The following is a 143,210-nucleotide window of genomic DNA, read 5'->3' as shown; positions in this document are numbered from 1 at the left end:
AATTCACATGCATCCTTCAAGGAAGATCCATCATTTCTGTCTCTGTCTTAAAGGGACCTAAAAGTTGAGCACTGTTATAAGATGCTAGTGAAACAGCTGTGTTCCATTCATGTCTTCCTGTGGTAACTGTTACCTGGGCTTCTAGATGAGGGTTTGATTGAATCTTGGAGGAGTTTCTAAAATGTGCCTGACTGAATTTGAGTCTAGATCTTAAACTTTGAATAACTATGTGGTGGTTAAAGGAGAAGGAGGAGGAGAGAGTTAAAAGTTCTAACAGGGCAAGCACTGTCAAGGGCTTCTCTTTGGGTTGCTGCCCCAGAAAAACAAAGTACGTTTGGGTTGGGGATGTGACTCTCAGTTGATACAGTCTGTATCAAGTGTATGGACTTGCCAGGGAGCCTTGGCTTTGCTCTCCAACAATACAGAACCTAGATGTGCTGGTGTGTGCATGCTGGTGTGTGCATATAGTCCCAGCACTTGAGAGGGGGGCAAAGAGGATCAGAAGTTCTTAAAGAGAGGGAGAGGGACAGTGTGTGCACTCCTGCAACCAGTGTTTTCTGAGGGATGAAATGAAAAAGGCCACCAAGCAAGCACCTTAGATTCAAACTTCTGTGCTACTGAACTGACCCAGCACTCACAAACCTCACAGGTATAAGGTGTAATTATTCTTCTGATTTTTACTTTTCTTTCAGGGGTGAGCAAGTCAGTCATCAAGACAATGTCTGTCATGGATTTTGAAAAGGTCAACCTTGAATTAATAGAGGCCTTATTAGAGTGGATTGTAGATGGCAAACACTCCTACCCTCCAGGTAACTAACTCTCTTTTCTCAGGCCCCAGTGATGCACATATGAAACACTAAGTCTGGTCTTGAGTGGGTTTCCTCTGTGTGTCTTCATCACAGGCCATCCTCTCTGTGACCTTCTCCTCACTCTTATTCTGCATAACAGGACTAGTATGTGACACTGCCTGAAACTGTTCTGCTTACTGACCCATCTCCCTTCAGTAGTGTATAAACTTAAGAGCAGGGATTTTGCTGGGTGGTGGCAGCCCACACTTTAAGCCCAGCACTCTGGAGGCAAAGGGAGGTAGATCTCTGAGTTCAAGGCCAGCCTGGTCTACAGAGCAAGTTCCAAGACAGGCAGGGCTATGCAGAAAAACTGTGTCTTGAAAAAAAATTAAAAGAGCAGGGCTTCTTGTTCTCCTGTATCTCTCAGCTCCTAGGAAAGGGCTTGGAACATTTAAGTATAGAAGTTTTTAAAATTAAGACAGGGTCTCACTTTGAGGTCCTAGATCGCCTAGAACTCATTATATAGACCAGAGTGGCCTTGAACTCACAGAAAACCACCTGCTTCTGCCTTCTAAATGCTGGAATTAAAGGTGTACACTACTATGCCTAACTATAAGCAATTTTTGTTGAAGGGTTGGGTGCTGATTGAATGGAATAATAGATTAATAACAGACTTTACATGTTCATGACATAGTACTTAGGAGCAGTGATAATGGCTGCTCTCTCAGTTCAGACTTTATCATTATGATGTTTTCTAAGGAGACGGGACAGCCATGCAAACAGGTGTTGTTAATGCATTACCAATAGACTAGTGGCCTGGTTTCATTCCAAAGAAAATGATTTTTTTAAAACAAACATGCCAGCCCAAAAGGAATCTTAGAAAATTACCAAAATTCACCAGGAATGGTGGCACGTGCTTTTAATCTCAGCCCTTGGGAGGAAGAGGCAGACCAGTCTCTGTGAGTCCAAGCCCACCCTGGTGTGCATTGCAACAGAGCCGTTCCAGTTTAGCCAGGAATACATAGTGAGATCTATCTCGAAACAAACAAACGAACAACAACAACAAAACAAAACAAAAAAAGAATCAGTGATATATTTGTGAATATGAGAGCTGTCCCCCACAGGTGGCCAAGCCATGGGGGAGGAAGACAAAAATATAGACAATTTCCTATCTATTTATCGGTAGATCGACAGATCAATAGATTACCTTACCACTCTAAGTTGTGTGTCATTTAGTGCAAAAGAACACAGGATGGATCTGAGGCCAGAAACTGAAAGTCTGTATTGAGGCAGACATCTTACCAGGTAAGGCCCAACCAAGGGCTGAGTAGTGTGTCACCTACTGATGCCCTTCTTATGTAGGGTGGCTGTGAAGGCCAAATGAGGTAATGTGTGTGGAAAAAAAAATCCCTGTGCTGTTTGGCCCTCCTCTATTTTCGAGATGATTTAGACTCCTTCCTAGTTTTATGGGAAGAGTAAGCTATGACTGTAGGCAATGAGTTGAGGAGATCTGCTTTACATCCATGCTAGACAGCTGGCATGGACATCCTGCTCACTGCGTAAGACTGAGGGAGACACTAGTGAAGAGGTTATCTGCTTCCTTCGTGAATGAAGCACAAGAGAAAGCTGGGTGTGGAGGCTCATGCCTACAACCTCAGTACTTAGGCCACTGAGGCAGGAGACTCAACACAGGCTAAAGGCCAGCCTGAACTACAAGTCTCAAGACTGGGTCTCAAGACCACCTGAACTACCAAGTGACTGGTCTCAGCAATCTGCAGAAGTAACTAACTACTGGGGAGGGACTGCTGTTAGGACAGAAACACGCCATCATCTCTTATGGTTGCTTCTTTCAAATGTGTCTAATCTTAGATAGTCAGATCAGAGTACCAGTTATAGTTTTTTGTTTCTTTTTTTTTTTTTATCATGTCCAGTAAAATGTCTAGATCTCATTAACAAAAGAATCTTCTGGTCTAAAGGTCACTCATCTACAGCAGAAACAGATAATGGCAGGGTACGAAGTATGTGGAAGAGCTTAGCTGGTCTGACATGTGCAAGGTGTTTGCTTTGGTTCTCAGATGCTCTGTACACACACGCACATTGGGGGGGGTAGAGAGAGGAGGGAGGGAGCTTGGCTAGTGCTTCTGAATAACTTAAAGCATGCTTTTCTGAAAAGTTATCAAATTCTTATTAGTTTTCCTTGTTCATTTATTTATTTATTTTTATTCCCAGGTGCTATACTTGTGTTTTTACCAGGGCTAGCAGAAATCAAGATGCTTTATGAACAGCTACAGTCTAACTCTCTTTTCAACAACAGACGCAGTCACCGGTAAGCCACCTGTTCTCTATCCAGTCTTCCACTGCAGCCATCTCTAAAGATGAAGAGCGGAAGGGTTCCTATGGTCACCCTTACCCTCCTTAGACTGTGGTGTCACCGCTCAAACACGTGTTTGTTTATTCCAGCTAGAAATGGGAGACCTCTGCTCCAGGAAATGTTACTCCATTCCATCAAGGACAGACATTTCTCTTCACTTATCATAGTGACTCAGCAAATCTGCCTGCAGTTTCAGTTGCCAGATTCCTGAAAGGGGGGGGGGGGGGCGGGCACTGGGGAAAGCTAGCATTAATAATAACAAAGAAATGCTGCCATTCTGAGAGAAAACAATTTTTCCCAGTCACTGGCTGTGCCGTCACATACGAGGGCAAAGCTAGCTAGCAAGCACTTCCTAGAAATTCAGCAATGGACATCCTAACTTGTATCATTAGCAATGGATATCCTAACTTGTATCATTAGCAATGGATATCCTAACTTGTATCACACTTTGCCCCCTCTCTCTGGACTTAAGAAAAAGATTATTCTTTGCTGGTTAGTTTGTTTTAGGTTTGTTACTTATAAAATATCAATCATTTATTCCTCTTGGTGGCTTACTACTGAATAACCCCAGAACTTTTCCCAGGTTGGCACAAGGTTTTTGTTTCTGGAAGGCTGTATTTCATGAGACCAGAAGGAGCCCTCAGGCCTGGAAGACCTGGGCCTTAAGGGCTTGCTCAAAGCTGTCAGATGCTGTCTTAGTATTTCCATTGATGACAAGAGACACCATGACCAAGGCAACTCGTATGAGGGACAACATTTAATTAGGGCTCGCTTACAAGTTCAGAGGTTCAGTCCATTATCATCATAGTAGGAAGCATGGCAGCCTCAGGCAGACAGGGTGCTGGAGAAAGTTTAGAGTATAACATCTTCATCCAAAGGCAGCAGAAGGAAATGGATCTGGCTCACACTGGCCAGACATAAGTATGCAAATGAGACCTCAAAGCCCTGCCTCCACAGTGACAGACTTCCTCTAACAAGGCTACACCTCCTCCAATTAGGCCACGCCTCCTAATAGTGCCACTTCCCATGAGCCAAGCCTATTCAAACTACTACAACTCTTGAAGTCATTTAATTAATTTCAGTAGAAATTTACCCACTGCGGGTCAGTTTCGATGGTTCATGCCAGAATCCTTACTGTGGTTCCCTTCCTTTTAGATGTGTTATTCACCCACTTCACTCGTCGTTATCCAGTGAAGAGCAGCAGGCGGTGTTTGTGAAACCTCCAATAGGTGTAACTAAGATTATCATTTCCACCAACATTGCTGAGACATCCATAACCATTGATGATGTTGTTTATGTCATCGATTCTGGGAAAATGAAAGAAAAGAGGTAGGTGAAGTAACTAATCTCCTTTAGGATAACACAGCTGTTAATGGTTACTGCCATTGAACACTCATGAAAAGAATATTGTATGTGGCTCCATGGCCAGTGTCATGAATATGGAAGTCAAACAAGGATGCAAAATCACAAATGCAAATGGATTCATTTTCCCATGTGATTTTTTTCCTGTACTTGGATGAGAAAAAAATGGCTAAAGAAAATGTGTGTGGTGTCTGCTGGACCTACATCATCATGGCACTAGTTATACCACTGCCCTACAATAAGCCAGACTGTATATCTTGAGGAATAAGGTGGTTGTGTTACATGAGTAAAACTCTTGTCTGTGCCCAGTAGTCCTGACAACATTCTTAAAAGTAACTCAGTTAAGTACTTGCAGGAACTATGTTCAATCCCCAGAACCCACATTTAAGAAAGGAAGGAAGACCCAGTCAGTGGTAGCATACGCCTTTGAACCAGTACTTGGGAGGCAGAGGCAGGTGGATCTCTATACGTTCGAAGCCAGCTTGGTCTACAAAGAATGTTCCAGGACAGCCAAGGCTACACACAGAACTATGTTTCAAAAAAAAAAAAAAAAAAAAAAAAAAAGGATGGAATGAGGAGAGAGAGAGAAAGTGAGAGAAAAGGGGAGAAAAGGAGGGAGAGAAGGAAGGAAAGGAAAAAGCTAGATATAATGGCATGCACGTCTAATATCTGGGGAAGGAGAGACAGGAAAAATCACTCATGTTCACTGGTCAGCCAGCCTACCCTACTGGATGAGTCCCAGGCCAGTGAGAGACCTTGTCTCAGAGAGAGAGACAGAGAGAGAGAGAGAGAGAGAGAGAGACCGAGAGAGAGAGACCGAGACCAACGGAGGGGGTGGCAGAGACAGTATGGGAAGAACTACAGCCAGAGTTATTCTCTGGCTTACATGCACATGCACACAGAATAACTCAATCTTCTATTTCCTTTTCCTTTCTAGATATGATGCCGGCAAAGGAATGGAAAGTCTAGAGGACACATTTGTGTCTCAGGCCAATGCTCTGCAGCGGAAAGGCCGAGCTGGCCGAGTTGCATCTGGAGTCTGCTTCCATTTGTTCACGAGCCACCACTACAACCACCAGCTTCTGAAGCAGCAGCTCCCAGAAATCCAAAGAGTGCCACTGGAGCAGCTGTGCCTCAGGTTACGTCCCAGTTTGCCTCCTCTGCATGCACAGCCCACGCTTCTCCTTCCATCTAAGTTTCAAGGTCTTTTTCCTAGTAGGAGGCATGGTGCGAAGAATAGAGTGGATGCCATCCTTCATTTGCATAAAGCCCATCAGTGTGGTCCTTTCCTGCCTTTTAACTCTCTACACATAGAGAGTCTCACATTTCAGAGCGTGGCCTTATAATAATTCTCAAAAAGACATTTCTAAATTAGGAAAGTAACTTGACTTGCCAGGGAATTTCAGCCAGAGGACACAAATAATCTTAGTATGCTAGAGAAAAGTCTACAGTCGCATTATCAGTTAGAGAAAAGTAAACAAAACTTACAACACCATTATTAGCTAATGAACAATGTCATAAGATGGGATTTAGTAAGTAGTTGAACAGATTCAATATTACATGAACTAAAGAAGTTTTAATTCAATGTTTATGAAAAATTGCTTGATGATATAAAAAATGCAAATTATCCATACTCTTTTATCCAGTTGTTAACTTAAAAAGGAAAATAAAATAATTGAGGTGGTAAGGCTTAGCTGTATAAAGCTCTTCTTTTTTAAGGGCTGTGCACGGTAGTCAAGCCCTCTGCCCCGTGCTACAATCCCCACTATGGTCCTGCCAGCATAGTTCATCCTTTTTTCCTCCTTGCAGTTTCACTACATTTGTCACGTCAGCTCACCGCTGCAGGGAAATGCCCCAGTGAGAAAGCTAAGCTACAAATATATGAACATTAATGAGTAGCAGCTGTATTATCTGCGCTGATAACACAAAAGAGATTCACCAGGTGATGGTGGTGGTGCACGCCTTTAATCCCAGCACTTGGGAGGCAGAAGCAGGTGGACCTCTGAGTTTGAGGCCAGCCTGGTCTACAGAGTGAGTTCCAAGACAGCCAGGGCTACAGAGAGACCCTCTCTCAAAACAACAGGAATAAGCACAAGCAGTGTGACTGCTGGGTCCTGTATAGTTCTGTTCTCAGCTTGAGGAGCCTCCCTGCCTTCCATGGCAGCTGTCCAGTGTCCCTTCCCACCCCAGTACTCAACATTTCCACATCCTTACCAATGCTTTGTTCACCATCTGAATTCTCTTTCATAATCTGAACCCACTGTTAAGAGAAAAAGGCAATTTTGAAAGTTTGTTAAAAGAATTTAATATGGGTAGGTAGACTTTTCAGTGTCTCTGTAGTTTATTGCTAAGAAAACTAGAGGACAAGATTTGTAAAGGCTTTATGTAAAGCAGCACTGCAGCTGGGTGTGGGGATCCCTGCCTGTAATCCTGGAACTGGGGAGGCTGCTTCTGCTCACAAACCATCAAACGCTGTGTGGCTTAGAAAACCACATGGGAGGAGTTGGAGAGAGGGCTTAAAGATTAAGAGCACTGTGGCTCTTCCAGAAGACCCGAGTTCAGTTCCCAGAGCCCACTGACAGACAGCTCATAACCATTTGGAATACAATTCCAAGGGAGCCCCTGACAGCACCTGCACTGGGTGCTTCAGCACCTGCACTGGGTGCTTCAGCACCTGCACTGGGTGCTCATACCTACATGCAGACACATCTATACATAATAAGCAAGGATTAAATCAATCCTTTTTTAAAGGCATTTCTTACTCAAGAAACAAAAGTTATCCCTCTGCTTCATTCTGCCAGATACCAGATTTACAAATCCTGATTTTCTTTTCTTTCTCAGAATTAAGATTTTAGAAATGTTTAGTACACATAATCTCCAGTCGGTGTTCTCTCGGTTCATTGAACCTCCACATATTGATTCTCTTCGTGCCTCAAAAGTACGGCTGCGAGACCTGGGAGCCTTGACTCCAGAGGAAAAGCTGACCCCTCTGGGTTACCACTTGGCCTCTCTGCCCGTGGACGTGAGGATTGGCAAGCTGATGTTGTTAGGCTCTATCTTCCGCTGTCTGGACCCGGCTCTCACCATTGCTGCCAGCTTGGCTTTTAAGTCCCCTTTTGTAAGTGAACATTTGTCTAAATTGGAATTTATGTCACAGGTCTTGAAGGAGGCTTTAGACTTCAGAGGTATATGAGCCCCTAAAAACGTGCATGTATGTGGGATGTGAAAGATTTCAAAGCACAATGGTATTTGATCCTTAGAAAAACCTATATCTCCCAACCCCACCCACCCCCCAAAAAACTTGGGAATTAGAGGTATAGCTTATTAAAATAATATGGTTTTTGTTTGCTATTGCTTATTTTAGAAGAATCAAAATAGTAAACCAACAAGATAGCACTTTATAATTTGAAAAGGTAATGAGCACATTATCAACTTTAAAAAGTAACTGTATTGAAGATAATTTCCACGTACAGTCCACTCGTGTAAAGGGTTTAAGTCAGTAGACTTTAGGAGTTACAGTGTAGTACTTTGTAGCCTGTGTGAGGCCTCAGACTTAATCTCCAGCACCACAGCAGGGAGGAACAATTGGGGTTTTGTATGAGCATCCCACTGTGACCAGTTTTCAGGGCCAGCCTGAGCTGCATGTGAGTTCCATGCCAGTCTGGGCTATAGAATAGAATCTCTGTCTCAGACATCAAAAAGAAAAAATAAGTTGGGTGTGGTGATCTATATTCTAGAAACAGAGACAGGATGATCACAACAAATTTGAAGCCAGCTTAGTGTACATAGCAAATTCTAGGCTAGACAGAGTCTCACAGTGAGAATGTCTTTAAAAACAACAACAACAACAACAAAAAACAGGGGCTAGAGAGATGTCTCAGCAGTTAAGAACACTGGCTGCTCTTCCAGAGGACCAGGGTTCAATTCCCAGCACCCACATGGCAGCTCACAGCTGTTTGTATCTCCAGTTTCAGGGAATCTGTCACCCTCACTGATACATGCAGGCAAAAGATCAGTGCACACAAAAGTAAATCATTAAAAAAGGAAAGAAAGAACCAAACAGCAGATCCAGCAAATAAAATGTGTTGTCCTTCCTTGATGGCTCTTTTGCCATTTGGTCTTAAAACACCTAAAGAGCTTCTCCTGGACTCATGTGAACTCACAGAACAAAAGACCCTTCACTGGCTCCACTGCTTGCCTTGAATAAACCTGTACATGGAGTAGCAGACTCCGATCCCTGCAGGATGCTTTCCCCAGGTAGTGGCTTCAGCAGCAGTAGGAAACGCCCTTTGAAACCTCAGATAAACCATCCTTCAAATCCATTCCTCATTTAGGTGTCTCCCTGGGATAAAAAAGAAGAGGCTAATCAGAAAAAACTGGAATTTGCATTTGCAAACAGTGATTATCTGGCCCTTCTATGCGCATATAAGGTAAGGGAACTCAGAACTTCCCTGTGGAGCCACAGCTGGCACCAGTGTCAAAGTAAGTTCAGTTTCATTCTCTCCACAATTTAGGGTTGGCAGCTGAGTACAAAAGAAAGTGCACGAGCAAGTTATAATTACTGCAGACAAAATTTCCTGTCTGGGAGAACCCTGCAGGTGAGTCCTGTGCCGCTCCCCCATCATTTCCCCGTCGTAGCTGGCAGTTGCCCAGAGGGATTGTCAGGACAGTGGGAACGCTATCTTCTCAGCTGTGCAAAATGGACTCCTGAACATGAAGATGTGTGTCTCTATCTTCCCCTGTGACATCGCTGTAGGCTCCCTTCCACCGTGTCTGGGAAGCCAAAGTCTCCATGGAGACGGTCTCTACAAAGCTTTTGTTTTACTAACAGTCTGGAGGCTGGAGAAAGGGAGGACCAAGACGGAGGCCCAAGGAACATAAACCAGTGTTCTTAGTACTCCTGCTTCAGACATCTAGTTTTTTTCTCTTCTGGTACATAAGCTGTACCAGGGACCCGACCTGACCTGTTTTGTTCAGACCAGTGAAATGGATCAGAGTCAGGTTTCCAGCATGCTAAGCAAGCCATCCCCCATCCATATGCCTCCCACTTTTGAAGTAATGGGCTCTTTTGTGTTGCCAGGTTTGTCCTCAACACCTCAGTCCTCTTGCCTCTCTCTGCCTTCCAAGTAAGGAGACCACAAATATGAGCCACTGCATTTGATTCTTGCAGCCTATATTTGAACAAAAGCCACAAGACAAAGACATTGGCACATTTTAGTGCCTGGATGTAAAACACTTAATAATGTCTCCATATTCCCAACATCAGCTGTGATGCAGTAAGACCATAAAGTAGGACACGAGGGAAAGTTCTGCAGATGAGTTTCGCTGGGAAACGTTAGCTACTCCAGGCTCAGGTAAGGAAGGGACTGACAGGACCTGGATAGAAATGCTAACAGAAGGTTAGAAAATAAAGTAACAAGCCTGATGGCAGAGGCAGCCGCCCACCTTTGATCCCAGACCTTGGGAGGCCAGAGCAGGCAGATCTCTGTGAGTTAGAGGTCAGCCTGGACTACAGAGAGTTTCAGGATAGCCAGCACAAAACAGACAAACCCTATCTTGAAAAACAAAACAAACAAAACAAAAGGCAACAAGCAGTACCACAAGCAAAAATAAATTACATTTGTTTTGCTCATCCCAAGAATTTGCAAGAAAATCAGAGCACTCAGTTAAAATGTATAAAATATAAAATCGTGGGGGGGGGGGGGGGAGTTGGAGGCTTTGGCTTTCCATGTAACTGTCTCCCTCTGTTTGCCACTTTGTAATAAATGAAAGCCACCTTTTACAAAGTGCACTCATGACTACTCAGTGTTGTTACACATTTGGGAGCCATTCACCTTGGATGTGCTGCTAGCTCTTTCTTTAAAAGGTCCATCCCTTCTTTCAGGAAATGGCCAGCCTCAAGCGGCAATTCACTGAACTGCTGTCTGACATAGGGTTTGTAAAAGAGGGACTCAGAGCAAAAGAAATCGAAAAAAGAGCCCAAGGAGGAGATGGTGTCCTGGATGCCACAGGAGAGGAGGTAAGGAATGTCACTTCTGTCTTGATTGACTTTTAATTCTAATAGCGTGGCACTGAAATGTGGACAGAGGCATCATGGCCATTCTTCACGTCAGCCAGTGAACAGTGACACACTGAATTCTCCGGTCCATAATGTGTCAGCTAACCTTCACGAGATCAGAAGTTTTTCTGGTTCATTGTCAACACTGCTTTCTTTTAAATTTCACACTTGTTCTTGATAATTCTATAATTCACAGTAGGCTCTAGTAATGTTTCTCAAAACAGGCCAGCCTTTACCAACCAATGTCTTAGGTGTAATTTTAGAAAGGGATTTCTTCCCGATATACTTATGTTCCTTTGTTTTAAAACAATTAGTATTTGCTGGAGAGTCTATCTCACAAACCAGATTTTTTTTTTCTCTCCATTGATGCTTATCAACACCACCTCTGTTTATTTGTTTAAACCTGTGCAAAAAGAGTTCACTTTGATCATGCTGGGCATCAGGACTTGGCACCAGTGTCACCTTGGCTCTAGTGAGGCCCCTTAACCACATCACAGTCAAGAGCACTAGCTTCATAACTGCTATGCATGCATCTAGAAAAAAATCATTGTAAGCTCTTTTAAGACTGGATGCTGCGATGCTCCCACCTTGATGATAATGGACTGAACCTCTAAACCTGTAAGCCAGCCTCAGTTAAATGTTGTCCTTAAAGAGTTGCCTTAGTCATGGTGTCTGTTCACAGCAGTAAAACCCAAACTGAGACAGTAGTGTACTACTTTTAATTCCAGCATTTGGGAGACAGAAGCAGCTGGATCTCTGTGAGTTCGAGGCCAGCCTGGTCTAGATAGTGAGTTTCAGGCCAGGCAAGGCTAAAGTGAAACTGTCTCAAAAAGAAAAAAGAAAGACATATGATGGCAAACGTGTGACATGCTAAAACACTTCATATGGTAATGCTATGTTTCTCTCACAGGCTAACACAAATGCTGAGAACCCCAAGCTGATATCAGCAGTGCTGTGTGCTGCTCTGTATCCAAATGTAGTGCAGGTAACAGGACACTTTTCCTAAATCCTCCTGCTTCTTGCTTTATTGGTAACAAAAGGATAAACTAAGTATGCCCCTTAGTCTTCTTCAGTAGATACACACAGCACAAGGAGTCCCAATTCATTCATTCCCCAGCCCAGATATTGTATGAGACAAGGCTGTAAATGAGCTGACAGTGCACACACCGACTGCCAGAGAAATGCAGATTTACACAAGGAAATAGACTTGTTTGCTCTTAAAACTGGTAGAACATCTAGTAATGAATACTGATGCTGTGTAGTCCTTAAGTAACCACTCTGGGTGAGAGTAAAATTTATACAAGTGTCCTAACTATGCTCCATTTCCAGAGTTGTTAGAGAAAATTTGCAAAAATATGCACAAAGTTATAGCCAGGGGGATAGTCACTCAGCAGATCTAATTTTAACCCAGCAAATCTAAATTTGCAGTAGTGTGTACCAGCTGTGGTGGTGCACACCTGTAATCACTGCACAGGAGAAATGGAGGGAAAGGGATCCAAGTTCAAAGCCTGCCTCGGCTACACAAGTCCAACACCACACCACATTTGCACTTAAGACACGCTCTAAACAAACAAACAAACAAACAAACAAATATTTAATGATAAAGTTATAAACACTTACAATGAGGTACCATATAATAATGCTTTAGGAAAATCTTGAGCTGGGCAGTGGTGGCGCACGCCTTTAATCCCAGCACTTGGGAGGCAGAGGCAGGCGAATTTCTGAGTTCGAGGCCAGCCTGGTCTACAGAGTGAGTTCCAGGACAGCCAGGGCTACACAGAGAAACCCTGTCTCAAAAACAAAACAAAACCTCAAATAAAATAAACAAATCTTAAATTTTAGACAAAAAAAAAGAAAAGAAAATCTTGAACAAATATAAAAATGTGTTCAATATACAAAGTTTAAGAAGCAAGTGATACAACAGCCCTGGGACAGGGAGATGGCTCAGTGGATAAAAGTGCTTGCCTGGAAGCCTGCTACCTGAGTTTGATCCCTGGAGCCTACATGGTGGGAAAAGAGAACCAGTTCATGCAAGATGCGAGCTGTTCTCTGACCTCCACACGGTGCGTATGCACACACACACACACACACACACACACACACACACACACAATCTTATACACATTCACATACTATAAATATATATATCCCAGCACTGGGAAGATGAAACAGGAGAATCACAGGTTGGAGGCAACTAAAGCTACAGAATGAGCTCCAGGATGACCCGGGCTGTACAATGTCCAGGATGACCTGGCTGTACAATGTCCAGGATGACCCGGGCTGTACAATGTCCAGGATGACCCGGCTGTACAATATCCAGGATGACCCGGCTGTACAATGTCCAGGATGACCCGGGCTGTACAATGTCCAGGATGACCCGGCTGTACAATGTCCAGGATGACCCGGGCTGTACAATGTCCAGGATGACCCGGGCTGTACAATGTCCAGGATGACCCGGGCTGTACAATGTCCAGGATGACCCGGGCTGTACAATGTCCAGGATGACCCGGGCTGTACAATGTCCAGGATGACCCGGGCTGTACAATGTACAGGATGACCCGGGCTGTACAATGAGACCCTGCCTTGAAAAAAATGAAACATAAAAAGAAACAAAACTATTCAAGCAATTCTTGTTTGTGCCAAAGAACAAGTCCTACAATGAAAATATGTTTATCTATTTTCATAAATACTTGTTATCTAGGTCAAGACCCCAGAAGGAAAGTTCCAGAAGACCAGTTCTGGAGTTGTCAGACTGCAGCCAAAGTCAGCTGAGCTGAAGTTCGTTACCAAGAATGACGGATATGTCCATATTCACCCTTCCTCAGTGAACTATCAGGTCAGCATGGCAGCGTTTAGTCTGTTGCCTACGGCACATCCTCAACTGAGAAACACAGTCCCTAAAGCAGACAAGCCTTAGTCCATGACTTGCAGTGTCTCCAGGAGTACCATGAAATTAGAGAAGGTTGAGTCTGTAGAAACAGACTGACAGGCTGTTTCTGGAAAGGCTTTCCAAGTTGAGAAAATTCTACTATATACAAAAAGTGCTCATTCCTGCTCTCAGTGAACTGGCTTAGGAAGTCATGAGGTGATTCAGCATCTTTTTGCCAATCCTTTATTCTGTCCTTCCTTCAGCCTGCTGCTATGAGACTGTTGCCTCTTCCCCATAGGTAAACTCATCCATGGTCACAGTAACCTCCTAATTGTCAAATCTAAAGGACAGACATCACCTCGTCCTCATGTGGCTTTTGACACTGTTAACTTCTCTTGTCTCAAATCAATGACTCTTTGCTCCTAAAGTAGCCCCTCCCATCCCTGGTACCGTCTGCTTTACTAGGTCCCCTTCCTTTGTTCTGAGGCAGTGGTCAGCCTTCCTTCTACTTTTCTCACTGTAGTGTATATACACCTGTCAACCCTCACTGTGGTGTGTGTACACCCCTCGACCCTCACTGTGGTGTGTGCACACCCCTCGACCCTCACTGTGGTGTGTGTGCACCCCTCAACCCTCACCGTGGTGTGTGTGCACCCCTCAATCCTCACCATGATGTGTGCACACCCCTCGACCCTCACCATGGTGTGTGTGCACCTCTCGACCCTCACCGTGGTGTGTGCGCACCCCTCGACCCTCACCGTGGTGTGTGTGCACTCCTCAATCCTCACCATGATGTGTGCACACCCCTCGACCCTCACCATGGTGTGTGTGCACCTCTCGACCCTCACCGTGGTGTGTGCGCACCCCTCGACCCTCACCATGATGTGTGCGCACCCCTCGACCCTTTGAGAGCACACCATCATGCTGAGAACATGCCCAGTACATGCTGACACCAAGTCTATCCAGAGCTCAGCGTTTTCTGGGCTTTCCTGCTAGAGAACAGCAGCTAGAGTCCTCCAGCCGCCTCAGACCAAGCTCATCATCTTCCTGGGCACATTTTCTTCCTGTGTACTGTCCTGGTAAATGGTACCATCTGACTCAGAGCCTGGTGTCAATAAGACTTCGGCTGTTCTCCACACCGATTCAATTGGTCACCAAGTTCAGGCAGTGCCTCTTCTCATGGCTACTGCCACTTCCTCACTTCAAACCCCAAACATAGTTCCATGCCCAAAATACTGTAATAATCTGGACTCCTCTCTAGCCTTCTGCTTTACTGCTCTGTTATCTTGATCCTTTTCTTAGATCTTCATATGTGGAGTCTATTGTAGACTCTTACTTGATCCTTCACATCTGGCCCATGGTCCCTCAAAACCCACTTCCTCTGTCACTCTGTATGCTGCAGCAATGTACACACTGCAGCAGTGTTTCCCACACCATGACACCAGACATGCTGCTTCTATTCCCAGAATGACTGTCTCATTCCCCAGGAAACCCATGCCTGCCCTGGCATTTCCACTGAGAATCGTCTCCTGGGTCAGGGTGCAGCTTAGTAGTAGAGTGCTCGCCTGGTATACAGCAAGGTCCTGTGTTCAAGCCTTAGCACTTCCAACTCAGAACAGAATTCCCTTAGTGCCACTCCCCATGGTGCTATTGAGGAAAGTGGTGGTAACCATGGGAAAGGTCTCCTCAAGTTCAGAGGACCAGGAGGCCAACCACTCATCTTGACTGCATCTGACTTTAGAGGACACAGGCCTAAGTTAGCTCCACTCTTCAGTCAGCCATTTGGAAGACAGCACTCATGCACCATGCAGTTCTGCTAGTCTGTCTCTGTGTTGTAGGCCATGAAGGACAGTGAATGAACAGGGCCCTTCCACTCAAGCAGTTCTAGCTGTGTGGACAGGCGGGAAGTAAGTCCGTGGTAAATGCCCTAGAGAGAAAGCTAAGCAGGCAGCAGCTCCTCTATAGAGAGGAGCCCTTTCTATAGAGCAGTTTGGGAAGAACTCTGGTTAAAAACAAGCGAGTCTGGAATGAATAGCAAGCCATACAGATGTCTAAGGAGAGAACATTCCAGCACAGGAAGTAAGTGCTGAGACTAGGAGTAAGGGTTTATTTGGGATGTTCCAGGATATGCAAGAAGGCAACGGATGATGAAGTTCAGTGGGGTGACTGATCCGGGCAAGCGTGCTGGGAGCTGTGCATGGGCCAGGATCGGGCGTGTAGGGAATTTAGATTGTTAACCTTTGGGGAACCACTGGAGCATTTAGGCCGTAACTGAAAGATCACTGTGGCTGCTGTGAGAAGATGCTGTTAGATGTGGAAGCTGCAACAGTGTGAGCACACAGGAAGGAAGCCCTGCAGTGGTCCCAAGAAGGGTAAAGGTTTGTAGTAACAAAGTAGCTAAAAGTCATGAGACTGGACTATGTCAGAGCCTTTCTTAGCTGTCAGGACTTCATGATGCTCTACATGGAGCTGGGCAGAATAGAGCAACTAAGCTTTCATGCATGGGGGCTTGAACAAGTGGGCTTCCATTTTCTGAAATGAGGAACTGTAAGAAAAGAATTCTTTTAGGCATTAGCTTGCAGAGGACCCAGATTCAATTCAACACCTACGTGATGGTTCACACGGTCCAAAGCTCCAAATCCAAGGGCTCCAATGCCCTCTGTAAACAAAGATATGCAGGCAAAACACACATAAAGTGGATAAATCTAGAAAAATTATTTTAAAGCATTATATCATGTAAATATGTATCATAACATCACAAGAGACCGGTAAATATGTACAATTTTACTTTAGTGTTCATTTAAAAATGTGGGTGCTACTGAGATGGCTCAGCAGATAAGCAGTTTGATATCCAATCATGAAGCCTAAGGTCTATCCCTGGGTCACAGAGAAGAGAACTGGATCTTGTCAGTGGTCCTCTGACCTTTCTTTCCATGCATGCAGTGGCACACAAATACGAATGAGCAGTGTCCACACAAAGTAAATAAAAACAGTTTAAAAACGTACCTCTGAGAACTTTTTTCGAACACCGCCAAAAGGGGTTTGTTTTTGTTGTTGATTTGTTTTCTGGGGTATTAGGGATGGAACCCAGGGCCTTTGTGTATGTTATGCAAATGTTCTGTCACTGAGCTATGTCCCCAGCCCTAACAAGGAGAGGTTTGCAAATCGTTAGATGCTTATAGATGTCTAATGGGTATTAGGAAGTCACACATAACAATAGCAAGCTCAGAGGAAAGGTAACTGCAAGTCTTTAATGGATGGGCAGCTCTGAAGTACATGGGATTGGTGGGAAAACCCCTTATGTGGCCATCAGCTTCATTGTCATCCGAGGTTTTGTGTTACAGGTCAGACACTTCGACAGCCCCTACCTGTTGTACCATGAGAAAATCAAAACTAGCCGGGTGTTTATCCGAGACTGCAGCATGGTGTCTGTGTACCCCCTAGTCCTGTTTGGAGGAGGCCAAGTGAATGTGCAGCTTCAAAGAGGGGCATTCGTTGTCTCCTTGGATGATGGCTGGATCCGGTTTGTGGCCGCTTCCCATCAGGTAAAGGAACAGCTGATCTATTTAGAGGCTTGGGTTATGAAGAGCTCTGGAATATGAAATGAACAACATTCTTTCAGGACCAAGAATAACAGAACTCATGGGCAGGAAGCATGAAACCAACATGAGGCAGAGAAGGGCCTAATAATAGTAGCAGGGTGGGGACACTTGGGATGGGTTAGGATGATACACAGGTTTGAGCCAGATTGGAGGCTGAGGCGATATTACTGTGAGTTTGAGGACAACCAGAGTTACATAGCAAAATCTTGCTTCAACAACAAAAACAGTAGAATCTACAAAGAGAGGGTGTTGGAGCCTCCTTAGTGATACACAGCTATGCAAAAATAAATCAATAAAAATCACCCTGACCTTACCATTATCATAAAAGAAAAAGAGTGATCAGACTATACCTCATTGGTAGGCCATGGGTTTAATCTCCGGAACCACAAAAAAGCAATAAATAAATAAATAAGAAATGAACTATATATACCAGTAGTCCCAGCCACACAGGAAACTAAGGCAAGAGGATCACTCAAGCCAGGTACTGAAGACTACAGATTCCTAAGACTAGTAGCTTGGGCAATTTAGTAAGACCTTATCTTTAAAAAAAAAAAAATTGAAAATATACCTTAGAGGTAGTGCATGCAACGTACGGCTTTAGATACAATCCCTGGTACTTAAACAAACAAATATATTTTATTTAACCTAATATACCCAGCATGTTTTGGTTTCAATATGTAATCAATATAAAACGCTACTGAGTTATTTTACTTCTCTTTGCACATTAAGTCTTTAAAGGCCAGGCAGTGGTGGCGCACGCCTTTAATCCCAGCACTTGGGAGGCAGAGGCAGGCAGATTTCTGATGGAGGCCAGCCTGGTCTACAGAGTGAGTTCCAGGACAGCCAGGGCTACACAGAGAAACCCTGTCTCGGAAAAAAAAAAAAGTCTTTCAAGTCCAGTGCGCATTTACACTCTTCAGCACATCTCAGTTTGAACCAGGTACATTTCATGTGCTCATTAAATACCCACATATGGCCAGTGGCTGCCATAAGCCAAGGGGCCAGGCAAGGCTGGTTTGGTGCAGCAGCTGGATGATAAAGGCTGGCTCTCCTTGTGTGAGCAAGATGGCTGCCAGAGATCTGGCTTCACAACTATACAACATGACATCCTGAAAGGAGAAAAATCCTCACGCCTAGAGGCTTCATCAAAGCTCCCTCCTAATGTGTGGTAATGGCATATGCTTATAATCTAACACCTGCATGTTGAGGTGGATGGTTCATTTTGAATTTGCGGCTATCCTAGGATACATAGTGAGACCCAACTTAAAAAAAAAAAAAAAAAAAAAAAAAAAAAAAAACCTTTATATCATATAATCCCAGGATAAGATGAATCAGAAGTTCTTGCCCAACTTCAGCTACATAGCAAGTATGAGGGCAGCCTGAGCTCTGTAAGATCTTGTCTTGAAAGCTAAAAACAAAAATCTGATGACCGGTGAGATGGCTCAGCAGGGAGGGATGCTTGCTGCTAACCCTGGCAGGCAGAGTTCAAGCTCAGAACCTACTTGGTAGGAGAAAACTAACTTCCTCAGGTTGTCCTGACCGGCATGTGCATGTTGTGGCCCAAATGCATACACAAATATACCAAATAAAACAAAACATGCAAACATAACGGTTTTTAAAAAGCTCTCACTGGGGCTGGAGCAATAGCTCAGTGGTTAAGAGCACTGGCTTCTCTTCCAGAGGACCAGAGTTCAGTTCCCAGCACCGATATGGTGGCTCACAGCTGTCTATAACTCCAGTTCCAGGGAGCCAACACCTTCACACAGACATATATGCAGACAAAACACCAATTCATTCAAAAGTAAAATAAGGAAATTAACAAACATTAAAAATAAAATAAAAGCTTCCACTTACACCTGGAATCCCAGCACTCAGGCGGAGGGGCTGGGAAGCTTTCTGTGAGTTCAAGACCAATCTGGGCTACAGTGTGAGACTGTCTCAAAAGCCCAACAAGGCTGGAGAGGTGAAACATCAGTAAAGCCCTTCTCTCTAAAAAGAGAGCCCCTTTTCTCTAAAGCCCCATGCTCCTCTGTGGAAGCATGAGGGCTTGAATTCAGATTCCCATGCACACACCCATGTATGGGCACATGCAAACACACACAGTCAGCAAGCTATATTGTGGAAAATACTTAAAAGCCACCTCCTTAAAGTAATGAGACCTGGCAACACATGCTGTGATTCCAGCACTCACAGGCTGGGGTAAGAAGATAAAAGTTTCAAACCAGCCTGACTGTATAGCAAGAGCTTATCTCTAAATAAATAATAAATAGACGTGATAGAGATAAACACTAAATGGCTATATTTATAATGGGCCTCAGGAGTATGTTACAGAATGAAACTGTGTTGTAAAATCCTGTCAGAGGTCTTAAGCCATGATAGTCATAGTTGGATGCCTTGCTATGGAAACCTCCCACCGCTAATGCTGAGTTCCCGTCGCAGGTGGCCGAACTGGTGAAGGAACTGCGCTGTGAGCTTGACCAGCTCCTCCAGGATAAAATTAAAAACCCAAGCATGGACCTGTGTACCTGTCCTAGAGGGTCTCGGATTATCAGCATGATTGTGAAGCTAATCACCACACAGTGAAGATGGCCTGAGCTGCCTGTTCTTCACCTCAGTTCCCCTGCAAGGCACAGGAGCACTCCTACCTCCCACGGAAGACTGACCTGGGGCGCAGAGCCAGGCCCCACAACCCAAGAGACAGTCTCCACACTGGTGTTTCTGAAGATGTGGGGACACTCCCAGCACAATTTGGAGTGTCAGTGGTAGGACAGTCTAAAACCCAACTTGTCTTTTTGTGACTGTACCAAACTGAATGCAATTCACCTCATAACTCAAAACTGAATGTTTAATACAATTCTGTCTTAATGTATGTATTCTTTTCTTCCTATTTTTTATTATGCATTGTCTATACTTAATTGATGATTCTTTTCTCTTGTTTTTTACTGGGCATGAGGAGAAATGTTTGGTTTGGCTTTCCCCATCATAATAAAGGCTTATCTGAGAGAACTCAAATGAGAAGAAGAAAGAAATCATGTGAGTAAAAAAAAATAAAACTTTCATTTTAGACCTGGTGTGGAGTAACGTGATTTGTTGGGGATTTTGATTTTTAGTCATAAAAAATCAGGGTTTTAAAAAGAAGTAAAATCCTGTCTTCAAAGGAGAGAGATTAGTAAGTTAATTAGTTCTGAGGGTACTACAACACAAGCTGGTCTCCTCCACAACATCCCTGTTAAAGGAGAACAACCCTCAGGGTTTCATTCTCTGCTTGTACATTTAAGAATCTGTGCTCTGGGCGGGGGTGACTCACGGCTGGAGCACTTGCTGCTCTTCCAGATGACCTGAGTTCAGTTACCTCATGGTAACTGTGTCTCATGGCTCACAACCTCCTGTAACTCCAGCCTCCCCACACACCGGACACCTCAGTGAAGGATGTATTATTTTAGGTAAGGTTTTAGGAACTCTAGGCTGCCCAAACTACTAAGTATGTTTTAGTTTCAATACATTTGAAGAGCTTACACTAAGTATTTTTTTAGTCTCTAATTCTCTTTGCATAAAAAAAAAAAAAAAAAATATGCAAAGCACCCACAGTATTCAAGTGCTGATTGGCTACTGAAACAAAGCTCTCATTACAGAATGGATAAACCTAAACCCCTTAAAAGAAACAAAACCAACTGTATTGTTGCTCCAAATAACTTTTTAAAAAAGATTTATTTATTTATTTATTTATTTAATGTGAGTACACTGTAGCTGTCTTCAGACACACTGGAAGAGGGCATCGGATCCCATTACAGATGGTTGTGAGCCAACATGTGGTTGCTGGGAATTGAACTCAGGACCTCTGGAAGAGTAGTCAGTGCTGCTGAGCCATCTCTCCAGCCCCCAAATAATTTTTTTTTTTAAACTTTGTTTGTTTTTTTTGTTTTTGTTTTTTTGAGACACAGTTTCTCTGTATAGCCTTGGCTATCCTGGAACTCACTCTGTAGACCAGGCTGGCCTCCAACTCAGAAATCTGCCTGCCTCTGCCTCCCAAGTGCTGGGATTAAAGGCATGCGCCACCACTGCCCGGCTCCAAATAAATTTTTAAAAGATTTAGTTTTACTATTTTCAGTTATGTTTTTTTTTTGGGGGGGAGATACATAAAAATGCAAATGTCCTCAGAGGCCAAAAACGTTGGATCCCTGGAACTGGAGTTACCAGTGATTATGAGCCATCCAGTGTGGGCACTGGAAACTGAACTTGGGTCTTTGGCAAAAGTGGTTGGTACTCTGTGTGTTTTGTCTTTGTGTTTCAAGACATGACTTCTCTGTGTTCCTGGCTTTCCTAGAACTCGATCTGTAGACAAGGCTAGATCTTCTCAGACTCACTGAGTGCTGGGATTAAAGGTGTGAAGCACCACTGCCTGTCCGGAAGTATGCCCTTTTAATTTCTGGGTGGGGGGATGGGGAGAGGTTGACAATTCTACACTCGGTGAGAACTATCTGTCAAAGTAGGCCTGCCACTTTAACACAGGTTTGGTCCAGCTAGGAGGTAGTCACAAGAAATCCTTCTACCAAGAGCACTAGAACTTCTGCTCTCGAAGCCAGACCTTGGACTGATCACTTCTGGCACATATATCCATCCATAAATTCTATCATTCTGTAGCTGGGTCTGAATGTGCAAATAGTTGGAAAACCTTCACTTAAAGCATTAAATAAGAAAACACCCTGGGCCTGAGCCATGGCTCAGTGGTTAAAAACAATGGCAGCCCTTGCAGTAGGATTCTACTTCTAGCTGGTTCTACACATAGCAGTTTCAAGGGAATCTGATGCCTCTTCTGGCCTCTGAGGCACAGCATGCGCGGCACATGCACACAGAACACTTATACACACAAAATAAACAAATACAACTTTTTCAAAAAGAAAAGAAAAACCCCACCCCAGGCTGACAAGATCGGTCAGTAGGTAAAGACCCTTGTGGCCAAGCCTGACAATATGAGTTCAATTCCCAAGGCCACATGGTGGAAAGCCAGAATTGACCCTACAGATTGTCTTCTGACCTCCACAGGCAGCACATGTGTACATACACATAAGTAAATAAAAATTTCAAAAACCACCTATAGAGCTAGTTCTTTAAAACTCATCAAATTATGAAGTAAAAAGTAAAAGCCAGGTAAAGGCGCATGCCTTTTATCCCAGCACTCAGGAGGCAGAGGCAGGCGGATCTCTGAGTTCAAAGGCAGTGTGGTCTACAGAGTGAGTTCCAGACAGCCAAAGCTACAGAAAAATCCCTGTCTCAAAAAAAAATCAGAAGTAATAAAAATTCACAATAGAATTATGAAATGATTGCTTGTTTGCAGTTAAAATATCAGAAATGTAGTATTGTATTTTGAAGTAAAATTGGATTTCTAAGCTAGATGACCAGCACTTAATGTACGTTTACAGAGAGATTGATAAATGGCTCCTTTAAATATGTTTTCCTGCTATCAAGCTAGAGAAACAGAGTGCTTACTCCATAATTGGTTTGCAGGGACACTTTGTATTTGGTCTGAGATAGCCTAAGTAAACAAGAACAGCTTACATCCTGACAGACGGAGTCATCACATGACAACACTTCTTGAGTTCATCCATGCTGTATAGAATGCATATTAATTAGAACTTTTTAAAAGATTCATTTATTTATTTTATGTAGATGAGTGTTCTATCTGCATGTACACCTCATGTCAGAAGGCATCAGATCACATTGTAGATAGTTATGAGCCACGATGTGGTTGCTGGGAATTGAACTCAGGACCTCTGGAAGAGCAGCTGGTGCTCTCAACCACTGAGTCATCTCTCCAGCCCTATTTAGGTGTTTTCTTTTTATTGAGAAGTATCAGAATGGAGATAACAAGTCTCGAACTAAAGAGACTGCCTTTGCTTTCCTCCCTGCGTTCCTTATCTATTTCAGCTTGCTCCCCAACAAGTAACAGATTTTAATCTCCAGCCTTTCTTTCTATAACTGAGTGGTTTAATTTGAATAATATGTCTAAGTACAGCATGTAGATCTGAGTCATGTGGTAAATGTCAGCTCCTTTTAAACATGTTCCTAAAATGTCATAAAATAAGATTTTGGAAAGTACTTTGTAAAATTAAAACACAAGAACATACATTGTTGAGAGGCTGGGGAGGAAGCTGTCAGTAAAGTGCTTGCTCACGAGAACCTGAGCTCAGATCCCAGCACCATGGAAAAAGCAGGTACAGTGGCAGGCTAGTGTGTCTCTTTCAGGGCTGGGTGCTGGAGAGGCAGACCCCTGCAACTTGCTGGCAAGCCAGCTTAGCCAAACTGGTGAGCTCCAGGTTCAGTGAAAGACTGTCTCAAAAAACAAGGGGGAGGCTGGCAAGACGGCTCAGTGGGTAAAGGCGCTTGTTACCATGCCTGATGTTTGATCTCTAGGCTCCAAGTGGAAGAACCTGTCCTCCAACTTCCACACAAAAGCTGTGGTGCACATATGCTAAATAATAAATAAATAAATGTAATATAAAATTTGTTAAGGTGAAGAGCAACCAAAGACACTGAAGGTCTATTTCTAGCAGGCACACACAAATACAAACACACACACACAGAGGGACAGAGAGGTGGGGAGAAGAGTGGCACTGGGATCAAGGGTATGATTTTCAAGTGTCCTCAGGCTGGGTCTGTGGGGACTCTTCTGTGATATATTCTCTTAATTTCTAGATATAAAGGGAGTTATCTTGTATCACCCATAAATAACAGCTCTATCACACTGTTGTTACTTGAACCCCTCAGGCAGATGCTGCTTTTTCTCTTAAATCATTTGAAATTAATCATAAATCTTGGAGCATATTTCTCTCCACATTCAAGGCAGAAACTGCTTACAAAATTTAGCCAATTAATAAAATACAAAAATAGCTATTGTTTTCAGAAGTTAGATCTCCCATCTCCTGGAGCCCGCGCCTAGGATAAGCCTTAGCCTTGAGTGCTAGCATCTTGATTGTGAGCCTGTGTCAATGAGAATTTGAGTGCTCTGAGGGCGGAGTGCCCAGATGAAAACAGACAAGAGAATGTTCTAGTCACAATAATAGTTTCAGACTGTTCCAGGGTGGTAGACTTCCTCCATATCTTTTGGACTCCTCCCACCTCTGGGTTGGGGAAGTTGGGTTTTGTTTGTTTTGCAGGGCTGGGATCTGAATCCAGGTCCCTGCCCATGATAGGCAGGGACTCTACCACTGTGATGTATCCCTGGCCCTGGCTTTGTTTCATTTTTTAGACATGGTCTCACTATGTGGTCCAGGCAGGTATGGACCTTGGTGGGGGCCAGGCATGGGGATCAGAGGTCAACATCAGGATTCTCTATTGCTCTCTACCCTATTTCTGAAGACAGGTTCTCACACTGAACCTGGAACTTGAGTTGTCTATACCAGCTTGCCATCAAGCTCAGATCTACCAACCCATCTCCTCCCCATGCAGCACTGAGGTGACATATGCACAAGCTTGGCTTTTTACATGGGTGCTGGGGATTCAAACTCAGGTCCCCATGCTTCTGTGGCAAGTACGTTACTTCCTGCCCCATCTCTCCAAGCCCTCTTAGTATTGTAAATGTAACACTACGGTGTGGATAACAGCCATGATGAGTCACTAGATGGTGGAACTTCTTGCTATTTCTAAACTATCACCCCAGTAAGATAGATATTGTACTTGTAGTGGTTTGATTAGAATGACTCATCTCAGTTACTGTTCTATTGCTGAGAAGAGACAGCATAACCATGGAAACTCTTTGCCCTTATAAAAGAAAGCATTTAATTAGGGCTTGGTTTCAAAGGTTTAGCTCATTATCATCATGGTGGGTGGGATGGCAGCATGCAGGCAGACATGGTACTGAGGAAGCAGCTGAGAATTCTACACCTGGATCTGAAAGCAGCAGGAAGAGAGACGTACTGGGCCTGGCTTGGGCTTTTGAAAGTTCAAAGCACACCCCTAGTGACACCTCTTCCAACAAGCTCACACCTCCCAAGCCTTTCCAAGTAGTTTCACTCCCTGATGACCAAACATTCAAACTTAGGAGCTTATGGAGGCCATTCTCATTCAAAGCCCTATAGCCCTCACAGGCTCATGTATTTGGGTACTTTGTCACCAGAGAGTGGAACTCTTTGAAAGGAGAAGGGGTGGGGTGGGGGTGGAGAGCTGGAGAGATGGTTCGGTAGTTAAGAGCACTGACTGCTCTTCCAGAGTTCAGTCCCCAGCAACCCCATGGTGGCTCATAGCCATCTGTAATGGAATCTAATGCCCTCTTCTGGTATGTCTGAAGACAGTGGCAGTGTACATAAAATAAATACATAAAATAAACAATAAATCTTTTTTAAAAAGAAAGAAAGGAAAGAAAAGAAAAGAAAGAAAGAAGAAAAGGGGTTTGGAGGGGCGAGGGGAGGCCACCTGCTCAATCTTATAACTACAACGAGGGATGAAGAACAGGGCTTAAAGTGATGTTTAAATACTACAAAAATATTGATGAATATGGCATAATAATATAAAACAAACGTTTCATTAAGCATCACTGCAAACCATGTGGTTTTGTTTGCATCTGTTTTGTTCTTTAAGTCAGGCATGTTAGTACAGTCCTGTAAGCCTGCCTAGCCTTGGGAGATAAAAGCAGGAAGATCGGGGTGCAAGATCATCCTTAGCTCTCTCATAAGAGCGAATAGTTTTACAACAACAAAAAGGCAAGGAAAATTACAGGAAATGCACTTACTGCTACCTCTTTCCTTGGCTTTACTGAAATGATGGAAGTGGTTCATTTTTCTTCCATGTTGAGTAAAGGTGCATCATAGAGATTACCCATGCATGTCTTTCTTCTGCTTTGCAACAGTCCAAATGACTCACTTGCACCTGAAATGCCACTTTGAATAAGCTTTTCTTCATTCTGTCCTTGGATTTCAGATGTATTAGACACCAGACATGGTGGCACATGCCTGAATACACCTTCTAGACAACATCTAGGAGTTACATTGTTTCAACTCATTTACTTTGTGTGCTTTGTGCCCCCCCCCACACACACACACACACAGGTGCTGGAGTGAGTGGGAGGGATCATGATTGGCACATTTTACTGAGATATTCCATGCCTTGTAGGACACTGAGCCATGAGTGTCCTTGTACTCTATGAGATGCCAGTAGCTCTTTCTTTCAGCTATGACAACCAACTAGGGGACAAAATTACCACCAGTTGAGATCAAGTTTTAAGCATACCAAGTACTACATTTTGAAGGTTGATAAACCAAACCTGCAGACCTGAGTTTAATTCTCAGCACCTACATGGTAAAGAAAGAACTGATTTGGCCGGGCGGTGGTGGCGCACGCCTTTAATCCCAGCACTTGGGAGGCAGAGGCAGGTGGATTTCTGAGTTCGAGGCCAGCCTGGTCTACAGAGTGAGTTCCAGGACAGCCAGGGCTACACAGAGAAACCCTTTCTAAAAAAAAAAAAAAAAAAAAAAAAAAGAAAAAAAAAAAGAAAAGAAATTACTACAAACTTTGCCTCTAAACCAATTTTTAAAGATCTCAAAGGCTGGTCTTTGATCCCAGCACTTGGGAGACAGGGGCAAGCTGAGCCCTGTGACCTGGAGGCCAGCCTGATCTACAGAGTGAGTTCCACAATAGCTAGAGCTACATAGTGAGACCCTGTCTCACCAATAAATAAATAAATATATGAATGATGTGTGCCTGTTAGACCAGGTGCCTACACAGGCCAGTGTCAAATATCCCAGGAACTAGTTACACTTGGCTGTGTGCCACATGATGTGGGTGCTGGGAATCAAACTCAGGTCCTCAGGAAGAGCAGTGTGTGCTCTTGCCACTGAGTCAGCCCGTCAGCTCTCCAGCCCAAGTCTTGTTTTTTTCAAAAGTATTCCTGATCCATATTCAAAGACAGTCCTGGCTGCCATCCAGAAGCAGCAGTAAACAAAGCCAGCGTTGGGAAAGGCTGCCTCTGAAGAACTCCAACCATTGGCCCTGAGGGAGGATCAGAAACAGGTAAACTAACCTTTCTGGGAGCATCTTAGCTGAGGCAGTGACAGAAACTCCCTTAGCAGCCAGTTTCCATGGCAGAGAAGATCACTTCCCCTCTCCAACATTCAGGTTTTATTTGTGGGCAAATTGTTTAAACAGTCAAAGGGTTCAGTTGCCAAGAAACCGCATGTCTCCAACAGACTACCTTGACAACAAATCTATCTACCAACACTAATGCCCCAGGATCTGTCCCTGAGCCAAGGCCAAGCCCTGAGTGAGGTTGTGTCTAATTTCCTATATGGCTTATTCCTTTTCAAGGGTGTCACCTAGTCAGAACCATTTCCACAAGCATGTCAGCTATTTTGTATTCTGTTTCCTCTATTAAATTTCTAAAGAGTCTTGGTCATTGAACTTTACTTTTAAAATCATGGTGCTTACAGCTGTGAAGGAAAGCTAAATATAGTGACCCACACTTGTAATCCCAGCACTCAGAGGGCTGAGGCAAGGAGATTGTGAGGTCAAGGGAGGGTCAAAATCAGCCAGGGTTATAGAGTAAAAACCTATCTCAAACACATACACACACACACACAGAAAAAAAAAAAATCACACAACTGTATGGCAGCGGCTAATGCCTTTAATCCCAGTGCTCAGAAGACAGATGGATCTCTGAGTTTGAGGCTAGCCTCGTCTACAGAGCAAGTTCCAGGACAGCCAGGGCTACACAGAGAAACCCTAGGTACACACCTAGGGATCCGTTAGAAATGGATTCTTAACTGGGTAATGGTACATGTTTGAGGCTAGGCAACAGGATCACTGAGTTCTAGACCAGCTTTGGTTGCAAAACAAGATACAGGGCTAGAGAGACTGTTCAGTGGTTAAGAGTACTGCTCTTGCAGAGGACCCCAATTCAGGAACCAGCATCAACAGTGGGCAGCTCACAACAACCTGCAACCCCAGCGCAAGTGGATCTGACATTCATTCTTGGCATGTGTATACATGGTATAAATTCACAGACAATACACACATATATAGAACATAAATCTTTTCTCCTCCTCAAGCAAAGGAGGGCGTGGTGGTGCATGCCTTTAAATCCCAGCACTCAGGAGGCAGAGGTAGGTGAATCTTGGTGAGTTTGAGACCAACCTGAGTTCCAGGACAGCCTAAGCTACATAGTGAGATCCTGTCTCAAAAATAAATAAATAAATAAATTAAAATCTTCAACTTTAATATACTCTATTATTAGTCAACTTTGAGTCTAAATTAACTAAATGAACTAACTACCTGAAACAGGCCATTTATGAAGAGGAACTTTGAACTCAATGCTGGATGTATAGCACAGTAAGTACCATGATGTCAGGTCCATTTGGTCAGGGCTGGAGCATGTTCACAAGAGTTTTTTCTTTCCTAAATATACATCATGGTAGTATAAGAGCTTATATCATCAAACAGGAAGTCTGAGACCAGGTCCCACAATCTCTCCTGTGGTGGTTTGAATAGAAATGGTTCCCATAGACTCATGTGTGTGAAAGTCTAGGCATAAGGAGTGGCATTAGTAGGTGTGGCCTTGCTGGAGTGGGTGTGACCTTGTTGAAGGATATATGTCAATGAAGGATCAGGCTACCATGTTCTATGTTCAAGTTATGCTCAGTGTGGGAAACAGTCTCCCTTTGCTGCCTGTAGATCAAGATGTAGAATCCTCAGCTCCTTCTCCAGCATCATATCTGTTACACAGTCATGTTTCCCAACATGACGATAATGGACTAAACCACTGAAACTGTAAGCCAGCCTCAATTAAACATCTTCCTTTATAAGAGTTGCCATGGTTATGATGTCTGTTCACAGCAACAGAACCCCCACAACACTTCCTTAGGGCATATCTTCAATGACCTAAAGATTCCCCATTATGTCTCATCTCTGTCAGCCTCTCTCTTTTTAATGATTTATTTTTATTTTGTGTGCATTGGTGTTTTTCCTGCATGCATGTCTGTAGGAGCATATCAGATGGCCTGGAACTGAAGTTACAGACAGTTGTGAGCTATCATGTGGGTGCTGGGAATTGAACCTAGGTCCTTTGGAAGAACAGCCAGTGCTCCTAACTGCTGAGTCATCTTTCCAGTCCTACGTCTCATCTCTTAAATTTAGAAGTTCCCATCACAAGAACTGAGGGGTGCATAAGCCATAGCCAAACTACAGTTTATGCAAATTGAAAAACTGTTGTTGAATTGACCTCAAAGACCAACTTCTTTTATTGTTTTTTTTTTTTTTTCAAGACAGAGTTTCTCTGTGTTGCTTTGGCTGTTCTGGAACTTGCTCTGTAGACAATGTTGGCTTTAAACTCAGAGATTTGCCTGCCTCTACTTCCCAAGTGCTGGGATTAAAGACATGCACCACCACCCAGAAAAGACCAACATTTTAAGAACAGAAATATGATTAGTCCAAGAAACCTGAGACTGACTTTTACTCTAATATCTTTCATTGAAATTTATAAATTTATTTCACATTGTTACACCCATTCAAAACACATTCTTGTCTCACAAAAAGGGTAATTATCTTAAATCACACACAAGAAAAGCTCCTTCCAAATCTGACTTCTCTGTGCTGTTTTCAGTGCTCTTGTATCTTCACTTCCCAAAGAACCCAGCATTTGTGATCTACTCATCTGATCTGACCTGAACAAAGCCTTAAAATATGCATATAACCCTAATGTGAAGTCTTGTAATATAATCAACTTACATTTGAAGAATTTAATACGAAACCAGTGAAGTCATCATGTTCACAGTGATTGGCCTCTCACTGGGAAGCTGAAAGATGTCCTTGAATAAGATCCTGAATTCGGGACAGAATGATCTCATTAGAGCTGCTGCAGTTTTCTGGAGCATATGGTGGATCTATAGTCAGAACCCCAGCCACACAGAGAGTCCTTTGTGCTTCTCCCTGTTCAGTGACAGGGATGTGGTTCTTCTCAAGCCATTTCTTTAGGCTAGTCTTCTTCTTTTCCAGATCCTCCGGGCTGTATCCTTTACAATCTCCAGATGTGAACAAATCCATCAGCTTCTCTCTTACTCGGTGGTCCCCTGCACTTACAGTTTCCACAGTCTGCACAGAATGTCCCATAATTCCAGTCACAGACAATCTGCCATCTTCAAGGAAGTTCACGAGGACAATGCTTTAAAGACAATGTAAGTTCAGAGCAGATTTGTAAAAGAAAAATCTTAAGAACTAGGAGGAAGCAATGGAATAAGATCATCATCAACAACTCTGGTCCCTTCAACAAGAAGGAACAACTATCCCCGGGGAAGATGAGTCATCTCATCCCCAGATGCTTTTATTTGTTCCACAAGCACTCACTGAGATCCTAAACACCTACCATTTTGCCTAGCTAATCATTATAGGACACAGCTAACGTAGACCTCAAGAGCAGAGCCTTAGGGTTGAAATGCAGTGCAATGACAGAGTGCATGCTTAGCATGGAACTGGGTTTGCTCTCCAGTTCTAAACAAAGATTAAAAACAAAAACGTCATAAATGCCTTAAATACCTATAAGACAAAGTAAATATTTAATTGTAGGATTAAAAAACAAAAGCAGAGCCGGGCGGTGGTGGCGCAAGCCTTTAATCCCAGCACTTGGGAGGCAGAGGCAGGTGGATTTCTAAGTTCGAGGCCTGCCTGGTCTACAGAGTGAGTTCCGGGACAGCCAGAACTACACAGAGAAACCCTGTCTCAAAAAAAAAAAAAAAAAAAAAAAAAACACCAGGGCTTCAAAAGAGTTCAGCAGACAAAGCGCTGTACTGAGGAGTGAAACTTGATCCCTACCACATATGGAGTAGCAGGTCACCTGGAATCCCAGCATGTGGAAAGCACAGACAGAAGACTCTTAGAGCAAGGCATACTAGCAAGCTCTGGGTTCAAGTGAGAATCCCTGCCTCAGTATACAAGGTGGAGAGTGACTAAGGAAGCCGCTTGACATCAATCTCAGGCTTCATGCATATATGTGCATGCTTAACATTCATGTGAACATACCTCACATGAATATGCACACATACATGCAATATACCACACATACATAAATCAGTTAAAAAAAGAAACAAGTGCATATACCACATACACATAAACCAATTTAAAAAATAAACTTTAAAGCTAAATACACCAAAGTAGACCAAAGAAAACAACAAAACACAAAATTAAAGAAAATAAAAATTAAAAATTAAAAAAAGTAAAATTCAGAAGATCATCAAACCCAAAGTTGAAACTGGGTCATCATGTGCATGTGTGCACACACACACACACACACACACACGCACGCACGCACGCACGCACGCACGCACGCACACACACTCCCTCCCTCCCAAAGTTGTTGTTTTTTCAAGACAGAGTTTCTCTGTATAGCCCTGGCTGTCTCACTCTGTAAACCAGACTGGCCTCAAACTCACAGAGATCCACTTGCCTCTGCCTCCCAAGTAGTGGGACTAAAAGTATCTGTTACAACACTCAACCCAAAGTTGTTCTTTGAGAAAAAAAGAAACAAAACTCACAAACCTCAGGCAAGATAGAAGGGACACAATACTAGGAATATAGCAGCACCATTTAAAAATACTGTGAACAATTTTATGGCAATTTTTCTGAAATTTGGAAGACTTCCATGAAAGGCTTAGCAGCAAAGGCTGTAATCCCAGCGATTCTTAAGGCTGAAGCGGTAGGATCACAACTCAAGGCCTGTCTGGGCAACTTGGGGAAGACTCCTACCATTTTGGTTTTCTTTCTTTCCTTCTTTTGAGACACTGTGTAGCCCTGCCTGGCTTGAAACTCCATATGTAGACCAGGATAGTCTCAAAGAACATAGATAGTCCTGCCTCTGCCTCCTGTGTGCTGGGATTAAAAGCTTGGCCCCCACTCCTTCCATATCACTTATTTAAGAATTAGGCCATTTGTCTTAAATGTGGATAATTTCTAATAGGAAAGTTATAGTCTTACAGAGCACCCGCCCATCACTAAGCTTCCCCTCAAGGTAACACCGCACATACTGCATATTTTTGTCAAACTAAGAGTCCACATTAACTCAGCCACAGATGTTCTTTATTTATTTATTAGCTTTATGATTTTTCCACTGATGGCCTTTTTTCTGTTCTAGGATCCAACCAAGATCCTTCTTCCTACAATCTTGAGAGTTTTGAAAAGTAGTAGTAAGGTGTTTTGTAGAATTTCTCAACTTTTGGTTCGTGTGAAGCTTTCTCATAAACAGACCAAGAATTATTAGGCTTCTGAGAAGAGTAGCACAGAAATGAAATTCTTTTTTGGATTTTGAAAACAAGGTCTATTTGTAGGAAACTATGTATTTTGTTGAAGATTTGAGTGTTTGTAATCATAAATAAAATTAGCTTAATAGCTTTCTTTTTAAAATCCAGTCTTCATCTTTTGGTATCAAAATTATATAAGCTTCAGCATGGTGTGATGGTTCATGCCTGTCATCACAATGCCTATGATAAGGTAGGAGGCGTGAGTGAGTCTGAGGCCATTTCATGCTAAATGCAGAGACTGGGAGAGAGGCTATTATATAATCTTCCATAGTACTATAAAAATGTAGTAAGATTACAAATGCTTAGTACTTTAATAAAGTACAGAATTTGCCAATAAACGGCGTAGGCATTGTTTCCCCTTAACATCTATGTATCTTCAGCCCTTTTCTTACTTTTTGAGACAAGTTCTCACAACTGGATATGGTAGAGATAGAAGGGTCAGGAGGAGGTGTTTATCCTTAGCTACATAATGAACTTGAGGCCAGTCTGAGTTCTATGCGATTATAAAAAAAAAAAAAAAAAAAAAAAAAAAAAAAGTTGAGTGTGGTGTCCTAGCATTCAGGAAGAAGCAGATAAACCAGAAGTTTAATGTCGACTTCAACTATATAGCCAGATAGGCCAGCCTGGGCTACATGAGACCCTCTGAAAGGAGAATTGAAGAGAGGAGAGTTTCTATTTTCTATTCCTATAATTGTGTCTGGTTTGCTATAGTATTCCACAGTAAAAACAGCAGTCAGGCTCAAGAGCAATTCTTATGTGTGAATAACCAGCCTTTCATCGGTCTGCCTTCTAACCTTGGCTCTCCAGGCCAGTACACAGGGCTGTCATTTCAGGAAGGTATACTCACTTGGCGGAGACTGGGTCTGTAGTTAGAAGCCATCCTTTATACTCCTTCTCACTGGCTATCACTCTCACTTCTTTATAAACGTAATCTTCCCATTCTAAGGGGCTTTTCTTCATCCATTCGCTCATGGTTACCAGCTGGCTAGATCTAGAACCGTTACCAGTTTGGGTTAATCACTATGTATATTCCACACAAGCAAATCTCTTAACCCCTAATCGCCATTCTGGAGGCAGCGAAAGATCTATAATTTGCCTGAAATTAACAAGTTTCTTAATGCAAGTAAGCACTGATATATAAAGCCAGTCTTAACTCACACCTGTAGTCCTACTAGTACCACTGAGACCAGCCTGGTAAGTGTGCCCGTCTCATGCCTCAAAAGGAACAAGAAGCAAAATGCCCATTTGGAGTATAAGAAACTGATACTATGTTTGGAGAATTCTTGAGAATGTTTTGTTTACTATATCCGGGAGGGGGTTAAAATTCAGATTCAGGCCGGGCGGCAGTGGCACACGCCTTTAATCCCAGCACTTGGGAGGCAGAGGCAGGCGGATTTTTGAGTTCGAGGCCAGCCTGGTCTACAAAGTGAGTTCCAGGACAGCCGGGGCTACACAGAGAAACCTTGTCTCGAAAAAACAAAACAAAACAAAACAAAACCAATTCAGATTCAGCTATGGTAATAGCGAATGGCCGCAGGTGCAATCCTGAAACTGCTGTGGAGTGTCTATTCCCACCCTCTGCTCCCAATTCCGGATACCGCTTTCAACCTGGCTTTGAACTCTGGCCCATAGATGATACTCAAACTCTTCGACTCCGCTTTCCTTAAATAAAAGGATTTCGCTCTAAACCCCTTATAGACATAACTGATGCGGAGTTCTCGGAGTCCCACCTACTCTTTCTAGATGATTCTCCGCGGGGTTTGCGCCAATTTTCTCGGAAAGCGCTGAGAAGGCGCCAGCGAAGTTTTAGAACTCGAAGACCGCGTCCTGCCCTGAGGCCGCCACACCCAGAGTTGTGAGCAATCCAGGGAAACGCCGCAGAGACGCCCTGCTACTTTCCTACTTTGCTCGCACGCTACCGAGCGGTCTTGAGTCGGCCCGCCTGAGACCAGCATGCTTTGCTCCTGACATCATTTCCTTCCCCCAGAATCCTCCGCTCTGTAGTCCTTTGCCTCCGTTCTTGCTGGGGGTCGGAGTCACCAGCACTGCAGGTTGTGTACAAAGAAACCCGAGTTCTCCCGGCCACCGTAAATATCTCAAGAAATCGTTGTAAGAGGAAAGTGTTCGTACCATGTCCTCAAAGCTTTTTAAGTGGAGTATGAAAATGCGCTTCTGCCCTGGATTCAACACAAAACTCTCTGGGTAAATCTTAAGGCTGTAGGAGTCGAGGTGAATGGCCTGAATTCTTGTTTAGCTCGTTTTGGGGACGGTTAAAATGCGTACGCCTTTGGGGACGTACTCTCAGTAAATCTCGAGGGCATTACGGAAGCTGGGAAGATCAGCACTGGATTATGTTGAGCACTATCACTCATTATAAACTCCTTTAGTGGAAAGGGATAGAGAGCCCTTGCTTCTGCTTCAGATTTCAGGGCACGTAACTGACTAGGCTCTGACATACTGCAGAATCTTCGAGACTGTGATACTGAAACGTGGTGCAAGGCAGTAAATGCTAAGATTCTGCCGATACTGAAACAAACAAACAAGGGCGATGAACAAAAACTGAGCTATAAGACTGTCAAGCCAAGCAGCAGAAACATTAAATGTGAATCGGCTTTTCTTATTACTACTTGGAATTCCATAGCAAATAATCCTTCCCAAAACCTTCATTCATTGAATGACTGACTGCTTATATTAATGAGCTTTCATGGATTAAGTTAGACTTTATCAGTTAAAACCCTCTATAAATCTACAAAGAGCTAATATAAATTCCAAGTTATTTAAGAGTGTGGGAGAAAATGTTTGACCTTTAAAACCACAGAATAAAAAAGCTACAACTGATCTGTGACAACTGTTCACTTGCATTTTAAGTTTCATACTTTACTGCAGACATGTTTGGCCTTATGTTTTCTTTCTCTTTTGAAACAAGGTCATGCCCCCTACCCTGTCCAAATTATCAAAAATTTGAGTTGCATTTGGGCCACAAGTGGTACACAGGCCTTTAATCCAAACATGGAGGAAGCAGAAGTAGGTGGGGATTTTGAGATCAATTAGTCTACATAGTGAATTCTAAGACATCCCTGTCACACACACACACAAATTAGTTGCATTGTGTTGCAGCTAAGTATAAGATATTTAAAATATTCTAGCTTTTCTGGTCATTCAATTAGTGCCAGCCAATTGAAATGTCTCTTCTTTATGTATATGCTTGGTCATCAAGATTATATTGATGAGAGCTAGGAATAGCTCTATTAAAAAAAAAAAAAAAAAAAAAAAGCCAGTATGGTTCATCTGTAATCTCATGGCTGGGAAGTGAAAACAAGGACTTCTGGGGCTCACTAGTCTAATTGTCAAATTCTGGGCTAATGAGACCTTGTCACCTTGTCTCAAGGTGGATTTTCTGAAAACGACACCTGAGGTTGCCCTACACAGATACAGAAGAGAACAAAAAAAACAAATCTAGGTAAATAATACATTAAGGGGCTGGAGAGATGGTTCGGTGGCTAGGAGCACTGGCTGTTCTTCAGAGGACCAGGATTCAATCCCCAGTACCCTCATGGCTGCTTACAATGATAACTCTAACTCCCAGGAGCTGACACACATTTGGCCAGCAGGGGCACCAGGCACTATAGTGGTGTTAGGAGAATACACTGTCCTGGGGTGATGGCTGTTAGTAAAGCACTTGCTTACACTGGAAGCATGAGAACCCGAGTTCATATACCCATCACCAACATCAGAAGCCAGAAGAGCCCCTGTTGTCCAGTGAGATTACTCAGTGGTTAAAGGAACTTGCTGATAACCTAAGTTTGATCTCTGAGACATCTGTAGAAGGAGAGAACCAACTCCAACTTCTGTGATTTCCACAAGCACGCACACACACGCGCGCGCACATACACACACACACACACACACACGAATGCGTTTTAGCTTGGATGTGGTGGTACATATCTTTAATCTCAGCAGTACAGAGGCAGAGGCTAGCCCCGTCTGTATGGTGAGTTCCAGGCCAGCCAAGGCTACAGAGTAAGACCCTGTCTCAGAAACCAAAACAAAACCAAAATAGAGGACTTGTGAGAAGGTTCAGAGTGTAAAGTCCTTGGTATGTATGCATGAGGTCCTGAGTTTACCCACATAAAACCCTGGCATGGCAGCATGAATCTGTAACCTCAGGGTTTGGGGCTGTGACTGCCAGATCCCAGGCCTGTTAGCCTGCCATTTTCACCAAAGCATCAAGTCCCAAGTTCTGAATGAAGGTCAAAAAGTAAAGTGGATGCTGGGCACGGGGACGCAGGGCTGTAATCTCAAACTTAGAAGACAGAGAGGCAAGTGAGTTCAAAGCCAGCTTGGTCTACAGTATTGAGTTCCAGGACAGCCAGAGCTACATGGTGGGGCCTTGTCTATAATAAAATTAATAACAATAATAATATCTTCCAACTTAGTTTAACAGGAATAGTGGCAAGTTCCTTTAACCACTGAACAATCTTACCAGACTATAGTGGCTTGTCTGGCTTCTGATGGTGGCTGCATGAACTCAGGTGCTTACACTCTCAGTGCAACCTCCTCCTTTAACGTCAACCTCTGTAGGCTTAAAGTGTCTACCAAGCCAGCACATGTGCATGCATGCATATGAGAGAGAGAGAGAGAGAGAGAGAGAGAGAGAGAGAGAGAGAGAGAGAGAGAGAGGGAGAGAGATAGCTTTTAGTCTTTATTTTTTTCTTTTTTTAGCTACTTTGTGTGGGTTCTTCTCCTGTCTCCAAACAATATCTTCTCTGGCTCAGCTCAGCTTCTCCTGCCTCAACTGTCAACAACTGTCTTCTCTTTTACTCTCTGATCCTACTCTTCCATCTCCTGGACCCTACTCCTTGCTACTCCCCAATCCTACTGCCTGCTCTCAGCCTCCTGTCCCAGAATTCCAAGAGGCAACCGACAGTGAAAGGTGTAGGGTCCTTTAAAGGTCCAAGCACACAAAATAGGTCATACTACAGAAATGATTGAGGAAGCCACCTGGCATTGACTCCCTGGCCTCTGCCCCATGTGTTCACCCACACAAACCTACACACCCCCACACACGTCCCCACACAGTAAACACACACAGAAAATATTGCTATCATTTTGTTGTTATGATTTCTGCTAAAAACTAGAATTATTTTCTTTAGCTGTGGGAGGAGGGTCTCATTTAGCCCAGGCTAGCCTTGAGCTTGCTGTGAAGCTGAGGGTGATCTTGAACTCTTCCTGACATTTCCTAAATACTAAGATTATGAGAATTGACTACCATGCATGGCTAAAAACAGATTTTTTTTTTCATTTGTGTGTGTGTTATGTTTGTGTTGTGTGTGTGGTGTATGTGTGTGTGTTGTGTTTGTGGTGTGTGTGTGTTGTGTTTATTTGCTTGCATGTGGGTACACAAGTGTGGATGCATACAGTTTCACCGACTGGATTTTACTCATCTCATCTAAAAATTAAAATATATGATTAGATAACCCAAGCCCCAGTCTGGAGAGATGGCTCAGCAGCTACGAACACTGACTGCACTTCCTAGAAGTTCTGAGTTTGATTTCCAGCAACTACATGTTGACACATACCCATGGGATCTGGTGTGTCAGCAACAATGTACTCATATACATAAAATAAATAAATGTTAAAAATAAAAAAGATAGCTGGGCAGTGGTGGTGCAGGCCTTTAATCCCAGCACTTGGGAGGCAGAGGCAGGTGGATTTCTGAGTTCGAGGCCAGCCTGGTCTACAGAGTGAGTTCCAGGACAGCCAGGGCTACACAGAGAAACCCTGTCTCTGAGGAAAAAAAAAAAAAAAAAAACCCATTTCAGCTCTAAAATTTTATAACTAAGACATCATTAACCCTCAAATCCCTGTAAAAGTGAGCAGGGGCTATCTTTTGTTTTATTGGCAACCATGTACTTAACAACCAGCTCTCTACCTAGCATATAGTCGGTGCTCAGGTTATATTGATTTTTTTTCCCTCCTAGACAGGGTTTCTCTGTGTAACCCTGGCCATCCTAGAATTCAATCTGTAGACAAGGCTGACCTCAAACTCATATATCCACCATCCTCTGTCTCCCAAGTGTCAGGATTAAAGTGTATGCCCCATGTCTAGCTGACTAAATTACAATCTTTTAAAAATTGTTACTGTCTTTTGAGATAGGTGCTCACTATGTAGCCCAGGCTAGCCTAGAAGTCAAGATCCTCCTGCATTAGTCTTCACAATACTAATTTTATTTTATTTATACAATACTCCAGAATTGTATAAGCTTGGAGTAGTGGTATATACTTTCAATCACATCACCAAGAGAAACTGGGATGGGGTCTGCAGGACACATGACACAACCCAGAGACAAACTATGCCAGGCACTGTCAGAACTTAAAAAAATTAACTGTATACTTGAGCGGCCCAGAGTTTCAAGCATATTAGGTAAGTACTTTATCATTGAATTACATCCCAACCCTAAAAATTAACATTAGCAATGGTTTATTGTTTTCTTTACTGTTGTTTTGACAGGGGTCTCACTTTGCTGTCTAGGCTACTTTAGCAACCCTCTAGCCTTAGCCCTTTGATACGTGGATACTGTATGTTCATGTCTTTTAATGCATGAATAAATAGACTTGCAGATAATTGTTTATTTTTTACTATGAAATGACAGGATTAAGTCAATGCAAACAACCCAGCCGTTATGACACTTGCCTTTGTTCTTAGCACTCAGGAGGCAGAGGCATGCAAATCTCTGGGTTTGAGGCCAGCCTGATCAACAGAGTGTGTTCCAAGTTAACCAGGGCTACACCACAGAGAAACTGGGTCTCAAAGAACAAACAAAACATAGATAGATAGATAGATAGATAGATAGATAGATAGATAGATAGATAGATATAGATGATAGATAGATGCAAAGAAAGGGTGCAAGGGGGTTAGGAATGTGTCTCAATAGTACAACACTGGATTAGCATGTTACAGGCCAGGGATTCAATTTCCCAGGTCAAGAAATAAAAAGAGAGAGAGGGAATGCAGAAAAATTGGACCTGGGGAATATAGGGAACTAAAACATATACACTACAAATATTGATGTAATATATTCTGTGTACCCAAGCAAAGTAAAGAATGGTATTTGGAAAAACATTTCCAGAACACTATATCTTTAATAAAAAAAAAAAAAAATCTAACTTTAAAAAACTGTCGAGTCTTTGAACTGATTGGGATTATGTTGCTTGCCCAGGGGAAGAGTCACAACCCCAGGGAAGCAGAATTGATTTCTCTGGCATAAAGTGAAGATTGGTTTATTTTTCTAAGATGAACATGTTTTTCTGTTTTGGGATTTTTTTTTTTTTTGTTTTGTACTCTAAAGCAATAAATATAAACCATGAAAGTGACATTTGCTATTTCTTGTTTTTGAGACAGAGTTTCATGTAGCCCAGGTTAGCTTCTAACTCACTTTGTAACCCAGGATGACCCTAAAACCTTCATCCTTTGTCATCATCTCCCAACTGATGGGATTATAGACATGAGAACAGCCTACTCCATAAGACCCTGACTCGAGAAAAAAAAAAATGAAAAGCTAAAGGGTTGGAGAGATGGCTCAGCAGTTAAGAGTGTGTAATAGAGTGCCTCCCAGATGGACTCACGGTCAGTCCCACACGTTAGGCAGCTCACAAACTGCTGTAACTCCTCTCTCACTTTCATCCTCTCTCTAACAAACCAAGCATTGCTAAATCTAAAATAACTTGCTGCCCCATTGTGCTCCATTTAATCCTTTGGCCACAACACCCATTAAGCATTAAGAGAATGTGTTTTCACAATCCAAACTTCAGAAACTAAGAGAACACATTATTGTCTGTGGGGTGCAGGGGATCAGACTCAGGCCTTGCTATGTTAGGCAATCACTTTTATGACAAAGCAACATTCCCAGTATCAACCTCGTGTTCTGCTTCCTTTCATCTGCCCAGGGTCTGTGTGTGTAGCCCAGGCACGCAGCCTCCCCCTGTGAGTGTTGGGGTTGGAAGTCTGCAGGCTCTTTCCTAACAAGGAGTGAGGATGTATTCAGCCAGCTGACTGGTCTGGAAACTGGGCACTAGTTTTTAATCACTAAGGCAGGTAAAACAATACCGACGCCCAAATCTATAACTACCGTTTGCTCTTGAGTGGTTTAACGGTGTTGAAAAGTTAGGTGGTCTTAAATAGAAATTACACCTCAGGGAAGACAACAAAAGCAAGGGTTCCTCACTTAATTGTACCTCCAACAGCCTCATCTTATTTCCCCTAAAAATGTTCATTCATTTTTAACTTTTCCGTTGTGTAAAGTATGTCTGTGTTTGCTTCTTCTCATGAGTGTAGGCACACATGTGTAGGAGTGTATGTGTGTGTGTCTGTGCATGTGGAGGTCTCAGGTTGATATTAGAAGTTTTTGATTGCTCCTCACTTTATTAAGGCAGTCTCTCAGCTGAACCTAGACCTCTCAGACATGGTTCCTCTAACTAGCCAGCTTGTTCCTGGGACCTCCATCTCCTCCCACCTCTTACAAGTGGGGCTGCCACAGCCATCCAGAAGAATTTACCTGAGTTCTGGGGAGCCAAACTCTGGTCTCCATGCTTTTGTGGCAAATGCTTTACTTGCTAAGCCATTTCCCTAGTCATCTTGATTTCCCCCAATTATCATCATAGGGTTTATGTGTGGATGGAGACTTCTTTCTTCTCCTTCTCTGGCAAATTAGAAATTCACACTAGAGCTTCTTAGTACTCCTCATGTAAAAGTGTAAAAGATATTCCTTATCACATAGGGGAATATCGCCTTTGCTATAAAAGCCAATGAAAGTGATTGTAAGGGAAATCCCTTTCAGAGTTTATAGTACTCAGTGTTGCCATTATTTTTGAAACAGTAATGGCCCAGGTCATTTCTTTACCAGTTAAGCATTCACTGTGTTAGGTGAAACACATACTCAGAATTTAGTGGAGGGCTAAACCTATGGAAGTTTAAAAACTATTGATGTAATCCCCTCATGAATGTTTGTGCAGTGTACAGCATCTGCCTTTCCTTTTGCAAGAATGTGCGTCACTCCGTTTCTCAGTGTGAGCATTGCATTTTATGGGGAAGGAGGAGGAGAGAGGGCAAAGCAATGGCGTGTCCCTTTCTTAGTTAGCTGGTTCTTAGCAGCTGCCGCTTGGATTTTTGCTTTTCACAGAGGAATTACTTTTCTACCCACTAATTACTTGACTGTAGATATTCCACTCATACTACACAGAAGCACACTGGGTTAAGAATCACTTTTCTAATTTAGCTATTTGTTCAAGGGCAATATGAGCCCTAAACTGTAGCCGGGCTTCCATGGAATAGTCTTTGTAGTTCTTTATGTTGTCGAGGTTTTTCGTTGCATTAGCATAGTCTCCTTTCAGGTAGTGTAGCATTCCCAGTTCATAGTAACTGTACGGCACCAAGTAGTGGTCGTACTTTAACATTTTCTCCTTCCTGATAACGCGGATAAAGTAGTGCTCAGCCTTCAGGTGTTTGCCCAAATGCTTCAGGCACAGGCCTTTCAGCAGGTTTAACAAGCTCATGTCATCTACGCCATACTCCTCATTTGGGTTTTCACTCAAAAGCTCTTTTCCTTTGTCAATTATCATTAGCCAACTTGAAATAAGATCTATTTTCTTGCTCATGACTCGGAAGCCACTCCAGGCGTACATGAATTCCAGAAGGGGCTGTGCTGTAAACCAGCCCGTCGTAGTACCATAGCGCTGACTTTTCTCAGCAATAAACTTTTCTATGGGCACAGAAGAGCCTAAAAATTTGATTCTCAGGCTATCTACACGTAGGAAGTAAGAGCTCAAGGTCTCATTTTCTGAGTCCACAGAGTCAGGAGGAAGCAGTGCCAATATTATAGCTTTGCTGTACGTGTAGATCGCCTTAGACCACCTGCTATGCTGAAACAGTAGGTTGGCATAGTTGTATGCCTGCTTCCAATTCTGCAAAAAAATATGGCACCACATGAGTTCCCAGTAGCAGAGGTGGTGGACCTGCTTCCATTCATTCTGAGTAATAATGCACTCTTGTAACTTTAACTTTGCGCCTTCAAAGTTCCCATTTAACATGTTGAAACGTGCACGAAAAAACTTAAGTACAACACAGTTAGGGAATTTTTCAAGGTAGATCAGGAAGAGACTCTCTGTAGCAGCAGTAGAAGTCTTTTCAACACCAACAACTACACGCACATAATTGTAATAAAAGAGAAGAGTGAACACACTTAAGATGTTATTTATATGGGGTTCAGATGCACTGTCGTGAAGCAAAGCCAGGCCCACGTCTCTATCTCCAGAATAGCCAACCATATTGAGAAGTTTAAGTGACTTTGGTGGTACAAGTGAAAACATCAGATTGAATACTCCAACTCCAAACTTTATCCCTCCATTCAGGTGTCTGTGGGTTTTACTTTGGTTCTCAGGCATAAATTCTAAGACCTGTTGGCAATCTTTGTATATTTGATAGCTTGACCCAACATTGACACCGCTTTTAAGGAAATTCAGCAAGCTGTCGTCCTGTATAAATGTTATAGCAGACTTCAAGACTAGACACTCGGCATAACAGACTTCTGCATGTAATTCCTCCTCCTTGATACACTTTATGCCCTGCCTACTCACTAGGCGAGATAAAGTCATTATCCTGGGTTTTTTTCGGAAATTGTTGCAAGTTTTCAAAGCTTCCTTTGCAGCATTCATTCCGATCTGGATATCCTGTGGCTCAAAAGTAAGGATAGCCTTGACAACCATGAACATACTGTATATTAGGGCGTGGTATGAACTGTTTTTTGACCACGGGTGAATGAGATTGATGGCGTCTGAGAATCTGTTATTTAGAAACAAATACAATCCAGTTGTGCATTCTTCCAGGGATGATAAAAGGTTCATTGTCGTTGCCACAGGGATAATTTCATGGGCATCCTCGAACTTGTCCTCTGCTTCACTGTCTCTTAGATTGAGTGTTTTAGTTACTCTCGCCATTCTATCAGTCTCGCCTTCACTCAGACTAAGGGTATTTAACAGGTCATTGTCCTCATGTCTTTGGAACCGTGACATGTTTGCTTCCTCGATTAGAGGTAGGAATATCTGAAGTGGAGTTGCAATGTGAGTAGCTGCTGCACTCCTGACCAGGGTCTCTTCTTCCACACAAAGCTCAGTCTGAAGTGTTGCTGTTAAAATGGAGGCAAATGCAAGACTAGCTGTGAGATGCAGCATTAGGTATTCTCTATGATCTATGTCAGACAAGGAGAGGATCACTTTATGTACCCAGAAGATGAATTTCTGAAAAGTTCATCTAGAATGTGCTAAAGAAAACTAAGCACTAAAAAGTAAACCTTTTGCAATCAGTAGAGTTCTTCTGTACCCAGTTGGTCATTGAACAAATTGCACAAACACACAATTGTGTGTGTTTTGTAGTAGCTGCACAAACTCTCACTAGGAGGCAAGAATCTGGTTAGAAAGGAGACCTATAAAGTTCTCTAATTCAATCAAACTAAGGAAGGTGTGTACTGTTCAGTCCAGAGAACAAAGATTATGGGGATGAAAAAGCCCTCCAAACTATTCTGAGTGCTACGCATACACTGTCACTGAAACTAGTTTTTCATTTATTTGTTTGTTTCTTTGTTTGTTGGGGAGAGTGTTGAGACAAGGTCTTCCCACTTAGCCCTGTCTATCCTGAAACTCACTCATCAAGTCAGGCTGGCCTTAACTCACAGAGATGCACCTATCTCTGCCTCTTAAAGGAATGGACTCCCATGCCCAGCAAACAAATGCAACGTTTAATACACAGGGCAAAAGAAAAAAAAGCAATGCTACATTTTTTAAAAAGGTTGATGAGGATCATCTAGAGGTGGTTATTTAGGGAAATATTTGGCTTTACAATTTATATTTCAAGGAATTAGCAGCTATAATTAATAACCTCCAGGAAACCATGTTAATCACACATGTCCCTGGAAGACTCTGTTGTGCATGGGAAAGCTAGGTGATGCACTGAGAGAGAAGTCAGTCTTGAGGTGAAATAGCAGTGAATAGTACTGAAAATGTATCACAGGGGTAGAGTTCTCGCCTAATATGCACAAGGCCCTGGGTTATATCCCCCAAATTGCAAAAGCAGCAGGAAAAAAAAAAAAAAGCAAAAAAAAAAAAAAAAAAAAATGGAAGTAAGGATAAAACTATAAAACTAAGGATAGTGATTCTTTCAAGGTTATCCAGAGGCACATAGGTGACAGCCAGATTCTGCCTAAAGACAAAGATTGTTTTCCTCTGTCCTTTATGAAGCTATTTTCAAATTGAATACCATAGACTCTCATTCTCCACAATTGCTTTCTACTTTAATTACTGAGGCAGAGTCTCTTGCTGGAAGCAGAGTTCCCTGATACTGGGTAATATGGCTAGTCAGCTTGCTCCAGGGATCCCATCTCTCTCTACACCCAAGCCCTGGGATTACAGGGAGGCTGCTTTAGGGGTAGTTCTGGAATCACAACTCCAGCCCGTCGTTCTGTGCAGCAGCACTTTAACCCATTGAACCATCTCCCCAGCTCTTGGTTTGTTTTTGGGACAGGGTCTTACAACATAGCCCTAGGTAACCTGAAATGTGCTATGTAAATCAGGCTGGCTACAACTTCCCATGATCTTCCTTCCTCTGCCTCCTGGCTGCTGGGTTTATAGGCATGCACTACCATGCCTATAGAATTGGATTGTCCTTATTTATTTATTTATTTATTTATTTATGATGTTAGGGATAACACCTATGGCCTTATACATGAAGAAAAAGCTGTCTTGTGCTACATCACTAAACACTATAGATGCTCAAATCTCTTATATAAAGTAGCATTCAACTATGCACATTCTTCTGAGGACTTTAAATCATTTCCAGGTTACTTGTGGTTTTTTTGGGCTTTTTTTTTTTTTAGAAATTTTATTTTATCTATTTATCTATCTGTCTATCTATCTATCTATCTATCTATCTATCTATCTATCAAGAAAGACAGGGAGTCTCTGCATGGCTATCCTGGAACTTGCTCTGTAGACCAGGCTCCCAAGTGCTGGGATTAAAAGTGTGCACCACCACCAGCCTTCTAGATTACTTATAATACAAAGACTGTGTAAATAGTTATATTGTATCGGATAGGACAAGTCTGTACATATTCAGTATAGACACAAATTTTCCAGTGTGTGTGTGTGTGTGTGTGTGTGTGTGTGTGTGTGTGTGTATTATTTGTTTGATTGAGACATGGTTTCTCTGCCTGAACTCACTCTGTAGACCAGGCTGGCCTCAAAATCACAGAGATCTGCCAGCCTCTGCCCCTCAAGTGCTGGGATTAAAGGCTTGCACCATCACTACCTGGCCCAAATATTTTTTTTAATCTCTGTCTCTTATTTTTCCATTTTGTTTTAAGACAGAGTTTCATGTAGCCCCATCATGGGCTATCTCAAACTCTGTAGTGATGTATGACCTTGAATTCTTGACCCTTCTGCTTCTATCTCCCAAATTCTGGGATTATAGGACGCCAGGCCTGCTCTTACTCTTACTCTTTTTTTTTTTTTTTTTTTTTTTTTTTAACTTTTGAGACAGGGTCTTACTATCACTGTGTAATTCTGGCTGGCCTGGAATTCTCAGTGTAGACAAGGCTGGCCTTGAACTCAGAACTCTGCTTGCCTCTGACTCCTGAGTACTGGGATTTTCCTTAGAAAATTACGTTTATCATAGCTGGGTGGTGGTGGCACACGCCTTTAGTCCCAGCAGTTGGGAGGCAGAGGCAGGCAGATTTCTGAGTTGGAGGCCAGCCTGGTCTACAGAGTGAGTTCCAGGACAGCCAGGACTACATAGAGAAACCCTGTCTCAAAAAACCAAAAAAAAAAAAAATTTACGTTTATCAATTATTATTATTTTAGTAAAATACATTTAAAATTTAAAAATACCTTCATTTACTCGGTACACACTTGTGCGCGTGCCCTCACACACGCACGCACGCATGCACAAACACACACACACACACACACACACACACACACACACACACACACACACAAACACTACTCATGTGGAAGTCAGAAGAAAACTTGTATAAGTAGGTTTCCTCTTACCAAGTGGGTCTTTGGGATCAAACTCAGATCTTCAGGGATGGCAGCATCCCTTTATCTGCTGAGCTATCTTGCCAACCTTTTAAACATCTTTTAAAGACAGAATCTCCTTACATAGCTCTGACTGCTCTATAATTTCCTGCCTATAATAGGCTAGTCTCAAATTAGCAGTAATCCTTCTACATTTAACTCCCATGTGCTGGGATTATAAGCACATGCTGCCACACTTAGCTATTTATTAATTTATGGCAGAATCAAATCATTTCTAGGTTCTAGATCAAGGAAAGTCAATGGTCTTAAACCAGTGTTTCTCTAAGTACAGTCAATAGCCACTTACAGACAAAGTTTCCACAGGTAAGTCCTATGTCTAAGGAGCAGTATCTCTCAATCGTGGAGAAACCTTGAAACTTACATTGTTCACATTATCTTAAACAATTTTATAAGTATTAAGTTATTATGTAAAATAATTTGAAAGAGTTTCACTTGAAAAGGCTCCAGGAATTGTCCTGTTTTAAACTACACACACTTCACCCTTGGACTCTCCCTAGCTTCATGGTTCTCTCCTTCTGAAATGGTGCAGAATAAACTGTTGAATCCCAAGCCTAAAATAATCTTTCTCTGTAGTTAGACCCTCGGTCAGATCCAGTCCAGCTCATCAGTATTCTTTGGAGAAGGAAGAACATGAATGATTTGTTAAGGGCATCGAGATTACTTACTTGTATATTTTTTAATATAACAAGATGTTCCTCAGAAAACCTGGCGTTCCCTGGGTTGTTTTAAACTCCTAAGCATCCTCTGCACTTGTTTTCTTCTTCTTCTGGTTTTACTATCACATTCTTACTCCCTACCCTACCCCTAGTCTTCCATGCGCCTGGGGCTGTCCCCAAACCCAGGATTCTCCTGATTCAGCTGGCTGCATGCTGGAATTACAACCATGAGTTACCATGCCCTGTGTGTTGGAAGGTGGCCAAAGCACTCAGAGCTCTTTCGTATTCTCTCTCTACCTTCATAGTTTAGTATTGTTTGCAGTGTATGTAGCATGCAGCTAATAAGTTCATTTTTTATAATATGACAGAACTATACATTCCATAAACCTTTCCTTTCTAGCATTTCTAAAAGCATTCTGGGAGAACAGCTGATCGTGGTTTATAGAAAAATAATGAAAGGATGTAGTTGAACATGGATATTTAGAGCAACCTGCAGTGAATATGCACATGTGTAAGTACATCATACATACATCCACATTAAAAGACCACTGTTAGACCTTTTTTCCTGAGGGGTTGTTAGAACTCACTACCTAGACCAGGCTGGCCTCCAACTCATAGAGATCTGCTTGTCTCTGCCTCCCAAATGCTGGGATTAAAAGCATGTGTCACCACCACCCAGTTAGATTATTTCTTTGTGTTTAAGAGAGAGACAGGGTGGCTGGGCGGTGGTGGCGCACGGCTTTAATCCCAGCACTTGGGAGGCAGAGACAGGTGGATTTCTGAGTTCAAGGCCAGCCTGGTCTACAGAGTGAGTTCCAGGACAGCCAGGACTACACAGAGAAACCCTGTCTCGAAAGAGAGAGAGAGAGAGAGAGAGAGAGAGAGAGAGAGAGAGAGAGAGAGAGAGAGAGTTGGAGAGATGGCTCAGCAGTTAAGAGCACTGACTGCTCTTCCAGAGGTCCTGAGTTCAATTCCCAGAAACCACATGGTGGCTCACAACCATCTGTAATGGGATCTGATGCACTCTTCTGGTGTGTCTGAAGACAGCTACAGTGTACTCATATAAATAAAAAAAAATTTTTTGAGAGAGAGAGAGAGAGAGAGAGAGAGAGAGAAAGAGAGAGCTGTATAAAACATTTAAATTGCTTGTCTTATTTTAGGGTTTTCCTCATCTGACATAACAGTGACAATGATTTAAAAATAAAACTATTTTTATTTTTATAAAAATAAAAGCAAGATTTAAAAGTGAGCTTTCCCCTGCCTCCTGCATTCATGCCTTAGGCACTAGGTAAAATCACCAATATATATATATGGCGTCAACTTTTTCCTCAGAACACTGGAAGATGGTTGTAGAAAGAGCTTACAGCAAGATCCTGTTTCAATAAATGAACAACACCAACAAAAACAACTGTTCAACTCTTTCTGGAAATGTTACATTTAATAAATGAAGATAAATTTTAAAAATTGATGTAAAAAGATTATGAATACTCTACCTTCCTTTTTTTTCTAAATTCAAAGATAGGGTCTTCCTATACAGATCAGACTGGCCTATAATATTATGTAACCCAGGTTGGCCTCTAATGATTTTCCTGTCTTAGCCACAACCTCCAACTTTAATGTGTTAACAACCAAGATTTAACAGGTACAGCATATTAATAATTACTCAATAGCTTATATTAGCAAATGTTATAATATTTGGTAACCTAAATAGATTAATTTAAACTGAATCTGGAGGTTGGGTATGGTGGCATACAGATTTAAGTCCAGCACTCAGGAGGCAGAGGCAGGTGGATCTCTCTGAGTTCCAGGCTAGCCTGGTCTACAGAGGGAATTCCATGATAGCTAGGGCTACTCAGAGAGACCCCCATCTTGAAAAACAAACAGCCAGGCGGTGGTGGCGCACGCCTTTGATCCCAGCACTTGGGAGGCAGAGGCAGGTGGATTTCTGAGTTCGAGGCCAGCCTGGTCTACAGAGTGAGTTCCAGGACAGCGAGGACTACGCAGAGAAACCCTGTCTCAAAAACCAAAAAAAAAAAAAAAAAAAAAAAATAAAAAACAAAACCCCAAACAAACAAAAATGTGAAATTAGACTTTATAGAATTGCTATTCCTTCAGAGAGAGTAAACATTTTTATAATTATTGCTCAATGCTTTTTAGAAGAGAAGCAGATAAAAACAAAAATCAGGGATTGGGGATGTAACTCAGATTAGAAGAATATTTCCCTAGCATGATTAAAAGCTATGGGTTCTATACATAGTGAATCTGAGGGAGGCCAGCCTGGACTTCAGGAGACACTGTAGCAAGCAAACACAACTGTAAGACTGAGGCAGAACTGTGTAGAGTTTCTATTTTCTTGAGAGATTTTGTTGAGACACTCTATTATTTTAAATATTTGAAAATCAACATGCATATAAATTGGTAGCACTTAAGAGTCTCATGCTTTATTGACCAAATAGGACTCCTTTCTCTCCACTCCACATCTGAATCTAACACACCAAATGAAAATGAAAAAGATAAAATACACATACCTAAGAATTTCCTCTTTTATGTGTAAAATTTCCAACCCTTGATTATTCCAAATAGTTATGATGTAATGTCTGTTTTTTTGGTTTGTTTTTCAGTGGTTGATAAAAAAGAACTCAACTCTATTTTTAGAGCTAAATTCTGGCAAATGCATTGGGTAAAGTCAAAGGCAGATTTTAAGCAACTCTAACATAGAGATAAGAGTTTCACTTGATATGCATTGAGTGGCTGAGCTGTGTTTTTTTTTTGTTTGTTTTTTGTTTTTTGTTTTTTATTTTTTTGTTTTTGTTTTTCGAGACAGGGTTTCTCTGTGTAGCCCTAGCTGGCCTGGAACTCACTCTGTAGACCAGGCTGGCCTCGAACTCAGAAATCCACCTGCCTCTGCCTCCCAAGTGCTGGGATTAAAGGCGTGCGCCACCACTGCCCGGCGAGCTGTAAGGTTTTAAGTAAAAATTTAAACACAACTTTAAAAATCCAAAGCACTAGAAGGGAAAAATAAATTTGTGCTCCAAATGCAAGAATTGTCTCGGCTCAGTATGCTTGCAAACGTTTACAGTTTTGCTACAATTTTAACATTGCCAGAACCCCTTCTCCCCAACTCTATCCCTTTGTTTCAGCAAACTCCCAAGGATTCAGATCAAACTTGGTGACAAATTAGTGACTGACAGTACAAATAGGAGAAGTATTATCCAGAATCCCTGGGAGAAGTCATCCCTTTTGAGGCCCGTGATGACCATTAGACATAAGGGGTATTTTCATTCTGTTCATAGTCTTATTACCTCTGTTGAGCCTTTAAGATCACTGAATAGCAGACTAGGCCAGGTACCCCAAAGGTGGCGACAGCGACATCAGCGGTTAAATTTTACACTTTCACAGAACGGTCTAATGTACCTGTACTTAGGTTACTGTCGCTGTCAGTTTCTAGATTAAAATGAAGAGGTAAAAGGGTTGGGTGAGGTTAGGAGACTCCTTAAGGTTCAGGAAAGGGGAAGGGGAGGGGAGGGAGCAGGAGACCAGCCGGAAGGCCACAGGTTTAAGGGCAAGATCCTGGCGTTCCCATGGAAACGTATCCCTCCGCCCGTAACCAAAGTCCGTCTCTTAGTTCCCTCCGCTCCGCCTCTAGGCTGTTTCCGCCCAGCTCCTTTGTGCCGCGCAGAACGTTGACAGAACGCATGCGCAAAAATAAAATCCCCGCCCGCCGCGTATATAATCGCGAATCCGGCCTCTTCCTTGTAGTGCCGCCGGGATCGCTGGCTGGAGAGGTTTGCAGCCGCTTCCGTGCTACTCGTGCTGTGAGCATTGCAAGCTAGAGCCGAGTACGCGGGCCGGCCATCATGTCACGTTACGGGCGGTATGGAGGAGGTAAGCGGCCAGGGCCCAGGGGAGGACGGTGCTGTTCGCCGACTGAGCAGAGCGAGGCCGCAGGGTCGGCACGGCGGTTAGAGACGGTTATTCCGCGTGCGTAATGGCGGCTTAGGCGCACGCTGTAGGAAGCCCGAGGCCGCGGGGGCGGGGAGTAGGAAGGAGAGCGGGACTGGAGGGCATGTGTGCCGCTTAGGGCCCGGGCGCTGTGGCATTTTGGTCTCCTGGACAGGCCGAAGCCTGACGGGGTCGCCTCGGTGGCGTTGCCATTCTCCTCGCTGCCGCCCGCCTCCAACACCCCCCCCCCCCGCCCTCGGCGGCCGCGGCTGCCATTTTGAGCACATTGACGACCGTGGTGGCGCATTTCCTCAGCGCTTTCCCGCCACTGGAGCGAGGAGATCTGGGCGTTCAGATTCGGGTTGGGTTGGAGCCGAAACGAAACTGGCAGCTGGGAGCTGCGCGTTGTCCAACAATTGGTCGACATGAGTAGCGTGAGGGGACCGTTGCAAGCAGCGACGGCTTTTCTTTCTTTTTTTTTTTTTTTTTCTCTTTTCCCTTTTCAAGCGTGGCTTCTAGCTCTGGGGCGGGGACTTGGGTGAGCCTGCGCTTGCTGTGGAAGACAGGAACTGGTTCGGCCCTGCTCTCTCCACTGTAGATCCCTCAGCAGGCCCGGCTCATAGCCCGCGTGCCCGAGGCTACCCGGACTGGGGGGCGGGGCCGGGGCCCACCTCCACCCCACACCCCCTTAATCTTACCAGGCTCCATTGCCGAGTATTCCAGGATCTCCGTCCTGTAAGAACCCCAGGACTTGGTTACGAGTCTGGCTTTCAGTATTTCACGCTGTAAAATTTAGTACTTGGTGAAGACCTCCAAATAAAAGGAGCCAGACACGGTGGCGCACACCTTTAGTCCTAGCTGCCTCAGGGAGGCTGAGGCAGGAGAGTCATTTGAGCGATGTGTAGATACAAAGTGCGTTGTACAGCTCTTGAGGGAGTGGTTTGTTTTAAAGGAATGAATCAAACTTACGACACACATTGAATAACATTTGTTCTGTTTGCATTTTTAAACAGAAACCAAGGTATATGTTGGTAACCTGGGAACTGGTGCTGGTAAAGGAGAGTTAGAAAGGGCATTCAGTTACTATGGGCCCTTAAGAACTGTATGGATTGCCAGAAATCCTCCAGGATTTGCCTTTGTGGAATTTGAAGACCCTAGAGATGCAGAGGATGCGGTTCGAGGATTGGATGGGAAGTAAGTGGATTGTTTTTCAAATTTCTTTAAAATATTCCCTGGGGCAAGATAGTAATCTTGGTGCTAATCATAGACTCTCAGGCTGAGGACCTTATTTTTTGATAGTGTCTCCAGCCTATGCTGGCCTGGAACTCATGATATAGCTCAGGTGGTAGTTGAGGCCATCCTGTCAGCCTCTCAAATGCCTGCCCTTGATACCTTTAAGGTTTAGGACTAAAGGTGGAATTGGCAGAGTTTTGTAAAAAAGACAAAGCATGTAGAGAGAATGAGTAGTTGATAGTTTAAATTTAGAAGTCACATGTGCTTTCTAATATTAACATTTTCTTATGTTTTGTAGAGTGATTTGTGGTTCTCGAGTGAGGGTTGAACTATCAACAGGCATGCCTCGGAGATCTCGTTTTGATAGACCACCTGCCCGTCGTCCCTTTGATCCTAATGATAGATGCTATGAGTGTGGTGAAAAGGGACATTATGCTTATGACTGTCATCGCTATAGCCGACGAAGAAGAAGCAGGTATTTAATTAATGAAGGAATGGTTGGTATTCTAGTTAATCAAAGTAATTCTTTTATTAGCAAGGCAGAAACTAGTGTTTTTCTATAAACTTGAATGTTAATTGTACAGGTGTATTTTACAATTTTTGTTTAATTAAAAATGTTACTATATTAATAATCAACCTGGTCAAAACCTTTCAGGTTTCTTCGTTTGAGTCAGTCGCCTTGATTCAGAATGTCACGAGCCTTATGATATCATGCTGAGGCGCCTTGCAAATCCGACAATTAAGATCCTCCTAGACCTTGAGGTGATCAGCATAAGAGGCCAGATCCCCTCGAGTCATCTACACCTAGCTTCACCTTATTCTTTAAAGGGCAGAAAATTTGAGTCGGTGATCGCCGTAACAGTAAAATTGGCTTACAATTGGGGCCCCCCTCCGCTTTAGAAAGAGGAACACCAGATTGACCACATTCCCAACTAGAAAAATCTTCTTGCGTCAATCAAGCCTCACCTGGCTCTTTTGGCTGTCAGTTTGATCGTCGTTAGATTGAAGAAAACATCTAGATGCAGCGATCGACTATAGATACTTCTAGATCATCTAGATCTACTAGACCTACTACTAGACCATGGGCCAAAGAGGGTCGACCTGCAAACTTGCAAGGTTTATTTTAAATACACATTATGGTGTTTTTATATTTTGTAATTCTAAGTTGTAATTCAGCTTTTAACAAATCTTTTTTTAGGTTAGTAAAAAAAAATAAAATTTAATAGGCCCAGAGTTTTTCCAAATGAAATACTAAATTTTAAATAGTTTGGAGATTTGATTTCAGCAGAGGTACACAAACACTAAAACTGAGTTATCGTCTAATATTTTGTATTTTTCTAACTTGAAAAATAGGTCGCGATCTAGATCCCATTCCCGCTCCAGGGGAAGGAGATACTCTCGATCACGCAGCAGGAGCCGTGGAAGGAGGTGAGAGATTCAATTCAATCCCCCCCACCCCCCCCAAGGACAGGGTTTCTCTGTATATCCCTGGCTGTCCTGGAACTCGATCTGTACGTCAGGCTGGCCTCCAACTCAGAAATCCACCCGCCTCTGCCTCCCAAGTGCTGGGATTAAAGGCGTGTGCCACCGCTGCCCAGCTTGTAAAATTCAAATTTTAACAAGTAGGGAAAAAAGACAGATGGGCTTAAGAACTTCTCATTTATTTTTAGGTCAAGATCAGCATCTCCTCGACGATCAAGGTCTGTGTCTCTTCGTAGATCAAGATCAGCCTCACTCAGAAGATCTAGGTCTGGTTCTATAATAGGATCGAGGTATTTCCAGTATGTAGCACATTTTTCCTGCTTACTAGTAGATGGATTGTCATGTCTTTAGTTATGGAGACGGGGTCTCTCTGAGTAGCCCTGGTTGTAGACCAAGCTGGCCTCAAACTCAGATTCACTTTCGTCTGCAAGTCTTAATGACACAGTGAAGTATCTTAATTCAAATAAGGTGCTTCTGGATATTTATGCACACCTGTACTCCTAGCACTTAGACTAAGACTGAAACTAGGAGGACAACTTGGACCTAGTGCATTAGAGAACAAAAAGGGAGCATAGTGAGGTACATGTCCCACCTCAGAATAGTTTTTTTAAAACTAAATTACTTTAGTGAATAATCTGGGCATACATGATGCTATCTCAGTGAAGAAAATGGTAACTGGGCTTGTCACCAAGCCTGATAACTTGGTTGAACTTGGAACCATTGTAAAGGGAGGAGAGATCCAATTCCCATAAGTTGCTGACTTCTGGGGATTTGTATGTACCCCAGCTGTCCTTGCTCTGTAAACCAGGCTGGCTTTAATTCACCTGCCTCCACCCCCCAAATCCTGGGATTAAAGGTTTGTGTACCATCATGGCCTGGCCTGAATAGGAGTTAACGTTACATTTCGACTCAATGTATTTAAGTCAACTTTACATCCATTGTAAAAAGTCCTTAAAAGGTTACGAAACATTCCTTATAAATTGGGCATTTGTACTATGGATGAAAAGCAGTTGTGTATAGAAGCCACTTTACTGCTGTTTAAAACTCAAATTAATAAATTTGAGAAAGTTAATTGAGCCATCTCTAAATAGACTTAATTATAGCGTCCCAAGGTTTTTAAAAGATATATGGCCAGCCTAACTTGGTTTGACAAATTAAAGACCTTCAACTATGATAACAAGAGTATAAAGTCAATTCAGCAATTGGATGGAACCACTTGATAATTGTGGTTATTAGTGTTTGAAAATGAGACTGTTGAGCCTCCATAGGAGTAGACCAAATTGTGTATAATAGAAGTAGGCATTTGAAATAGTGCTTCTCTCTGTTTGCCATCTCCCTGTTGGATTATTTGTGCTACATTGGATTGATGTAAGGCAAGACTTGTGAAGCAGTTGTTTCTACTCTTCTATCTCTATCTGGGAAGGTGCTCAGTTATAAAGGCATTCTTGTGTAATTGTGTTCTCTTTCCTTTTTATTAAGATCCCGCTCAAGGTCGAGATCAAGATCCAGGTCTATTTCACGACCAAGAAGCAGGTAGGGTCAGACTATCTGATTTAGTGCTCTTAGGATTATATAGCACCAATATCCAAAGAGTTCAAAGTGTTAAATTATTGAGAAATGGGCGTTAGCCCAAAGTTTTTGAGTGTTGAATAGAAATAACCTATACCTTGTTAACTGAATTTATGGAGAAATTAATGTTATGTGACATTTTACTTTGGAGGTAAGAGGCCCTAAAAGTTGTAGGTGCATAGAGAAGAAAAGTGTACTTCATAGAATAATGTACAAGATGAACTATAATTATATAGCAGTTCATTCTTTTGTGGAAATATGAGCCCTTTAAAATTGGCTTTTTAAAGGAAATGAGACTGGCACTGTAATTTTAGCTGTAATATGACATTTTAATTGTAAAGTAATTTGGGATTTTGTTTTGTAGTAGGATTAAAAAGAAAAGATTGCTTTTTCTTACTAGAATTTCTCATGTTTTAACAGCCGATCAAAATCCAGATCTCCATCTCCTAAAAGAAGGTAAGCTAAATGTTTTGTTGCCAAACCTTGTCAAAATGTGGCCTCTTGGAGAATTTAAACTGCCTACTCTGGTCTTTGAACTCTTTGGAAAATTGGTGCTGTATAGATTGGGTATATTTTTAAATGATGGCTTTTTATTTTGCATCAAAACTTTAGCTAGAAATAACCATAAATATTAAGAAAATATAAAATGTTTTAGTCTTGAGTATCTGTAGTAATGTCATGTTTAAGGAACATTTTTTTCTCTGTATGAAAATAGGTGAAAAGGAAATGGTGGATACAATGAAAAATTTAAAAATAATTGAAAATTGAAACATTGCAACGATATTATTCCTGCCCAATGCCCCTTAATGAGTCCCGAACTTTAAGTAATTGTCCTTTTTAACATAACCTTAGTTTTTACTAGAATGGTTTTTAAAAGCCTAATTCTGGGGCTGGAGAGATGGCCCAGTGATTTATTAAGAACACATACTATTTTTTTACAGGAAAAAATATTTACTCTAGTTTTTACAAGTAGAACCTAACACCTATGTCAGGTGGAGGTCTGATACCTTTGGCCTCTCCAGGCACTTGCATTCATGTGCACAAAGCCCACACACAAGAGTTTTTAAGAAAACCAAGCAAGGTCAAATGAGGATATATACATTTTTGTGTATTAGGTTTTTGGCAGAAGGAATTTGATCCCTTCAAAGGTATTGAGTTGCTCTGACTTGTACACAAGATGAAATTTCATTACATTAATTGGTTCCAAACTTAATGTTTTTCTTTTTAGTCGTTCCCCATCAGGAAGTCCACACAGAAGTGCAAGTCCAGAAAGAATGGACTGAAGTTCTCAAGTTCACCCATTAGGGAAAAGTTATTTTGTTTACATTATTATAAGGGATTTGTTATGTCTGTAAAGTGTAACCTAGGAAGGATCATCAACCATCTAATCAAAATGGATCTGGATTATTACTCTGTAAAATTCACAGCAGTAAATATTGTTTTTGTTGAATGTATTAACATCTTATAGTCTGAAAATGTGGGTTTTTATTTGACACGTTTAAATAAAATGTTTCTAACTAGATGTTTTGATTTGTGTTCAATATTAATACTTTTCAATTGGGTAAACATCAGACAAAATTGTTATTGATCATATTTATATGGGCCTGTATTCAAAGTTTAATGGTGTTGGTTAAACATCATTAACTGTTCTATACATACCACTGGCCAGGATCTGAAAGGACTTTGAAATTTTCATTTTACTCTTCTCCCTTTGGGTAAGATGATCTTTGAGTCCTTTTTACAGCATGAATGCATCATGGCAGAGCTCTAAATTAACTGAGAATTGGTGTTAACAATCTCAGATTGTCAAACTTAGAGGGACCACTGATTAGCCTACAGAAGTGTGCACAACAGGACATAAGCAGAGTTACTGAAATAAATGTCAAGAAGTAGAAACTGATTTCTAGAGGCTGAGATTTTGTAGTGGTATAGTTTTTCAGACTGTTGGTATGATTCTGCTCAATGTACTTTTTTTTTTTCCCCTTTCAAACAGCCAATTTAATACCAAAAAAAAAAAAAAGCATGTTTGAGGAATTGTCTGAATTTGGAACAAAACCTTGTAAACCAGCTTTGCAAAATTATCCAGCCCAAATACTCCAATACTCTGTTCTTTTGAATGGATTGCCTTATTCTGTGCAAAAACCTGTTAATATCTGAGCTAGATTTTGCAGTTACTGACAACAACATTGTTCTATTTTGCCAAGCTGGTATAAAGAGATGTCAAGCAAAAATGTTAAGACAGCAGTTTTGTAAACCTTACATATTAGCATTTCATGTAGCTAAGGTTTCTTATGTTTTTGTTTTGGGTTTTTCCTCCTTTGGTAGTGTCTGATAGACCTTAGAATGGTATAGCCAGTAGGTTCTTATTCAGACTTTAAATATATTATGCATAATAGGGCAGTAATGATCATTTTCCAGTTTTTTTTTTTTTTTTTGACAAGCTTTTTACTATATTTCTTAGCCTTGGTGTAAAAACAATAGCCCAGGAGTCTGTCCTTGTCTATTTTAGGCTTTTTCACCAAAGTTGTCTGATAGTACTGCAACATGAATGAATACTGGTCTGCCCCAAATTTATTTGGCTGAGTGGTCACTAGTATGTTGAAAGTCATTTGGATTCTGTTTTTAGAATTTGACTGGTTGGTATGAAGCTATGTGTAATCGGCAGGCTTATCTGTTGCACTTGGCTAGCTTTAATTGTTCTGTATTTGATAAAATTTAAGTTCAATAAATCTGCAAAGATTGAACAAATAATCCTGATATTCAGTCTTTGGAAGTATAATAACTGAGCCAAAAATCAACCAATGTAGCTTTTTGAGATTAACTAGTAGCATTCTAGATATATATGATCACCTAAAGGGATGAGATGGAGTAAAACATCTCAGTAAACACTTCCTTTACAAGAGCTAGGGCTGTGTGCTATAGGTCAATCAGTATGCACCTGTTTGGTACACCTTTTAAGTAGTGATGACCACTAGTAGACAGGAAAGTGCTGATATTTTGCTAAGATTTTTTTTTTTCTTAACTCTAGTTAAACAGCCCAGGCCCTGTTTTGGTTTTTTGTTTTTTGAGTTTCTCTGTGTAGCCTTGTCTGTCCTGAAACTCACTCTGTAGACCAGGCTGGCCTTGAACTCAGAAATCTACCTGCCTCTGCTCCCAAGTGCAGGGATTAAAGGCGTGTGCCACCATTGCCCGGCCCAGGCCCTGTTTTGAATGTATGTCTATATTACAATTTTAGCCTTTGAGGAATGGAGCCATGAAGATCAGGAACCTGAGGTCATTCTTGGCTACATAAGTTTGAGACCATGCATATGAGACACATGCATTAGCATTCTGGAGGCTGAGCCAGGAAGATCTGGAGATGGAATCTAACCTGGAGTACAGCCTGAGACTCCTTATTACACTCACACCTACCTCCAATCCCGCCAGAGTGTATGTAGTCCTGGAGCTGTGTAGAACAGGCTGGCCTTGGATTGGCCTGCCTCTGCCTTCCTAGTGCAGGAACTACCATCCCCTGGCTCAGTCTGAGACAAAAAAAAAAAAAAATCCAAAAAAAACCCTACTTTTTATCCTTGGGTAGTATAGAATGAGGGAAACATAAAGCTCCCCATCAGGCTTTGAATGACAATTATATTAAGTTATTAGCTTTATTTTTTAAAGGTATATGCATTACATAAGTAGTGCAGATGCTCAGAGAACATTGGGTTCCCTGGAACATATTACAGGTGATTGTGATACTAGGAGCCCAACCTGGGTATTCAGAGTTGTCTCTCCAGCCCCTTTGATTTTGCAAGTTGATAAGGCCCAGAAAGTATCAAGTCGGCATAAAGGAAAATGATATGGACTAAGTAGAGTTTATATATTTATTAGGAAAAGGAAGCAAAAGTTAAATACTAGACTTGCTGTCAAGTATTTGAAGAGTGAAGATGGATAAACTTCAAAGATGGCTAATAACTAGGATAGTGTTTTAGTATAAAATCATCTAAGCACAGAGCTTTTTTAAAGGTAGGCTATTACTTTTTGTTCAGGCTGCTCTGAAATTTGTAATTCTTTTGAGACAATGAATTGAAATATTCCCTGACAGGCCTTCAATTAGTGGCGGTCCTGTTTCACAATGTTGGATTATATAGGCCTATAACCATTCCTGGTTTAGGTCTGTTGGGAGGAAGGGGTTGAGATCTCACTGTGTTGCAGGCTGATTTAGAACTCAGATCCACCTGCCTGTGCCTTATGGGTGCTAGGATTAAAGGTGTATGCTACCACATGCATTAGAGCCTCACTGTGTAACCCAGGCTGGCTGGGAACACTTGCTTAATTAGTAAATTCATACATGAATACTGCATGATCAGATCCTCTCCTTGCTTTTCCAATTTTACTTTTTTTGAAACAGTCGCCCTGCCTGTTCTCAAAACTTAAGTTGTATCAGGCTGACCTTGAACATCCTGAGTGTTGGAATTATAAGCACCTGCCACCGTTCCTGCCTGACTTCTGAGTTTTAAGGTTTTTGTTTTTTTCCAAGACATGCTTTCTCTGTGTAGCACTGACTGTCCTGGAACTTACTTTGTAGACCAGGATACAGATCCATCTGCCTCTGCCTCCTGAGTGCTGGGATTAACGGTGTGTGCACCACCAGGCCTGACTAGAGCTTTTAATTTTAAAATGAAGAAGCAACAGTAGGAAGGTTAAACACTTGGAGAAAGTTACTGCTTTCACTGGAATAGACTTGAATTACATATAAACTCAGCAAAATAGGTTTTTATACTTGGTCAGTTTACTGTAGTGAAAGTATTGAAGGAAATGGGTCTCAGCAACAAAATTGATATCTCCATCTTCATGGGTTCAGAAATCAGTACTTTATTCTGATTTATTCATCTGGTAGAAGATAAGGAACATTCTCCTTGTGGTTTTGAACCTGTAGAGTCGCCTGTGGCCATGAATCAACTGGGTTCGCCTGAGAGGGGGGCTAGAAATGAAGAAAGGGATGGAGGGCAAGAGGAAATGAAGCCAAGACAAAGTATTCTGATCAAGGCTCAAAGTTTAATGTTCAGCTCTCAGTTTAAAGGGAAAGCCCCACCAAACCCCTTGTTTCAGCCAGAGATGGGTGGGGGAACCCATCCTTTGTCACAGCCAGAGATATCTCAATGCAAGCTCAGCAGGCAGTTATTCAAAGTTCCTGTAGCAGGCTATAGTGCAGCCAAGGTGGGAAACTCCACCTAGATCCTATTATTTGGTCTATTGTGGTAAACAAGGTCTTTCAGGCCTGCTCAAGGCTGGGGGGAGGGTACAATTCCCCCCTTTTTAGTTTAAATTTTTTTTTTTTAAATATGAGCAGTGCCAGCAGCTGGATGGGGCACAAGATTTCATGCCATCTAGGGTAAAGAGTAGCCTGGTAACCGTGCCTGCCTTAGGTTGGTGTCTATATTGCTCCTTATACCCATCATGGAGAAAAACATACATACATAGCATATTGATGTATGCCTCTGTCTTGGGTCTATAGGAGCTCAAGAACACTCTTACCCATCTTTGACTAACCGGCCATCTTTGGCACACTCCCATACAGACCAAAGCCACATTTAGACCAAAGGACTTGTGAGTATGCACTCAATGCAATTCTTCATAGCAATGGATAACTGCCATGATGAATAGCTGAGCTTTCGGAGTGATCCTGTGTGAAGGCAACCAATCTGTTTGAGACACAAGGTTCAAAGGTTAAAAGCAACAGGATTATCCAAGCAGTATAGAAAATAAAGTTGTAAGTGGGTATGTTCCAGTATCTAATCCAACTGCTGGTTGACAGGGATCAGACACAGTCTGGCCACCAGATATATAGTGGGTGGCTTTAAGTAATGATAAAAAACACTCTCCAGTAAGAGTGGAGACTATATGCCATGTTAAGTCAGCTGGCTGACGAGGATTTTGAGCCATCTTCATCATTAGTATCGTAATTTTTAGGCTTAAGATCTGTGTCCATTTGATGGACCAATCTTTCAAGCAGCTATTGGGCTCCATTTTCTCTTTCTGAAAAAATACAGACTGAGCCACGAGCCCAAATTAAAGCAGGGTCGGGACCATTCCATGTATTTATTAGGGGATCTCTCCATTTGACCCTGGCAAATGAGCTGGAAGTGACTGGATACCAGTGGTGATCTGTTACAGACTGACCTTTAGCATCAGTTTGCAAAACATTTAAGACAAATAAGACAAAAGGAAGGTGTGCTATTGATGACTTTGGAGGGCATAATTCCCCCTCTTATAGTTACTAAAGCCAATTATTATTTTTTTTTTAGTTCCTTGTAAAACCAGGGAAGAAGCGCCAGTAGCTGCTCTTCCCACACTCAGAGTTATGAAGATATTAAAGTTCCATAATACCTGTTTCACAATTCCTTGTCCTTGATAATAAGGAATCTCAGTAATATATGGGTAATATTAAATTGCCAACAAAACATCTCAAATATCTGACTGTAATAGCCAGTTCCATTATCTCTAATCTGATATGGAACACCAAGCATAGAAAAATAATGTAGACATTTTTAGTTACTTCTCTGTTAAAGCAGTTGCAACTACAAAGCCTGAAAAGGTGTCAAGTCACGTGCACATATTTTAATTTTCCAAAATCAAAAATGAGTAACATCCATTTGCCATAATGGATTATGTATAAGTCCTCAAGGATTAACACCATTATGAAAAAATTGAGGACACTGAGAACAAGTTTTTGCAATTTGACTTGCACACTTTCTAGAAATGCCAAATTATTGTCTCAAACTATTATTATTTTGATGATGTAAAGAATAAGATTGTGCCGGGTGGTAGTGGCACACGCCTTTAATCCCAGCACTTGGGAGGCAGAGGCAGGCGGATTTCTGAGTTCGAGGCCAGCCTGGTCTACAGAGTGAGTTCCAGGACAGCCAGGGCTACACAGAGAAACCCTGTCTTGAAAAACCAAAAAAAAAAAAAAAAAAGAATAAGATTGTATGGCCAATTGTTTTGTAAGGTCTATAATCTGCCTGGTATACAAATCTGCTGTGGCATTGCCCTGAGGTCCAGGCAATCCAGTATGAGCTCTTAAGTGTCTTATAAAGTCAAGGAACAGTACATGTTTCTTAAATCAAGCTGTATTTGTAAAATTTGAGAACTAGCAATACCTAAAAAGGAACAATTTTAAGCAATTATAAATCTTGAGCCATATACTGGCTATGAGTATACAAATTGAAAGCTTGAGTTTTCAGCATTTCAGTGGCTATAGCACATAATTCAATTATTTGTGCTGAAGCAGGGGGAACTCAAGAAAATGAACATGTGATCTAATTACTGCCTTCTCAGTAGATGAGCTTTCTGTAAATACAGTAAACATCTTTTCTATGGGCTGCATGCATATTTACATATTTAAGGAACTATAAAAGCATGCATAGAGGAAAACTGCAACAACTTGTCTTTTGGATAATGATTATCAAATTTGCCTAAAAAGTTTGCCATGTAATAGGCCAAATATCAGTATTTTCTAGTAACCAATTTAATTGCTATTTGGAATAAGGAATAAACATTTCATCCAAAATACTTTCAGGATTCTACCTTACAATTCTGTATTAACATAATAGGATGTTCCAACTTTACTTGCAGATGAAGAAAGATGAATCTACATTAATGGTTTCTTTTGTCAAAAGGCTGCTGTGAGCACATGAGTGGCAATAACACAAACAGCCAACAATTGATCATAGTCTATATAATGTATCTGTTGATAACTAACGGCTTCCTCTACTTTCTGCAAAGCTATTTTTCTATCAGTTAATTGTCGAGGGGAATTAGGACTTGCATCCCCCTTGAGAATATCAAACAGAGGTTCAAGTTCTATGGTAAGCTTAAGATGAGGTCTTAGCCAATTAATATCTCCTAACAGCTTTTGAAAATCATTAAAAGTAAACCATCTTTTTTGCATGTACACCTACAAGCCAGAAGGAGGGCACTAGATCCCATCACAGATGGTTGTGAGCCACCATGTGCTTGCTGGGAATTGAACTCTAATATTTTTAGTTGTGAGTCTAGCCTTTAATGGCTGAGCCATCTCTCTAGCCCCAACTATCTATTTTTATTAGAATTTTCTGTGCCACAATCTGCTTAGGATATAACTGAGGTCCCAAATATTGGAAAATATATTGCCTTTGAATCTTTTCTGGAGCAACAAGAACTCTCCCAAATTTTAAAGCTTGTTGTATTCAAGCAAAGGCTTGCAGAAAAACTCCTTCAGAGGGATCAGCTAATAAAATATCATACAATGAATTACACTGAGAGATTCAAACGCTTAACTTCTTGTATTAAAGCAACAACAAAGTTTTTTTTTATATATATAATGTAAGGCTATTAGCCAATCCTTGAGGCAAACCTTTCTAATGATATTGCTTCATGGGCTCTCAAAAATTACAAGTAAACTCACTGAATGCGAACCTCTCACCTTCATCAGGATGTAAAGGAACAATATAAAAACAATCTTCTAAATCTATAATAATTCTATATGTATTTCTTGGAATGGCAGCTGGAGTAGGCAAGTCAGGCTGTAATGACCCACAAGTTTCATAAATCTTATGTTTGAACTTTGTTTTGGATTAATTGAATAACCAATCCCTTTTAGCTGGGTGAGAGTATCAGATAAAGGCCAAGTTGAAGGCCAATCTTGTCCTCTCCTACTCTTAGAGCAATTTTTTTTGTTAGCAGGCACAGCTATAATGCCATGGAGGGAAGGCAGACATAATTTTAATTTCTTCAGCATAATCATTATCTATAACTCCTGGCCCATAAGCTGTCTGTTGTGAATGTCTTTGGGTCTGAGGTTGATACCTCCCCTGCAAGGAACAAGCAAGGCAATAAACAAATTCTAGAAAACACCTTTTTAGAGGCTGGTCAGGATGACCAAAACAAAAGGGATGTCTGTCACCCAAGCTTCTGCTGAGCCCTGTCTGCATTGTCTTAATTCAAATGTAAACATTTTTAATATGGGCCTATTTCCTGAGGCCTGGCCCAAAGATTATCCTCCCTGCAGTCCTGTACTGTGCCACAGCTGTTTCTAACACTTTTATTCAACTGTAACTGCTCTATCCTCTTCTCAACCATAAACATGAGTGAGTCAAAAAATCCCAAGCTCACGATTGAATTGCCAACTGCAGCCAATGGAATTGTGGCAGTTTAACTATATTTTTAAGTTTCTTTTGCAATATTAGAGTATAACCATGATTTTGGGAAACAAAACCAATTTTTAACAATGTAAACAATCCATTTTATCTAAAATCAATACCAAGCACATTACTTTTATGTTACAAAGTTTGGCTGCCAGTTCTTATATATGAATGCATGATAGTGCAGCTTTTAATATCTCATTAAAGAGACATTGTTTTTAAATCTTATCTTTCATATATCTGGTTTCTGAATGACTCCAACCCTGAGTTACCAGTTTTTTTTGTTTTTTGTTTTTTGGTTTTTGTTTTTTGGTTTTTTTTTTTGGTTTTTTCGAGACAGGGTTTCTCTGTGTAGCCCTGGCTGTCCTGGAACTCACTCGGTAGACCAAGCTGGCCTCGAACTCAGAAATCCGCCTGCCTCTGCTTCCCAAGTGCTGGGACTAAAGGCGTGCGCCACCACTGCCCGGCTGAGTTACCAGTTTTAAGCCAACTTTCTGTTACCAAAGTCTCAAATTTGTAATCATACCCAATAACTTATAGGCTAATAATCTATAACCATGCAGAACATATTTATACCTTTAAAAAAATGAAACAAAAATGAAGTGGCTACACATCTTATATATTTGGACTAAACAAAATTTTCTTGCTTTTTCTATCTGTAATTTCAATAGAAAAGCACCTTCTCACAGAGATTTTTCTAAGAAAAACAACTCTCAGCTTCCTTATCATAGAAGCCAAAAAGCTGCTGATCTCTTTAAAAGCAGTTTATGCTGACAATCAGTTCCTGGAAAGGCTTCTCCAGCTGAGGTTGACCCCTAGTTACAATGCAGTGTAACTTATCAGCTTCTGCTGTGCACATTAAGACTGTCTTTAAAACAAAGTTAACCTAGACCAAGGGGTGGATACCTAGAAGTTTTAATGAGTTTTTCTTTTGAACATGAAACATAGAACACCAGTCACTCAAACAACAAAACAAAAACTGACAATTGACACACGTGGACATTGCCGCGCCAAGGACAGACAATAGACAAAGCAGAGAACTAAGGATTGCTCCTGTAGAAGCCAGAGAAAATGCAGGACGTCTCCTGAACTTTCTCTTGTTCCTAGGAGAGCTCTGAAATAGCCTTTTCATTCTTTTTTGCTGACACAGCCCAGAGAGATGACAACTGCTTTTTCTGAAACCCTTTCTCTCAAATTCAAGATCTAATTCTTCATCTCTTTCTTTAGTAGATGTAGCAGTGGCTATTGATAGTTATTCCTCAGTACCCTGCTTTCTTAGTTTTCCAATTCCTTCTAACCCTGCCCCTCTTGCCTGAGGCAGCTCTTAGGCTGCAGGCAAATGCCTATTTGGGATTCTCCTGTCCCAAGTTTGTTGTCACCTCCTAGGTGAGGTTGGCAGTGGGTCAACACCTATTCAACCTAGACTGTATCTCCTTAAACATACTTCCTGCAAACACAGCCTCCAAAAAATAACTAGCGCTAGCATCAATGCTGTTTGTAGCTTACCAAGTGCATTGTGGGATACTCTTCTTCCCGTTTTCCTTGGAGCACCACCTAAGACAACGTTTCTCAGCTGGTCCCCTGTTTTCAGGCCTCATGTTGGGTACCACATGTAGCCACCTGTGGCCACAGATCAACTGGGTTCACCTGAAAGGGGGGCTGGAAATGAAGAAAGGAATGGAGGTCGAGAGGAAATGAAGCCAAGACAAAGTATTCTGATCAAGGCTCAAAGTTTAATGTTCAGCTCTCAGTTTAAAGGGAAAGCCCCACCAAACCCCTTGTTTCAGCCAGAGATGGGTGGAGGAACCCATCCTTTGTCACAGCCAGAGATATCTCAAGGCAAGCTCAGCAGGCAGTTATTCTTCTAAGTTCCTGTAGCAGGCTATAGTGCAGCCAAGGTGGGTAACTCCACCTAGATCCTATTATTTGGTCTATTGTGGTAAACAAGGTCTTTCAGGCCTGCTCAAGGCTGGGGGAAGGATCCATGAACCTTTTGTTAAGTTGCAGGCTGGGCTCAAGTGATCTGCTGCTGCTACCTTCCACTGCAGATGCACCAAATCCCAGCTCTGTTATTTTCTTCTTGTAACCTAGCATTAAGCATTTTAACCTTTAACCTCACTATTTTGTATGTGTGTGTGTGTGTCTTGATAACTCATTTATTTAGTGCTGAATAATAGTATATATTCTAGTTCCATTTGCCTGCTGGAGGATGTCTTAGTTACTTCCTAGTTTAGGTAATTAAGAATAAAGCTACTCTACCATTAAAGTGGTGGTTTTGTGTAGACATTTAACCCCTTTGGATAAAAACAAGGAGCATGATTGTTTACTTTTGAATGTGACAAATTGATCTTCAACATTAATGTGGCTGGTCTCTGGCTAAATGGGTATCCTTTTCCCCCCTCATCACATGGTATTATGTCTCTTTCAAAGCTGTGTGCTCTATCAAAAAGGATGACTTGCCCAGCAGAGGACAGTTTTTCAGTTAAGAGAATACAAGTAGCCATGCTCCCCTACCAGATCCTCTAGAGCTCTCAATGTCTGTAAGAAGCTGCCATGAACCTTCTCAGTTCCTAGTGAAGACCCCCATACTCGGGAGACCCTTCCTCAAGCCTCCGGAATCGCGACCACCCAAAAATCACAAGAAACCATACCTGGATGCAATCAGCAGAGGTTTTATTAGGGGAGGAGCCGGCGGTCAAAAACGACAAGCTCTTTAGCTCCAAGAGCAGGGTTTTGGCCCCGTGTGGTGGGATAAAGGGTCTTTTATAGCATGGGGTGGGGGGAGGAAGGCATTTTCAAGCGCTTACACATGAATGGTTGCATTTTCGCGCGCTTACACATGATTGGTTGTTTTACAAATTTTGAACATAGCACTGGGAAGACCAAGGGAGGGGTAACCAAGAACAGTGGAACATTTCAGAGAATCTAGCCCAAATGTCTAGAGTCATGTGAGATCACTCTGCACACTCATTCTTCTCAAAAATGTGGTTTTCACCATGCTATTGTGTCCTATCCTGCCATTTCAGATTACTATCTTTACTTTTTCCGGCTATAGGGCTATGGCCCCACCTAGGTGGTAGCATCTTTATCTGTAGTCAGGAATGCCTTCCTGCCTTGGGCGAGGCTTGGGGAATGTAATCCAGCAAGTGTCCTTCACCTGGAATGTGAAGGCCTGAAATCTTATTTTCAGTTCCGAGTTCTGTAAGGGAAAAATCTACACATGTTTCATAAAATGGCCTTTATAATTTTTCACTCTACATGTGCATATGTGTACATATGGAGTCCTCTGTAGACAACTCTTCACTGCTAAGCTGTCCCTCCAGCACTATTTTTGAGACAAGGGTCTCACGGCATAGCCCTCACTGGCCTGGAATTTGATATGTAGACCAGGGTGGCCTTGAACTTGCATTGATCCACCTACCTTTGTTGGGATGAAAGGTGTGTACTACCCAGCCTAGCTGTAGCCTATTGGATTTTTTTTTTTTTTTTTTTTTTTTTGAGTTTCTCTGCTTAGCTCTGGCTGTTTTGAAACTGTAGATCCTAGCTGGCCTCAGATCAGAGATCTGTCTGCCTCAGCTTCCGGTGCTGGGATTAAAGGCCTCGATTAAATACTTGGCTTTCCTAGAGGGTTTTTGAGGAGAGTAGTTAGAGAAATCTAGTAGTTATAGAAAACTATAAAAATATAGTTCCCTACTAATAGACTTGAGTGATTTCTAATTATTAGCACATTTAAGTGAATATAGTTACTCATCTTAGCTTGGGTAAGAATATGTATCCAGAATAATTCCTGAGTTTCAAAGAATATGTGTACATTTTTATTTTTGGCGAGTGTTAGTTTTCCCTGGTGACAATGTGTAGGCATTCCTGAGTTTCCATATTTGTCTATTTGGTGGGCTTTCAAACTTAGGATTTTTACAAATCTTGTGTTGAGAACTGATATCACAATATAGTTTTTTTTTTCTTCTGAATCACTACATTTTAGCTATATAAAAATAATAGGCTTAGAACATTTCCATACAATTAACATACTTGGGTCAGGTTTCTCCCCATAACTTTTTCTTTATACCCCTTCCTTTTAAATTTATGGTAAATACATTAACCCCTTCTGGAAATTTTTTTTATGTGTTCAAAGTGTTTTAATTTCCTTAGTTTCAATACACTTGAGTTTTACCAGTAGGATTCTAATTTACATAACAGTATTATCTATTCATTGGTCTGCATCTAAGCCACAAGACACATTGTGATACCAGCTGATGTAGAGTGAAAAATTATAAAGACCATTTTATAAAATATATACAGGCTTTTTCTTTATCCCTAGACCTGAGCAAAAGAATGCAGGTTCCAGAAAGTGGAACCGAATGTAAGATTTCAGGCTTTCACTGCCCCGGGATACATTCCGGGTGGAGGACATTATCCCTGAGTCAGAGGACACTTGCTAGATTAACATTCCTGAAGCCTCAGAGAAAAGAACCCACCAGTGGGTGGGGAAGGCCCAAAGCAGGAAGACCCATTCCTGACCACAAAGAGAAATGCAAGCCATCTAGGTGAGACTGAGAAATAGTTGAGCTAGTGACAGGGCACGACTACATTTTGAGAATACAGAGTGTTTTCCACATGACTCTGATTCACTTAGGTTGCGTTCCTCTGGAATTCTCCGATATTTTTATTGTTATATTTCCTTAGCAACCTTTCACCCCCTCCTCACTCTCCAGGTTTGTGGTTTCCCCCTTTAAAAACCCTTCTCAGACTGACTGGCTTTGTCAAACTCTACTCCTGCGTGGGTGAGCAGTTTGACTGTTGACTGCCAGCTCTTTTCCCTAATAAACCTCTGCTGATTGCATCCAGGTACGGTGTCTTGCGATTTTTGGGTGGTTGTGATTTCCTGAGACTTGAGTAAGGGTCTCCCAAGTTTGGGGGTCTTCACTACCATTCTGTTTCTTTCTTTCTTTTTTTTTTTTTTCTTTTGGTTTTTCGAGACAGGGTTTCTCTGTGTAGTCCTGGCTGTCCTGGAACTCTCTCTGTAGACCAGGCTGGCCTTGAACTCAGAAATCCACCTGCCTCTGCCTCCCAAGTGCTGGGATCAAAGGCATGCGCCACCACTGCCCGGCCCATTCTGTTTCTTTATTGCCTATATTTTATTTCATTGCCTAAACACTGATTAACACGTAGGTACCTGAGTGAAAATGTTAATGGGTGAATACATAAACTTAATTGCTTGAATTCTAATTAATTTTATAAGCTAAGCATATGAAATTGAAAGTTAATCAGTATATCAACTAAAAGCCTATACTTTGTTTAGATGCTTCCTATGAAACTGTTTCCTTAGGCTCTGTTTTGTAGCTCTAAGTGCAGGATTCTTCTCATCTGGGGATCTGGAGAGATGGCTGTATTATGTCAGGGTTCTCTAGAGTCACAGAACTTATGGAATGTCCCTATATATATTAAGGGAATTTACTGTGATGACTTAACAATCTGTAGTCCAGCTAACCCAACAGTGGTCAGCTGTGAATTGGAAGTCCAAGAATCTAGTAGTTGTTCAGTCCCATGAAGCTGGTTGTTTAAGCTGGAATCCTATAGAAGTAGGTTCCAACAGACGTGCTGGCAAGTAAGTGCAAGCAGTTGAAGAGTGAGTTTTCCTTCTCCCAGTGTCCCTATGTAGCCTTCCAGCAGAAGGTGTGGCCCGGATTACCACTGCACCTGGATCTGGGATTTGCTTTGTCCTAGACTGACCTTGAATTCAGAGATCCTCAGTCTCCTGGGATTAAAGTCATGTACTACCTTTCTTGGCCTAAGCTTTGTATGGCCAGCATTCTTCAAGATCTCCATGTCAAGGTCCAGGTCAGATATCTGTGTCCTCCAGCCTCAAAATCTTGATCATAGGTGAGCCTTCCATTTCTAGATTGTAGTTTATTCCAGATGTAGTCAAGTTGATAACAAGGAATAGCCATCACAATGGCTCAGCGGTTGAGATCCCTGGCTGCTCTTTCAAAAAGCCCAGATTCAACTGTTAGCACCTGTAACTCTAGTCCTAGGGGATCTCATGGTCTCTGGACACTGTATGCACAAAGTACACATATATACATGCAGACAAAACATGCACACATCCCACATACAAAAGATTCTCATCTGTGCTAACCCTGAATTCTGGTTTTGAAAGTACTGCTCAGAAAAGGTCTGGGAAATTGCTGTGCAAATGTATGTGTAGAAGGTCTACAAAGTGAGACCAGGTGAGAGCCTGGCCTAAGAGCTCTCATTTCATGAATGTCAGCTGCCTCCTTTATTATACTGGAGGCTTATTGGTTTTGCTTCACAACTACAAAGGTTTGAAAGTGTCTAGATTGGGTCCTATTCAAGGAAATCTATCCTAGACAACAATAAGATTTCAAGACATTAAAGAAAAATTCTGCATATCCCAGCACCTAGGAGGCAGAGTCAGGCAGATCTCTGAGTTCAAGGCCAGTTGGATCTACATAGTGAATTCCACAAGCCAGGGTTACATGGTGAGATGGTTTCAATCAATCTTCAGGAATAAAATTGTATACAGCTGAGGAAAGGTAAATGGGCAATTACCTCATCCTGTGTGGAAAGAACTATCAGCACTGCTTCTTTTCCAACTAAGATGATGTCTAATGTTTATAGTATCGTTTAGATCACTGTCATCTGAAATACAGTTTTCTTCTGTATCCTAGCACAAATCTAAAACCTTTCCAAACTCCTTGAATTCTCCAAAATGATGTTTGTTTGCTTTTAATGCTGACAGACTGATTTGACTGGGGACCCCTAGATAAGCCTTAGAATAGATGCTGGTCACCAGAAAGAGGACTAAATAGCTACAGGGTTGGGACTTTCTTGACACCCTCCACAGTCCTGGAAGGGAAGAGGAACAGAAGATTGTGTTGATCACCAGTGGCCAATGATTTTAATCATGGCTCATGTTAATAAGCCCTCCCACTAAATAATAAAAGAAGGCCAGCAAGATGGCTCCTTGGGTAAGAGATGCTTGCACAAAGGATTGACAACCCAAGTTTGATCCCAGGACCCCACAAGTGACAGACATAATATATCTGAGGGAATTTCTAGTATGGGTTTGCGGTGAGATGATTTACACAGAGTGAACAACCATTCTTTGGGTTGGGAGCCTAGGCTGAATACAAAGGAAAAGTTAACGAAGCACCAGCATTTATATCTGTGTCCTGTCTTTGGGCAGTGTGATCAGTCACCATGGCCTTCCCCAGGACATGAACTGTGCTCTCAAACTAAACCAAGGTTAGTCTTTCCTCCTTTAAGTTGCTTTGTCAGGTATTTTGTTACTGGAAGAAAGGAACTAATACAATCGGTATAAGTAAAACCAAGGTGGTGAGAAGGCTCAGCAGGTAAAGGCACGTGAGGATCCAAGAGAAAGAGAACCAATCCCTTCCATGTGTCCCCTGTTCTCCACAAGTGCCCCATGGCATTTGAACCCACACATGGAGTAAATAGTGAAAAAAAGGTCTTTCCCTTGGACAACTTGGATTACAATCAGCTATAACTTACCTTTAAGTCAAATTTGGTCTGCTTCTGTTTTGTAGAAGGTTTAACACTTTGAAGTGGTTGAGCAATGACAAGTCCCAAAATTTGATCATATAAGTGAAGTGAAATTCAAACTGAAGATCCTTAAAGCTTTACTGGAATATACCCATGATCTCATTTGTACTTTTTTTTTTTTTTTTTTTTTTTTTTTTTTTTTTTTTTTTTTTCGAGACAGGGTTTCTCTGTGTAGCCCTGGCTGTCCTGGAACTCACTCTGTAGACCAGACTGGCCTCGAACTCAGAAATCCGCCTGCCTCTGCCTCCCAAGTGCTGGGATTAAAGGCGTGTGCCACCACCGCCCGGCTCATTTGTAACTTTTTTTAAAAATTGCAATCACATGAAAGCATTTCATGTCTTCCCATGTCTTTGTGCTAAAGTGGCAGAGCTGGGTCATTAAAACGCCTAAAATGTTTACTCATTTTGAGTTAACAAAGTATTTGTCAACCCCTGGTTTAGACATTTGTCTAAAACTTTCCAGATTTTGAAACAAATTCCTGTGAAGATGTTGAGTGCTAAGATTATTGGTGGATTTGCCAAGGCCAGTTTACCAGATGCACTACTGGCTGCTTTTATGTTAATTCAACCTAAGCTATGATCATAACTGAGGAAGGCACCTCATTTGAGAAAATGCCTCTTTAAGATCTGGCTGCAGGCAAGCCTATAAGGCATCCCTTAACGAGGGACTGAAGTGGAAGGTGCCAGCCCATTCTAGGTGTGGGTGGTGCCATCCCTGGGTTGGTGGTCCTCGGTTCTATAAGAAAGCAGCTGAGTGAACCATGGAGAGCAAGCCAGTAAGCAGCACCACTCTGTGGCTACAACATCGGCTCCTGCCTCCAGGTTCCTGGCCTGCTTGAATTCCGACCCTGACTTCAAAGATGAACAGTGATGAAGCATAAGCCAAATAAAACCTTTCCTCTCCGAGTTGCATTTGGTCACTTTTTTTTTTTTTTATCACAGCAGTAGTAACCATGACTAAGACACCAAGGTAATGCTTCTTGTCTGGAAGACTATTCTCTGAGATTTATTTATTTATTTATTTATTCATTCATTTTATGTATATGAGTACACCATTGCTCTCTTCAGACACACTGGAAGAGGGCATCAGATCCCATTACAGATGGTTGTGAATCACCATGTGGTTGCTGGGAATTGAACTCAGGACTTCTGGAGGAGCAGTCAGTGCTCTTAACCACTGAGCCATCTCTCCAGCCCCTCTCTGAGACTTATTAATGAAGAAAGTGCTTGTGGATTAGGGAGAGAATAAACACATCTGTGTACTTGGCACACACAATATTGATGACCATAGGGAGACACTAAAAAAGCTGCTAGGACAATTGATGTCATCACTATTTGTAATAGGAGCATTTAGGGACCTTAAAAAGCATTCTACGCAAATGGGTTAGTCATGTTAGTAGTGCAAAAGCCTCCTGGTGATCCTACCACAACTGGTTGAAAACCACTGCTTTGGGCCTCTGTTCCCTAACTGGAACCTGGTTGCATAGAATGAAGCTCTCACGTGGCTAAGGGGCAGGTTTTAGGTGTCCTCTGGGTTACTCTAGCCAAATGCATGTTTCTACGAAGCAGCAGAAACTGTGTTTTAATTGACACTTGTACCAGTAGAGGTCACTGTGCTAAAAGATATAAACCGGAGGAAAAAAAATGGAAAATCTCTTCAGGAACTTTGAAGCAGTATTTCACAGGAGAACTGTTAAGTTAGACCCAATAAGTACTAAGACAACAATTGCCTCTAGCTATAATTATTGCTTTTAAGCATAAATTTATGATTGTCATGGTGTGTGTGTGTGTGTATGTGTAAACACGTGGGACAGAGGACAGTTTCATGAGGAGGTCCTCTTCTACAATCTTGTTTGAGGCAGTCTTTGTTCGCTGCTGCAGACCCTAAACTAGCTGACCCACAAGTTTCTGGGAGTTCTGTACTAGGATTGCAGGGGCATTCTACTGCATCTGGCTTTCTGTGAATTCTGGAAATTCAAACTCAGTCTTCACACTTAATAGGCCAGCGCCTTACCCACTGAACTATCTGCCTGGCCTGATCCTTTTATTATTATGAACCACCTCTGTCTCTAGTAATAATTCCCTTCTTAACCTGCCTTTTTTATCTTTAAGACGGTTTCTCTGTGTAGCCCTGGCTGTCCTGGAACTTACCCTGTAGACCAGGCTGGCCTCAAACTTGTGGATCTACCTGCTTCTGCCTCCTGAGTGCTAGGAGTAAAGGTGTGTGCCACCACTGCCTGCCTGGATCCACTTGGCTTTTATTTAAGACATGTCAGCCTGGAATTCTCTGTGTATCCCAGGCTGGACTCAAAATGATCTTCTGGCCTCTTAAAACCTGAGTGATGATATTACAGGTATGCTCTAGCAGAGCCTGCATATTTATTTTCTTTAAATATTTGGTTAGCTATTAAGATAGCATTGGGGTCCAGGATTCACCTTAAAAACCACACAAACACCAATCTCAGTCAGACAGGGATAGTTTATTGAGCATACACCCAGGACTGCTTGACCAGGGCCATGGCCCAGATTCGGGAATGGAACCATGACATCAAGTTTAGATCCTACGGGGTTTTTAAGCCCAAAATCTACAAACATCTATGCCAAGTTATTTCACCAATCAGGATTTAGGGATGGGGGTTTCCTTAGGAACACGTCTTTGTTGTACACACACCCTGCTCCCATTGCTGGGGTATTCCAGGGGACTTGCCTTGTCTAACATTTGTGTCTTAACTTGCCAACCAGGATGTCAGTTACCCATGTATATGTCTCTTTTTGCCAAATAAGATGGAAGTTCCCAGGGAGGTCTTGGGAACTTAAACTTTACAAGACCATTACTCAAAATGGAAGTCTTATTCCAAATACTTTTTTTTTTTATATTGGTGCAAATGTCTCTCTTATGTTGGGGTCCAAGCTTATTGTGGGTAACTATACAAAGTAGTTCAATTAACGTCTATCATAATTGGTTTCCAAGTCCACAGAACATAACAAAATATGTAATCAATCTTGGCATTAGAAAGTTTCCTCGTAACAGCAGAAACATATGAGAAAGTTTCCTTTCTTGGCAGGCTAGCCAGGTAACTGTTTCCTAGGCCTTAACATTTTACCTAGGTCCCAACTGACAGCTCCTTCAACTCTCTTAGGAGTATTGTTTGTATAGTATATCTTTTTCCATCTATTTACTTTCAACTTATTTTTGTTTGAGGATCAAAAGATAAACTCCATAAACAACATCTGTTGGATCTTGTCATATTTATTTATCCATCTATCTATTCATTTATCTATTCATCTATCTATCTATCTATCTATCTATCTATCTATCTATCTATCTATCTTATAGACAAGGGTGTACTAATGTAGACCAGGCTAGCCTCCAATTCACAATCCTCTCATGTTGCTGACATCACACACTCACATAAGCACTATGTCACCTGCTGTTTTATAGCATGAAGCAAAACAGGCTCTGGAAAATAACGTGTATCATATTAACTTTTCCTGGGAAGCTGTGAACAAACTTCTGTTGACCCCAGATTTGGGAACAGTGCCAGACCAAAGGAATTATTACATTTACATTTAAGTAACTTGGCGAACCAGGTAATTTAATCTGTTACTAAGAGGAGGATGGGTGAAGACCTTTAAGATCATGTGCATTTATGGGCAAATATATTACAAAAAAAATGGGTTGTATCACCCCCCTTTCCCCAGCAACTGTACTAGTCTCTCTCTCTCTCTCTCTCTCTCTCTCTCTCTCTCTCTCTCTCTCTCTCTCTCTCTCTCTCTCTCTCTCTCTCTCTTTGTTTTATTTTGTTTTTCAAGACAGGGTTTCTCTGCATAGTCTTGGCTGTCTGGAAACTTGCTCTGTAGACCAGGCTGGCCATGAACTCAGAGGTCCACCAGCTTCTGCCTCCAGAATGCTGGGATTAAGGGTGTGCTGCACCAAGCCCAGCACTACTTTTTTCTTTGTATTGTTAAGAGGAGTGGGATCTCATCCACTTTCCCTCCCATTTACAAGGGCATGTTAATGAGCTCAGTCTTGTGCCTCAATGTCCCTTCCTTACATTCTTTCTGCCTCTCTTTCTGAGATGTGAAGGAATTGATAAGAAATGACTGATGCACATGTGCACATACACATAAGTAAATAAAAATTTCAGAAACTACCTATAGAGCTAGCTCTTTAAAACTCATCAAATTATGAAGTAAAAAGTAAAAGCCAGGTGATGGTGTATGCCTTTTATCCCAGCACTCAGGAGGCAGAGGCAGGCGGATCTCTGAGTTCAAAGGCAGTGTGATCTACAGAGTGAGTTCCAGACAGCCAAAGCTACAGAAAAACACCCTGTCTTAAAAAAAAAAAAAAAAAAATCAGGCCGGGCAGTGGTGGCTCATGCCTTTAATCCCAGCACTTCGGAGGCAGAGGCAGGTGGATTTCTGAGTTCGAGGCCAGCCTGGTCTACAGAGTGAGTTTCAGGACAGCCAGGGCTACACAGAGAAACCCTGTCTCGAAAAACAGAAAAGAAAAAAAAAAAAAAAAAAAAAAAAAAAAAAAAAAAAAGAAAGAAAAGAAAAAAAGAAATGACTGATGTATAAAACATTCCACAATCCTTCCTTAGAACTTTTAACAGACAGGTGGTTGTAGTAACTGCCACCATCATCCTTACCCCAACCAAAGAACCTCACCTGGCCAAGGCCAGCAGCAGCAATAAACTATGGGCGTAACTATGCGTATGTAGAGGCAACTTCACAAGTCCATCATATCTGTTTAGCAAAAACAATATCGGTAGCTTCCCCAAAAGGGCCTATGACCTTCATAGCTATAGGCTTTGGACTTACATCACCAGACTTGAGCTCCCACCGCCGGGGCGGGCCTCAGATCCAATCATAAGTAATTGTCCCCTAACAATCATGCCGTATTGGTGGGCACACCTTTGTCTGGTATGTTGACACTATAACATGAGGGGCTACAGTAGGACCCCTGGGGACAGTTTTTCCTCAAAAGCCTACCTACTGCATTCTGGCACTCTTAAAACCTGGCCAACTGTGAGGAAAGGGAGGCTTCCTACTCAGTCTGAGCTAGGCTTGTCTTCCATGTGTGGTGGAGTACTGCAAGGTCGGTCATCTCATTTCTTGCAGTTAGACAGCCAGCAGCAGAGGCAATTGTCTGTATGACTTTGTGAGTTCTGGCCAACAGCTGGTAGGAAGGTAAGGCATCCTTAGCACTGGATTTTTATTTCATTTTGGGCTGCTGGGAACATCTTTAGCCGTGTACAGATTCTTTAACTCTGGTTACCATTCTCAAGCACAGGCTGTTGTAAGACTTTTCTTGTCCACCTTGTTGGGTATCACCAATAGGATTGCTAAGGGTTACACAGTTTTGCCTGGTCTTTGCATCCAGTGTGATCTGATCTCTCATCCTCATGTCTTGAGACATGCTTACTTACATGCCCTTCAGGTGCTTTCCTAAATCTGGAGAATTCTTGAAGGTTAACAGATGAGATCTTACAAAGGGTCTGCTAGAGTTCTACAAGCCTACTGTTGGTTAATCCAAACAAGGTCTGACTGGTCTCAGAGGTAAGCAGCTAAGACAACACTTTAAACAGTGTTAGTGTTGGACTGCGGTGCACGCCTTTCATCCCAGCACTGGGAAGCAGAGCATTCAAGGCCAGCCTGGTCTATAGAGTTGAACTCCAGGACAGCCAGGGCTACATGAAAGAACTCTGTCTTAGAAAACAAAACAAAAGTGTTAGTAAGGCCCAATACTTCATGAAAAGAATTCCCACATGCACCATTTTTCCCCCAAAGGTGAATGTGGGGTACAGGCGTGTGGATAGGATGTGGGGTACAGGCATGTAGATAGAATGTGGGGTACAGGCATGTAGATAGAATGTGGGGCACAGGTGTGTAGATAGAATGTGGGGTACAGGTGTGTGGATAGGATGTGGGGTACAGGCGTGTAGATAGAATGTGGGGTACAGGCATGTAGATAGGATGTGGGTACAGGCATGTAGATAGAATGTGGGGTACAGGCATGTAGATAGAATGTGGGGCACAGGCGTGTAGATAGAATGTGGGGTACAGGTGTGTGGATAGGATGTGGGGTACAGGTATGTAGCTAGGATGTGGGGTACAGGTGTGTGGATAGAATGTGGGGTACAGGTATGTAGATAGAATGTGGGGTACAGGCATGTAGATAGAATGTGGGGTACAGGTGTGTGGATAGGATGTGGGGTACAGGTATGTGGATAGAATGTGGGGTACAGGCGTGTAGATAGGATGTGGGGTACAGGTGTGTGGATAGAATGTGGGGTACAGGTGTGTGGATAGAATGTGGGGTACAGGTGTGTAGCTAGGATGTGGGGTACAGGTGTGTGGATAGGAGGCACCACTTTATTTTGCTCTCTACTGTCAAGTTATTCTCCATGAGCTGAGCTACCTGATCCTGGAAATTCTCATGGGGCTGTCTTAGCACCTCTAATAGGCTCAAGGGGAGGCTGGCTTCAGCTGCCACCTCAGCTTGCTGCCTGAAGTGGCTCCCCAGGACTGACAGGCTCTTAGCTAGTGTTGTGGCTAGGTGTGCTGCCCCTGTCAGACATACCTGCCTGTTGACACATACCTTCCATGGCCTTAGTGAATAATTTCTATTTTTGCTACACTCTCTTGAGGGAGAAAAACATACACAGGTTACTCTGGATGGATAAATGCCCATCCCTGGGACAAACTGCCTTTTTCATCTGTACTATCTCTTTCTTTCACAAACTGTTTTCAGACTTTAACGTCTTCAGAGGCTCTCACTGAATTTAGATTTTTTGTTTGTTTGTTTGTTTTTGTTTTTTTTTTGTTTTTTCCACTAGCTCAACATAAATTTTGCCACATTTTGCTTTCAGGTGTTCCAGACAGGTCCCATTGTTTGCTTGCTTTTATTTTTATTTACCTTTTTCTTTTCATTTCCTTGTGATTGCTCTAGCAAGGTGAGTCTGATTTATACGATACTCCAAGTCATTCAGATTCACCAGAGCCTCCTGTCTCTTAAAGATCACGTCCCACTGAGGGGCTCAGCAAAGCTATTACAGCCCTATTCCAGTCCCAAGGTCTCTGCTGAATTAATCTCTTTCTTAACTCTTGTGAACAGTTTTATCTGGCCTGGTAAACTTGTGTCAAACACTGCCTCTCTTATGCCTAGTTGTCTTGGCAATGCTTCAGTCTCTGATATTCATGAGGACCTCAGCTGACATTCTCCCCTGTTGATGGCATTTATTGGGTAGCTTAAATTCTTCATTATTGCCAGTTATATTTTGATAAACATTGTTATCTGCCTTTACATGCTTGTTCTAGTATTTCTTTTAATTTTTTTCAGTTTATTTTTACTTATGTGTATCTGTGTCTCTCTGTGAATGTATGTCACATGTATTTGGGTGCCTAAAGAAGCCAGAAGAAGGTGGGAGATTCCCCTGGACACACATGATCCTGACACACATGCTGATGAACGAGGCAGACTAAAGGCCCACGCAATAGCCGACTTTACTCAAAGCCTCAGACAATTTATACTCTGAGGGTTAAGGAAGGTCACATGGGTAAAGGTCTTGAGTTCAAGCTGTAATCACAAGGACAAGTCACACATGGCAAGAACATGTTTTTCCATGGGAGAATATAAACATTTAATTGAATAACACCTGCAAGCAATAATGATTAATCCGAAGTAAACTCACGCCTATCTGCCACTCCTGGCAGGAGCAAGAAAACACATTCTAAGAACACGTTTGTGTTTTGAAGAACTGAGCTCACAAGACTCTTGTTTCCTTGGATGGTCTCACAAGCATTAAGAATTCTTCTCACAAAACAAAAAACAAAAACAACCAAAAAAACCAAAACCAAAACCAAAAAATCGGGGCAGTGGTGGCGCATTCCTTTAATCCCAGCACTTGGGAGGCAGAGGCAGAGGCAGGTGGATTTCTGAGTTCGAGGCCAGCCTGGTCTACAGAGTGAGTTCCAGGACAGCCAGGGCTACAGAGAAACCCTGTCTTGAAACAAACAAACAAACAAACAAACAAACAACAAAAAAACAAAAACCAAAAAACAAAAACAAACAAGAATTCTTCTCACATGACTCCATTCCCGGGCCATATTCTGACAATTGGGTGGCTTTATTATTATTATTATTTTATTATTTTATCATTATTTATTTATTTTTGAGACAGGGTCCCTCTATATAACTTGACTGTCCTAGAACTCACTATACAGACCAGGCTGGCCTCAGACTCAGAGATCTGCTCACCTCTGCTTCCAGAGTGTTGAGATTAAAGGCGTGAGACATCCGGCCCTAGCTCTAGAGTTTTGCAATAATGATGGATTCTATCAAATCTCCCTCCAATAAAGTAGTAGTAACATATGTTTGTACCAGTGGTAATGGGGCAGAAACACCCTATTTACCAGTACTACATATTACAAATTGTGGTGGCTTGAACAGGATGGCCAACAAGTTCATGCATTTGAGCGCTTGGTCCTCAGTTGGTGGAACTGTTTGGGAGGGATTAGGATTCATGACCTGATTGGAAGTCTGGGGTGAGCTTTGAGGTTTCAGAAGCCCATGTCATTCTCAGCTCTGCCTCTCACCATCCGTCTCCTACTTGTGGATAAGTACATAAACTCTCAGCTCCAGCTCCAGCCCCATGCCCTCCAGGATGATCTGTCAGCCATGGACTCTCCATGAAATTGTAAACCCTCAATAAACCTAAGTCTGTCTTGGCCATGGTTTCTTTTTCTTTTTCAGTTTCTTTTTTCTTGAGTATAGTGTCAATAGGACTGGGCTTCTTATCAAAGGCTATATCCTTATCAAATATATAGGGGATGTAAGGACTACTGCCTATATGTCAATCTAAAAACTACACTTTGTAAGTTGTGTTACTCTAGAGAACCCTGACTTTTCTAACCTGGAGGAGGAACCTTGCAAATCTTACAACTTTGAGGAACTTCCTGATTCTTAGGAGTCTCTGTCCTCCCTCCTGGAGGACACAGCTCCCTCACAATGGGAGCAGTAAGGATTTATTTATACAGAGGGTCCAAGAAGGGTGTGATCAAAGGACAGATTATTAGGAGCTCTGGGCAGATGTGCTAGGTCTACACATCTGCTCAAATGTAGAGAGGAAGCGGAACAAGCCGAAGCTCCAGGCTCCTGCTTTTGTTGCTTAGGGTTTTGGTCACTTGAGCATTTGCTGTTCACCCTTGCCTTGTGCTCAGCATGAGAGGGCCCTGGGCCAGAAGAAAAAGAACTTGATTTATATCTCAGCTTTAGGTCCTACCCTGCAGACACGAATTCACCTTCCTGTCCCTTTGTCTCACAGGTGAGAAGACAAAAGTCCCCACATGACTCAGTGAGTAAATGTGTTTGCTTTGCACGCGTGACTACCTGAGTTCAGATCCCTGGCACCCGCATAAAAAGTCTGGGCATAGTCATGCATACCTGTAACCCGGTGCTTAGGGGAAGTGGCGGAGACAGAGGAGGCTTCCTGGAAGCCATCCCAGAAAAAAAAAAAAAAAACAAAAAACCTAAGCCCTAGGCTTAGGAGAGGCACTGACTGAAGGGAAAGAAAGTGGAGTGGGAGAGTCCAAAATCATCTTCTCACCTCCACACACACATACACACATGCACACACACACACACACACACACACACACACGAGTGAACAAGAGTCTTCTGAAGATGAAAATTTTGGTTTTATTTGAACTGTAGCAGATAGTAACAGAAACTATATATATATTTTTTTCAAAATCAGCAGCCTAGGTGCATCAGCGATGACGTAATCTTTGAGGAAATGAGGAGCCTCCACCCATTTCATCTCAAGGAAGCATCTACTTCTAGTGCAAAGTTGAATGCTCTAGGCACTGTTGGTGTGAGGCTCCTGCCTTCTACGCCGTGCATCTTGCTACACCTTAGCCAAGCTCCTAGTCAGCCTCAAAGTCAGGAAAATTGAAATTATTCTGAAATTATTTGGATCTTACGATTTAAATCACACCATCTCTAAAAAGATAGCTCAACTCACTCAAGTGCTTCTAAAGTGATGTTTTTCTTACTTTTCAAGATTTATTTCTAACCATTGTAGATGTGGATGTACATGAGTGTGGGTATTCTCGGAGGCTAGAAGAGAGTGCTTGCTCCCCAGAGCCCGATGGGTGGATTCAGGTCCTCTGCAAGTGTCTGCTCTGCACTGCTCAGCCATCTCTGTAGTAGCTCCTATGGTAAGTCTGAGAAGAAAGGCTTTGACAAGCAGGGTCCAAAACCCTGCTTGTCCTTCAGTGACCCTAGGAATGTTTACGCAGACTGAGGTAGGGGCACAGAGGGGGACTTGAATTCTCACAGCTTGAACTCAAGTCCTGGTTAAAACTTCTGGAGGGTAGTCTGAGGTAAAAGAGGAGGCGGGAAAACAGAGTTCTGTCAAAGAAAAGAAGGCTTGAAGAAAATAGACAAGATGGAGCCATGATGGAGAAATGGAGCCTATGAAAGCAGGGGAAATCCAGATAGTGCCAGGATAGAGAGATGGAGCCTATGAACTCAGGGGAGTCCAGAGGACCATTTCTCCACCAGGGTCAGACTTTAGGTGATGGCACTGGCAGAAGAGGACAGAGCTGGTGATTAGACATGGCCTGCAGCCAGCTGTTGGGGAAGGGGGTCAGTATCCAAGCTGATAACTATGCCAGCTGCCATCTATATGACTTAACATGCAGGATTACTTTTAAGAGGAGGCAGGTGAGTAGGGACCAGCCTGGCCCTGAACTAGGTCCCATCGTCCATCTTCTTTAAGCAACAGAGAACTTGAACCAGGTGGTGTGGTTGTACTCCTCTCCAGGCCTCAGCAGAACCGGAGGGAACTGGGGCTGTGAAGGAGATCGGCAGTTAGACCTTACCAGCCGTCACGGCCATACAAACAGCCATCTGCTGTGTGCCCCTGCCTCTGTACTAGTGTCTGGAACAGGGTCTGTGGACCGTGCCTGTGTGAGGGCAGTGTGTCACAGATCTGCAGTGTGAGAACGAAAATCTCCCACAGCACCAAGTCTACTTTATCAAAGTGAGACTTGCTACGGGAAGCGATGCCTGGACTTTCACTCTGGAGTAAGCCACAAGCTTCTTCCTGCGACCAACACCGTGAGGAGGGATGCTCTAAGTAATAACTAGACAGGAAATGAGAGAACATATGGGAAGATTTGGAGGGGGCTCTCAGCAGAGTGGTTGTGGGCTGGTGAGATGGTTCCGAGGCCAAGGCTGACAACCTGAGTTTCATCACTGGAACCCACACGGAGGAAGAGAACTAACCCCTGCAAGTTGTCCTCTGATCTCCATGGCTTGTCTCTGCCTAGCCCCCACTCCGCAAGAAAGTGCAAAGAAAATGAATGAGGATTGATAGGGAAAACACTGGAGGAAGATGACGGTACAAAATGTGTGTCTCTAACCGCAGCTATTTAGCTGGGGTTTTCTGTGGTTGTATTCATTGAAAAGCACAAACATGGACGTTGACCATGCAGCCTGACTTGAGTGTTGTGACCTGCCATGCAGTGGATTGATGCCACTCTGACAAGCGAGCTTGTGGGTTTACCTGATTGACTGCATCAGGCCAGTTCTGGGTCTCGAGGCAGAAGCCAGAGTGCTTGGGATAGACCGCTCCACTCTTGCCCTTCAGAGTACCATCCAAGAAGTTTCCTGTGTAAAACTGGACACCAGGTTGCGTGGTGTATACTTCCAGGATCCTACCACTTGTAGCGTGATGCACCCTGGGGGGGTAAAGACAAGCCAGTCTGAGTCAGGAAGAGGCCAGGAAACAGCTTTGGGAACAGGGACAAGAAGGATGCAGGAGATAAGAACAGGACAAAATTCTGGAAAGCTTCACAGGGAAGGCATGAGCTGTTGGCTTTGAGGACCCTCAGAAACAACTTGTCACATGATCTTGGCCTCTCTGGGGAATAGTAACACAAACAGTTATGGGAGTCAGGGAGGAGCAGCCAGGCTTGAGAGAGGCAATTCAAGGGTCCCCAGACTCTTCCCTTGGGATGCTCGAGATGGAACCCAGGGCCCTGTAGTTGTTTGTGAGCAGTCTGCCACTGCCATTGAGACATATTTCCCAAGGGTGTGGCCCAGGCTGCACTGGAATTTAGACCTCTACTGCGCCTGTCCCTCTGGAGTCCTGGGATTAAAGGCCTGTGTCCTGCCCTCACATTTGGCCACAGGGTTCTGAAAAGATTGTAATTAATTGTTTTGGTTTTTGAAGACAGGGTTTCTCTGTGTAGCCCTGGCTGTCCTGAAATTCACTCTGTAGACCAGGCTGGCCACAAATTCAGATGTACACCTGGCTCTGACTCCTGAGTGCTAGGATTAAAGGCCTGTGGTAACTAACTGCCTGGCCTGGGGCTGCACTTCTTGTCAAAGGGATATAGAGGCCTATGCAGAGTCTTATGCCAGTAGGCAAATCACGTAAGAGATCACTCACACAAAGCATGTTGTTGGGCTGGTGAGATGGCTCTGTTAATACAAGCCTGAGAATAAATTTCTGAGAGATATTTTGTCTGTCGTCTGTCTGTCTGTCTGTCCCTCTGTCTGTCTCTCTCCCTCCATCCCTCCCCCTCCTTTCTCCCATCCTCTCCCTAATGCACACTAATAATATAACTTAAAAATTAAAAAAAAAAAATACATTGTCAGCCAAGAGGCTGGAGAAAAATATTTAGGAGGAGGAGGCCCAAGATCTGAATCATGGGGAGGAGGTGGGAAGAGGTTCTTGGGTAGGGGTGGTGAGGACAGGACCATGAGGAAGATACCCAGGAGGAAGGTTTCCCGAGCAGGTGGAACATAAGAGGCCCTGTTCCTAGAGCTCTAAGGAGGAAAGGTATATACAAGGAATTTACGAAGGGCTCTGGGCTTCAGTGAAGGCAGGGTGGCCAGAACAGGGGATTTGAGCCTCAGAGAATTAGAGAAAAGGGCCTTATAGGGTAGGCAGAGCCGGAAAGCCAGAAAGCATGCTGGGTCAGGTGACATAATGTGAGGTTAGGGGTTAAGGATTCTACAGAATTCACTTGTGGCAGGGGACTTTACAAAGATACGGGTGTGGTATTTGACCTCTGCTCCTGAAACCACCATAGGGAATGCTCCTCAAATAAGAACTACAGTTTCCTCTCCCATGCAGAGGCCATAAGAACAAAGCTCCCAACCTCGCACAAAACTTCTTTTCTTTCGACTCCTTCAGACAGAAGTTATGGTCGAATCCATGGATGTGGTGCCCCTGCAGGTGCTTCCCAAGCTCCACTGGCTTTCTCAGGTCGAAGGCAGTTCCTTCCACTAGAGCAATGACTCCTGGGAAGAGATTGGAGAAGACAAAGGTGGTTACTACCAAGACCAAAGCTTTATCTACGCTGCTCTAATGACACACTGGTTCTGGTTTCTCAGCCTTCCTTTCAGTTTGTAGAAAAGATGGGAGCCTGGATCCTAAGGTGGAGAAGAGTTGTAGGGCTGGCTCCCTGGATCAGAATAAGCAATTGATTGCTAAATGCAGTATCTAAAACAATATGACATGGACAGAAGGGGTGGGGTGTAGCTCTGTGATGGCAGAGCTTCCATAGCACACAAGAGACGCTGAGCTACAAGAACAACATACAACTACATGGGGCAGTCTACATGGTAATCCCAGCACACAGGAGGTAAAGACAGGAGGACCAGAAGCTCAAGTGTGCCGATTGTGGTGACGTACACCTTTAATCCCAGCACTCAGGAGACAGAGACGGGCAGATCTCTGTGAGTTCAAGGCTAGCCTGATCCAGTGCTATGCAGAGAGCCCCTGTTTCAACCAAAACAAACAAACAAGATAGACAGGCAGGCAGGCAGACAGACAGACAGACATAGAGATCTTGTCTCTGAAACAAATAAGACCCATAAAAGTACTCAAAACAAAAATTCTGAGTTGGGGAGATGGTTCAGAGAGATCCTGAGTTCAAGTCTTCAGAACCTGTATAAAACTGGACTCAGCAGCACTCCATGTTGGCTAAGTTTCTTCTACCTTAGGGAACTGCTGAGGGCTTTTTATGGTCTCAGTTATAGTAAAAATGTTTGTCTCGTTTTGTTTTTGAGACAGGTCTCACTATATCAGGCTAGCCTCTTTCTCTCATGCTGGGATCAAAGGCAGTGTCTCTTACTAGCCTGGAACTTGACTAGTCTAGGCTGGCTGGCCCAGTGAGTCCCAGGGTTCTACCAGTTCTGCCTGTCCAGTCCTGTGCCATCTTGACTGGCTTTTTTTCTGTATATTGTGGGGACTGAACTCAGGTCCTGATACCTGCAAGGCAGCACTTTACAGAGACTGAGCTACCCGCCCTTCCCCTCCCAAACTCGCTCTTCCTATTTGGGAGAGTGGCCCCTGCCTCCCCTTTTCAAAATTCTTAGACTTATGTTTCTATCCCTTTGAACAGAAGGTAAAGGCACCCGCTTCCCAGGAGGTGGCGCTAGAAACACTCGTGCAAGCACATCTGTGCAAGTGCCAGTCAGTCTTCTGCATCCTGATTAGTTCTGCAAAAGTTAGCAGCTAATTTGGATCTCAAAGGCCAAATTCTAGCCCGTGAGGAGCCACTGGGTACATTTTTTTAAGCATTTAAAAATGTAGACTTTAACAAGTATAATCAAGTCAGCTTGTGGAGAAGCTTTCCAAGATAAATATGTGGCCATCGTAAGTCTCTATAGTTCATTCTTTTTGCAAAATATTTATCAAGGTTGTTTACTATACAATTGTTCAACTGTCATTTTTGTTTCGGAAGTCCTTTATTGTAAATACACACACACATACACACATATATAATATAATATAATATATACATATGTACATGTTTTATGTTTTTGTTTTTGGCACACAGTCTACTATGGAATTATAGTATCTATCTATCTATAGTTATAGATATATCTATATTTATCTCTATCTATACCTATTTATCTCTTTCTCTATATCTATCTGGATTACCTATCTATAATTATAATGGACAGTCTATTATGTAATTATCTAAGTTTTATATATTATCTATTATGTAGTTATGCTCTGACTTTCCTGTAATTCACTATGAAGAACAGGCTGGCCTTGAACTCACAGAGGTCCTATGGCTTCTATTTTTCGGTGCTGGGACGAAAGGTGTTCACCACCATGCCTGACTGTAAAGACAATTTTTCTGTCTGACGACAGACAGCAGACATGATCATCATTCTTTACCTCCATGTATGCTGGATACATTTCATTTCTCCTTGAGATAGAGTTTTCACTTTCTGGATTTCTGAGGTAATGTTTTTATTATTTCTGTGGTGTCTGGCAGGCCTCTGATATGGTGGCAAACCTGAAGACAGACTTTCTTTACAATGAACGCTGTGAAATTATAGAGGAGAGGGAGGGCAGCCCGCTGATCTCACAACTTCCAAGTCACGGAGTTCAGGACTCTCTTTGTCAAGGAATCTTATGAATGAACATGTGGCTTCACTACCCAGATGTCTGTTGTGGGAACACCTTCCTCCTGCCCATCATCACCCCAGAGTCAGGATGCTTCTGTCTGCCTGCTTTTATGGCGCACCAATTGTGTGGCCAAACACCTCCCAGATTGATCACAAAGATCTACAAATTTTGAATATTGTGTGTGTTTGGTGTTACACGTGCATGGGTACTCATACTACGGTGGGAGGAGAGAATAGCTTGTGGGATCAATTCTCCCTAACCTTCACATCCAATCGGGGGGAGGGGGGGGGATTCAAACTCTGGGGTGAGTCCTCACAGTCCCTGTGATGGCCTTGACTTTGAACTTCTGCTCCTCACCAGGCCTAGTTTTCACAGCGCCTTTTAAAAGGCAACAGTGACTCTTATGAAACTTTCATGAGCTCAGGATGGTTTTCAGTTCTACCAACCTATATCCTATGTGACATCTTATATTACACCTTTTCCTGTTTGCATTTAACCCTTTCTTAAAGCCATACTTGACTGAGTCTTACCTTGGGACAGGTCTAATTGCCCCAGGTGTGTCAAAACTGCCTATAAATACTTCTCTCCACAAGGTATACACAGAAGACTGTAAGAAACAAAAGAAGCCACGGAATTTCATGACAGTGGCACGGGGCACACTGCAGGCCTGCTTTGCTCATACTGAACAAACTGCAAGTCAGTGCTTGCTTACAGAACTTCATGTAAGGAAGCTGCTGTCATGTCTGCTTTACATATGGCATGAACATTTTTGATAGTTGATATGCTTGGCTGTCAGAAGCCTACCCACACATGAATGAGTCAACATATGAGGGTAACACGTACAGCATCAATCAGAGGTTGGAGAGGGTTAATTCTTTTTTTTTTTTTTTTTTTTTTTTTTTTGGTTTTTCGAGACAGGGTTTCTTTGTGTAGCCCTGGCTGTCCTGGATCTCACTCTGTAGACCAGGCTGGCCTCGAACTCAGAAATCTGCCTGCCTCTGCCTCCCAAGTGCTGGGATTAAAGGCGTGCGCTGCCACCACCGCCCATCGGGTTAATTCTTAAAAATAATGCCTAGACACAAAATTAGAAGTTCGGAAGAGCTGTAAATGTGGTTGCACACACCTTTAGTTCCAGCCCTCGGGAGGCAGAGGCTGTAGGATCTCTGTGATGTGGAGGCCAACCTGGTTAACATAGCAATGTTCCAGGATAACCATGGTTACATAGAGCAGTGGTTCTCAACCTGTGAGTCATGACCCCTTTCACAGGTGTTGCGTATCAGATATTTCCATTATGATTCGTAACTAGCAAAATTACAGCTATGAAGGAGCAACAGAAACATTTTTATGGTTGAGGGTCAGCACAACATGAGGGCTGTACTAAGGGGTCGCAGCGCTAGGAAGGCTGAGAACCACTGACACAAGAGACTTCATCTCAAACAAACAAATCTGGAATAATTCCAAAATGATGAGATTCTCTCTCCTTTCCTTCATTTCTTTCTTTCTTCTTTGTTTCTTCCTTCTTTTTTCCTTCCTTCCTCCCTCCTTTCCTTTCTTTGCTAAATGAGAAGAAGCCATATGGTTTAAATCTCTCTCTCTCTCTCTCTCTCTCTCTCTCTCTCTCTCTCTCTCTCTCTCTGGTTTTTCAAGACAGGGTTTCTCTGGAACTCCTGGAACCCACTCTTTAGCCCAGGTTGCCTCAAACTCAGAGCTCTACCTACCTCTGCCTCCCGAGTGCTGGGACTAAAGGCATGCACCACCACAGCCCAGACTAATCATTTTTTTTCCTTTTCATTAATATGTTGTCATGTGTATTATTATAGGAAGGTGTGTAGAAATTATGAAATTTGTCCCCTAGGTTTACCATGTCCTTGGGATTTTTTTTTTAAATAAGTGGAATGCCCTTTTCTGTGACTCCCACCATACTCTGGTAAAGTCCAACTCATAACTTAAGAATATCCCTAAGGGTTGGGCAGTGGTGGCGCACGCCTTTAATCCCAGTACTTGGGAGGCAGAGGCAGGCAGATTTCTGAGTTCGAGGCCAGCCTGGTCTACAGGGTGAGTTCCAGGACAGCCAGGGCTACACAGAGAAACCCTGTCTCGAAAAAAACTAAAAAAAAAAAAAAAAAAAAAAAAAAAAAAAAAAGAAAGAAAGAAAAAAGAAAAAAAAGAAAGAAAAGAAAAAAGAATATCCTTAAGGGCTAGAGATGGCTCCGCAGTTAAGAGGTTAAGAGCAAACCAGCTGCTCTTCTAGAGAACCCAGGTTCAATTCTCAGCATGCATATGGTACTTACAAAATGTCTGTTAATGTCAATTCCAGGGGCTCTGATGTCCTCTCAGGGCCTCTGCAGGTATCAGGTATGCATATGATACACAAGCATACATGCAGGAAGAATAAATGCACATACACATATATTTACACATATATTTAAAAAGAACTCTCTCTAAGTCACGTATGGTGATACATACTTGTGATCTTAGCATTACAAGGATGGGGCAGGGGCATCACCTTGAGGTTAAGGTCACCCTGGGGTACAGAGCAACAACAAGGAAACACCAACGGCAAAAACAGGGGGAAAAAAGTTTCATCTATAATATGGTGGTGCATGCTTGTAATAGCAGCCTGGGAGGACTGGGCGGGAATAGCTCCAGTTTGAGATCAGCTCGGGTAACGTAGTTTAAAAACACAAAGTCTCGCATAGTGGATCTCCGTGAGTTCGAGGCCAGTCTGCTCTGCTGGTCTACATACTGAGTTCCCGGAACAGCCAGAAAGAAAAAAAAAAAAAAAAACAGCCAAGCATATCATTTGTCAAAAATGTCCATGCCATATGTAAAGCAGGCATGACAGCAGCTACATACTAGAGAGAACCTGTCTCAGGGATCTATATTTACAAACACCAAAACAACAGCAGAAGTCAAGAGCACTACCTAAACCACCTAATAGCATCTCTCCTGGAGCACTGCCTTTCACAGGTGTTGCCTATTCGATATTTACATCACGATTCATCACATAGCAAAATTACAGGCAGACTAATCCTTTCTTCCTCTCTGATATCATCAGACATGGAACTGGCTTGCTCAAACATTTACTATACTACGGTCTAACTACTGGACTACAGCAAGCTTTCCGCCTCTTCCGAAGGTGAGTTCTGAAAGGGCAGGAGCAGTTTCCTGTCCTCCACAGCTGCTGGCCTGAGCTAGACCCTTTGCTTGATGGAAAAGCCGGGCTGCTTGAAACCGATGCTGGAAACCAGGAGCCACTGTGAAGGTGGCAGCATTCCGTGACAAAGAACACGAAGTCCAGATGGCTTATGTGAGTCGCCTCAAGCTGTCCTGTCACTTTGCAGAGACACTGACCCAGGTGCAAAAGGGACTTACCCATAGTGATACATCTGTAGACCTCAAAGCCCCCCAGTGTCAATGACAGCCCTTTTTGATGCACTATGATGTGTCTGCCATGGTGACAGCACCTTCCACCCTCAGCCGCCACCCCCCCCTTCTCTTGGTTTTTCTAAGACTTTGGAAAATGAACAAGTTCTTTTAACTTTGGTTAATCTGCATATGTGAGTCTCTGCTTTGTGCTAAGAATAGAAAGGAAACGTCAATCACACTTTGAACAAAGCTGAATGTACAGAAAATGAAAATGAAATGGAAAGTGTGTCCACAGACTGGATGCCAGGTCATGGTTCCAATCTGAAAGCCACCAGACCCATCGATCCTTGTCTGTCTGTCTGTCCATCTAGCTTGTGTGCTTTCTGAAGAGGAGCCCATCCTCCCGATATGGCTGCGTGTGTGTTAAGGTTTGAGCAGCAAAACCTAAAACCCGAAGCCGAGGCGGTTTAGCTCCAGGGTACGGGAGTGATTTGACTGATCCTGCTTCCTCATTCCAGCAAAGCCTGAGGACACACAGCAGTAAGGATCCCTCACATGCTGTTCACATGGCTACAGAGCAGCAGCTGAGGTGAGTTTAGGCTGGCTTGAACAGCTTAAGGGAAGTGGCCTTTCTTCATGTCTGTGGCAGACTGCACCCTAGTCTACTCTCATCCCTTGTGTGCCCTTGCTAACGTGACACTGACACCCCTCACTGACTGCTGGCATCTCTCTTTCCTCTTTGAGCATGCATGCACCTCCAACAACAAAGTTGCTGGGGTGTGATTCCTGAGACAAGGTTATGAAATATAAAATGGCTTCAACCTAGGCTGCTCTCAAGACACGTGCTCTTGAAGCCCAGCCACCATATCATTGGAAAGCTCAAGTCAGAAGGAGGGGTGTGTGTAGTCGGGGCGACAGGCTCAAATGAGTTCCTAACCAAAAGCCAACACCAACAGCCAAACATGGAAGAAACATCTTCAAATGTTGTATGCCCTGATCTTTGCTAGAGGCCCAAGAGAATGACTTGCCTGTAGAGAAAATTTCTTATAAGCATCGCCTGTCAATAAAAAGCCAATGGCCAATGAGCTGAGGCAGGAAATGAGAGGTAGAACCCTGGCAGAGAGAGAGAGAGAGAGAGAGAGAGAGAGAGAGAGAGAGAGAGAGAGAGAGTGTTCTGGGAAATAGCATCAGAATAAAAGAAGAGAGAGGGACTGAGGAGACTGGACAAAAGCCAGCAGGTAGATGAACTCAGGGAGATGCTGAGAGAGAGAAGAGAGAAGCAGGCAGGGGCTGAAGAGAGGTAACTAACCACATGGTAGACTTGGGAAAGTTTGAGTGGGTTAAACTAAATTGCTAGTCAGGGAATGAGCCAACGCTTATGGCCTAGACATTTAATAATGAATAATCAGTTTCAGAGTCATCATCCTGGGAGCAGGACTGGGTAGGAAAACCAGATTTAAATATATTTTAACATTGGTCCTGACTAACAGAAACAACTAGACAACAAATGAGTGCATTGGAATGGTTTATTATGTGGCAATAGCTCCAGTAATCGCTCCAGGGTGTTTTTGCCTCTCAGCACTGACTGGGTCTCTAAGGAGAGGCCCTTTGCACACTGTCTTTAAGTGAGAGAGAGAGAGACAGAGAGAGAGAGAGAGAGAGAGAGAGAGAGAGAGAGAGAGAGAGAGAGACCAGCAGGAGCATGGACCTTTGAGATCACCTTGGGGGGGGGGGGGCAAACATAGGGACTGGGTGAACACTTAAGTGCTCAAGGACCTGAGTCAATCCCCAGAATTTATGTGAAAAAATCAGCTCTAGGATGCTGCAGAAAGGGAGCTGCTTGGGACTCAGTGACCAGCGAGCCAAGCCACCTTGTCACGTCCAGGCTGGTGAGAGACCTCACAGAACAAGAAGGATGGAGCCAAAGGGCCAACAGCTGAGCTCAGCCCATGGCTTCCGTGTGCGTGCGCACACACACAAACAAGGATGTCTGCGCCCAACAGCTGAGCTCAGCCCGTGGCTTTCCTGTGTGTGCGCACACACACAAACAGGGATGTCTGCACCCAACAACTGACCTCAGGAAGCCCAGAACAAGAAGGCAGAGACAGACTTTACACAACACAAACTTGTATAGGACTGTAAAAGCGCCATGACTGTGGGTGTCCAATGGGCCAGCAAAGGTTGTGCAGTGACAGAACTCTAACCTTAAGAGATGAGTCAGAGCCGGGCGGTGGTGGCGCACGCCTTTGATCCCAGCACTTGGGAGGCAGAGGCAGGCGGATTTCTGATTTGAGGCCAGCCTGGTCTACAGAGTGAGTTCCAGGACACACAGAGAAACCTTGTCTTGAAAAAAAACAAAACAAACAAACAACAACAAAAAACCCCACCCACCCCACCCCCCCAAAAAAAGAGATGAGTCAGGATTGGCTAAGGTGAGGAGGGACTGGAGATGCTGACATGGGAATAGATTTCTGCTTCCTATGAACTTATATGTGGGACACAAGCTAGACACATTTATATAATATTACACAGATCCTAAGATGTTCTGAGCTCTCACAATTGGGGAAGTAAAAGACATATGAAGTGGAAACTTAAGGGTTTTTTGACAAGCCAGTTAGATAGTGTTTTGCTGGGGCAAATAGGTGAAGGAACGTTTTGCTGAAGCAGACACAGGAGAGAGGATGTTCTGCTAAAGCAAGCACGTGAAAGGACACATGATGCAGGATTCATTGCTGAAGACATGCATGTGTTTGTCCACCTTACATTACATAGTTGAGCTAATTTGTCAGGAATCTATAGAAAGAAATTTGCCAAAAAAAAACTTCTGGTGGTGTGCTGCAGTTTCTTGCTGCTTCTGCAGACTCAGGTTGATTGGCAGAGTGATGTTAGCTGAGACGGATGTACCTGCTAAGGCAAGACCCATGGAGGACACAAGATGTTGGGAGGGAGGATAAAAAGGACTCCAGGGACAGTGACAGGCTGGGCTTGGCTTGCTGGTAGAGCTGGCTGTGCAATGCTTGTTGGTCTCTGGTCTTCGATGATCTTCAATTTGATGAGAGGCACAGCCGAGAACTTCTCCTGCCCTCCTGGTCCCTCCTGCTGACTCACACTGAGGCTGAGGCCTGGCTGACTCTGTTAGGTAGTGCCATTGCTGCTGATTCCTATTTGCTATCCTGACTACTGAACCAGACTGCTGGTGTATATGTGCAGTATCTGCGAGTGGATCGAGCTGCCACTGCTGACCTGTGAACTGAACTGCTGATTTCCAGATAACATAGATGGGAGTTGCTCCAAAGAACCTTTCTAAACAGGTCCACTTCCCTGTATCCTTTCTTTCCCACTGCCTCTGGTGGGTGGTGGGCTAAAAGGGAGGTTAAAATGTTTAAGAACCATCATTAGAAATAGGTTTTGAAAAATATGAAAGTTACAGACATAAGAAACAGGGTAGATGGTAACTTTCTTCTTATGAACTCTTGATCAAAAATGGACCACCAGCCGGGCAGTGGTGGCGAACGCCCTTAATCCCAGCACTTGGGAGGCAGAGGCAGGCGGATTTCTGAGTTTAAAGCCAGCCTGGTCTACAGAGTGAGTTCCAGGACAGCCAAAGCTATACAGAGAAACCCTGTCTCAAAAAAACAAAAACCAAAAAGAACAAAACAAAAAAAATGGACCACCATGGAATAGTTGTGTTCTCTCCTCTCTCTCTCTCTCTCTCTCTAATAGCATAGTCCTCTACATATTTGTTGTGGCATGCATGCACCCCCTGCCTGCCCACAGACTTCAGTTTCCCCATTTATAAGATAAAGCTAATACAGGTATCTACTTGGTGTTGGGAGCCGACTTTAGCAGAAAGCGGCTAGATCAACTTTGCAGCCATCTGGAACCATATACCCTGACGAAAGATTTGGTTTTCAATAGCCTACAACAGCTAAAGCACACTCTGATATCCCACATATTTTGTGTTGCTGTTTACTGCCCCCAGCTGCAAGGTGCACGTGGTAGTCACGCCTGCAAGGCATTGCAGTTCACGTGCTGTTCATGTGCTATCTACACCATACATGCTTATAAGGCACACGTGCTATCCACGCCTGCAAGGCATTGCGGTACACGTGCTGTCCACGCTATAGACGCCTGTAAGGCTTACGTCATATCAACACCTGCAAGGCACGTGGTATCCACGCGCCTACAAGGTACGTGGCAAAAGCCTATAAATAGCTCAGAATTCCCTTCAATAAACGAGACTTGATCAGAATCTCTGTCTTGTCTCCATTCTTCGCGTCTCTTCCCCTTTATCCCCACTCTCTATCTCTCGCTAGACCCTGACCCTCGGACCGGAACGGGCAGTACGGGCTGCAACAACTTGGCACACAATTAGCTTGTTTTGATCGTTACACACATGTGTGCACACACATATTCGATAAAAGGAGAGTGTCGGAGCATGGCCAGTTTCATTTAAGAATAGGATCTTTGTATTCTGTTTTTCCACTTTCTACTCTTAATTATTTAAGCATTTAGAACAATGGGTTTTAAACTGTGTATTGAGTCATGAATTCCTTTGAGAATACTGAAAGAGCTACAGACTTTCTCTCCAGTACAGTGCAGATGCACATACGGAAGGTCCCCAGAACTTCCTAAGCTCAGCTGTACCTCCCTTGTTAAAGATCTCTGGCCTGCAGGCTGGAGAAGACAGACTTCCTATCCAACTATGTACCACAGAGCATGCTGTCCTCCCCTACTGGGTGCCAAAGTTCACAGGTGGAATGCTGCAGTTACATCGCCAGGCATTGGTCAGGGAGCCAGTCAGGAGCACACTGGATGACTTCCACTTACAGAAGTGCAGCAGAGACTCCAGACACCACGCCAGGGCCTCCTGCAGCATTTACCACCTTTCCATTTTCTATCAGCACATACAACAAAGTCAGAGACACTTAACTCAGTGTGAGCAAATCAACAGCTTCGGAAATAGCACGGAAATGAAGCATTGAAAAAAGCAGGACTTGTTCTTAAGGACAACCTCCCAATGGGGCCAATGGGGCTGTAGAGGCTAGGTGAGTACCCCTGGATTTTGGTGGGTATCAGAAGTCATAATCATCAGTAGCTGTTAACCCCAGTTCCCTGGAGCGCCGTGCTCCCCGCCAAGCAATCAGACTCCACAGAACGAGAAGTCTGGACGAAACCATTATTAAAAAAAAAAAAAAAAACAATTGTCAAAAAGATTTTTATTTTGTAAGTGCTTTCCTTGCACCAATATGTATGCACCACATGTGTGCCTGGTGCCAATGGAGGTCAAAGATCAGTCGGATCCCCTGGAACTGGAGTTAGATGGTTGTAAGCCATCATGTGGGTGCTGGAAACCAAACCTGGGTCTTCTACAAAAGCAACAAGTGCTCTCAACCACTGAGCCACCTCACCACCCACCTACCTTTAAAGTTTTTTGAGGTAATAACTCAGTATGTAGCACAGGCTGTCTTCAACTCAAATTTACCAACCTCCTGCCTCAGATTCAACAGGTGGTGGTGGTAGTGGCACATGTTTTTAACTCAGGAAGCAGAGGCAGGAGGATCTTTGAGTTTGAGGCCAAGGCTACACCAAGAAATCCTGTCTGGAAAAAAAAAAAGTATATATTTTCATATCCAGCTCAGGTCTGCAATTGTAGTTTTTTAAACAGTCTTGCTTTTTAATTGAATTTTATTTTTATGTGTAGAGATATCTATTGTCTGTCTGTTTGTCTGTGTACTACATGTATCCCTCTCCAGTTCTCAGCTTCCTCAGATGAAGCACAGGGAGATACTTACTTGAGAGGGTTGTTCAGGGGTTAAGAAGCACTCAGTCGGTAGGGTATTCATCTAGCCTGGGGCATATGAGACAGTTTCAAAACAAGTATGCAAAGAAAAGAACAGCCAGGATGTGGTATAGCATACCTGTGATACCAGTGTGCCAGGCAGACACACATTTAATCCCAGCATTCTGGAGGCAGAGGCAGGCAGATCTCTTTGAGTTTAGGGCTAGACTGGCTTTGTTTGTTGTTGTTTGGTTTGGTTTATCAACACAGGGTTTCACTGTGTGGCTCTGGCGGGCAGTGGTGGCACATGCCTTTGATCCCAGCACTTGAAAGGCAGAGGCAGGTGAATTTCTGAGTTCAAGGCCAGCCAGGGCTACACAGAGAAACCCTGTCCCGAAAAACAAACAAACAAACAAACAAACAACAACAAAAAACTTGCTCTGAAGACCAGGTTAGCCTTGGCTTCAGATCCACTTGTCTCTAACTCCTGATTAAAGTCCTCTGCCATGACCACCCAGCATAGGCCAGCTTGGTTTAAGCAGCAGGCTCAAGGCTAGTTGGAGCTATACAACAAGACTCTCTCAAAAAAAAAATATATAAATAAATATTTTTTTAAAAAAGCCAGGTGGCAGTGGTGTAAACATTTACCCTCAGCAACATTTACTCGGGAGGCAGAGGTGGATCTCTTGAGTTCAAAGCTGCCTGGTCTACAGACTGAGTTCCAGGACAGCCAGGGCTACACAGAGAAACCCTCCCTTGAAAAACAAACAAACAAATGAAAAAAATTTAAAAAAAAAAAAAAAGGGGGGGGGGGGGAAGAAAGGCCTTTCCAACATGTTGACCATGAGCAAAGCAGCATCCTTTCCCAGAGGCACCCACCTCTGGAATCCAGATGTGGAACAGATATATAGGTGATAACTTCCAGCTGTGACACCACAGGACTATTGGATGTGAGACAAAGGCAGTGAAGCTGGTTGTCAAGTTGGGGAATACTCTGATATTTGGTTGTTTTTTCTTCTTTCTTTCTTTTAAAACTTTTAATTTTGAGACAGAGTCTCATATAGCCCAGGCTGGCCTTGAACTTATACAGCTAAGAAGACTTTGAACTTTTCGAATCCTGCCTCTACTGCCTGTGATGAGATCACGGGTATGGCCACCACTGGTCTTATGCAGTACTGAGGATGGACCTGAGACCTCATTCATGCTAGGCAGGCATTCTACCAACTGAGCTTCATCCCCACCCATTTGTGTTTTAATAGAATTTTCAGCTTGTCTTATTCAATGAGACCACTGGCTGAATGCCATTTGCTGAAGACTGACCTGAGGAACACATGTTTAGTGATGGAACCCAGCACCCAGGGACCCCGGCATCCAGTGACGGAGCCCAGCGGCACAATGATGAAGCCCAGCGCCCACAAATAGCGTGTTAGAGGGAGGAGGGAGAATACAGGGCCTCTAAGGCCACCGGAGACCTTAGAGGAGCTGGGGAGGGCACAAAAAAGGGGGTGGTTGGGGAGAAATAGTGCCAAAAATGAGAAAGCAACATAGGCTCCTGCAGGCTAGTTGGAGCTTTGTTGAGGCGCTAGTAGATAGCTGCTTGGAACGAGACCCAAGGACCACCAGCAGCCTAGGGGCTTGTGAGAATCATGGACCCAGTAGCTCAACCAGAGAATACACAGGCAGAATCTGTATTTAACGAGTTCCCCAGTGATTGGTATGCACAGACCTGAGCGCTAATGCACTGCTACACAATGAAAAAAAAAAAAAAGCAAGGAAGAAAGCTGGCAACAGGAAGCACTCAGCGGTGCTGGAGTCTGGTCTCCATGGGGACGGCCCAGCTGTGCTTGCAGCCCAGCTGCTCCAATTACTTCTGTCTCTTTAGCTAGTCGGGTTGGGAATAGTCAGAGAGATTTACATAAGGAGGCCTGCAGTAATGGGGCTCGTGGGCACAGGTATTCGTCTGATACTTAATTAAGCCATCTTGGTAAGTCATCTCCAGAATGGCAGTTATTATTTTAGGAAGCAACATAAAAAAGATGATAATGAAAAGTAACACCCTGGGTGGGAATTTTTACTTCATTCCAGCAGGAAAAGCACCTTGGGACTTTTCTGTAGAGGTAGCATTTTGGTAACATTTCACGGATCCCGTGGTCTCAGCTCTCCTCTGTACTTTCCTCTGCTGTCTGGTTGTTTACAATGTCACTCCGATACTGTGTGGGTGGGCCCTGCTCTCCCCAGTCTCTTTTCATTCCACTGAGTGCTTTCTGATTTTTGACTCTGACTCACAGTGGGGGAGTGTGTCGCTTCCAGATATGACTTGACGTCCACAGCAGGAAGAGGGGAGCTGGGCCACAGGTCACTTTCAGGTGAGAGGACAATTCTTCATGGTTAACCCCACCTAAGGCACTTTCATGACAGTGTTTTTCCATCTTAGACTCTCATCAGCACTGAGTACAGGGATTTGCCATTAAGTTAGAGGTTCACCCAGAAGTCGCCCTCTGCCCAGCAGTGGCCTCCGGGACTTCAGGCTACACCGCAGGCGTGAGGTTCCAGAAAGGTCTGATCTTCTCCAGAGACTGTTGGGTCTCTGTTGTCACTGTGTTTTCTTACTGTGTATACTTCCATCCCTTCCAGTCTTTGATACTTATGAAAGATCTCTTGTCTACGGCCTGAGCTTCTGGCTTAGTGGTGTTCCTTGACCTGTCTAGCACTCTGACCTCCTGCCTTTGATCTGAGGAAACCCTAACTGTAGGCCAATCCACCTTCTTTGTCCTGACTTCTGAAAGAACCAGGAGAAAATTCACAGAAGCCCTGACCGAGGCTACACACATCCGGGGTCTTCATCAGTTGGATTCCCCGAGTTCTATAACCATTTCAGTTCTCCAGTCAGTTTCCCTTGCCCTTAAAACCTTTCTACCTTGAGTGGTACCCAGCCTCTTGGAGACACCCTCTCTCCTCTTCCCTGCCTCTTCCATTTCTCATAGGCTGTTGAGGATCGACAGACCTTCCCCAGGCCCAGGCCTCGAGGATTCTGCATTCAAGTTACCTTAGCTGATTAACGGCTGACAGGCTCGCACTCTCTGACCCTCTTCACTTTTTTTTTTCTGTCAATCCTCCATGTTCACAAACCGACTTCTGCCCTGATCGTGCTGTCAGGAGGAGTTAGCCGGGACACATTCTCCCCTGCTCTCTGCCTGGCCATCTTCCCAGCACCCTTTGCATGGGTCTTTCTCAAACCTGAAATGTTAGTGGCAGTTTCCTTGGGCTCCCTTGAGTTTGCTTTCACACTGATGCTCTCCAAAGTCTGCTTCCTTCTGAACCCACAAGGTTTGTTCTACAACGTGCACATGCTGTTCTGTATCCCTTTCCTGATACCACACCCATCTGTTCAGCTGCTTGTCACTTGCTTGACCCAGACATCCTATGTGCACCTTCATCTCACACATTTTAGAGCTAAACCCACTGCTCTCTCAGCTCCTTTCTGTGCTTGCCCCTGCACTTGTAACTCTCGTTCTCATTCTCCCTCTTTTTGTCCCCTCCCCCCCCCCACTACCACCACTTCTACTATATCTTCATTTCTACTGCCCAGGGGCCACTTGAGAAACAGTCTCAGGTGTTGTTCCTTGGGTGCTCATCCAACTTGGTTTGTTTGGTTTTGGGGGGGAGGTGTCATGGTTTCTCTGTGTAGCCCTGGTTGTCCTTCAATCTGTAGACCAGGCTGGGATTGAATTCATAGAGATCTGCCTGCCTCTGCCTTCCAAGTGCTGGGATCAAAGGTGTGTGCCACCACCGCCTAGCCTAGCCTATCTTGTTTTTTTGAGACAGGGTCTCTCACTGGTCTGGAATTTGCAGATTTGGCTAGGCTGGCTGGCCAGAGAGCTCCAGGGATCCTACTGTCCCTACCTCCTCAGTGTGGGGATTACAGGCATGCTCTACCAACACATAGCTTTCTGTATGTGGGTTCTGGAGCTGGAACTCAGGTCTGCAAGCATTCAATTGAGCTAACTCTCCAGCTCCAGCCATCTGATTTTACCTCTTAAATATTATAAAATTCCCTTTTTTCAGCTGACCCCTGCCTTAGGTCCTTCTTAATTCTCACTTGGACATTAAATAGCTTCTCAGCTGGTTTCTGTCTCCAGTGAAGCCCCACCCTTACTCTCTCGGTGAGATGGTATTTCTAAGCTGACAACTGTGTGAGGTCAGTCTCCTGGATTAAAACACTCTAAAGACCTCCATGATTTAAAGATAAAGCCTCAGATAAAGCATGATACAGAAGACCAGTCATGATACCTTGACTGCAGGGTTGAGCAAGCAAGGAGCCTAATGCGCAAGCAGAGCCCTGCTCTCTGGTGCTGACCCTGGAAGAGCATGAGCCAGCAAGTGAACAGCTTAAAATTTCCACTCTACGGGGCTGGAAAGACAGCTCAGCAGTTAAGAGCACTGACCGCTCTTCCAGAGGATCCTGGTTTAATTCCCAATACCCACATGGCTGTAATTCTAGTATATCTGTCTATAATTCTAGTCCCAAGGGATCGATCTGGCACCCCCACACAGACACACATGCAGGCAAAGCAACAATGCACATAAAATAAAAATAAATTATATACTTAAAAACTCGCCAGTCGTACTTTGCTTTGGTTATTTCACTCTCTTTATTCAAAACAATAAAAAACTTTTCAAAAATAGCCTTACCCCTGTGCTCAGTTAACACCAGAAGTATTAATGTCTATCACAACTCACACCACAGTAGATTCATTAGAAACTCCCTGGGGGCTTCTCCAGGGCTCCATTCTCTAAGTATGGCCAGTTTTTAGTATGAAAGTCAGTGGGCTCCATATGAACCTGAGATTGCTCTGGAAACCAAGTCAGCCTCTGTTGCATTATTCAAAGCCTGTTATCCCTCAGCCTCTTTGGAATAAATGACCCCCCCCACCCCCGAGAAGCTCTACACACCCTTGTCGGACCTGTGGGAGGGGAAGCATGAGTGTTACATCAGTTCTCTGTGGGTAGTAATCAGAGCTCTAGCAAATAACTTCCATTATGACAAATTCACGTGACGTGAGCCTGCAATTTTCACAGGAAGTACATGGAGCCTGGCGGGGTACTTTCTTCTGAGCTATCTTCCTGCCAACTTTCCAGCAGGCTGGTTTATGTTTGCCAGTCTTGAAGCAGTGGGTGATGTGTTTTCTAGCAGGGAACACAGGTAGCTCAGAGAGTTATTTTGGAGGCTCACAAAGCTGTTCTTGGATCACGCTGTGGAGAGGTCCTCAGAAATGTGTCCCCTTGGGAAGCATCACTGCCATCAGGAAAGGTCCCTGGGTCCTTGGTGACCTTGCATGGTGTTTATAACAAGCAGCTCTAATGCTATGGGCCTATTTTTTTTTTATATAGTGCCACTGCTTTTTTTGTTTGTTTGTTGTGTGTGTGTGATATACATTGAGTTATTAGTGTAGAAACAAGCACGCCACAGTGAACATGTAGAATTCAGAAGAAAAATTTCAAGCGTCAGGTCTCTCCTACCATGTAGACTCAGACTCCAAGACTCAAACTTAGGTCATTGGGCTTGGTGACAAATGCCTTTACCCATCTTGCTAGTCTTTTTCCTATCTATCTATCTATCTATCTATCTATCTATCTATCTATCTATCTATCTAATCTATCTATCTATAATCTCCCTATCTAGATATAGGCTTTTGCTATGCATCTGGAGCTCCCTTGAACTTGTTATGTATCAAACTTTCAGTAACCCTCCTGCCTCAGCTTCCAAAGTGCTGGGGTTGCAGCTGTGTACCATCACACCTGGCTTTAGTGCCAGTCTCACGTGTACTTTATTTTTATGTGTATTTTTTTCCTGTATGCATGTCTGTGGGTCAGTTCCATGCACTGCCTGCATTTATGTCTGCCCATCATATCTGTGTAGTGCCTGCAGAGGACAGAAAGGGGCAACAGATTCCCTGAACCGAGCATTACAGCCAGTTGTGAGCTGCCACTTGGGTGCTGGGAACTGAACCTGGGTCCTCTGGGAGGACAGCCAGTGTTGTCCATCTCCTCAGTCTTGCCTGTACTTCTGTGACTGTAGCCTCTCTTGATTGAGGACACAGGCTGTGCTCCAGACACTGCTGTACGTTCCCAATGTAGGCAGAACTTAACAAGATTGTTTTACACTGCTCGCCTAGGTCTGACACAGTACCTGGCACACAGTAGGTAACTGTTATCACCTGGAGATGGAAACTGGAAAAAGAAGTAATAAGAGCTGGAGGACTTGCCAGTCAGTGGGGGTGCATGCCTTTAATCCCAGCACTTGGGAGGCAGAGGCAGGCAGATTTCTGAGTTCGAGGCCAGCCTGGTCTACAGAGTGAGTTCCAGGACAGCCAGGGCTACACAGAGAAACCCTGTCTCAAAAAACCAAAAAGAGCCGGAGGGCTGGTCTCCATATTTGCAGGCTGAAGGTGGCAGTTGACACATGGTGCTCTAGTATCTACTTGCAGAGTGGACCAGTGTGCTTGCCAGCTCGATCTTATGTCTGAATGCCTAGGCCTGAATCCTAACACCATTCTGTGCACTGGATCAAGCAGAAACAGTAGCCACTCTACTTGGAGCCATTCACTGCTGTTGTTTCTCTAGTAGAATTTGGGGGCCACTGATTTTTTTGGTGTGCCATCACCCTTCTTTAGCTCACCTGCTAGCTTGAATCCAGAAGTGCAGCCACGATAAACTGGGCAAAATGAAATATAACCCAAATGCCGCCTGAAATTCCTCAACAGGAAAACACAATTTCTCTTCACAGAAGGTTGTCTTCTACCCAGTAGGGCATTCATAGACTGCCATTACCGATAAGAGAGGGGAAAAAATAAGAAAATCTCTGTGCAGACCCCGATGGCTTAGCCAGTTCACACGGGATCTGCCGTGGTCTCTCAGGAGCTCCTGGATCCCTAACATTCTTTCATAAGATCTCCAGACATAAGGCCACCAGTCTAGGACATCTGGGTCAACATTCCATGTGGTCTTTGGGTCAGAGTTTTAGAAATGAGACAGGATGTCAGAGTTCAGCTCTTCAGTTTTTCCATATCCGGTTCTCAAGGACCAGAGGTTTCTTGGCTGACTTGAAGGCACGGCTGCATTAATACACCATTTAAAACAGTGGCAAGGAGTTGGCCATAGTGGCACACACCTTTAATCCTAGCACTTAGGGGGCAGAGGCAGGAGGATCTTTGTGAGTTTGAGGCCAGCCTGGACTACATAGTGAGACCCCATCTTGGAAAAAAAAAAAACAAAAACCAAAACCAAACCCACTGCCACTAATAAAACAGCAGCAAGGGAGGTTAGAGTAGAGAGGCCTGGGGGAAAGAGCTGTTCCTAAGACTTACAGGTTAATTATTAATTGGTTTCATTTTGAATTTAGCATAGATTAGTTTCTCTTTTTTAAAAAAAAAATTTTTTTTAATTTTATGCTGGGCATGGTACCACACACCTTTGATCCCAGCACTCTAGAGGCAGAAGCAGGCAGATCTCTGTAAATTTGAAGCCAGCTGTATCTATATAGTGAGAGCTATGCAGTGATCCCTTGTTTTAAAAAAATTATCTATTTATTATTTATCAATTTACTATGTGTATAGTGTTCTGCCTACATGAATTTTTGCACACCAGATTGGTTTGTAATGCACACATTACAGATGGTTGTGAGCCACCATGTGGTTCCTGGGAATTGAACTCAGGACCTCTGGAAGAACAGCCAGTGTTCTTAACCTCTGAGCCATTTCTCCAGCCCTATTACACTCATTTTAACATTTTCTTCTGTTTGTGCCTTTGTGTGTATAGGAGTCCATGTGCATGCACACGTGTCACTGTGTGTGAGGAGCCTACATGTGGAGGTCAGAGGACAAATGTGGGAGCTGATTTCCTTCTTTTACCATATGGAACCCAGGGACTGAACTCAGGCCCTTGAGCTGGGGGCAGGTGTCTTTTACCTGGACAGCTATCTCACCGGCCCTAGGTTAGTTTCTCTTTAAAACAGACATCAAACTCTTCTTGGTTTTACAACTATCCTGATAGATGTCTGAGGAACATCTTCAGTGGTGGAGGGACACAGAGAGAGGGATCTGAACCAGTAAGAAACTCTGCATGACACCAGACTATAAGGTGAGGTTCTGTGGCTAAGGTCTTGTTCCCCAATTGGTTCTTGATTTGTCAATAAAAAAGGCCTGGGGCCAATTGCTGGACGGAAGCTACAGGTGGGGCTTCCAGGCCCCAAAAGTTAAAGGAGATGCAGGAGAAGAGAGAGGGGCTTTTATCTGCCATGCTTTGGAACAAGAAAATGGCTGCAATCATGTAAGGCTTTGGGGCAGCTTAGGCCTGTAGCCTCTGCTATGGGTGGATGGCCAAAGATGTTGGCTGGGGTTAGCTGATACAAGCCTTAACTAAGTTTAGGGCAGAGATACAAAGATAATAAATTGATAAGGACACACATTTCCAGGAGTGAGGTATTTGTGCCCAGCATTTTTTTTTTTTTTTTGTGCTAGCAGGCAAATTCTATAGTAATAAAGCTGGCTGAGTGTTTTTTATCTGTGGATTCAAGGGTCTCAGGGGCAGGCTGGTAACTTGACCTCTCCCAGAACAAAGGGGATAGAGAAAGAGAGGTTGGGTTGGAGTTGGTGGAAGCCAATCCAGGAACTAAGCCAGCACAAAGGTTGTTAGAAAAGGAAGCAGGATTAGGGCTGATATTATTATTATTATTATTATTATTATTATTATTATTATTATTATTTATTTATTTATTTTGGTTTTTGGTTTTTTGAGATAGGGTTTCTCTGTGTAGCCCTGGCTGTCCTGGAACTCACTCTGTAGACCAGGCTGGCCTCGAACTCAAAAATCCACCTGCCTCTGCCTCCCAAGTGCTGGGACTAAAGGCGTGCGCCACCATTGCTCGGCCAGGGCTGATTCTGATTGATCCTAAGGCTAAGCCAGATGAGACAAAAGGGAGCCAGGAGGGGCCAGAGCACAGCAGCTCCTGGGCAAGGTGGTAGTATGTTTTTTAAAACTATAGGCAAGCCGGGCGGTGGTTTTATTTAGATTCACGTGCCCATTCACTTATCGGTCAAAATGTATGCTTCTACAATGTAAGTTAGGCCCTGATTAGAGAAAAAAAAAAAGTCACCTAAACCAGAAGAGTACTGACAGATAGAGCCCTATAACCAATGTGAAAGACCAAAGAGACTTGAGTAATATCAAAACCAAAATCAGCAGGACTTGATGACTAAGGCTGGAGAGGGCGGCGTGGAGGCAGGAAGGAAAGAGAGATGTCTGCGGATGGCTCAAACAAACGCTAGGCCCTCGGGCATGATTTTAGGGTTAGATGAAGTCCTGAGGAACTGTCCATGAGAACTCCAGAGAGACTGCGCCCATGAGCCAGCACACGACTGTCAGTGCTCACTGGCAACATCTTGGAAACAAGAGGTGCAACCTTGGGATTTTTTTTTCTTTCTTGGGAAAAGACAGATCTACACTAGAGAAGTCATTAAGTCACTGACGAATTGTAGGCTGAACGGAAAGAGGTTGAAATAAAACAGAAATGTCTAACTAATGGCCGGGCAGGGGGACAGGGGCGGGACTTTTATGATTCCTGGGCAAGAAACAAGGAGAGGGAGAAGAGGGGAGTCTGCCATGAGAAGAGTGTAGGTCGGACCACGCCCTGAAGGCGCAGGAGGGTGAGACTGAGACAGCCAAAATGTAGGTCCAAAGGGAAAGCGGCCCCATGAGAGGGTTGCCCAGAAGGAAACATGTCAGCAAAGATAAAATATAGATTTAGAAATGTGAACTCAGGAATACCAGAGGGGAGTGTGTGCTGGCTGCTGGAAGCTCTGCAAGAGCCCAACTAGTGAGCTAGCTAAGGCATATTAACTATAAAGGTTGCATGTGCGTGTCCTGGGCAGCTGCAGAGTCTCGAACGCACCAACCGGGTACACACCGTACCTTAACAACTGACGGCTACATGTCTAGCTGGGCCTCCCTGAACAGCCTTGTTGTAAGCCTTTCCTACCAGAACTCTAATTTGGGCAGAATGGGGCTGCTTTTAAGTAACTTTAGAGTGAGCTTTCCAAAACTCACTGTAGCAAGAACAGCAGGCGAACACAGATGGGGTACAGGACACAGTAGATTGGGTAAAAGTTTTTTTTTTTTTTTTTTTAAATAAGAGGAATATTTTCTTAAGGAGAGGAATTTTAAACCTGTAAGATGAGCAGTCCAAAGTGTTTATGTCTGCTTTCCTCATACACTACTACAGATACAAAACAGTGAAACTAAACAGTGGTACATGGTGATGTCACCTCCTACTCCCTCTCTTCTGTAAGACAAAAGGGTGCGAACCAGGATTGCCAACTCTGGGAGCCAGTTCATCTCTGGGTTATATACACTCTGACATGCTCAGCCCAACAGTGAGCTAGCTTGCTTCCTGAGTAGGGTACCAGTTTTCTCTTGTTGGGGGACAGAGCATGAGAATCAGGTGCTAAAGCAGAATACCCAACAAAATCCAGATACTGGAGTTAGAAAGATGGCTCAGTACTTAAAGGGCTTTCTACACAAGTGTGAGAACACGTTTGTCCCCTCAGACCCATGTACATGCTTGGGTAGAGGAGGTAGCTTCCCTGAAATTCCAGCCTTGGAAGGAGACAGAAGATCCTCTGTGAGAGCTGGCTAGGGTGACTAGCATAATCTTTTTTTGTTTGTTTTTTGTTTTTTGTTTTTTTGTTTTTCAAGACAAGGTTTCTCTGTATAGCCCTGGCTGTCCTGGAACTCACTCTGTAGACCAGGCTGGCTTAGAACTCAGAAATCCGCCTGCCTCTGCCTCCCAAGTGCTGGGATTAAAGGTGTGCGCCACCACTGCCTGGCGACTAGTATAATCTGTAAACTCTAGGTTTGATTGAGAGACTGTGCCTTAGTTATAAATAAGACATCAACTTAAGGCTTCCTCATGCATGTGTGTTAGTGTGCATATACACATGTAAGAACATGTATACAGATGTGTGCACATCACACACACACACACACAAACATGAAAAAAAAGTCTGATATGGAAGTCTTCTCTAGTTTGGACATTAGGATTTGTTTGCTTGTTTTGGGGTTTTTGAGACAGCCCTGGCTGTCCTGGAACTCACTCTGTAGACCATTCTGGCCTCAAACTGAAGGTCTGTGCTACCACTGTCTAGCTATTTTGAACATTGTTAATATTATCTGTCCTTTCTTGTAAATGGCCTCTAGGAGTTTTATTTCAGGGCTAGATCTGACCACAGTACACAAAGCAAACACTCAAGAGGATATACGATGCCCTGAAGAAAGCGGACTCTCAATGTCCTAACAGAGAAAATGTTTCATGAGCAGCAAGGGTTTGGGGTGTGTTTCTTTTAAGAAGCTAAAAACAATTGCTCTGGGGAAACAGCAAGGACAACTGCCAACATGCAATTGATTGCTGGCCTGTGCTGTGTGTCCAAAGGAGCTCTCAGCCTCACAGACGCCTTCTGCCAGGGCAGCATGCCAAGGTGCAAGAAAGAGGTTGTCATGACCATCGGCTTTGAGTTCAGAAGGGCCAAACATGTCATCCCGTGGAATGGCTTTGACAGCTAGGCAGTGGACTTTATTTAAAATATTTGTCTCATTTAATCTATGTTCTTTTCCTTTTTTTTCCTTCCTCTCTTTTGACCCGGGGTCTATGTTACCTAGGCTGATCTTGAACTCTTGATTTGAAGAGATCCTCCTGCTTCAGCCTCCCAAGAGCTGGGATTAAAGCTGTGTGCTACTACCACCCGCCTTGGTTTTTATTTATTTATAAAAAATAAATAGAGCAAAGATGCCAGAATCTTATAGATGAACAGTAAACACATAAGAGATATTGCTTGTTTGTGTTATAAAACTCCTGCTGGTAACAATTTCCTCTGGAGAAAGTAAGGGTGACTTTAAATCATCTTGTTGGGCCCCAGTGAAGGCTGCATGTGTCCCTACTGTTGCAGAGATTCGGGAAGAAGGAGAACCTCTCCATGTAGGAGACAGGACAAAGGAGAGGATGGAGAAGCCAGACTCCATAGGCTGTTGTCTTCTATGCTTTAATGAACAAAAAGGGTTGAAAACATTTTTTATGTCCCTCACAACTGCCAAAAGGAGTAAAATAGGGGTCCCGAGGGTACCTGGGATAAAGGTTTATGTGGGAGCTTGGAATGTACAGGGAGTCATCCCTCGTTGTAGCAGGATAGTTTCCTTCTACATTTGCAATCAAGCTCGGTCATTGGGCAGTATGAAAGGTAGGTGGAGTAAGGAGCCGAAGGAGAGAAGGCAGCGGAGGAGGAGAGAAGATGGCTGCGGATGTATGCGTGTCTCCAGCAGTCTAAGGTAGTTATAATATCTAGGTTAGATAACTGGGCAACAATTCTAATTGTGTGGGCATCTTGTTAACTGAGCATTTCCAAATATATAAATCCATTGGATAATCTTTAAGCATTAAGTCTTTATTCTACCGGGTGCAGTGGCATAGTGGGAATGGTCTAGGCTCAGCCAAGCATTGTGGACAGCGTGGTGGATTGGCAGAGCCAGCCACCAGGCTGACGTCTAGTGGGTTCCCAGGGCCTGTACATCTAGCTAGCTGGAGCCCGAGGAGCAGCAGGAACACAGCAGCTGCCTGGGAACAAGCCAGACGGAGCGAACAAGCCAGACCGGGCGCACAAGCCGTTTTCTAAATATTACCCGCTACACCTGCTGTCGCACTCGCCTCAGTAGCTGTACACCACAGTGTCCCATTCTATGTTGCATTCTATGCAACAGCCTCCCAGTGAGTGAGCAGGAAACATACAGACGGAGAACAGGACTCCTCCCTAAACACGAGCTCTCCCATCGTCTGAAAATTTGTTTACTATGTCTAACCAGAGTGAAAGCACCCCCAAAGTTTAGATCTGTATCAGCATCTCTCTTTAAAACCGTTACAGGTTAGATAAAGAGTTGAAACATAAATATAAGTATAAACTACTAGCCACAAAAGGGAACGACCGTGGTGGGAACTGTCTTGCATGTTAGATAGGACCCTGTAGAACCCATGGAGAGTCGACCTGTGGTTGAGCAACTGAAACCATAGACATTATATATAATCAGAGGCTGCAGAGATGGCTCCCAGAGATAGCTGCCCTTCCAGATGACCCATAGTCAGTTCCCAGCATAATTATCAGGTAGCTCACAGCCATCTGAGAGCACACACACATACATACACACACAAATAATAATTTAAAAATGTAACAACAACAAAAGCCAGGTGGTGATGGCACACGCCTTTATTCTAGTACTTGGGAGGCAGAGGCAGATGGATCTCTTGAGTTTGAAGCTAGCCTGATCTACATAGTGAGTTCCAGGACAGCCAAGGCTACACAAAGAAACTTTGTGTAGAAATAATAAATAAAAATGAAAATAAAAAAGAATCTTTTAAAAAAGTATAATTAGATTAAATACCCGAGACAAACCCACAAAACTCAAGAAATGCATATGATCCAATAAAAGCTTCATGGTTAAAGTATTGCCTTCGCATCTCTCAAAACCCCAACCAACTATTGATTCTTCTGCATGCACCACTTTCTCAGACACGGCTTGGTTATCAGCTAAGGAGTACTTGATGCTGGGCTTATCTCCTCTACAGTGATGGAAACAGAGATCTTCCTATCTCTCAACTACAAGTGAAATTAACAATGGCCTAGAAAGAGAGATTTGAAAAATAAACATACAAGCAGGGATTTAAGGTAGAAATGAGAAGATCTGGAGGGTGAGCAAGATAAATAATTTATGGAGTAAAAGATATTCATAACCAAAGACTTGGAAGGCAGAGGCAGGCGGATCTCTTTTTTTTTTTTTTTTTTGGTTTTTCGAGACAGGGTTTCTCTGTGTAGTCCTGGCTGTCCTGGAACTCACTCTGTAGACCAGGCTGGCCTCAAACTCAGAAATCCACCTGCCTCTGCCTCCCAAGTGCTGGGATTAAAGGCGTGCACCACCACTGCCCGGCCAGGCGGATCTCTGAATTAAACGCCAGTCTGGTTTACAGAGCAAGTTCCAGGATGGCCAGGGCTACACAGAGAAACCCCCATCTCCAACAACCAAAACCAAAACCAAAAAGATCCCCCAAACCAAAACAAACTAAACCAAAGCAACAGCAGCAGCAACAACAAAACACTACAATGCCGTGCTACTGCACATCAATTCCCAGGCCTAGAACTGTGAAGCTGGACTCGGGTATCTGAGAGCATGCTCCTGCATGGATTTGCCTTGAGCTCCTTCAGAGTGAATCCAGGGCTTGAAGTTGCACTGAGCTCAGTGCAAATCCGACATGGGCCCAAGTAACTTCTGTAGGGCACACAGCACCTGGTACAGTCTTGGTGCCTCTAGAACACAGCACTTCTCTAGGGCTGGTCCTGATGCTTCCTGTGCCACTCAGGCTGCTCCTCGTCACCTACCTCTCCTCCCTCCCTAACAAAGTATGTGTATGCCATCCTGACATCTTCCATATTCATAGATAATTGTTTTGCCCTTTCTTCTAGATGGCTAACTAACTGCTGGTTCTCCCAGTACAGGGGATGTAGAGCATTTCTGGATGATGGAATGATAGGTGGGCCCTCTGGGCTGGTTTTAGAATTAAGTCATCTGCTATAGAGCTTTGTTTATGTTAAGAGTCATGGAGACCAGAGAGCTGGCTTAGCAGTTAAAAGCACTACTACTCTTGCAGAGGACCCAGGTTCAGTTCCTAGCATCCATGGTGGCTCACAATCTAATGCTCTCTTCTGACCTCCTCAGGCATCAGGCACACACATGTTGTACAAACAGATACAGGCAAACACTGGTACACACAGACAAATCTACAAAAGTTAGAGGAAGTCGTGGGCTCCCCTGTAGGAGCTCCTCTGTTCTTTATAGTAACTGGGCCAGGCATATGGATTCTTCCACACCGTGATACAAAGGAAGAGTAGTTAGCACCCGCTTTTGGAGAAGCTTCCAAAAGAATCCAGAGCATGTGTTTGAGTGTTATGGGGAACAGTGGTAACATTTACTGATGAACAAATGAGTAGATGGGAGAAAACCGTGAATCGTGAGCTCTGCTGGCGTCCTAATGGATCTGAAGACTAGTGGATCAGGGGTTGAACACTTGCATCTTCACAGAGCCACAGAAAGGAAGGGCTTCAACATTCCAGACCCATTACTCAAGTCCTGTTATGAGCTTACAGTAACCGACTCACTGGTTGGTACACAGTAAACTGAGAGGCACTGGGTCAATCTGCCATCATAACTCGTTAAAAGTACATCCTGCCAAACCTGACGACCCGAGTTCAATCCCCAGGACTCGGATGGTGGAAGGACAAAACTGAAAGTTATCCTCTGACCTCCACACTCCTACTATGGTACCCACGTACCCACCTGCAATGCTTGCGTACTCACACCCCACATATACACACAAAATAAATAATTAAAACATTATAAAAATTTAAAGCTAAGTATTCTTTGTTTTGAAATTGAAGATTTTTTTTTTTATTTCTGTGGGAATTAAAGGTTTTTTTTTTTTTTTTTTTTCTTAGTTTGGAGATGTAGCTCATAGGACTATGCTTGCCTTGCTTGCATGAGGTACTTGGGATCAAGTCCCAGAATAAACACACACACACACACACACACACACACACACACACACACACACACAATCTTTCTTATATGAAAAGACAATGATCATAAATAATAGCTAGGTATTTTCTTGTTTTGAAAAAAGGTAGTGTATTTATCTCTCATTATTATCCAAATTAGGTTTTTAAAAAAAGTTCTCATGAAGATACAGTTGGTCCTTACATCTATAAATATCAGAATTGGTACTTGTGAATTCAATCCCACAAAAAGCTAAACAATTTAGAAAAAAAATATTAGATTTGTACTGGGCATATACAGATTTCTCCTTCAATTATTCCTGAACAGCTCAATACAATAGCTATTCACACAGTGCAGGCTGGTGGACAGTGAGAGGGAGCCTGATAAGGTCAAGCTAAAGTCTAGAAGCCCCAGAGGCCCTGAAGGGACAGTAGGAGCTTCACCTGCTCACAGCATCAGGCCCCTGTCACTTAGCCACAGCCCCCATAGAGAGATTTGTGGCCATCAATCACATGGGGCAATGCCCCAAGCCCTTCCACACATAAATGAGGCATCCTAACATCTCAGACCAAGACAATAGGAAAAAAGACAGGACCACAGGACCACAGTCACATAGGCCCAATGAGGTACCTAGAGGCCCACAGGGTTTAGCCAATAAGCTTCCCTTCCCAGACATTCCTCCCAGCAAAAACTATTTAATCTCAGGTCCACCCTGAGAAGGGGGGGGGGTATGATTTTATGAATCCACTTCCCGCCATGACAATCAACTGTCTAGAACCACAGACTGTCTCTTTTCATCAAGGTCTGCTAAGGGGAGCCATGAAGAAGCCATCTCCCATAGAAGACTTCTCTGCACTTCCAGCTACAACCGCCACCAAGCCCGCACCTTCCCACCCCCGGGGTTGGGGCCTGGTCACTTTCCTACTCCCCAATACCCCTGTGGCACCGGCACCATGGGATAAGCGCAGTCAAACTCCCTGAGTTCTACGTCAAGCAGCCGTGCCCTGAGGCAGAGCAGACACAAGACCACGATCCTAGGACACAGCATATGCTAGGTGTATGCTAAGTAGTCTAGAGATAATGTGAATAAGTAGAAGGGGGGCTGAGCATGGTGATACATACCTGCAGTCCCAGCACCAGGATGCTGGTACAGGAGGATTTCAAATTCAAGGCCACTGTGGGCTACATAGAAAGTTCTATCCCAGCCTGGACTACATTGTGATGTTCTATCTTAAACCAAACAAGTTGTAAAGGAGGATGTAGGTAGGGTATTTGCAAACACTATGCCATTTTATATAAGGGACTTAAGCAGATGGAAATTGTGGTATCCATACAGGGCCCTGGAATGGAGCCTCATGGCAGGGACAACTGCTTTAACATACACATTCTTAGTTTGTTTTTTAAAAAAGAGATTTGCTTCTATCATTTACTTGTGCATGTGTGCATTCATACACGTGTATGCACACATGCAGCTACCTTCAAGAAGGCCAGACTGAAGTGTTTATAAAAAGATAAAGAGATAAAGAGAGTATGTTCTGTGGGTGTGTGGAGAGGTATGGGAAAGGGGATGTCTCAGCGGCCCATGCTGGGGCATCTCTTCCCCCTGAGGGACCAGTCACACACCGGTATAGTATAGAATAGAGTTTATTGAGGGCATGGGGAGGGGAGCCAGGAGGGTAGTAGAAGCAGATAGAGAGAGAGAGAGAGAGAGAGAGAGAGAGAGAGAGAGAGAGAGAGAGAGAGAGAAGCAGAGAAGCAGAGGAGTAGAGAAGTAGAGGCCGGCCATGACCACGTGGAGAGAGAGGAAGGGGGGGAGGGGACAGAGAGGCAAGAGAGTAAGAGAGAAAGAGATTAAGAGAGAGAGAGGAGGGGTCAAGCAGCCCCTTTTAGAGTGGACCAGGCCTATCTGGCGGTTGCCAGGTGACTGTGGGGAGGAGCATACCTGGATGTTGCCAGGTAACTGTGGAGGTGGAGTTTAGACAGAATACTAACACAGAGGATGCTGATAGATTCCCTGAGCTGGAGTTACAGGCAGTTGTGAACTGTGTAATGTGGAAGTGGGAATCAAATTCAGACAAGAAGTCTGGTTTACAGAGTAGGTCCACGACAGCCAGGATACACAGAAAAATCCTGCCTCAGAAACCAAAACCAAACAAACCAAAACAACAACAAAAACTCAGACAGGAGGAGTGAACAACAGTCTTTTTTTTGTTGTTGTTTGTTTTTTGTTTGTTTGTTTGTTTGTTTTTTGAGACAGGGTTTCTCTGTGTAGTCCTGGCTGTCCTGGAACTCACTCTGTAGACCAGGCTGGCCTCAAACTCAGAAATCCGCCTGCCTCTGCCTCCTAAGCGCTGGGATTAAAGGCACGCGCCATAACTGCCCAGCGAGACAAGCACATCTTAAAGGGCCTATTTTCTGCCTATTTGCAAAAGAGGAAATGGGAATCTGTAGGGTTAAATGTTAAAGCACTGCTCACACCCAGAAGGCCTTTGCCTGGTTAAGAAGAAAGCAAGCTGGGTGTGGTGGTGTATGCCCACAACCCCCATTCAGGAAGCCAAGGCAGTTCCTACACAGTTCCAGGCCAGTCAAGGTTACTCAAAGAGATAAACAGAACAAAGTGAAGACTAGGGCAGTCTCCTGCTCCCAGAAGCCAGAACTCTTAGCTCCCACTCAACAGGTTTTCAATATTAATACAAGGTGCAGAATCTCAGCCCTGTGGCATTTGCGGTGCAGAATCGAGGCAGAGGAGACGTTTGCGTATTCCATTACACTCCAAGCTAGGCTCCACTGTGCTCCGCCCCTCCCAATTGTGACACATTTCAAACGCCAGATGTGCACTTGTGTGATTTTTCACTAGATTAAAACCCAACAGGATGCATAAGACGAATCGCGAGTGTGCTCAGATAAATACATCTGTTCCATATGAAACAATTATAAGCTACTTAGTTCACCTTTTCCCTTATCAGTCACAAACAGAAGCCACTGCTCTGATGCTGTAAAGCAATAATTCTGCATCTAGGACAAGATGGGCCAGCTTATTCCTGCCCATCTATTGAGTCACATAAATATCAGGAGACGACACATTAGTGGGATAAACAGAAAAGCCTTTAAACCCAGCTTAGCAACCAGGATAATATTCAAAGCTGAGAAGCCAAAAATTTTAGTTCATTTATTTCAACTTCTCTAAAATTATTCCATTTAAGATTTTTTACATTTATTTATTTATACTGGTTTTGAGACAGGATTTCTCTGTGTAGCTTTGGCTGTCCTGGAACTTGCTCTGTAGACCAGGCTGGCCCCAACCTCACAGAAGCCTCTGCCTCCTGAGTGCTGGGATTAAAGGTGTGCTCCACTAGCCACCACTGCCTGGCTATTATTTTTTAAACTTAGAGACTGTTTTATTCAAATTTGAGGAAAAAAAAAAACCAATAGGGTAGGCAAGCTGTAAGTCTTGGCAGTTGCCAGGAAGAAGAGGATGAGCAGGCTGGAGAGGTGGCTCAGTGGTTAAGAGCACTGGCTGCTCTCCCAGAGAATGCAGGTTTAAATCCCAGCACCCCACATGGCAGGTCACAACTGTTTGTAACTGTAGCTCCAGGGGAATCTGACACCTCAAGACAGACATACATACAGGCAAAACACAGATATACATAGAATAAGAATGACTAAATAAATCATTTTTAAAAAGAAAGACTAGGATAAGAAAAAAAAAAAAAAAAAACACCGGGCAGTGGCGCATGCCTTTAATCCCAGCACTTGGGAGGCAGAGGCAGGTGGATTTCTGAGTTCGAGGCTAGCCTGGTCTACAGAGTGAGTTCCAGGACAGCCAGGGCTACACAGAGAAACCCTGTCTCGAAAAACCAAAAAGAAAGAAAAAAAAAAAAAAAAACCCACACTTTTCATAATGCTGGTTGACACACAGCTGTATGGCAGGTGGGGTGGGGGCTTCAGAGACAGAATGCTCAGAGTGCCAGAGAAACCATGTTCAGGCTTCGACCAGTATAGTGGGGCAGGGGAGAGAAGGAAAATGAAAAGTTATGTTTTTCAGAGATCAGAAAGTGAAATAGGTAGAATTCACAAGGCAACATGGAAGTTCTGCAAGCATCTTTCTGCAATTAGGTTTTGGGTTTGTTTGTGTTGAGTGAGACAAGGAGCCTCACTACGAAGCCCGGCTGGCCTGTAACACAGAGATCTCCCTGCCTCTACTTTCTGAGTTCTGAGATCAGATGTGTGTGCCCCATGTACAGCCTCCAGTTAATTTTACAGCCACTGTATTTATGAAATTCCCACCCCCTAACTAATTCCTGCTGTTAATGCTGTTCAGTATGTAGGCCCATATACTTTAAATTTGCAAGAGTAAACACAAACCCACTGTGTAAAGAGTACACACACACACACACACACACACACACAGACACACACACACACACACACAGCTTTCCTAGTGTAAGACCCACTGTCTGGTAAAAGTAAAGCCATTTCTCATACGATTTTTTTCACTTTGAATTTTTGAAAGAATTTCAGATTTACAGCAATGTGGGTAAAAACTAATGTATCTGTGTTATGCCTTTCATCAGTTCCCCTTACCGTTAACTTCTTGTATAAACGTGATACAAATATCAGAACCGAGAAGACTGACATTAGCATGTTAGGAAACTAAACTACCACTTTTACTAGGACTTCACCTAGTAAAGATGAACACGGAAATGGTTCACACAGTGCCAACCTTTCTGAGGCTGAGAACCATGGTTCTACACACCATAATAGTATAAATCCACTGACCTGTTGGAATCAGAGTCTCATCCACAGGCAAATATGCATCCGCTGCAATGGTGACTTCATGGTCATAGATATCTGGGGAGCCCTGGGTAGGAAAAGAGAAAAAGAAGATATACTGTTGTGCCTTTTTTTGGGGGGGTGGGGGGGTGAAGGTTGAGAAAGGGTCTCTCTAAGTAGTCCTGATGTTTTGGAACTCACTATGTAGACCAGGCTAGCCTCAAACCCACAGAGATCCACCTGACCCTGCCTTCTGAGTACTGGGATTAAAAATGTGTACCACGCCGGGCAGTGGTGGCGCACACCTTTAATCCCAGCACTTGGGAGGCAGAGGCAGGTGGATTTCTGAGTTCAAGGCCAGCCTGGTCTACAGAGTGAGTTCCAGGACAGCCAGGGCTACACAGAGAAACCCTGTCTCAAAAAACAAAAACAAACAAACAAAAAAATGTGTACCACACCCAGTTACTGGGTTTTATTTTACATATTCACTTTCTATCTTCTGCAAAAATGTCTTCAAGCATTGACAGCTGACCAATGGCTATGATTGATAAAGTCACTTAAAGGTAGGTAAACAGAACCTCTATATAGCTATTGACAAATTTGGAAGAAACTGTCAAGTGTAATTGTAGGGTGATCGAGGTGGCTCAGAGGGTAAAGGAACTTGTTGCCATCCCGAGGACTCACGGGGTAGAAGGAGAGAACTGACGACTCCCATAAGTTGTCCTCAGACCTCCATACGTGATCCACGGCAAGCATGTGTGTATCTATATGTACACTAAATACAATTTTCAACACGAAAACAGTGACTTAGCATACAACTCTCTAGACTCCCTGGCCAGCCTGAGTTCAGGTCTTTACTTTTCCAGGAACATGCTTCCCAGCTGCCACTCCTTCATAAGAGATAAATATTTATAATTTATAATCAGAACACAGTTTTGGCTTCTATCTACATGGCACAATGGTCTTGAATGTGCACAAGTTCCCAGCGGCTTGGTCCTCTGTGTTGCAGGCTGTGGCACCAGCTGACTTTACACAACTCTCCTGTAGACGAGCACACACCTATGCCCACTGCTTTCACAACAGGAACGAAGCTGCTGAGAAATTTCTGCGACTGCTAAAAAACAGTCTTTTTTTTATTCTGTCTTTTATTCTTTCAAAAAAAAAATTTTTTTTTAAGCACTAAGGCAGAAAGAAAACCACACAGCAAATAGATGGATGTGTCTGAGATACTAAGAAGGGCAAGGAGAGGCAATGTGTATCGGGAGGGAACCTGTTCTCTGAACAGCCCAGACATTTCTTCATTGAAGAGAAGGAAGCATATTTTCTGTCTTCTGGTCTGGAAAATGCAGTGGTCTACGCTGGTGGAAGATTACCGTCAGATTCACTTCCTTCCCAGGCTGATGAAAACTTGTCACGAAACACTGGCTCCCACACAGATCTTGAGACTGAGCTCCAAATTCAGTGTTGTTGGTTTTTTTTTTTTTGTTTTTTTTTTTTAATTTCCCTTGATTGTTGCTTGTTGTAAATATACAGTTTGCATGCCCAGTCCATTATGACCAGCAGGGGCCTTAAAGGCCTTTTGGTGTATCAGCATGACTCCTGCCTAATTCAGCTCCTAATGACTCTTGCAGGAGGTAACAGACAACAGATTTCTACCCAAGAGTAACTCCTCTTCATCATCTCCCTTTCTCCTGGGAGAATCCAGACTTGCTGACTAATGTAGGCTAGTTCACATATCCAGGGAAGAGCCCTCCCCAGCCTCTGAAGGCAACTGTTCTATAATAATCTCCTTGCAGGCAGTTGGGTTAGGTAGAACATGGGTCATGTTTTTGGCTGATAAAAGGGAAGCAAAGCCTCTGGGGATGCTCCTAAAAAATGTCCTATTAGTTATTAGAAAAGGGATAGTACAGATATACAAGGGAAGAAGTCCTGTTTCTGTGTATCTGTGGAGATGTGTATGTGAAGATGAGACTCCTGGAGCTACAGCAGCCATTCTGTGACCACAAGGGAACAAGTCTGAAGACAAAAAGTCCAACCACCAAGGAAGAGGTGGTGCTGTAAATGAGAATGGCCCACATAGACACATATACTTGAATGCTCTCGGTTCCAAGTTGGTAGAACTATTTGGGAAGGATTAGGAGGCGTGGCCTTATTGGAGGAGGTGTTAGTACTGGAGGTGGGCTTTGAGGTTTCCAAAGCCATAACCATTCCCAGTTAGTTCTCTCTCTCTTCTTCATGCTGGTCAATCAGCGTCATGACTGCAATCATGATGGTCACAGGCTCACCTTCTGAAACTATCTCCCTCAACAGACTCTTTCTTCTATAAGTTGCCTTGGTCATGGCATTTTTTCACAATAATAACAAGTAACCAAGACAGAAGGAAAATAGATAAATGGAAGAAAATGGGCCCTTGACGGCACATCTATCTAGTCACACCAGAGCCATGGAAAGCTGCTTGCTTTCCATCTCAAGACCTCCCTGGTGTGTTTTCATGGCTCTTTAGCTAAAGTCTCAATAGACAACATGTTCCCCGAGTTTTGCAGTAGGCACAGGCGTGGACAGAAAAGCAAAGACTACCTTGTAGACTTCATACCTTTTCCATTCTTTGAGAGACATGATTCCCCACCCCCACCTGAGGACCCCAACATTGAAAACAGAAATAATAAATTAAAAAAAAATTCTATGTATTAAATTTAGAAGATGGGCAGAGCAGCTCACACCTGTAATCCCAGCATTTGAGAACCCGAGGCAGGAAGTCCCAGACCAGCCCAGGCTATGAAATGAGACCCTCCTGGAAAACAAAAACAAACAAACAAACAAACAAACAAAAAAACCCTAACAAACAAAAATCCAACCAAGAACTGGTTGATGAAAATCAAAGATGAAAAAGAGTCATCTTTGTTATTCTGAACTTTGGAGATGCCAAAAGAACCAATTACCTGCTACTTCCAGAAACTACCACCAGCAAACTAGCAGCAAAACCCAATAAAGGGTGAAAATGGAAGTGATCGCCAGCTGGCCTAGGCCACCAGCTTGTAGGAGATTGTGCAATGTGGTTGAAGTAATCAGATAAGCTGATTTCTTGAGATGAGGAGGAAGTCATAGAGATAGAATCTGCAGTTGAGCTCCACATCTTATTGAACCATGGGACAGTTTTTTTTAAACAGGCTAAACAATTAGAAGGCTTTGCAGGGGGTTGCTACTGAAGGAAGGGATTATCAGTGGTTCTACAAAACGCTCAGATATTGCTCAGGGTCCTGCACCTAGGATGGTTTCAATGTTTTCACCAGCAACTTCAAAAAGTGCTGCCAACAAAGTTAGCTCCTATCATTAAACTGAGATCATGTCTCATAATCTAAAAGCCCAGGGGTTCTAAATGCATGCCCAGTTCCCTGTCCACTGTACCTACCACACAGGACAAGACTGACCACCAGAAGTCCTGGAAGAGGCTGCAGGACCACACAGTTGGAGCACACACACTACCTGAGGCATTTTTTAGAGGGGCTGAGGCAAACAAGCTCATTTCTCACGTTTAAGGATGGAAGGCACCTAGATGGAAGTAATTCCAGAGAGAGCAGAAGAGCAAGGAGAGCAAATGTCAACAAGATGAAAGGGAATTCGTGAAAACACTCGTCACTCGTCAGCATCGCAGGGAGATATAGCTGCTTCCCTTGGCGGGATGACATTTCACTCCCTCATCCTCTATGACTTTCATTTTACTGAGCATTTATTTAAAGCCAGATACTCTGCTGGGCCCTTTTGATCACCACGAGCATAAGTTCATCTCCAAGATGGGCTGGTCTTTCCAGCCACACCCTTCGTCATCTCTGTAGGAAGGAAATCTCTGTAACCAGCACTCTGGTTACAGCAGGAGAGAAGAAGTAAGTTCACTTACCTGGCCTGCTAGGTTGAAATAAGAATGGTTGGTCAGATTAACTGGAGTGGTCTGGCTGGCCTGTGCTCTGTAGTTGATTACAAGCTCTCCACCATCCAGGCTATACGTCACCCATACTTTCAACTCTCCAGGGTAGCCTTCCTCACCATCTGGACTGACTCGAGAGAACTGGACACCATTGGGCAACACCTGAGGGGTCCAGAGGACCTAGGAAGAAATGTTAGGACATTCTCAGTCACTGCAGTCCCCATTGAAATGCCACATTTCAATGTTTAAAGAGCAGGGGCCTGGTTATGAAGAAATAAAGGCTTCTGAATAATAACCTGGAGCTTAACTCATCTAAAACTGTTTTACACATGACGAGAAGACTTTTGAGAGAAAGCACTTTCCTCTTTATCCACTTGCATTTCCTATATTTTCTTTTCCTAACTTTATATTTATGTGTCTATGGTTTTTTTGTTTTGTTTTGTTTTTCCTTTGGCTTTTTTTTTTTTTTTTTTTTTTTTTTTATCTTCCTTTCTGTTTTTTAAGACAGGGTTTCTCTCTGAAGCCCTGGCTGTCCTGGAACTCACTCTGTAGACCAGGCTGGCCTTGAAAGGAGTGCTGGGATGAAAGGCGTGAACCAATACTGCCTGGCTTTGATGTGTATTTTAACCTTAGCGTTTCAGTCTGACAAATATAAGACATCAAAACCTACTTGTAATATTTAAAGATAACCTTGGGGCCAAGAATGTAGCTCCGTAGCTAGGATGCTTGCCCGGCATGCAGAAAACTCTGTGTTCAGTTTCTAGAACCACATAAATCCTGACATGGTAATGGATAACAACCTCAATGCATGGAAGGCCAAGGCCACACTCAGCAGTTCTGGAGTTCAAGACCAGCCTGGGCTACATGAGATACTGTTTTCAAAAACAAAAATGTAATCAACCCCTTTCTATTGAGTACTATACATAGACATTTAATTCTTACTATTATTATTTTGGTGTTGGAATTCAGGGCCTTGCACGTGCTAGGCAGGTCCTCTCCTACAGAGCTATACTGCAGTCCCTCTGCAAATATTTATTGTACTCTGAGGTTGGTCGTGCTCACCAGGCAGGGGTTAAAGCCAACAGCACATTTATTCCATTTGGAAGAATTCCAAGCCACAAGTCAGGAGTTCTGATTTAGGGACCAAGGTGTCCCTAGCTCAGTATGTGGCTTCAGCTACCAACCTTTTCCTGAAATAGAAGTACTGAAAAACTTATCCTCAAGGGGTCTTTTTTTTTTTTTTTCAAACATGACTCTAAGAACTGTAGAAAGAATTGTGAAGTTTTCCAGAAGAACTTTTGCAAATAGAAATGGGAATCCTGGGTTCACAGTAGAGTCTCTCAGCTTTGCCCTGGAGTCCTAAGCTCGTGCATCTAGTAAAGGGAAATGCAACATTTACTGAGTGCCCATTAGCCACACCCGGGGGGGCAGCTTCACAGGGGCTGTCTTTTTGTCTAAGAGTAGACTTTCAGGAGGCACCATTATCAAATGACCAGAGAACTGAAGCTCAGATATAAAGGGGGAGTCTGTTGTTACAAGTGTCATTTTAACAAAAGAAAAAGAAGCTGGGCTGTGTTGGCACATGACTTCAATCCCAGCACGTGGGAGGCAGTGGGAGGCAGAGGCAGGCGAACAAGGAAACAAAGGAAAACATAGACACAGTTCGAGGCCAGCTTGGTCTATACAGTTCCAGGGCACCCAGGGATACACACAAAGAGACCTTGCCTCAGTCAAAAAAGAAAAAAGAAAAAGAAATTCCTCAAATGGACAAACTTCCACCTCAGGTCACCTGGACAGCAACCATGGATTTGAGCCAGACCCTGTTGTCTGCTTCCTTGTCCTACAAATATCAGAATGAGTTGGGAAGAAAGTCTTCTATAGTGTTAAGAATAACTGATAAAGGGCTGAATGAAAATGGAAGAACTTCAATTTTGAATGTTCCTAGGTTGTTTATCTATTTTACGTAAGTCACCTTAAGTATCTGGTCCGACCCCGTGTAGGTCAACAGTTGAGCACCGGTCATTTCTCACAGCTCCTACTATTTTTGTTAGCTCAGTATTGAGTTCAATGTCAGGTTGTCTGCTTCTACCTCCCACGTTGTAGGAAAGAAGAGAAGCCTAGAATACTTCATGGTTTACAGAGAGGCGAAGCTAGAACTTGTTAAAAATCAGGCACGTTATGTGTGCCAGAGCGGGGGCTCACAGGCAAGTCTAGCTGCCCACCCTGCTCCACATCCTATTTCCAGCAAACATGTTTGTTTAAATTTACATTTTAAAATATTTTATTTTAATTTAAAAAAAAAAAGTATGTGTATCTGGGTGGGATTTACACACATGCCTGTAGAGATAAGAAGAGGGAGTCAGATTTCCTGGAGCCAGAGTTAAAGGAAACCATGAGCCACCTTATGTAATGCAGGGGATGGGACGTGAAACAGCAAGTACCTACCTTTCTTTCTTTCTTTCTTTCTTTCTTTCTTTCTTTCTTTCTTTCTTTCTTTCTTTCTTTCTTTAAGACAGGGTTTCTCTTTTTAGCTCTGGCTATCCTGGAACTGTCCCTGTAGACCAGGCTTTCCCTCAAACTCACAGAGAGCTGACTGCCTCTGTCTACCTGCCTGCTACAACAAGTCCTCTTAACCCCTGAACCATCTCAGCAACCTAAAGATCCCCCCCCCTTTTTTTTTTTTTTGGTTTTTCGAGACAGGGTTTCTCTGTGTAGCCCTGGCTGTCCTGGAACTTACTCTGTAGACCAGGCTGGCCTCGAACTCAGAAATCCGCCTGCCTCTGCCTCCCAAGTGTTGGGATTAAAGGCGTGCGCTACCACTGCCCGGCAAGATCCCTTTTTTAAAGATGTAGGTTATATATAGGTTAAATTTATAATGGCCTAGAACTTGGAACCTCTTTACTGCCTCTCCCTCTTTCCTCCTGGCATGCACTTCAACTGGCCAGATTTCTGTTTTTAAAAGAATAGTTGAAGCTAAACTGTATCATTAGACCAGAGGAACAGCCCTTGAGGCCAGGAATGGTGTACTCAACTCCCAGCAGGGTCTGCTCTTACTCAAAGTGCATTTGTTGGGAAGAGAAGCCCAGCAGGGATGAAGGCCTCTGAGTTCCACAGAGAAAGCTACCGAATTTGAGAACAAATTCACTGAGATTAGATGGATGATACCCTAATAAACGCCCAGAAATGGTAAACAATCATACACATGAACACACACAAAGATACAGATACAACACTAATAAGTAAAATTTTTTAAAAAAATTAAGGAAGCCTGTTATATGTGTAATCTTAAGAAAAAAAATCAAAAGACTTAAAAGCAGAAGAAAAAAAAAGAAAGAAAGAAAGAAAGAAAGAAAGAAAGCAAGCAAGCAAGCAAGCCGGGCAGTGGTGGTGCATGCCTTTAATCCCAGCACTTGAAAGGCAGAGGCAGGCGGATTTCTGAGTTCAAGGCCAGCCTGGTCTACAGAGTGAGTTCCAGGACAGCCAGGGCTACACAGAGAAACCCTGTCTCGAAAAACCAAAAAAAAAAAAAAAAAAAAAAAATTACCAAATGGAAAATTTTAACAGTTAAATGTTTGAAGTAAAATGTCATTGCCTTCCACCTAGAGTTTTGACCTTTAAGGAAGGGACACAGTGGAAAGATTTTTTATTATCCTTAGCTAAGTGCAATTCCTATTCACAGAATGAGTTTCTTGACCCAGAGTTTCCAATTTTCCAGAAGTTTCATATCTTTAGTCTTTTTTGTACTATTTTGAGTCCTGTCAGGACTCCATTTTCATCTTTTTTTAAAAAGTGTTGATATAAATAGAAAAAGCACATTATCTCCAAACTAAATTATTCATTTATTGTTGCAATCAGAGTGACATATCACGTTCAATGCTGCTGCTCTGATACATTGTTAGCACAATGTTACCACTACTGCAGCAAACTTCCTGCCCCAACACCAGTGGCTCCGTAGGAGCCAAGTCTTCCCCTTCACAGCCATCTCTCCAACGACCACAGATGGACGGACGCTACCTGCTCTTCAAGAGTTCAAATTCCACCAACCCCATTTTTCACACTCACTCCTACAGCACACTGTTCACATCTGTGTTCCTCTGTTATATAAGGGGCCATCTGGGGAGCCCCAGGAGCCCAAGCCTCTTAGCCTTGCTGCTGTGCAGGAGGAACTCACACAGCTAAAGGGCATTGCTAAGACTGGAATGTGCTGCTCAAAACTTTCATCTGTTGGAAACTTGATTCTCAAATTCATAGTATGGGTATTTGAGGTAGAGGACCTGGCAGGTAGCTAGGAGTAGATGAGATTGCGATAGTTAGCGCAGCCCCCACCCCCAGGGTGGTTTTGTAATAAGAGGAAGAAAGACCTGAGCTGCCACAATGATTCTAAGATGCCTTCTCCACCTTAGGATAAAGCAAAGGGTACATCTGGAACAAAGCCAGAGGCTGGCATTCTGCCCTTGAATTCCGGCCTCTAGAAATGTGGGCTAATTCAGACCTTTGTTTTAACAAATCACCAGCTGTGTGTACTCAGCTGTACCAATATAAAAGGTACTGAGGCAGGGTTTTAGGAGGTGTGCCTCAGCCGGCCGAGTGACTATACAGGAAGCTCTAGGGTCAGTCCCCACCACCACATAAAACTGGTGATTCCCGGACTAGAGAGATGGCTCAGCAGCTAAGAGTGCTGGGGGCTCTTGCACAGGAGCTGAAGTTAGTTTCTAGAACCCATATCTTGCAGCCCACAACTGTCTGTAACTATGGCTCCAGGGACCTAACACCTCCTCTGGCCTCTCTTAGGCACCCACCCACACGTGTACTCACATACACTCAACACACACACAACACACACACAAACATACACACAAACACACAAATGAATAATTTAAAAAATCTTTAAAAAAACAAAAGCAAACAAACAAACAAACACCAAAGGGCTGGAGAGATGGCTCAGCAGTTAAGAAAACTGACTGCTCTTCCAGAGATCCTGAGTTCAAATCCCAGCAACCACATGGTGGCTCACAACCACCTGTATAATAAATAAAAATAAAACCTTTGGGCCAGAGTGAGCAAGGCCAGAGCTAGAAGGAAAAAGGGAAAGGGGGAAAGAAAAACAAAGTAACAATTCCAGCGATGGGGAGCTTGAGAACTGATGATAATAAACTCAAGATCCTTCTCAGCCACTTAGCCACGTCAAGGCCAGCATGGGATACAAGAGGTATGAGATCCTGTCACGAAAAGATGATGTATGGAGACAGACCTTTTTGTCTGTGTTTGTTAGGAAATATGTGCTAGTGACTACCACAGACAAATACAGTGGGACAGAAAGAGGAACAAGCTACACCAAGTTGCTGTTTTTAGGCTCCTCTGAAGATTCCTGTCCCAACTAAGGCTGGGTCCAACTTCCCCGGGCTGAGGTTTGCTCACGGGCCTGGAATACTCTAGAGATCCTCAACCCTAGTGCTAGCAGAGTTCCCATCCCCCTCTCCCTTCTGCTCTTCCCAACAGTGTGATCTGGTTCTAGGGCCTAGACAGGAAGCTGGTAACAGGAGTCAGGAAACAGCATCCAACTTCCTTCAACAGAAGAGGTAGTGGCCAGAAGCAGAGAAGAAGTGTAGCTTGCAGTGGCTTTCAGCTCCCGCCCAAATTCTCATCTTCTCTGGCTAGAGTCTAGGAAGTAACCCAAGCCCAAATACCTCTGAAGTTTTCTCCTTCACAGCTCAGAATGAGACTGGTCAGAGCAGAAGAGCTGAGGCACAGCAGGACTGGGAAGCAGGAGGCAGGGATCTGCCCATCCCAGAGGATATGCCTGATCCACTTACTTTCCTGACCTTGTTTCCCAGAGATTTGCTTAGGTAATGGGAGTGTTTGTCTAGAAATGGGAACCTGGAAAAAACCTGAGCTAACTTTGGAGAACAAAGCAATTCGGTGGGAGGGAACACGATAGGTGTTGTACACACTATGCATGGGGGAGGGGACTGAGGACAGGTACTAGGAGGATTGGGTACACTTGTGGTGGCCTTGGAGGACAAGAATACTTACAGTGGAGGTAGGAATGAGGGCTTGGGGCCAGGTAGGCAAGCCCAGCTATCCCACTAAGAGATGTCTAGCTTTTGGGGAGGGGGCCGTGAGCTTTCTCATCTGGTGATCACACGTGGTTTTAGTATGTTTTACTGACTAGAGAACATGGATGTGAGTGCCTGTGCCGTAAGTCTCAGGAATGATCATTAATCTACAACCCAGCTCCCTGAGCTCCTTGATACTGACACTATGAAAGCCATGCCTGGCTTCCTGAGTCCAAGGCTGTCAAAGTCTGGAACAAACCTCTTCCCTGGATCCCTCCACCACACAGTGCTCTAGGGTCTGGCAAATACTGGCTTGAGGGGACTTTCGAGTGTGCCGAGAGGCGCTCTTGTCATGCCCAACTCACCTTATCAAACCCCGTGAATCCGCCATGGAGACTGTTGGGCTCTCTGTTAATGGGCAGGTGGTACTCCTTCCCATCAACTGCGAACCTTCCTTTGGCAATTCGGTTGGCGACCCTCCCAACCACTGCTCCGAAGTAGGGCTGCTTCTGGAGGTAACCTGCACAAACAGACCAGACAGATTAGATTAGATTAAAAACCTCCAACATTAAGGGATGCTCATGCTGCTGCCTCCTGCATTCGAGGGAAACTCCAAGGATGTACGAGTACTACAGAGCAGAGTCCTAGCTCAAACGAATTTGACTTTGTTTGCTTGTTTTGAGACTTTTTGGCTATGTAGGCCAGCTAAGCCTCAAATTTGAGATCTTCCTACCTCAGTCTCTTAGTGTTCCTGTTAGGGACATGACAGGCATTACCGCTACTACCATGCCTAGTTTAAGATGGCACTGTTACACAGGATTTCTTCCTTTTAGGGCCAGTAGGATGGTAAAGGTTCTTGCTGCCCAGAGATGCAAGTCTGGCCACCCAAGTTAATCTCCAGACCCCCACAATTTAGAAGGAGAGAACTGACTCAAACTATCTGTCCTTTGACCTCCACATATGCACAGGAGTGCTGGGATTGAAGGTGTGCACCAACCACTATGCCCAGTTTTTGTTTTAAAGCATATATATATATATATATATATATATATATATATATATATATATATTTTGCATGCATGTCCGTCCACTCAGCATATGTATGCCCGTCCACTCAGCATATGTATGCCTGGTGCCCCAGAGGCCTGAAGAAAGCATCATATTCCCTGGGACTAGACTTATATACAGTTTTGAGCTGCTATATAAGTATTGGGAATTGAACCTGGGCCCTCTGCAAGAACAGCACATGCTCTTAACTGCTGAGCCATTCCTCAAACACCTTCTATGCAGTTTTAAAAGAGAACTGACTTTTTATTCTTTAGAACCATACAATTAGGGTTCTAATTAATTAATACAATTCTAATTAACCATACAATTAGGGTCTGCTTAAGAATTCGTACTATCCTCCAGAGGACCCTAGTTCAGTTCTGAACTTTCATGTTAAGCAAACATTCTACCAACCGAACTATACCATATATATACATATATATCTATATATATGGTATATATATGGTATATATGGTATATATATATATATATATATATATAGAGAGAGAGAGAGAGAGAGAGAGAGATGCCATCCACATTCATTTGCAACTTTTCATTTATCTAAAGTCTAAAAATCTGCCCATCCCTAACACAGCCATCCACCGCATTCCTCGGATGAGCACAGAGCCTGGGCTTTGGAGCAGGTGCTATGACAGGAAAGCTGCACCGCTGCAATCATGACTGCCAGCATAAGCGTAGTGTAGCACCCCCGCCTCTTTATGTTCTTACAACAGAAAATATTAAGGATCTTTTGCAGACAGGTTTTTGTTGTTGTTTACATTAAGAATTCCAGTCTTGATGGGCAATGATGGCCCAAGCCTTTAATCTCAGTACTTAGGAGGCAGAGGTGGGTGGATATCTGAGTTCAAGGGCAACCTGGTCAGAGAGGGAGTCCTGCCCAGGACAGTCAGGACTGTCTCGAGCTCCCCCCAAAAGAATTTCATTTTCTTTCCCCAAGGTACTGTACAACTACCACCACAGAGAATGGATTCAAGCGTGTAAACTCTTTCCCCACAGTTGTAGGAGATTCTCAAGGTACAAACCCTGAACTAATTAGGCCAGTTACAGATCACAGGGTCCCACTGTTCACCTGGTTGGGCACAAGCCAAACATTAACTGTTGCTCTGTAAGCTCCTTGCTAATCCATGAAGCTTCTGCATTTCACCCCTGAAAATCACTGCTAACAGTTACTGAACAATTTCTAGGTCCAAGATGCTTTCTGAGGGCTCTGTCTTTCACTCAGCTTACACTGGGAACATTTCACCAAGGGAGATACTCTTATTATCCTCATTTTACAGAAAAGCCTAGCCAGGCCTTGTAAACCTTTTTCTACTTCCCAAATGGTGGATTAGTATGGGTCACCATGCCCTACTCTGAGTCAGTGCTCTTAAGAATAACATCACCTACCAGTCTTCCCTTAGTATCCCAGGGATACTGATATATGCAAACTATATAAATTGTTACATAGACAATGAATAGAAAAAGTCTGAACAGCTTTAGTACAAATACAATCCCCTCCCCCCAAATATTCTTTCTTTTCTTGTTTTATTATTGTTGTATTTACATTTTATTTGTGTGTGTGTGTGTGAGAGAGAGAGAGAGAGGAGGCCAGAGAGGACCTTAGAACTGCCTGGAGCTAGTCAGGAGCACTTGTGAGCCACCCAAAATGGCCTCTGGACACTGAACTTAGGTCCTCTGAAAGACAAGCAGGTGCTCCCAGCTGCTGAGCCATTCCTTTTCTTGTTTCTTTCTCAAGCAGGGCTTCATGCTGTAACCCAGGCTTATGGTACTCTTCCTGCACTGGGCTCCCAAGAGATGGGATTATAGACATACCGCACTGGAAATAATATCACTCCCGAACGTTTTCAGTACATGGCTGGTGAAATCTACAGGTACTGGGGTAAGACTACATTTGGAAGGCGCAGGTCATTCAGGTGAAGTGGCCTTGCCACCACCGTGGATGGGAGGCAATCTCTTTGCCTGCTCCATTCTGCCTCCATTTCAGAAGCTGTGGCTTCAAAAATCCCTTAGATTTAACCAGAAAGGGATTCAAAGAGCCAAACAACCTCTTGTTGGTTTTGCTTCCTGTGCGTTTTGGCCGTTTGTACATTTGTGATTTCTTCTGCACTCTCAAAAAGGGTCACAGCCGACCCCTATAACAAAAGACAGGTGAGTTAGTGGAGACTAACACACCAAACGCATTTGGTCATACTCTGTGACAAAAGTGACTTAGATTTAGGACTGAAAGGCCCATGATGGGCTAGCCATTTTTGTGTTCATGTCTGATAGAAGGTATAAAAGAAGCTATAGAAAAATATGGTTTGATAAGTGGGCTTAATAAAATAGTGAGGGACTGAAGAGGAGACCCACCAGGGCCTGTCAGATTCTTGCTGGCCCCTTTGGGAAGGACAACCTTCTCTTCTCCTAGGTCTGAGGTTCTCACTAAGGGGTCTTATGATTTATAGTTAGTCAAGGAAGGTTAGAGAATTTCCTTTTAGCCAACATAGTCAGAAGGATAGGAGAAAGAATTGTTTTCTATATACTGTGGCTAACTTTCTGAAAAGCAGTTTCTGGTTTCTTGGACCCTAGAGAGGAAGAAGCCTGGTTTTCTATGGCATTGCATTGGTGGAGGACAGTGAGGGAGGTGACAGGAGGCTAGGGGATGGCCAGAAGCTACAGCTAAGGACTTCACTTTGGAGCATCATTTTCTGAGCCCCAGTTAAGCTCAAAAACATAAAGAAAAAAAAAAAAAATGCTGCCCTGTCTCAAAAAAAAAAAAAAAAAAAAAAAAAAACCAACAACAAAACCAAACAAACATTTTTTTGTTGTTGTTGGAAAACTGTTTGGCTCTCTCTATTTTTCAGAGATGCCTTGAAATACCTAACAAATGCACATAGTGCTCCCACTCTCCCCAGCTGTGTCAGGTGATGGAGAGAGCCCCATGCATGTGAGACTGCAAGGCTCCTAGGAGCTCACGGGTTTGCAAGAATCTCTTCATTAGGGACCTTGTCTGGCAGCAGTCGCTTGCCCCCTGGAAAAGAAAAGCATTTAGCAGCCCTTTAAGATTAGATGAATAGTTTCTAAAGATTAAACAGAAAGAACTGAAAAGGACTGAGTAAACTATCTCCAATGGTCCCTGAAAAACCTTTCCCAGAAGAAACACACTGACTATTCCAAGTGGTCTGAAGCCTTCCCATTAAACCAGGACTGTGAAAAGTGACAAGCTCAGACCTGAAGCCGGCATGATGGACAGGTTTTGAATTGCAGAAAATATTGTTTATCACCCAAAAGGTCAAAGTTCCTACATCAAGCTATGAATGCTAACTACTGAACTGTTGAATTGAAAAAGTAGAAGCTAACACTGTTCAGGTTCTTGAGCCAGCAGAAATTAATAAGTGCTTAACAGTGGTATAGCCGTTCTACTCCCGTGCCACCCACATCAGGCAGCTTAGGTCCTTGCCAGAGAGCCCTAAAGTCTGAAGGAAAATCACTCCCTCCTTTCCCTCAGAAGCTCCACTCACTGAACCACAGTCCCTGGGCTGTAAGAAAACGACTCTAATTGACAATCACGTTAATTATACCAGATACTATCTCCATGACACATTAGCAGGATAAGCACACTGAAATAGATAAAAATTTGTTAGCACAGTGAAAGAAACTGTTTGGGGGCAAAAGAAGGAGAAGAGATAGCCGGGCGGTGGTGGCGCACGCCTTTAATCCCAACACTTGGGAGGCAGAGGCAGGCAGATTTCTGAGTTCGAGGCCAGCCTGGTCTACAGAGTGAGTTCCAGGACAGCCAGGGCTACACAGAGAAGCCCTGTCTCGAAAAACCATTAAAAAAAAAAAAAAAAAAAAAAAGGAGAAGTGATGAAAACAAGCAACAATTCTCTAGTTAGAGACTTAGTCCACAGGGTCACACAGGCAGAGACATACACTACAGGTCTGGAGACGTTAAATAACTCACACACTAAACGAGGCGTTTAAACTAGGAGTTCTCCTCATTCCAGCACAGGCAGCACGGGCAGCACGGGCACCCTTGGGTATTTGCAGTATCAATCTTCAGGCTTTAACCAGAACTCTTTTGTCTCCGCTCCCTGTTCAAAACCTAAATTTTTTTTTTCTGCTTTGTTTTGAGACAGGGTTTCAGGTATCCATGGCTGACCTTGATGAAGAGGACTTTGAACCGCTGACCCTCCTACTTCCCACTCCCAAGCGCAGGCAAACACCTTTATGTCTGGCTTTATGCACCAGGGATGGAATTCAAGTCTTTAAGGTTACATGCATGTCACGCAAGTACACTAGCAACTACATTCCCAGCGCCCGCACCTCAGCGATGTTTGTTTATGGCCAGTCACGTGCTCTACCATTGAACTACATCCCCAGACTTCAAAGTGGCAAGGGTTTGTTTGTTTGTTTGTCTTTATTCTTTCCATAATGGCTCTCCTGGCAGTAATCATGGCAGTAATAGCTGGGTATTTGGTGGTAACTGGGGAGAAATGAAGGGGAAGGAGTCTTGCTGATTGTATGTATGGGTAGGTTGTTTTTATACCTGTGGCTTATAAGCAAGTACTCTTATGAAAGGTTTTGAAAGAAGCCATAATGACTGTTGTTGGGTCACACAGATGATATTAAGAAAGGGTAGGAAAAACCCACAGGAGACATCACTAATTTTTTCCAGGTTATAACTAAATGATCATATATAATTTCCCCTTTAGAATTCTACAGAAGAAAGATCTCATTTTCCCAGAAAGAAGTCAAACCATTCTGACCTCTGGTCATGGCTGCCATCCAAGTAGTTTACATAAAAAAAATCTATCTGGGAGACTGGCAGTTACAAAAGGGGCATGTTTCACAGAATTTTCAATGATTAGCACTTCCTCATACCTCAAAGCGTTTATGAGAGAAGGTAAGTTCTTTCACTTCAGATTGTTTATGTAAATGTACACATTCAAACTTAAGAAATTAAATCACAATTATTTGTTTACTTATTTATCTGTGTGTGTGTGTGCGTGCAGGTGCTACATGTGCACACATGGAGGTCTGAGGACAACTTGCAGGAGTCTGTTCTTCCTTCCACCATGTGAGTCCTGGAATCAAATTGGATTGTCAGGCTTGGTAGCAAGCACTTTTACCAGATGAGCTATTTTCATAGTTCTATTACCAGTGTCTTACTACGTAGTCCTGGCTGTCCTAGAACTTGGCTAAAATAGATCAGGTACCACCAGTCTCACACTAAAATGGTTTGGCTTTTGTTTTTATTTATTTTTGGTTTTTTGAGACAGGGTTTCTCCATGTAACAGCTGTAGCTGTCCCTGGAACTCACTTTGTACACTAGACTGGCCTCGAACTCACAGAGATGTGACTGCCCCTGCCTCCTAAATGCTGGGATTAAAGGTGTGTGCCTTTAAGCCTGGCATCTAAAATGGGTTTTAATATAGTAAAATCCACCAAGGTATTAGCAGAGAACCATTTTATACTTTCATAGTTGAGACACTATACTTCCTGTTGTGACAAGTGCCAACCCTTACCTTTGACAACTCAAAGGGTCTGTGAAAACCTGGAACTGAACTTTACAAGGGGAACTGGGTTTCCTCTGCCATAATCTTGAAGACAGCTAACGTCTCAGAAAGCATTGCTTAATATTCTGCAGGTGTTTTCCTTTCAACTTCTCTTTTGAAAATAGCTTTCTCTCCTTTTAAAATACTTCAGTATTCAAATTACAGCATGGGAATGAAAATGTCTGTCTTCATACAGCACCAAGAAGATTTTAAAAGCTTTGATGGTGACGCTGTAATGCATCTTAATGGAAAAATGCTATAAGGTGGCAATTCTCAACCTTCCTGAGACTGGGCCCTTTAACATAACCCCCCACGTTGTGGTAAACCCTCAAACACAAAATTATTTTGTTGCTACTTCATAACTGTAAGTTTGCTACTATACTGAATCGTAATGTAAACATCTGACATATAGGTTATCTGATATGGGACCCACAGTGGGATCCGGACTCACAGGCTGAGAGCCACTGCATAGCTCCTTCTCAAGCACCAGGGAGCTCAACAAGAGAACTGCTGGGTCTCTAATAAAGGAGAACTAATGCCTTTGTGAATAGGTGAGGAAAATCCTTTCACCACGCCTCCAATAGGCACCCCAGGCTACAATGAATAGGTTCCCTGTGCCTGTAAAGAAACTGGTGCCACCTGGGTGGGGTGTCACCTCAGCTCATATTTCATAATGATTTCAAAGACATCTTGACATCTTAGTTCAGGTCCCCTGAACTCTTACCTTTGAACTGAAAGTGGCCTGGTATGTCTCAGTAGGGTGATGGGTAGTGCCCCTCTGCATGCTGATGAGGGAGGAGGCAGAGACAGATGATAAGAGCAGGTACCCAACTGCCACCTCTAATTCTCTTTCTGGCTCTGGAGTCCTAGGCGTCAGATCAGATTCTCCCTCCACTCCACTGTAATAATCTCTTGGAGATTTTATTTCAGCACACAAAAGGGCTACTCGCCTAGCGGCAAGGAGTGACTCTGCAGTTTCTAAAACTTCCTCCATCACCTGTCTGAATACAGAAGGAGGAACCAAACTTCACCTTCTCCAAGTCTCCACACCTTCCCACCAGCCTGTCTCTTATAACAGCCTTCTCAATTAAGTTACCAAAGAAATTCTGCTGGGGGAAAAATAATCCTCAGGGGCGTGGAGGCTCCAGAACAACAAAGACATAAAGACAGACAGCCAGCCAGGAGGAGAACAGGAAAGTCAGCAATACTCTCTTATAATGCATTTTGACAAAATGGGGGAAAACACATTTATTGCCTAAGGGCAAATAAAAAATAAGTAAATAAAACAGCGCTTTCATGTTAACCCCAAATGGAGAACCAAGTTAAACATATGAAGAACCAACCAGGTAGAAAGAGGAACCACAAGGAAAACCTCAAACCTTTTGTGGCACAAAATTTGTTTATACCCATCCCTGAGCAGAGTGGATTCATTCTGTTTCCATTTGCCCATTTTATTCAGATTTTGTGTTCTGTCTAGTTACATGCAATGCTAAGGAATGTCAAGATATAAAATTTTTTCCTGTGGAAAATCAAACTGCAATCCAATGATTTAATTATGTAACTGTTGGGTACAACAAAATCTGTCTCCCCAGTTAAACTGCAAGTTGAAAGTGACCCTTGTCTATCTGGTTGATTGAATCCACTGTATTAACAGAGTTATAAATGCACAAATTAAGATAAAAACCCATGCGTGGATCAAGATAAAACATCTGGCTTTTGCCAGTAATACCAACACTTAAGAAGAGGAAGCAAGATGATCGGGAGGTCTAGGCCAGCCTTGGCTACATACTGAATTACAGGCCAGCTTGGGCTACATGAGGCCCCACAAAAACAAAAACAAAACGAACAAAAACAAAAAGATATGCTCCGAATTGCCCAGCTGAGCCTGGTGGCTATGTCCACGTCTTAGGAGGCCTTATTTCTACCCCTTTCATTTGGGAACACATTCTAAGCAGATGAAGACACTGTACCCTACACTGACCACAACAGCCAAGCAGTCTGATAAGTTTACACCAGGCCTAATTCTGAGGCATTTCTGCTCAAGGAGGCCTCAAAGAAAAATCGACAAGAGAAGGGGAGATAGCCCTTCCGTCTTTGATTTTCCTTCCTCAGAAAACCACAAGAGAGGAATACGCCCTGTGCCCTACAGTTCTAAGCTCACTCCAAGGAGTTGGTCTCTCTCAGCTGACTTCCTCGTGAACAATGACAAAGTCCGACTGTCTAAGGGAGGCCAAGTCCTACAGCTATTTGGATTAGATCCATTTTTTTTCCCCCAACCATACAATCCTGCTAAATGGCCGGTTCACGCGCTTCCAAGTTAGACTGCCCCAAGCTTGGGGACCTCAGCCAGGTCCCGAGTGACTGGAAGAACCCAGTGTACACAGGATCAGGAGTGTGTGCGGGCCTTTTTGGCAGGCCGTTTGGCAGCCCAGGGCAGGACGCGACCCACCTTCCAACTCCGCAAAGCCAAGCACCACGTCTGAGGCTTTCCCCTGCCTGTCTTTGACCTGCAGAGCTGTGATCGTGCAGCCCCAGGAGATGATGTCCACACTCAGCTGGTCTGACCGAAGCTGGAACTTCTCCACTGTCCCTCCTCCCGAGGGCAGCTCTCCAAACACGGTTCTGGTCACCGAAACCATTGGGAAAGTTCGGAAAGTGCAGTTTCTCTTAGCTGTTCAAACTCTAACCTGGATCACGTTTGGAATGATAAAAGTTCCCGGGAGAAGGGGAGGGATTCAGCTTAACCCCTCCCCTTTATTGCCTGGATTTAAACAGTTGACCACTCCTGGGGTCGGGGAAAATGCTCCGAGACATTTTTAAAACTTTCCTTTACCCAAGGTAACTGAGAAGCTAACTTTCCAGTTTGCAGGTCTTTTCCTTCGCTTAACCCCCACTGCAGTGCATGTCGGGAATGGTAGTCTTTAAGAAAATTGCAATTGCATCTTGGGGCATGTAGTTTAAAACGAATCAACTTTATTTTGCGCAGTCGCACGCGCAAAGGATACTTTAGGGTTCAAAAAAAAAAAAACCCAAAAAACAAAAAACAAAACAAACAAACAAACAAAAACAGTCTCTCTCCTTTCCTCCTTGCTCAAAAGGTTTTCTCTTTTTCGCTAATGGGCTCTGAGGAAACGCCTCCGGTGGGCAGGCTTGGAGGCCCGCTTTTTTATTCCTATTTCTCCGCACACATCCACAAGATGCACTGAGCAGAGCTGATTGGTCATTAATGCTGGTTATTAATATTGGGACAATACGAATTGGGAATTCTGGTTAAGATCAGGGTATTACGTGGTACAGCGGTAGTTTAGAAATGGGGAGAACGTCATCGCAGACTCTTGCGCTGATTGACTATCCGTTTTGTTTTTGTTTTTGTTTTGTTCTCAAAGGATGAAGCCCTAGTGTGGTTAGAGACCGTCAGTCCGCAGCTTAGGGAAACCAGACATAGGAGGTTACGCCCTAAGTGTAATCAGAGAACCTCAAACTTGTGTAGATGTCTCCCCCTTTGCTCCTGAAGTAAAAAGCTCCTTTAAAAGGGGATTAATGAAAAAGCAGAAGAGAAGAAGGGATTAATGGTGCTCATTTCATAAATGCATGTATTAGAAAAAAAGAAATTAAAGGAGCATGTATTTATTTCAGGCTAGGTACCAGGTAAGTGCCAGGTACTGTTTCTTTCTTGTATCCTTTGCAAGTTTAAGTGTGTACAGTATGGAGAAGACTCTGAGGTCCTTAATTATCTTGCTTTAGTATGTTTTATAATTTGTTGCAACTTCTGACTCTGGGAGCTCAAGGTGATAGTTAGAAATCTTTTTTCTTTTCTTTCTTTCTTTCTTTCTTTCTTTCTTTCTTTTTTTTTCTTTTAGATTTATTTATTTTATGTATGTGACTACACCGTTGCTCTCTTCAGACACACCAGAAGAGGGCATCAGATCCCATTACAGATGGTTGTGAGCCACCATGTGGTTGCTGGGAATTGAACTCAGGATCTCTGGAAGAGCAGTCAGAGCTCTTAACCGCTAAGCCATCTCTCGAGACCCACAGAAATCTTCATTTTTTTAGATTTATTTTATGTGTTGAGTGTTTTGCCTGAAAGTATGTATGTGCAATACATTCATGCTGGGTGCCAAAGATCAGAATCAGAGATCAGAAGTGGGCATTGGGTGCCCTGGAATTGGATTTATAGATGGTTGTGAGCTACCATATGGGTGGGTCCAGGAACTGAATGTTGGTCCTCTGCAAGAGTAATAAGTGCTCTTATTTGCTGAGCTGTCTCTCTAGACCTGTATACATTTAACTTCAATTTTTTGGGTTATGTGTATGTGAGTGTGGAATTGTCCCATGCATGCCATGCCTGTGGAGACTGGAAAAGGGCATCAGATCCCCTGGAACTGGAATCCTAGGTAGCCACTTGACAAAGAGGATTGTGAGGGACCAGATCTTGGGTTCAGACTTCATCTTAGAGAACCTGACCTAAGGTCGAACTAGAGTTAGTAAGTTGGCACCTAGTACCAGTTTCCAGGTTACTCCCTAACAAATCTGCACCTCCAGGTTACAAGACTGACCCTGGCATTTCACTTCCTAACAACTACTAATCAGAAGAAAAGTAAATGTAAGTTTATGGTTTGGGTCCTACCACCAGCCAATTATGTTAAAGGCCATACTAGCCCCCCCCCCCCATCAGATGTGTGCCAGGCTGGATACCCCCTTCTTGCCTCTATAAATACCTACTTAAAATTAGACTCGGGACTTCACCCTCCTGCCCTGCTTTGCCAGTGATGATGGTGTGGCCTGGCTCGAGCTGGTAAATAAAAGACCCTAATTTGGTTGCATTGGATCGGCTCCTCAGTGGTCTTTTGGGTTTGAGAACACTGAATGGGCACAACTGGCTGGAGATCAAACCACCACCACTCCCTCACCCCAGTCCTCCTGCCCTTGTCCTCTGCAAGAGCAGTGTTAGATCTTGGCTACAAAGCCATCTCTCCAGCCCTTCTTTGTTGGGAGCCGACTTTTAGCAGAAAGCGGCTATCAGCTTTGCAGCCATATACTCTGACGTGAGATTTGTTTTTCAACAGCCTACAACAGCTGAAGCACACTCTGATATCCAACATATTTTGTTTTGCTGTTTACTGCCCCCAGCTGCAAGGTGCACGTGGTATCCATGCCTGCAAGGCATGCGGTTCACGTGCTATCCACACCATACATTCCTGTAAGGCGTATGTCATATCAACACCTGCAAGGCACGTGGTATCCACGCACCTACAAGGCACGTGGCAAAAGCGTATAAATACCCCAGATTTCTCTTCAATAAATGAGACTTGATCAGAACCTCTGTCTTGTCTCCATTCTTCTCGTCTCTTCCCCTTTATCCTCTCTCTCTCTCTCTCTCTCTCTCTCTCTCTCTCTCTCTCTCTCTCTCTCTCTCTCTCTCTCTCGACCGGAGCAGCAGCTTGGGCCACAAAACAGTGGCCGCCAAGCGTGGAGTGGAGAGGATCGCAACACTTCTTCACTTTTCCTCATCTCTGATGTTGATTATCTGGGACTAGATTTAAATAAACTGAAGGTTTGATGACTAACTCTGACTTTTTGCCTTTGATGGCCTAGGATTAGGAAAGTGCTATTAGGAGCCTCAGTAGGACCGTAAAATACCCAGCCAGGGCAGTGGTGGCACACGCCTTTAATCCCAGCACTTGGGAGGCAGAGTTCGAGGCCAGCCTGGTCTACAGAGTGAGTTCCAGGACAGCCAACGCTATACAGAGGAACCCTGTCTCAAAAAACAAACAAACAAACAAACAAACAAAAACAAAAACAAAAAAACCTCTGTCTTTCATTGCTGAATCTGCAGCTCTAGATAAATGCTGGCTCTAGGAAGCCTAAAAAAGTGTATAAATCTGTCTGTATTTCTGGTCTTGATTTAGCCATGGTGAGGGTGGAAACACAGCGATTAGGAAATCGGGAGAACTGAACTCATGTTTCTGTAATCAAATACCAATAAACAACTGTCTCATTTGTTCCTGAGTGTGAAATATGAAGGAATCTTAAGCATTTATGCTACAAAGCCTGAATTATCCCTCACAAAATTAAGGAAATTCTGATAGGAAAGAAAAAGAGCTTGCAGCAGGCTTCATTCAGTAAGTGCAACATATAAGATCAAAAAGACCCAAGCAAGTCAAATTACAGACTGTGCTCCCCTCATACACTAATCCAAAGGCATTCTTGTACACTGTTCATCATACACTCTTACAGATTCAGCAATCTCATCAGCCCACTTACCACGTGTGCCTGACTCATACACAGGCTCTCTCAGCAACACTGTGCAAGCAAAGATGCCCGAGAACCCTCTTCTGTGAGTGGGAAGGCCACATTTTTTATTTCTCAGCCTCCAGTTCTCAATGTTCTGCCAAGCTCATGCTGCCACAGAAAGAAAAGGAAAGAAAGGAAGGAAGAGAGAGAGAAAGAGAGAGACAGACAGACAGACACCTTGGGTGGCTAGCACCAAGTGTCACCAGAGAAGCTCTTATTGCTTAACTTGGTATGAAACATATTGTATTTCCCTGAGATGCGAAGGGTACAGGTCTTGATTTTCTTTTCCTGTGTCTTTGAAGTATTTAGTGTGGTAAACAAGACTACCCTGTGTGAGCTACAAACCTTGCTTTTTTAAAAAACCAAACAGTCCATTTTTTTTAAAACCTCACAGCACTATTCTACATTCAAAGCCTCAGTTGACGGCAATGTTCATGATCACTGTCCATAGGAAGGTCAACATCAAAGCAGCAATGTAGGACTGAAGTGTTGTTAAATCCTATCAGCTATTTAATTTTGCCTTTTGGATAAATCCTGGGGGTTAAATAGTAGATACTGTGGTGATATTTTTGTAAGAATAACAACTTATCTTCTCCCTCAACCAGAGCACAGGTGTGTGAGACAACCAATTCAAGCTTATCCCCAGCTAGCTTACAAATAAATTGAGAAGGTTAGGCTGATTCTGAAGACCCCCTCCCTGGGGAGACCCTCACTCAAGTCTCGGGAAGTCACAGCCACCCCAAAACTCGCAAGACACCGAATCTGGATGCAAACAGCAGCGGCTTTATTCGGGAGAGTTAGCCAGCTAACCCTTTGCCCATGCAGGAGCTGAATTGACAAAGACCCGCTGACTGAGGAGCTTTTTAAAAGGGGAAAACCACAAGCCAGGGGAGTGAGGAGGGGGTGAGGGATTGCTAAGGAAACATAACATAAAAATAGCAGAAAATTCCAGAGGAACCCAACCTAAGTGAGTCAGAGTCATGTGGAAAACACTCTGTATACTCATTCTTCTCAAAAATGTGGTCTTGCCATGTCCCTGTGGCCTTGCCCTGTCACTTGCTCAACTATTTCTCAGTTGCTCTGGACACGGCCCTGCCCTGTCATCGTGGTCACTAGTTTCTCAGAACCACCTAGGAGGACTTGCATTCTTCTCTTCCCTTTTGGTTAGCCGGTTCCTGAAACCGGCCAGTCTACATTTTTAGCTTGCTTCTGAGAAAAATTTCCATGCCCTTTAAAGTGAGGCTTAGAGAAAAACCTATAGACATTTTATAAAATGATTTTTATAATTTTTCACTCTACATCTCTAAGATAGGAGATTCCAAATTGGCAGTTCGGGAGAGTATGCCTAAGAGCTGAACAAATCCAGGCAAGCCCGGGCAAGTCAGTTACTAGAAATAGAAAAACAAACAAACAAACAAACAAACAAACCAACCAACCAACCCCAGGCTTCAGGCAACTAGTCAGAAACTGCCCTACCATTAGAAGCTGCCCTTCCACCTGGCCTGAGGCAAGGACAATGGGTCAGCAGCAGTTTCTAGACTTCCTCAGCAAAAGTTTCCAGCCCCCAAACCCCAGTGATCATTCTGGAATGTACCTAGAGGTGGACTCAACAGTTTAAGATAGAGATCACCTACCCTGGAATTCCCCTAATGTGATTTAACTCAGGCCTGCAAGCTCACTTGGGGGTCTCTCTATTGTGGTAAGTAGCCAACTCCAATAAGCCCGGACAAAAGCACAAAACTCAGTTACAATATTTTTAAGCTGCCTGTCTAGATTGGGCAGATCTACCACCACACTACTCTATTCCCCAGCTATGAGATCTCTTGCTACTTACAGCTTCTCCAGGCCACGTGGTTCTGCTCCATCTTCCTTCTACCTCCTCTTCCTGTCTTCTTCCTACCTTGTCCTTAATCTTCTCCCACTCTCTAAAACCTCCAGCCTCCAGTCAGGCTTTGTATTCCTGCACAAAACATCATAATCAAATGCAAGTTGGGGAGGAAAGGGTTTATTCAGCTTACACTTCCACGTTGCTGTTCATCACCAAAGGAAGTCAGGACAGGAACTCACACAGGGAAGGAAACTTGGAGGCAGAAGCTGATGCAGAGGCCATGGAAGGTGCTGCTTACTGGCTTGCTTCCCCTGCATTGCTCAGCTTGCTCTCTTATAGAACCTAGGACTACCAGCCCATGGATGGCACCATACACAATGGGCTGGGGCCTCCCCCTTGATCACTAATTGAGAAAATGCCTCACAGCTGTATCTTGTGGAGGCATTTTCTCAAGGGAGGTTCCTTTCTCTGTGATAACTCCAGCTTGTGTCAAGTTAACACAAAAAAACAGCCAGTACACCTACTTTCTCTTCCATTGTCTAATCACAAGCTCTAGCCTTTATTTACCCAGTTAAATAAAATGGGGAGCAGGTTCACATAAAATCACTTGAGTATTTGATCCAGCCCTCTGTTGGGGGCCGACTTTTAGCAAAAAGCAGCTATCAGCTTTGCAGCCATCTTGAGCCATATACCCTGACATGAGACTTGGATTACAATAGCCTACAACAGCTGAGAACACTCTGATAATCTTGGTTTAGATACCTTGAGATTAAAGGTGCGTGAGATTAAAGGTGCGTGAGATTAAAGATGTGTGAGATTAAAGGTGTGTGAGATTAAAGGTGTGTGACTTAAGAGTATGACTTAGAAGTATAGAGATCAGAGTTAGAGACAAGACCTAAGGGCATGATTAAAGGTGTAACTTAGAGGTGTGGCTTAGAAGTGAGACATATAAAAGGCAGAGACAGAACAGATCAGAAATCAGACTGAGATCAGACGAATCAGACACATCAGACATTAGGTAGAGTCTGCCCTCACCCTCGCTCTTGATGAACCCCGACCCGCAGACTGGAGCGGCAGCTTGGGCGGGGATACAGTGGCCGCCCAAACGTGGGTCGGCCGGGCCTCAACATTTTGCCTGGGCTGTGATGTTTTTGGCCGCCCCAACGTGGGGCTAGTGTGGACCCCAACAGCCCTCCAGGCCACCCCTCTTAAGGAAGCAGAATTAACATTAGAATACAAACAGCACCAGGGTAACTCACAACATCCCCCCCTTTTTGTCCAAATAAAAGGCTCTTTTCTTTCAGATATAAATTGAGCAGAACCATTACAATTATATAAATTATAAAGTATAACATACATTTAACACTCCGTCTATGATATTTGTCAATTTAGATAAA

At 43.3% G+C, this 143,210-nt stretch overlaps 4 protein-coding genes and 1 pseudogene across 15 annotated transcripts in view; 2 read left to right on the top strand and 3 right to left on the bottom strand.

The window, feature by feature from the left end:
• Dhx57 (DExH-box helicase 57) overlaps nt 1-20,114 on the top strand; it is a 50,695-nt gene extending 30,581 nt beyond the window's left edge. For all 4 annotated transcript variants that reach the window (XM_034514101.2, XM_034514100.2, XM_076942324.1 and 1 more), the window contains 12 exons: nt 693-809; nt 3,018-3,114; nt 4,315-4,488; nt 5,459-5,659; nt 7,363-7,639; nt 8,856-8,951; nt 9,036-9,119; nt 10,406-10,540; nt 11,490-11,564; nt 13,281-13,415; nt 16,793-16,993; nt 19,490-20,114. In XM_034514101.2, the coding sequence (XP_034369992.1) occupies nt 693-809; nt 3,018-3,114; nt 4,315-4,488; nt 5,459-5,659; nt 7,363-7,639; nt 8,856-8,951; nt 9,036-9,119; nt 10,406-10,540; nt 11,490-11,564; nt 13,281-13,415; nt 16,793-16,993; nt 19,490-19,633 (1,736 nt within the window). In that variant the 3' untranslated portion in view covers nt 19,634-20,114. The remainder of the gene's footprint in view (nt 1-692; nt 810-3,017; nt 3,115-4,314; nt 4,489-5,458; nt 5,660-7,362; nt 7,640-8,855; nt 8,952-9,035; nt 9,120-10,405; nt 10,541-11,489; nt 11,565-13,280; nt 13,416-16,792; nt 16,994-19,489) is intronic.
• Gemin6 (gem nuclear organelle associated protein 6) lies at nt 16,674-34,285 on the bottom strand. 3 transcript variants are annotated; one of them, XR_004607852.2, is made up of 4 exons: nt 34,053-34,285; nt 33,170-33,313; nt 29,762-30,194; nt 16,674-17,039 (listed from the first exon to the last, which is right to left on the bottom strand). XR_004607852.2 is itself a non-coding variant. In XM_034514102.2 (3 exons), exons 2-3 carry the CDS (start codon nt 33,292-33,294, stop codon nt 29,819-29,821), a joined length of 501 nt encoding a protein of 166 aa, XP_034369993.1. In that variant the 5' UTR covers nt 33,295-33,313; nt 34,057-34,285; the 3' UTR covers nt 27,641-29,818. The 3 variants fall into 3 exon arrangements, 1 of the variants encoding a protein (XP_034369993.1); XR_004607851.2 differs by having other exon boundaries at nt 34,057-34,284; XM_034514102.2 differs by lacking the exon at nt 16,674-17,039 and having other exon boundaries at nt 27,641-30,194; nt 34,057-34,285.
• Nucleotides 34,286-38,944: 4,659 nt separating this feature from the next.
• Nucleotides 38,945-50,774, bottom strand: LOC117716921 (tetratricopeptide repeat protein 39B pseudogene; annotated as a pseudogene). The gene is made up of 2 exons (XR_013113333.1): nt 50,426-50,774; nt 38,945-43,502 (listed from the first exon to the last, which is right to left on the bottom strand). The product of XR_013113333.1 is annotated as a tetratricopeptide repeat protein 39B pseudogene (transcript).
• Nucleotides 50,775-50,821: 47 nt separating this feature from the next.
• Nucleotides 50,822-56,871, top strand: Srsf7 (serine and arginine rich splicing factor 7). 6 transcript variants are annotated; one of them, XM_034514044.2, is made up of 8 exons: nt 50,822-51,008; nt 52,079-52,259; nt 52,597-52,773; nt 53,652-53,726; nt 53,969-54,046; nt 55,260-55,313; nt 55,770-55,805; nt 56,578-56,871. In XM_034514044.2, exons 1-8 carry the CDS (start codon nt 50,981-50,983, stop codon nt 56,630-56,632), a joined length of 684 nt encoding a protein of 227 aa, XP_034369935.1. In that variant the 5' UTR covers nt 50,822-50,980; the 3' UTR covers nt 56,633-56,871. The 6 variants fall into 6 exon arrangements, with proteins under 6 accessions (XP_034369935.1, XP_034369934.1, XP_034369933.1 ...); XM_034514043.2 differs by having other exon boundaries at nt 53,969-54,070; XM_034514042.2 differs by having other exon boundaries at nt 53,969-54,079.
• A 24,902-nt stretch (nt 56,872-81,773) lies between these two features.
• Galm (galactose mutarotase) lies at nt 81,774-136,580 on the bottom strand. Its single transcript, XM_034514532.2, has 7 exons — nt 136,138-136,580; nt 127,449-127,603; nt 121,001-121,207; nt 117,112-117,193; nt 85,273-85,414; nt 83,670-83,844; nt 81,774-82,953 (listed from the first exon to the last, which is right to left on the bottom strand). The coding sequence occupies exons 1-7, from the start codon at nt 136,325-136,327 to the stop codon at nt 82,876-82,878; spliced, it is 1,029 nt and encodes a 342-aa protein (XP_034370423.1). The 5' UTR covers nt 136,328-136,580; the 3' UTR covers nt 81,774-82,875.
• Between the last annotated feature and the right edge of the window lie 6,630 nt (nt 136,581-143,210).

Source organism: Arvicanthis niloticus, chromosome 11 (assembly GCF_011762505.2).
Source record: "Arvicanthis niloticus isolate mArvNil1 chromosome 11, mArvNil1.pat.X, whole genome shotgun sequence".
Classification (NCBI taxonomy): Eukaryota; Metazoa; Chordata; class Mammalia; order Rodentia; family Muridae; genus Arvicanthis; species Arvicanthis niloticus.
Note: the sequence above shows the minus strand (reverse complement) of the source record. Positions and strands in the feature narration are given on the sequence as shown.

Excerpts from the sequence above, each read along its gene's own strand:
- Gemin6 (XM_034514102.2), bottom strand. The coding sequence starts at position 33,294 with ATGAGCGAATGGATGAAGAAAAGCCCCTTAGAATGGGAAGATTACGTT. Across the intron at positions 30,195-33,169 it reads ACAGACCCAGTCTCCGCCAA|CATTGTCCTCGTGAACTTCC; the intron begins GTGAGTATACCT and ends TTGTCTTTAAAG.
- Srsf7 (XM_034514042.2), top strand. The coding sequence starts at position 50,981 with ATGTCACGTTACGGGCGGTATGGAGGAG. Across the intron at positions 52,260-52,596 it reads GTTCGAGGATTGGATGGGAA|AGTGATTTGTGGTTCTCGAG; the intron begins GTAAGTGGATTG and ends TATGTTTTGTAG. Across the intron at positions 55,806-56,577 it reads TCTCCATCTCCTAAAAGAAG|TCGTTCCCCATCAGGAAGTC; the intron begins GTAAGCTAAATG and ends TTTTCTTTTTAG.
- Galm (XM_034514532.2), bottom strand. The coding sequence starts at position 136,327 with ATGGTTTCGGTGACCAGAACCGTGTTTGGAGAGCTGCCCTCGGGAGGA. Across the intron at positions 121,208-127,448 it reads GATTCACGGGGTTTGATAAG|GTCCTCTGGACCCCTCAGGT; the intron begins GTGAGTTGGGCA and ends ATTTCTTCCTAG. Across the intron at positions 117,194-121,000 it reads ATTTCAACCTAGCAGGCCAG|GGCTCCCCAGATATCTATGA; the intron begins GTAAGTGAACTT and ends TTTCCTACCCAG.